The sequence below is a fragment of the Lepidochelys kempii genome, chromosome 2, assembly GCF_965140285.1.
Source record: "Lepidochelys kempii isolate rLepKem1 chromosome 2, rLepKem1.hap1, whole genome shotgun sequence".
Classification (NCBI taxonomy): Eukaryota; Metazoa; Chordata; order Testudines; family Cheloniidae; genus Lepidochelys; species Lepidochelys kempii.
In genome coordinates this window covers 165,804,992-165,949,170 of record NC_136381.1, presented here as the reverse complement: position 1 = coordinate 165,949,170, position 144,179 = coordinate 165,804,992, and the positions used below count along the sequence as shown (strand labels likewise).

General features: G+C 41.7%; 1 long non-coding RNA gene across 1 annotated transcript; it reads right to left on the bottom strand.

The window, feature by feature from the left end:
- Positions 1–26,580: 26,580 nt before the first annotated feature.
- On the bottom strand, positions 26,581–118,360 carry LOC140905989 (uncharacterized). Its single transcript, XR_012157017.1, has 3 exons — positions 118,159–118,360; positions 103,338–103,483; positions 26,581–27,028 (listed from the first exon to the last, which is right to left on the bottom strand). It is a non-coding gene; the product is annotated as an uncharacterized LOC140905989 (long non-coding RNA).
- Between the last annotated feature and the right edge of the window lie 25,819 nt (positions 118,361–144,179).

Genomic DNA, 144,179 nt, shown 5'->3' with positions numbered 1-144,179 from the left:
ATTACATCAATAAATGATACTTTGTTTTGGAAAGAATACTGCCTGTGTCAATTATTTTATCAGAAGGTTATATCTGTGTCCTTTAGTGTTTCCTTAACAACCCTGGAAACTTTTACCTCAGGAAGAACAGATGAAAGGGGCAATAGGCAGGTTACTGTAGCAGGGTCCCAAAATCTATTTTTGGGGTAACACTAGCCTTGACCAGAAGGATTGAAGAGAACACCACCTGTGCCTCCAACTCTTTCACCCTTACTCCCAGAGCCCTGTAGTCACTTCTGATCTCTTCAGGGTCATACCTTGCAGTATCATTAGGGCCCACATGGATGAGTAGCACGGGGTAGTAGTCAGAGGGCTGGATGATTCTTGACAATCCCTCCATAATGTAGCGGATACGGGCTCCTGGCAGGTAGAATATCTCCCAGGATGTCATATCAGGGAGATAAGACCCTCAGAACAGAGTCACCAACCACCACTACCCTATGTTTCCTCCTGGGACTGGTGGCTGCAATCTTCCCAGCCTTGAAGTACATGGCTTCTCCTCCACCACCTTTGGGGGTGATTCCTCATCTCTTGTTTCCAATGTAGCATAAAGGTTCTTCATCACTATGATGGGTGGGTTGGGAGTAGGGCTGGAGCATTGCAGTAAGTAAGCAGCAGCCTTGTGACAGAGCCATATCCTCCTCCCCCGATGGCATGACGGCAGTCCTGTCTAGCTGGATAGCTTCCTCAGCTTTGGATGTCTCCATATGAATACTCCTAATGAACTCCTCATGGACACAAATGCTCCTCAGCCTAGCCACCTCCTCCAGTAGCTCTCCCTCCTGATTCCTGAAAGATTCCATGAGCAGGCACATTTTACACTTGATGGTCTCCCCTTCCACCCCAGCGTGGCTTGCTGACAGTGGGAAATGCAGGCCACAGTCTCTGCAAATCCACACCAGGAGCTGGATAGAGGAATCCATGATGAGGTTCTCTGTCTGGATACAAGTTCAGGTGAAGACAGGAGCAATGTTGGCACTGGCAATGCAGCCCTTCCTAACATAGTGATTATATTATGACTCGATTTTACAAACTCCCTCTCAAACTCCCTGTGGTTGCTTAGTCTTTGGCTTTTAAGGCCTTCTCTCCTAGGTTAGCTCTACCCCCTCATTAATCACACCAGGAGAGATCACAAGTCTGATTGAGGCTGATCAAAGAAGATTCAGGGAACAAATGCTCAAACAGTCCCCAAACACTTAATCCCAACTGACCCTATAACTTTAAAAACCTGAAAGAGCAAGAAAAATACAAACAGCCAAACTCACTCACCCTAAGATTAGTACTTCCACCTTTTCATTCAGCAGGGGGATCTCTTTCTTCCCCCCTCAAACTTCTCTGTTTGTGGTCCCCTGTTCACTAGCTCTTTATTTTATTGTTTTGCTTTTTATGGCTGAATTTTATCATTTTTTTCAGTTTGTGTTATTTTCTCAGTAGTCCTTTGTTTTTAATCTTCCATGAGATTGTATTTCTTTTTATTTTGGTGAAAAGTATGTGGTCAAATATATTTTTCTTCCTAGTTTCCTTCATTTTAAAATAATTTATTTTTTCTATCTAAAGCTTGTTCTATTTGTCATATATAGTTTTAACTAGAAGAATAGGGTTTTTTAACATTTTCTTCCTAGTTTTCCATTCTTGTTGACTACTTTGCTTTCAAAGAGCTCTTTTTATTCCATTTTCTAAAATGATTAAACCACTTTAGCTAGAAGATTAAAGAATACAATTACTATAATGTATGCAACAAAAATTAAAACCAGCTACCTTTGACAAGCACAGTTTAAATAATTAAGCAACTAAATCAACAGAAAATAGAACGTTTTTGTATTAATCATTTAAAAAAAAACACTTTAAGCATGAATATGAATAAGGTCTGAAACACTTTCCAATTTACAGTTCTATTTTTTATGCTTTGTAAGGCTACTACTACTACTACTACACAGTACATAACTAATATCCAGTATTTGCAAAGACTACTGTAAATACCGGCAGATATATGTTAAGAACTCTGAGCGTTTAGCCTAATATTCTTTTTTAAGAAGTCTAAGTTAATTTTAAAATTTTTATACCATAACTTTGTTAAAGGTCTTAATGAGTCTTTGATTATCTCTTCTAACTCAGCACTATGCCACTGCACCAAACTGTAATCTGATTTAAGGATTTATTTTCCCAACCAGAGGGACATAGTTACTTATGTTCCATTTCACCAGTTGCATGGACAAGATCCTCAGGTCATCCACAACAGTGGTGTTCAGGATCCCCTGTCTGCCAACACTTATCACAGGGTTGCTCCGTGACCTGATGGGGCTTTCATTTAGTTGTCATAACAGGTCAGATCGGTGTTCAATTTACTCCTTGTACCTTGTCTCCAACAGTGGTATCAGATTCTCCACAGGAAGATTCAAGAGTCCTCATAACAAACATTTATAGATTAACATGTTCACAGAAGTTTCTTCCTAAACTAAGGAAGTTAGTGATTAGCTTATGTTTTTAAACAATGGCAGATAATTTGCTCATATAGATAGGATAGAGATTCACACATAGGTGTAACTGCATGTTTTTTACATTAGCCACATAAACATGTAGTCCTTTTACAGTCTTGCTAAACTCAGACTCAGTGTTGCATTGTACTAATAAGTACACAGGTTAACTATATACGATATAAAAATATTTATTTTTATCAGATTTATATTTTTGCCAATTTTATTAGATGACCTCTTATCAAAGAGTTAATAGGAACACCCAATTTATTTTCTTCTATTCTAGTCTATTCTCTGATGTATATATACCTCTATTATTTCTATTTCTTCCTATAAAGTAAAACAGCCCCATCTTTTCAAAAAATGCTCCTTCCCAGGCCTCTAATCACTTTTCTTCCCAGTCTTCAAATCTCTTTTATGTCAGTTATAATTTTTTAAGATGAAATGACCAGAATATCTTTCTACATCTTATTTTTTTCTGTATTGATCGCTGACACCCACTGGCTTTAAGTTAATACAGTGACCTAGGCCTTTTCCGTAAGAACCGCCATACTGGGTCAGATCAAAGGTTCATCTAGCCCAGTATCCTGTCTTCCAACAGTGGCCAATGCCAGGTGCCCCAGAGGGAATGAACAGAACAGGTAACCATCAAGTGAGCCATCCCATGTTGCCCATTCCCCGCTTCTGGCAAACATGATTAGTTACAATCATGATTCCATGGTTGGTTACAATTAGTTTAGAACTGAGAAACATGTATAAATAATTCAGATTATTCTTTCCAATGTGCATTTGCCAACACTGAACGTTACCTGACATCCTGTTGCCTGTTCACCTTTTTTAGATCCCACTGAAGTTCCTCAGTCTTGACTCTTTTAAATAAGTCTGTCAAGGTTCCTCCCCCACACTGAACTCTAGGGTACAGATGTGGGGACCTGCATGAAAACCTCCTAAGCTTATTCTTACCAGTTTAGGTTAAAACGTCCCCAAGGTACAAATTAATTTTACCCTTTGCCCTTGGAATTTCCACTGCCACCACCAAACTTTAACTGGGTTTACTGGGCAACTTAGTTTGGACACGTCTTTCCCCCAAAAATCCACCTAACCCTTGCACCCCACTTCCTGGGGAAGGTTTGGTAAAAATCCTCACCAATTTGCATAGGTGACCACAGACCCAAACCCTTGGATCTTAGAACAATGAAAAAGCATTCAGTTTTCTTACAAGAAGACTTTTAATAGAAGTAAAGGAATCACCTCTGTAAAATCAGGATGGTAGATACCTTACAGGGTAATTAGATTCAAAACATAGAGAATCCCTCTAGGCAAAACCTTAAGTTACAAAAAAGACACACAGACAGGAATAGTCATTCTATTCAGCACAGTTCTTTTCTCAGCCATTTAAAGAAATCTTAATCTAACACATACCTAGCTAGATTACTTACTAAAAGTTCTAAGACTCCATTCCTGGTTTATCCCCGGCAAAAGCAGCATACAGACAGACACAGACCCTTTGTTTTTTCTCCCTCCTCCCAGTTTTTGAAAGTATCTTCTCTCCTCATTGGTCATTTTGGTCAGGTGCCAACGAGGTTACCTTTAGCTTCTTAACCCTTTACAGGTGAGAGGATTTTTCCTCTGGCCAGGAGGGATTTTAAAGGGAGTTACCCTTCCCTTTATATTTATGACAAAGTCATGTGAAAATGTTGCAACCTCATTTTTATCCCCTTTTCCAGATCATTAATAATTATATTAAGTAACACTAGCCCTAGGAAAGAAGGAACACCCAACTGTTAACTTTTTGCCATTTCCAAAATTGTTCAATTATTCTTAGTCTTTGTATGTTGCCTCTTAATCAGTTTTTAATCTGTAAATCATAATTTTAGTTCTCACTCATGGGCGGTGGGTGAACCCCTGGCTTGGGGAGACTAGCCCCCCAGCTCCACCCCTCCTGCCCAAGGCCCAGCCCCTTGTGGACTCACAGGAGCCCAGTGCCCCAACTGTGGCCACTGGCCCCTGCCCCAGGCTAGCGTGCCCAGCCCCCTCTCCCCCACAGAGTGCCGGGCAGCATGGCCCCAGCCTCCCCGGGCTGTGCCACCCAACCCCCAGCCAGAATGCCCCAGCCTCTCCGGGCCACAGGGGCTGGGGCTGCCTGGCCCAACCCCCATCCAGCTACCTCCCTCCCACCCTCGCCCCGAGCTGCCAGCCCCAGTGTTGAGCAGGCGGCACGGCCAAAGCACCGGGAGGACGGGTAGCATAGTGTGGACCCCAGCCTGACTGCCCCAGCCTCTGGCACAAAGGGAACAGCAGACACAATGGGGCCTGGGGGTGGAGCACGGGCGGGGGGACATCAGGCTGTTTAGGAAGGCAGAGTCTTCCCATACCTCGGATACCCTCTGGCCATGTTCTCACTGCAGGATTACCTAGGGTTTGTCCACAAGAACATCTAGTTCACAGGAAGCTGGGGTGTGAATCTAGCCCACACTAACCAGCTGTGAGCTAATTGTTTGTGTGCACTCCACTTATGTGCATTAACAGCCCACTAACGTGCTTTGATCTAGTCCTGTTTCAAAAGGGACTATGTCAAAGCGCTCCAACAAACTGTTTATGCACATCTACAGGGTGTACCCATTCAGCTCGACGGAATCAGGCTCGGTGGGCTAGATTCACATGCCAGCTTGCCATGGGGCTAATTGTTTGCATAGACAAATCCTTTACTTCCATAGCCACCTCTTGTGAGGGACTGTATCAGACTTTTAGGAAGATCAAATTATATCCTTTATCTAGTATTTTATTGACATAAATAGAGAATTCTAGTGGATTTGAAGGCCATGATTTTCCTTTATAGAAACGATTCTGATTTGTCCCTGTCACTTCATGTTCATTTACGTGTTTGTTGACAATAACTTAAGATGACATAGAAGCAGGTACTGAAGTGACTATCAGTATCAGTGACTTTTATTACCAACTCAATAGCAGAGAACAGTGGGGGAAATGACAGTTTTACTCTTATCTGAAGAAGAGGTTTTGACTGAAGACGTGTTGTAAATATTTTTCCCTACAGAAAGCATAATTAATTTTTGAGCTTTGTTTTTCTAGTAAAGGTAATTATAAATGCAACATTTTAATTTGAAAAGCAACAAGATCTGTTCCCTCCCTCCCCCCGTTTGATTTAGTTCAGTATGGGACTAAACACTGTCAAAGGCTGAAGGGTAGGGAATAACAGAATTAGTATGAATTAAGAGAATTATACAAGATGCCATATTACTATTAACCCCATTCATACTAATTCACAGTAAATGATAGCAAGAACTGTATGTAGCCCCCTTCATTTCTTCTCCGATATTAAGAAAGTATTTCACAGGCAGGTAATTCAAATTGATGCTTCTTGTTGATACTTGGCATAATGGCCAATTAACATATGAAAACATATAACACCTTTAAAATAAAATAACATTATAGTCCTCAATATACAACACTATAGACAGAAGCAAAGAAAAAAAAACACTCACTGGAATTTATTTCATTTAGATCTTGTTCACATTGATTTATTTAAAAACAAACAAAACATATTTAGAAAAGTTACATATGCATAGTACCGCAAATATAACACGTACACAGGTTTGCTGTCTTCACTAGTATTATATGTAATGAAGACCTGAACGATTTCCTGGACAAAGTTAAGATTTCTAATTTCTGCAACCTAACACAAGTGTAATTAAATCTCATGCCTGATGGCTTCAAGTAATTGCTTTAGGGGTAGAGGAGGAACTGCTCATCACCACCTAGAAAATACACTGCATGTCTATTACATATTACAAATAGCTCTTAAAGGAGTGAAGCAATGACCTATCCCCTCAATAAAATTTTCAATAGTGAAAGCAGGAGTTTCCTTGTTTGATGGTTCATTTTGCACTCATTTCTAGGAGAGCATTTTTATACAAAGTACTTTGGACTGATGCGCTGCAATTTGAAAAATGACCCCGAATTTTAGGATACCTAGCACACAATCAGGTTTTTTCCCACCTTCCCCTGGACCCTCTAGCACCTCCCACCTCCAGAGGCCAGTTATCAGGCCAAAGAGAATCCATTCCACTCTGTTCCCAAATCCTGAAACGGGTTAAGTAGAAACTAATGGAGGGAGGGCAAAGAGTCTTTAACTACTGTACTTATCACAGGAAATCCTGGCGGTGCACAGCCCAGCACACCCAAGGCAGGCTGGAGCTTCATCAGGCTCTCCAATTAATTCCAGTTCAGCAGTTTCTCGTTGGAGTCTGTCTGCCATGTACATTGGCCAAACTGGACAATCTCTACACAAAAGAATAAATGGACACAAATCTGACATCAGGAATCATAACATTCAAAAACGAGTAGGAGAACACTTCAACCCCTCTGGTCACTCAGTAACAGACTTAAAGGTGGCAATTTTGCAACAGAAAAAGCTTCAAAAACAGACTCCATTGAGAAACTGCTGAACTGGAATTAATTTGCAAACTAGATACCTTCAACTTGAGCTTGAATAGAGACTGGGAGTGGCTGGGTCATTACACAAATTGAATATATTTCTCCATGTTAAGTATCCTCACACTTTCTTGTCAACTGTCTGAAATGAGCCATCTTGATTATCACTACAAAAGGTTTTTTTTCTCCTGCTGATAATAGCTCATCTTAATTAATTAGCCTCTTACAGTTGGTATGGCAACTTCCACCTTTTCATGTTCTCTGTATGTATATATATCTTCTTACTATATGTTCCATTCTATGCATCTGATGAAGTGGACTGTAACCCCTGAAAGCTTATGCTCAAATAAATTTGTTAGTCTCTAAGGTGCCACAAGTACTCCTGTTCTTTAAAAGTTGTACTCGAATATTGAAATGCAATTCCAAACATATGGGACAGTATGAAAAGAAGGTGCAAAGATGCCTCTGGAGTAGCAGTTAAATGGGTGAAAATATAGAGCTTGAAAGCTTTTTTATTTTTAAAAAATTGTTAATATGGTGCCATAGAAGTTTAGGAGAAGATTTCTTCAATAAAACATTGTTATTGTGATGCATCTTTACACAAACTACATTTCAAAAACATATAATAGGTATGGTCACCAGAAGTTCTGAGAGGAAATCATGAAGGGATATCTGAGTGAAGTATTTATGGAAATCCTATTAAAAAAAAATTAATTGGAGTAAGCAAAAATCTTGAAAAAATCTTTCTAGTTTGCATAAATTACTTGCAGAGGGGGGAGGAGCAAAAGAAAACTGAGCAGGGGATCTGATACTCTTCAAATATGTTAAGGGCTATTATAAAGAGGATGGTGATTAATTGTTCTCTCTGTCCACTGAAGTTAGGACAGGAACTAATGGCTTCATCTGTAGCAAGCGAGATTAAGGTTAGACATTAGGAGAAGCTTTTTAACCATAAAATGTACTAAGGGAGGTTGTGGAATCCCTGTCATTAGAGGTTTTAAAGAACAAGTTAGACAAACAGCTTTCAGGAATGGTCTCCGTGTACTTGTTCCTGCCTCAGTGCAAGGGGATGGTCTGATTCTATTAAACAAACAAAATTAATATATACATCAGAAATATGGGGATTTTCCAAATATATCAGGAAGTGTATCAGTGTACATGTGATTTAAAAACTATTAGGGATCAACAAATTGCAGCGTTTTGGAAACAACTTCATGTTTCTCAGGAATCTGAAATGTTTATAAGATTAGCCCAATACTTTACATTGTGACATTTAAAAAAAACCAACCAGCTGATGTTTCCAAAGTAGAAGTGTGTATTACATCAGAAGAAGTATCTGAAGCAACTCCTGTTTTATCTAATTAGTAAGTAAGGCTGAAAAGTGTGATTGGACAGTAACACCATTCTTGGATTGAAGCATAATTCCTATGTCATTATCCAAAGCATTTATGAAGCTGTTAAATAGAACTGGACCTAGGGCAGATCCCTGTGGGACCCCACTTGATATGACTTTCCAGCTTGACTATGGACCATTGATAACTATTCTGTGAGTATAGTTTTCCAACCTCTTGTGCACCCACCTTATAGCAGATTTGTCTAGGGTATGTTTTCCTAGTTTGTTTATGAGAAGGCCATATGAGACAGTATCAGAAGTCTTACTAAAGTTGAGATATATCATAGCTGCTGCTTTCCTCTTTATCTACAATGCCTGTTACCCTGTAAAAGAAGGATATTAGGGTGGTTTGATATGATTTGTTCTTGACAAATCCATGTTGACTGTTACTTATCACTTTATTATCTTCTGGGTGCTTAGAAACTGATTGTTTGCTCCATTATCTTTCCGGGTAATGAAGTTAAAATGACTGGTCTGTAATTCTCTGAGTTGTCGTTATTCCCTTTTTTAAAGATTGGCAAATATAGTACCTTTTTCGAGTCCTCTGGGATCTCTCCCATCCTCCACAAGTTCTCAGAGGTAATTGTTAATGGCTCAAAGATCTCTTTAGCCAGTTTGTTAAGTATTCTAGTTTGTATTTGGCCAGGCCCTGCCAACTTTAAGACATTTACCTTGTCTAATTCTTGACTTGTTCTTTCCCTATTTTAGCCTCAAATACTACCCCTTTACACTAATGTTCACTTTGTTAGTTGGCCAATCACTGCTAACCTTTTTGGTGAAAACTGAAATAAAGGCATTTAACACTTTTTGTTATTTCCATTGTCTCCGCATTTAGTAAAGGGCCTACCCTGTCCTTGGCTTTTCTCCTGCTTCTAATGTATTTGTAAAATGTTTTCTTGTCACCCTTCATGTCCCTAACAATTTTAGTCTTGTTTGTGTTTTGGCCTTTCTAATTTTGTCCCCACCTGCTTGTGTTGTTACCTCAAAAACAGATTTAGGGTACCCCCAGAATAACTCATCTATTGCCCCCTCCTGGGTTTGCCAAGAGTCCCGTTAAGAGAGTGTACTTGTCCGCTAATCTGTTTCTGTCAGGTAAGGGTTCCCATGGTGGGCAAGTAATCTTGGATTTACCAGGGTTTCCCCTTTTGGAAATTTCCCACAACAGTTTGGAATGGTTACCCCAAGAGGACACAGATATAGCCTTCTAATTGAAATGATTGAAACAGATAGTACTTTTCCAAAACAAGGTGCCTCTTTATTTTGGTGCAAATAGTAATTTCTGATATAATAATCTAAACGTAAATCCCTTTTATTAACACAATCCTTGAGTACAGGCTAAAACACATGAACCACAATGACATATGGTTAGAGCCATACTAAATGACTGCACTCTGCATGTGGTAATCAATCTCCTGCAGCTGGCTGACAGCAATCTTTATACATATACTTTAAACTTTATGCATGTAGATTAATATAACATACATCCATACATATCTTTATTAACTTACAAGTGTATACACACTAACATACAACCATTTATCGGCAAGCGTACTGTTTCCCATGGCTTCTCTCCCTCTGCTTTGTCAGGGTCCTTTTTCTGCTCTGTGCCAGCAGCTGGTGCTGCTGCTCTTCACCTTGTGGCTGCTGCTGCTTCTCTTTCTTTCTCTTCAAACTCCTTCCTAACACCTTCCCAATGACTCTTTAACAACCTCCTTCTCCTGCTCCTGACTTCTAAATCTTTGCCTGCTGACTGTCTGTCTTTTATACAGTTTTGCCAGCCACCAGACCCTTTGTGAGCATGCTTGCATTCCAAGCATTTTATGGGATTCACTCACCACTGTGGCACCTCCTGCTGGCTGCTTTGGGAATTAGATTTGCAAGTTAACACACCCTCTTTGGGTGGTGCCTTGCCACCATCACTCCTGCTATTGGACCTGTGTCTTTCCAAGGACCACAGTGTCATCTTCAATGACACAGCCCTCCAGCCATGCCATACTTGTGGTCCCCCCTTCTGGGGGAACTGCAGACCTCTGTTCAGTCATTTCCCTTAGTGTCAACTGCACCAAATTTTCTGGCCACTTTCTCTTTGCTTCAGTATCCTCTTTGCCCTCGCCTCAGCCTGCAACCCCAGCAGCCAGCCAGGAGCTGTCTCTCACTTCCCCGGTCCCAGCTCGCAGCACTGCTCTGTCCAGGGTGATTGCAGTTCTCTCAGTCTTCCAGAGACATAGTCTTTCCTCCCTGGGCTCCCAGCAGAGAACTGAACTCCTCTGCCCTGCAGCTCCCTTTCTATATGGACCTGCTTGGCCCTGATTGGCTGCTCCCTTCAGTGCTTCTCTGATTGGCTGACTCCAGTGCAATCTTCCTAGGGCTGCTTTTAACTCCTTTTCTGCCAGTTAGGGGCAGCTGCCCCATCATACTTGGCTACTATTTAATCCTTCACTTATTTTCCAATCAGTTGTTGTTACCATAACTGCTGAGTCATTGTTAACCTCTTTTGGATATTATGATCTGTACTGAATATTATTGTCTGTTTAGAATTATGGTCTGTAACCAAATATTATGGTCTGTTACCTTTAGCCTATGTTCATACTGAGCATGCGTGATGGACGTACTTTTCAGTATGTGAGTGACCACAAGCCCATTTTTATGCTGAGTGTGTTCCACTTTTACGTGGATGCATGCTAACATTCCATACATACCAAACTGTAAACAGTCACCTCATTCTTTCAGTGTGCATGTCCACATTTCCTGTGTTAGTTTATTTATCGTAATGTTTTGGTCTGCTGTCGCCACCCTATATCCTGCCAATTTAATTTACTTTTCCCCCTATTTTCAGCTAATGGTGATAAAGTGATGCTTTTAGTGATGTGCTTAAAGGATAGAGTGGAGTTGTCAGTGCTATTTTTTAATATTCATCCTTTGTAATTTGACCTAGTTTTCAGTTTTTGTACAACTCATTTTTGAGTTTCAGGTTGTTGAAGATCTCCTAGTTAAGCCAGGGTGGTCTCTTACCATACTTCTTCTCTAACCTGTGCATTGGGGTAGTTTGCTCTTGTGTCCTTAATAATGTTTCTTTAAAAAACTGCCAACTCTCCTGAACTCTTTTTCCCCTTAAACTTCCTTCCCGCAGAATCTTATCAACTAATTCTCTAAGATGCCTAACGTCTACCTTAAAGTTTGTTGTTTTTATTCTGCTGTTTTTCCTCCTACCATTCCTTAGAATCATGAACTCTATCATGTCATGATTACTTTCACCCCTCCACCTTCAAATTCTCAACCAGTTCTTCCTTGTTTGTCAGAATCAAATCTAAAACAGCTCTCCCCTAGTTGCTTCCTCCATCTTTTGCAATAAAAAGTTGTCTCCAATACATTCCAAGAACTTGTTAAGAACTTGCTGGATAATCTGTGCCCTGCTGTATTATTCCCCACAACAAATGCCTGGGTAGTTTCCCCTGCCACCACAAAGTCTTTGGCTTTGGATGATTGTGTTAGGCTTTTTTTTTTTGGGTGGGGGGGCAATACTGATACTTACACATTCCCTCAAAACACAGTAAAATGTACTAGTAGTGAATATATTTCAGACCAGTAAATGGCACTTTGGTAAGATTTCTTATTAGCACCATTTCAAATAAAAAAAACTTTCAGATAATTGTAGGCTGAACACACCATTCAAATGTTTAACTTTCTCCAGTATGTCCACCATGGCATTCCAAAATGTCTGCTATTGTGCTTTCATTTTAACCTGCTACCGTGTAGTCCAGATATGATTTTGGGAATTTTTCATGGCCTTTAAATCTCAAAGTGGTGGGTAGTTCTAGAGATTTTGATATATGTAGATGCCTTGTACCTCACTTATGTAGCTTTTCCTTCTGGAATAAACATTTCTTTGGCAAAGGGAGCATTGTCTTCTAAAGAACTCTGCCTCTTGAAGGAATTATGTCTCTGTTTATTACTGCAAAGTTTTTGCCTCATGGGTTCAAAAATTATCTGTATGTTACTACATGAAATAGCTTGCTAATAGCCCTCAGATCTCAACCTTTAGAATTGCTATTGTCAATTTGTCTTCCTCACAAAAGAAAGGGAACTCTTTCAAATGCAAAACACATTCAATGTTTAATCTCAGATCTATGACTATCTATACAATGGTAGCTATCTTTCACTTTGTGTGAGTTAATTTATTACATTTCCCAGGCTGGAACGTATTAAATCACAGCCTTTAGGCCGCCATTTGTTATCACATCTGTCTCCTCATGACACACCACTCTTTTTGTTTTTTTATTAATATGTGAAAAATTTTGATTGCATTACAACAACCGTCAACTCTGTCATAGTTAGCACTGTAAACTGCTGCATCGTTACTTGTAAACGAGATTTATGCACAGGGGATGAAAATAATTCAAAAAACTTAATACAAAACTTATTAGTGCCAAGGATGAAGCCATTTAGTTGTAAATTATTTTCACTTCCTTACATATGTTTGCTGGGGGATTTTATTAGTGGTAAATATGCGGGTTTACTTTTGGAGGTATTAGATGCAAGGATATTAACACTATCCATTTATGAGAATTAGTCAGATTGCTCCTCCTCGCATTCGTTGGTAGGTGAACATGATTTCCAGATATTATCTCACTGAACAAATACAAGTACAGCAAAGCACAATGTTTGTCCCAAGCTGCATTTTACAAGTGTCCTAGTGTTACCCCAAAATTTGGACCTCAGACAATCCAATAATGGTTTGCCTATGATTATGCAACTTATTCTGTCCAAATGGGTAATAAGGTAGTGGATCACCTAGAGAAATTGCCAGGGTATTACCAGGGGGTTTGTCTCTGACCCGCAAAGGACTTCCCAAAGCAGGCTAATCCTGCTATCCTTGGAAGGATACAGATACAGCCTTCTGCTCAAGGATGGATACACAAGCAGTAATTCTTCAAAAACAATTTATTTAAAAGAAATAAATAGTTACAATGTATCTAATAAAGCAAGAAAAAATACATAAAACATAGTAAAACACAGTAGAGTTACATTTAAAAATTATATAATAAAGCAGTTCAGCAAAATAAAAACAAAACAAAACAGAATACACAGACCATACAGTTACACTTTAATAAGCATATAGAGATGCTGCATACACAAAGGCCTTAGTGTTAATGTTATAATCTGATACCATTATGTAGTATAATGTAGTATGCATGACCTTTACATACACGTAAAAGAGACCATTACAGTGTTATAGATTTAATGAAATCATTTGCTTAACACTAACATCCTGTGAGTGGTGATCAGCTGGTCGCAGGATGGGTGGGGTGGATCTACTCAAACACAGGCATCCAGCTTTATTGACAGGTACACCCAGACATCCTCTAACAGGAGATCAGATTTACAGGCAAATTCAGACTTACATTCTTTCTTCTCAGATCCCTCTGACTTGTCTCAGGAGTCTTTCTGTTCTGTCCATTGGGAGGGGTTGGCACCGGAGATGACGGCTGGTGCTGTCTCCGTGGAGTCGAGGATGCTGTTTGCCCTGAAAGATCTGTCGCGGTAGTGGTGGTTAAAGCTGCTGCCACCATCTCCCTCAGGCTGTCTGCCTTAGAGGCTTCCCGCGCTGCTGTGTCCTAATGCCGATGCTTCTGGAAGCTTCTAGCTGCTGTCTCAGGAGCTTCTGCTGCTGCTTCCAGATAGCTGCTTCTTCAGGTAGTTGCTGCTTGATCTTATCTGCCTGGTTTCACACACCCACACTAAAGCCTACTAGCTGTCGCACTTACATACTGATCGCTTTCTCAAGGTCAGCTCATCTCAGCCAATCAGCTTCTAGATCCTCTAGCTCCGCACCCTGTTGTCACCCTCTTTTTACATAGTAAAGCTCCTCCCCCTGATGCCATCTTGGGTAGAGCTCCTCCCTCTGATCTATTTTTAGATAGCAAAGCTCCTCCCTATGAGTTGCTGGAACTTTCCACACCCTAGCCCTGTGTCTTTCATAGAGGATTATTGCATCTGTCATTTTTGATTTCTAACGTTAAATGATCACTAATTACTATTTATCTAAAACTTTAATTTTAAAACTAACTACTGTTTCTGCATGGCAGAGTGTCCTGATACTGTCACCACCTTAATTATATCAATTTTTGTGATATTTAACCTCCCTTTTCCAGTTTTTCTCTACCCGTCTCTATTAAGGTGCTGCAAGGTTTTTCAAAACAGCTAAAAGCAAAATCTCTGGTTACAATTCCCCGCCTTGCTGGGTTTGTAAACTTGTTTATAAATCTAGCATTTCATAATTTTGTGAGTCCAATAAGTATGTGGTCTTGTCCAGTGTTGTCTCAAGGCTTTCCTTTTTAGGAAACCGAGCCAATATTTCTTCATACTGGCACAATTCCTCACCACTTTTGATTCTCACTTTTGTCACACTTGCCTGTGTGCCTGAGGAACTGCATATGCTTTAGCTTCCTGAAGTTTCATTTGATCCAGCACACCAAAATAATAAGCATAATTGCCATTATAATTTGAAATGACAAGGTTATTATAATAGGATGTAAAATTACCTTCAAGAATCCTGTAGCCATGGGATACCATCCCAAAAACACTTCCCATCAGTTTACCTCAACTGACCTTTCCTCTACTTTGCAAGCTTAGCTGACCTTTCCCCTTCTTTTGGCTGCACAGGCTCAGAAATATCATGTGACCTGCAGCTTCCAATGGTGGTTTTACCCTGAAAAATGGATTTCGGACACTGCTATAATAACCTGCCTATTACCCCCTTAATCTGTTCTTCCCAAGGTAAAAGTTTTCAGGGTTGTTAAGGAAACACTAAAGGACACAGATATAATCTTCTGATAAAATAATTGACACAGGCAGTATTCTTTCCAAAACAAAGTGTCATTTATTGTTGTAATTAATAATCCCTACTACAGTATGATCTAAAAATCCTAAACTAGGCACAAAATCCCTGAGATAAAAAGTCCTTTATTGCAAATTAAAGAGCATTCAAACTACAATAGCATATAGTTTAAATGATTCTAAGTGAAGTGATTTATTACAAGTGGCCACTTTGTAACAAATAGCTTACAGCAGTTCTTAAAGTGCTTTAAAGTTTACACAGATGCATTTCAATTAATAACAGAATTGTATACATTCTTATAAATGTATACTCGGACATGCTAACCCTGTATACTATCCTTTAGTACACTTATAGTATTCTACAGTTAAAAGAATAACAGGCTTACTTTATAAATCTGTTGATGTTTCTTTAAAAATCAATATTGGTGCTTTATAAATTCTCTGGTTGCTGTTGCTGTTCAGTTCCTGGTCAGGCAGCTTTGCTCTGCTCCAATTTTCTTCTCTTTCTCTGCAGCACTTTTCTTTGGCTCCTTTTTCTGGCTTTTTGTCTGTTTCTGATTGTCTCTCTCTCTAAGGCTCTGACTCTGGCCTTCGAAACTACCTGCTGGCAGCTGGCCTTTTATACTACATTGTAGCTCCCTTCTTATATACCTTTCTATTCTTAGCAACAATTACTTCACTTGCACATGCCCAGTATTAACCATTACTTTTGATTGACAGCTCTGACCTTTAAAACAAGTTGTGACCAGTATCAGTAGGCTCTGACTAGTTGCTAGCTGCTCAGTTAACTGACCTCCCTTATTGCACATGCTCAGTAGACACCAATCTTGCCCATGCTCACTGCTGTCATTTACCTCAGAGCGATGTTTCTGATGATCCACGCACACGTATACTTGGCTCTTTGCCAGGGCACCATTTTAGAAATCCTAAATTTTCACTGAGTATGTTCACAGTCTGCAGCATTCATCTCAGTATGGAGTGTTTTTTGCTTATGCAGAATAGAGATCAGAAATACAAAGGAGAGACTGGAAAATTTCTCTAATAATACTTCCCTCCTTGAGGGTTTGATAATATCTATTATCTGGCCTTCACCTACTAGTCAATTCAGTGGGTGTTTGGTCTCTCACAACATTGGATCAAGGCTCCTATTTAGGAGAGAGCATGAATTTTTGCTTGTTGGCACAATACCTTACTACCCCTGATTCTGCCTCACTAGGATGATATAACCATTTTAGCTTTATTTTTAAAAATTCTAAGTCTCCATACGCTGCATACTAAAATAAGCATCTCACTACCACCAAGATTTTAAGCATTAGTATTACCATATGCAAAATGTAAATTTTCCTTTAAAATCTCTTCACTTTTATTGGTGGGGTGGCAAACAGTAATCACAGCCCTGTGTATATGCCCCTGATGATTTTTATGACAGGTGTCCTCAATTTAGCCAAAATTGAGCCACAACTACCATAAGCTTGTAACAATTACATTACATAACATAAATGATAACTTAACACTTATTTATCTAAACCTAATCTAAAAATGTACCATCTGAGTAAACATAAGTTTTAACAAACATTACGAATAAATTTAAAATTGCTTACATTGAACTTTAATATGTGTAATATTTCTATAATGATTAAATTAGTGTTTGCATTATTTTTTAAGCTTTAACACAAAAAAATGTTACGTACATTAGTTTACAGATTTAATCATTTATAATAAGTTTGCCTTCAATTTCCAACTTTTCTTGAACTGACTATAAAATTTTTAACAGACTGTTTTCAATTTCTACTCATCTTTGGGTGATTTGTATTTTGGATAAAATTCTTTTGGACCAGCAACATATTAATAAATAATAATAATAATAATAATTACTATTATTATTATTATTATTACAGATATTACACAAATAATTTTTATTGCACTGATCCATACAATAGGATGAAGCATTTTATTTAAAGTTCCAGTGGTAATTGGTGACCATCCCAAGAGTGAAATGGATCTAAAATGGGCATGATTGTGTAATGGGTAAATATTTTGGTATTTATATAATAATATAGTGGTTATGGAACTGTTCATTTTAAGGTGATAGGGGAAGAATTGGGTTCTGTAGGTGTAGGTTCTTGAGGTCTTTTAGTACTACACATAATTAGTGTTTGATTTATTGGTGGGGTCCAATAACTTGTTTCAGGGTCTGGGCCCTTTTTTGGAAACCAGTAAAGTAGAGATGTATGTTGAAACAGATGTTTAATGGCCCATTGCTGGGTGGATTATTACTGGTACCAGTGAAAATTCAGAAAACAAATGCTTAATGCATAGTAATTTATTTGAGAAAGAATCACACAAGCAGTAAAGATGATATAATATACATCTCCCTAATAAGGCTCAATTCCCCAAGCATAAACCCTCAGTAACTATGTTGGTCTTACATAGTATCCTGATTGGCAAACAAAGCAGATATAACTACCAGTTTAGCTGGAGACTTCTTTTCTTATCTTCTTTCATCTCTCAGGTACTTAGTCTGTCAAATGTCCCCCGGAGCAGGGTCTAGGTTACCTCAAGGCCTTCTGCTTCAGAAGTCCCACAAAAGTCCCTCATAGCAGGGTACTGGTTACCCCGAGGCCTTCTGTCTCACAGCATCATGGACCTATTCAGATGTTAATTGGGGAACTAAGTAACTAATTTACTCTGCTTAGCATTTATACCTTTTGTTCTTAAAGGAGTCACATATCCCAGAAATCTGCCCTGTGGGCATTTCATTACTGGTTTTCTCTAATTAATATTTTAGAAGGGGAGTTACAAAATGGACACATACCAAAGCTCAATCAACGTTTACCCTCTTGTCAATCATTCACTTGAGCTCTTAGTGTGATGACATGCAGAGGGGTCATTTTGACCCAGGTCAGCCTGTACCAAGCCCACTCATCTCCTGTTTTTATGTCTTTAATTTGGTGAGCTGGCCCCCCGGCTGATATATTCCAAAGTTTGATGTTGAAGCATACATGTAAATAGAGCTTTTATCTCAGCACTTTCAGTACATTTCCACACCATCTATCTAATGCTAAGAGAATCCTAACTCCTAGAATCCTCTAGCAAATTCAGACGTACCAAGCCATACTAAACTCATGCTTATCACACTTATTCATATCAGCCACAGTAATTCATAATAATTCAGCACCATCCCAACAATGCACTACAAGAAGGACTGGTTTCTTGAAGTAAATATACTTCTAACCAACAAGTTATGATTACAGTTAGATCTAATTCATTGACCATAGTACCCTTTACCATGGAAATGGTAGATTGTGGAGTTTTTCCAATGACATTGTGTTCCACTCCTCACATGACATCCAAAAAAATAAATAAACTCCTCTCTGTCTTGGTGCACTTTGATATTTATACCATTCTCTACTAAGAGGGAACTTTTTAAATATACCAAATATTCTACAACTAATATTTCAAATTGCATGGATGCAGTTTTAATCATTCCATTCTTTGTTCCTTTTTAAAAAATGGTGACTAATCTTCGTTACTGTTGTTCTTCATCCTGCTTGTTTATGTAAAACATTGCTGTTGTATTATCTGTGAGGACCAACACACAGTTGCCCTCAAGGTGAGGCTGGAACACTTTGCAGGCCAGGCATACCACCCTCAATTCTCTCACATTGATGTGTAACTCAAGTTCCTCCAGGGACCAGTGGCCTTGAGTCCTGAGGGTCCGCAAGTGGGCTCCCCTGCCCATCTCCGAGGCATCTGTGACCAGGGACATTGAAGGCATGGGTCTTGAGAAGGGGGTGCCTGTGTACACTGTCTCTGGGTTCAGGCACCGGAAAGGAGTGGAAATCACTGATGGAGGAAGTGAGACCACCTTGTCCTATGATGCCTACCTGGTAAGTATACCAACACTAGCCAAGATTGGAGAGGCCTTAATCATAGTCTTGCATGCTGCACCACATAGGTGCATGATGCTGTATACCACAGAAGTTTCACGCACTTTCTTGCTGTGTTGCTTGTTTCTTGCACAGTTTCTTGCTGTGTGACCCCTCAGGATCTTTATGAGTGCCTCTATATCTCTAAACCAGCTTTCTGGGAGAAAAGCTCTGACCTGTATCGAGTTGAGAACTGCCACTATGAATTCGATTCTCTGAACTGGGGAAAAAGTGGATTTTTGCATATTTATCAACAGCCCCAGGTCCTGGAAAGTTGACTGTATTAATTTTACATCTGCCTCCACTTAGTCCCTGGACTAACCTCTGATCAGCTAGACATCCAGTTAGGGGTATACCTGCACCCCTTGCCTCCTCAGGAAGGCTGCCAAGACTGCCATGCACTTCAGCACCCATGGGGCTGCTGACAGTCAGAAAGGGAGTACCATAAACTGATAATGTCTATGGCTTACCACAAGTTGTAGGTATATTCTCTGACCCTGAAAGATAACAATATGGAAATACATGTCCTTTAAATCGAGGGTGGCATAACAGTCCCCTGGATCCAGCAAGGGGATAATGGAGGGCAAGGAGATCATGCAAAGCTTCAGTTTCTTCATGAATCTCTTGAGGTTTTGAAGATCCAACATCGGTCTGAGGTCACTGTTGCGCTTTGCAATTAGAAAGTAACGTGTGTAGAACCCCCGGCCCCCTAGGTCTGGTGGAACCTCCTCCACTGTTCCTGTCCTTAGGCATGACTGACCTCCTGGGCTAGAAGAATCTCATGAGAAGGGTTCCCAAAGAGGGAAGAGGAGAAAGGGTGGGAAGGAGGGGAACAACTGAATTGAAGGGTATATCCCACTTCTACTGTGCACAGTACCCAACCATCCATGGTAATGCTGCTGGACCTCATAGGGTAGCTACAAAGACTAAAGCCACGATCTCTGCCTCATGCCCACTGCAGAATCCATGGAGTAGGCTCCAGAGTCTGCCATGTCCAGAGCTGCCTGGAGGGACACCTTGGTCCCTGCTTTGCCTTCCTCCACCAGGACCAAAAACTCACTCCTGGATTCCAATGGCAGGAGCTCCCTGACTGTGCTATTGCAGTGAACCCTTCTACTCCCTGTCCCCATGTGGCCCTGAAGCACACGTCCCATTCAGCCCCTTGCTCAATGCTGTCATCCCACTAGCTCCTGAGCCTGTATCCCTGTCTGTCCCCTCACTAGCCCTTCTGATCCCCAGTGTGTGTCTCCCCAGCAGCCCCACTCTGTCTGTCCTAACCTGTCTCAGCAGTCAGGGTGCTGTGATGAACACATCCAGCTCGTTGCTATTCTGGCACCACAGTGGCCTCTGGTGGGTGCAGGGGAGAACTGCAGCACTTCTCAGGCAGAATGAATTTTCTGTGGAGAAAAAAAATTCTGTGCTTGATATGCATTCTGCATGTGCACAGTGGCGCAGATTTCCCTCAGGAGTAAGGACCTTTCTAGATCTGACATACTGTGAATATCTCAGAGCTGTGGATAGACTAAAAGGCAGCATCATTTTATTGAAGGTGCCCCTCTCTCCAGTACAGAAATCCGTATATTTGAGTTGTGACTGTTTTGGGGAGCCATGTGGAACCAGGCAGCAATGAGGTCAAGAGCCATGTACCAATCTCTTTGGACAAGAAAGGGATAGTGTTTCACAGCAGCTCCCTACATTTTAGAATTCTACAAAACCATTGGCTACTGCAATGGTTCTCAACTGGGGGTCTGTGAGCCCTTTCAGTTGGTCTGCGGAGCCCCGCCATTGAAACCCAGTGCCCCAAGCGGGGCTGAAGTGCAGAGCAGCGCAGGGCTGAAGCCCTGAGCTCCTACCCACCGACCCCAGCCAGGAGCAGTGTGGGGCTGAAACTTTGAGCTTCCCCACACTCTGCTGCAGCCAGGAGTGGTGCAGGCCTGAAACCCTGAGTTCCCCCCCACACACACACTGAATCTGGGAGTGGGGGCTGAAACCCCAACATGGGCAGACACCTTGAGCCCATGGACAGAGGTGAGGGTGCACAAGTTCTGAGGGCAGCTCCACTCCACCACCTCCTCTTCCCCAATCCCCCTCAGGCCTCGCACTCTGGCCAGGTCCTAGGTGGGAAGCCAGAGCCAGGAAGTGTGGTGAAGCTGCTCCTCTGTCTGGTGGTGCCATGGAGTGGGCAGCCATGGCATTCCCCCATCTGCTGCTGGTGCCCTGGGTTGTGGCTGCTCCTCAGCTCCCAGTCCCCTTTGACTGCTCACACAGCCGGTCAGAGACACCGGGGAGTAGCCACCAGCACACAGCCCCAGACAGGTGGGTGGCCTGCTGAGGTGAGTCAGGGGATGGAGGTGGCGCTCCCTCCCAGGACCCCACTGTGCAGAGCTGAGCTGGCCTGAGCCCTGACAGTCCTTCAACCCTCCCCCACCACCACCACTGGGCCCTGGAATTTTTCTACAATATTGAGGGGGACCTCCAAAAGAAAAAGGTTGAGAACCCCAGGGCTAGTGAAATGGACTACCGGTTTTCAATGAACTATTTGTGGTTTATTTACAGTAGGCACACTTTTTAATATTTACATCTTCTATAAATATTGTCTGTAGATTTGAGATAGATCCAAACCATTTTGGTTAACAATGTTTGAAGGGTTTTCTTAATAACCCAACTAATAGTCACTCCTCTGGAGAGTGCAGTCATAATTTTAATTAGTAATATAATGCTAGCTTATTGGACCCTTAAGATAACAGCATGCTGATTCCGTGACATTTTGATTATTTCATTGTTTTTCAAAAACTGGTTAAGGTTGAGCTTTCTGAATTAAATCCATCATTAATTAGATAACCTCAACCTCCGTTCTTTTAGTTCAGATGCTTAATTCTGTAAGATTATTTTTAAACTTTATAGTTAACCTAATGGAGCATACTTTTGATTTTTAATAGTTTCTAATTGAGAGAATTATCACAGTTCATGTTCAGAAGGCTCTATGCTGTATTCTTTTGTTTCCTGCTGTTTTCAATTTTCTTTATATTTCATTCTCAGCTGGTTAGTTTACTATTTAATATTATACTCCAGATATACTCTCAGACTCCTTGAAATTTGAAAACCTAAAACAGTATAGGATTTTGTTCTTCTTAAATTAGGTCTTCAGCGGTATGTGCACTGAATGTAACTAAGCAGCAAACATAGCAGAATTAAAAAGTAGTTACTGGCATCTGTCTGCAGGGCTTTCCATTTTACAACATAATCCTGGGTAACACTTACGAGTACGTTTTACAGTTTTCTCAATTAATGAAAAATTCTTTCAGCATAATATATATTAAAACAGCAAGTAACAATGCTTTTAAAATATTTAATAAATATTTTTTACAATAACCTATAATAGAATGTTGAGACCAAATGATAAAGGAATAAAATCCAGCCTCTATTCAGGAATGTACAGCAGAAATGATAGTATATACACTGGCCAAATCTCTGTTGCAGGGTGAACCTGGGCCTTTAAGAGAGTCAAAGTTCAGCTCAGTTTTGTAATACAGTATTTAGTAAAAACAGACTGATTCTGTCATTTGTATTCCAGCTATCATAGGAACTGCAGGCTGCTAACAAAGCATGTTAAGTATAAAAAACCTGCTTTCCTCAGTCTGAGGGAGGTCAGACAGATGATAGAGACCTGCTTAACATGCTCTATTAAGGAGGAGACAAGGAAAGGATAGGAGTGTTGATCCTGCTAAACAGGAAGGGCTCAAGAGAAGCCTGTAGAGCATTGGTCCCAAGACTTTTCAGGTCACTCCGCCCCACCACACCTGTCTGAGCCTCCCACCCTGAGCTGGGACAAGGACTGGGGCCGTGGCACCGGGGGGGGGAGGGGCAATGGACAGGAGTAAGGTGGCCGAGGCTGGGGACACAGCTGGGGTGGGTTTGGGGCTGGGGGCAGGGATAGAGCCACGGCCAAGAGCCAAGGCTTGGAGCGATGCCAGAACCGGGGCCGGGTGTGGAGATGTGGCTGAGCCGCAGTTGGGGGCCAAAGTTGTGGGTGCAATTGGGAGCCAGGGCCATGGCTGGGTGTGGGGCTGGAGCAGAGCTGGGAGCGGAGTGGGGCTGGGTGGAGCTTCCTCTGCGGCCCTCATAGGGGCTGGCCCAGGCCCTGCCTTGTTCCTCCACTTCCCCCTAGGGGGACATGCCCCACAGTTTGGGGACCTGTGCTGTAAGGGAAGGCTGGAGAAGAGCTAAACGAAGGACTGCTTGGGAGCCCTGGGTGAAGAGGGGTCCACTCATACCCTGACGAGGAATCTGTTACCCAGAGAGAGTGGTGTTTGTTTGACTAAACCTAAAATCCTTTTTCCAGGGTAAACAAAAAACAAACCAACCAACTCCTCCTCCCCCACACAACAACAATAACAAAGGGCTAAACCATCCAACCAACAACTGAAACTGAGGCACTGGACAAATGTGACAATGGGAAACTACCATGTCACAATCCGCATTTGCTATCAGTTTTCTGCTACCAATTTTCTATATTGCTGATTCTGTCTTCCCCTAGCTCAGCTTTCTTGGTTAGCACTTTCTGTATTGTCTATTTGAATCAACATTACCCCTGCTTTCCAGAAGGTTAGCAATGCCGTTCCCGCTCTTGCAGCAGCTTCCATCATGAGTCCTCTCCATCATTACGTATACCGGGACCTTTTCTCAAAGGTTGATTTCTTTTTTCATATCCCTTGAACAATAATCTTCTAAATTGTTTTTTTAGTGGAACGGACTTACAGCATTGTCCGTCCATCTATCCTTTTTTGCATCCACATGGCAGGCTGTTTCTGGGCTCACCACATACCTTGGTAAAATACCCCACAACCCATAGCTCCTGAAGCATCTGAGTGGATTTTTAAATCAGACTTTAGTACCATTCCTCTCCCCATAATTACACACCATTAAAATGGCTCAGAAACTGTTCCCACACTTCCAAATCCTCCTCCATCTCTCAAGTAATTTTTACAAAATGGTGAGGTCTTGCTATGCCTTCAGTGGCTGCTGACAGCCGCCACAGAATGCCTTCCCCAGGGCTGTTGCCCCAAGAACACATTCAGGAGTGCCAGAGTAGGCCTCCTGTTGCTTACTTCCGGGTTCCCAAGATGTTAATCTGTTCCTGCAAGGTGAAAGGAGGAGTCCCCCCCACTATAGAATTGCCAATGTTTACCAAGGATCTTCCAGTGCCCTTCCTAGGCCATATACATTCTGTGAAATGCATTCTGTTCAGACCTATCAGTTTAGTGTAGCATTTTAGTGATTAACGTGTATAAAAGCTGATCTCTCTAATTAATTTCACATTGTTCTGTTAGGCAGGGTTTAAATTAGATGTGTTACAGGTTGCATAGTGAGAATCTTATTAGCAATTAACACAAAATATTATTTAAGAATTGTTTAAAGAAATGTATTTTGGGTAAGATTTCTTCTACAAGCTTTGGTCTTCAATATATTCCTCATGGTGTTGTGTAAAAGGTTTTCAATTAAAAGTTGGAAAAAATATAGCCTGCATCCAAAGCTAGGAGCCCAGCATTCATGTAGAAATAATGCCCGAGAAAGTGATAGTTAGTTGTGAAACATAGTGGCCCAGCCACACAGGTCACCAAAAGCACAAAATGTCAGTGCTTCATTTTGCCTGGTCTCCCTCTGGAGGATACAGATTTTCATGTTGATATGCACAGCTCTCCACAGGTTTGGAGGAGCGACTTCACTGTGTGTGACCATGACATTCCACATAGTTTTATTCCACTGGAAGAAAGGCATTGTCAACCAGAAGGGTGAGACTTGTGAGCAAGGGAGAGTTTTCTGAGACACAGGCCCACAGCTGTAAAACTATCTCCCAGAACAGATCAGAATCCCCAGAAATCTTACTTTCAGAACAAAAAAAAAATGGTTACTGACATTTGTAACTGTTGTTCTTCGAGATGCATTGCTCATATCCATTCCAATTAGGTGTGCACGCACTGGGTGCATGGCCATTGGAAAGTTTTCCCCTAGCAACACCCATCGGGTCAGCTGTGGATCCCCCTGGAATGGTGCCTTCATGGCGCTCAATGGCCCAGCTGACCCGGTGCCTCCTCAGGTCCTTCTTGCTGGCTACTCTGACAAAGGTAGCAGGGCAGGGCTGCAGTAGTAGCTATTTTGTGAGCGATGGCTACCACTGAGCGTTGTCTGAGGCTAGCGAGCGCTGTCGATGCTTGAGATCGTGGGGAACTTGCTACTTTGCTCCTGTAAGGCAATAGTTAGCTTTGTTACCCAGCAGGGGTCCGCTGGTGTGGTTGTCACAGTTTTGTGAGCGTCTTCTTTCTTCTAGATATCCTGCAGCGTTCCACTGTCCTTCAGGTTCCTGTCCCTACAAGTTTTAGCCTGCTGGCTGTCACCTTTATATACGATTTGTAGCTCACTATCATTTAGTATCATGATTCAGCCAATCGTCTTTCAGGGATTTACATATGCTAATTTATGTCACTGTTATTTGGGAAGGGGAAATAGATGGGCTATAAAGGACCCCTGGTAAAGATAGTGTTCTGGTTCTGTTATGTGTTCTCAGTAACAGTGGCCAGGTTCTTGGACTGGCGTTCCAGTATCTATCACCTTGGGAGTAAATATATCCACCCGTCTCCCACCAGGTATGTAACATGTTTAAAGAAAGACAGAGAGAGGTATATGCTTCAAAAACAAAGAGGGAATTTATTAGGAAAAGCTAACCGTGTCTGGGAATTGGGAAGAATAAAACGTGATGAACCATGAAAAAGCAATGTGGTTGCCCCAAAAGATGGGTGTGAATCCCAGCCCACACCTCCCCACCAGATGACCCTTGGCAATTCACTACAACTAAAAGGTAAGTCAAATGGAAAAAAAAAAACAGTAACTGAACTGTCTCTAGAAGTCTGGAAATCAGCAGCTGAAGTTGAGTATCTGTCGCTGAAGCTAGGGATTGTAGGATCCTGGACTTACAAATTTCTGACCGGACAGGTGTACCCGGAGACTGGAGGAGTGTAGGACCTTTTACCGCCGAACCAGGAACATAGCGGCACTGGGACTGGGAGCAGGTTGGTTGGCGCAGGTGTTTGGTGCCTTTGTAGATTGATGGTGTGGATCAGGTACTGCGGAAGGAACCCTCCGAAGCCCACACAAACAAGACAGGTACCTGGCCGCCTCTCAAACGGACAGCCCGGCTGACACGGTGCACTGTCCTTAAATAGCCTGTGTGGCGTGAAAGTTCCAGTCTGAGTTGGTTTGAACTAGACTCTCGGTGACAGTTGCTTTATGCATTCTATTACTAAATATTAAACATTATAACATAACCACTAATGTGTATTGGACACAAACATAACACCTAGAAACCATGTTACAGTTCCCTGAGTTAGGGTTTATCACCCACGGATGCAGGAACAATGACACTTTACTAGAATTAAAGGTGAACCAAAAGAGGGTTTATTAACATAACACTTGTTGGTAAACAAGGATAAAGCAACAATAACAACTCGGTGGTTTGAGAAACAGTGGGCTTGAGGCCCAGACCCCACTAATCCCTAATACAGACTATGGACTATCAACAAGACTAATACTTTACAGATGAGATAACAAGTGGAACAAGAAAAGCAGGTGCATCCGTCTGGTCTGCCGGGGCTGCTGATGAGGCAGATCTAGACCTTCAGCTGTGCAATGGATGAACACAGGAGGAACTCGGATCAGCTGGAATGATCTTTCAGGTAAGCTGGACCTCAGGTAAGCGCTGGTGATGCTGGACTTGTCTCTTGGAGACCGCGCAAACTCAACTGACACAGGCTGCCTCTGAGGTGGACAGCACTTGGTGACTGGTATGCAGGGTTTTTGTACCCAGCAGCATCTAAGCAGATTAGCCAGGTCTTTTGCTCAGTCTTTTCCTGTCACAATTGAAAAGAGCACCCAAAAGCTTAACAAGAGGGAACCCTAATATGGCTTCCAAACAACAATATATACAGATTCAAAATGGTGATGACAAGAACATTTTTAGAATGACAGTAAATGACATCAAATAACCATAGAACCTTACAATTTCCCCTCCTTGATGGCTTAAATGACTGAAAGTTTTTAATGCCATTAGCATTTATACTTAGAGGAGAGCTAAAGAAAACATATTTACACCAGTTTAAAAGAAGGAACTGACATATAGTGGTTGCTATATTTGACCTTTCTTTTGATCCAAAAGGTTAGGGCAATTAAATATATAATGACTTATTTAAATAAACAGCACTACAATTGCAGGGTGCAACAAGATATGCCAAACTTGATCAAAATCCACAGAACCTCCAAACACACTTTCCAACCAGTGTGAGGATGCTGTGTTAATTTGTATCCTTCTAAAGATTCTTTGAATTTGGCTGGAAGCATGATGTACAGTTACCATCATTTCCTTGCTTTCCTTCCATAACTGCCTTAAATGTTCTTTTAGATCTGGATGTAGCATGAGTTGCTTGAGCGCTGTAATATCTACCCCTAAATGGACGGGTTCAATGTGATTATACAAAATATAGTAGGCGTAAACTGTTTGCATAGATATTTCATGCCTGGTGAAATTAATATCATACCCAATAACAGAAAACACTGAACATAAACAGAAATTAACATATGGATTGTGAGGGATTTTATAATGATAGTTTACTAGAAACTCCTCACACCAGCTTCTTATGCAAGCACAAGTGGAGTCCACTAGTACCAATGCAGAGCTGTTAAAACCATGTGATTGAAGCTTGTAATGACACTATCCTTCTTTCTAATTTAAACCGACATGAGATGTTGCAAGGACTCCAGAGTCACAGGCGTAGCCTAGCCCCTTTTCCTCCATGTAAGATTGTAAGCTAACACTACGATATGTGTCATCTTTTTCATGCACCCATTTACTCAGCTCCTTAGGGAGTAAAATTGAGTTGTTTAAATTCAGTCCTAAAGGTACCAGTGGATATATCCATTCTTCTTGTGCTCTTGCTAATGTGAGGGCATGCACAATGATAGTTTGGTTACTTTGCAGATATGAAAAATGGACTAGCTTCCACCAGGTTTGGTGATGCCGTTCAAATGCATTGGTGGCATTTGGCCACAGGATGTTGCACAACTCTATTGGGAGTAATCCATTAAGTCCTCCTCTGATTATGCCCTTTGCTACATTTAATATATATTCCTGGGCCTGGATGCACACAATTGCCATGAAAATGTTGGATTGCAAAACATCTATTGCTCCAACAAGACCAAAATGATCTATTTCTTATATTTGCATCCATCCTGGTAGTACACAGGCAATTTTGTATTCAAGCACACTCCGCTGGTTAAATCAGGTGGTGAGGGGATTGGATAAAGAGGTGATGTCGTGGCCAAATGCTCCAATTTTATTAGCTAAAACTTGTTCATCTATGGTGTTTAGAACACCTAATCCAGTCCCCACTCCTCCTAGTATAGTTGCTACTGTATCTCACGTCTGGATTTTGGGAGGAAATACACTGGGTACTACACTTTTAACCCATGCATTCCATCCTGCTATTAAAGGAATGATATAAGGTATACATTTAAAATTAACTTGGGCTAATTAAATTTGAATAAGAATGATTATCTTTTTCAATGAGTAAACTGGGTTGATCATTAGTAACCTTCTAATGTCGCGCTTTACGACGACAGGGCCAATATTGCTCACAAAAGGCTTAGGGATTACTACAACATTGGTAATCTCCTGAACCCCAAACAAACTATTTAAAAACCATGTGCCTGTGTCATTAGGATGTACCTGTATATTTACATCTCCAGAGCATTGTACATGGAAGGACAAGTTTCCTTTACCACAAAACATATTTACATTAGGATGTTGAACACAAGACTCAGTACAATTCTAACACACCATCTTGATGTGACAGCTGTATGATGGGGTGTGTAGATATGCAGTAACATTGCTTATTACATAATTGGAGGCCCATGAAAACCTTGATCTTACTGACACTTTAGAGGGAAGGTTTGATTGAACGTACGCACACTTAAATGATTCCCACACCTCTATTCTATCTGAACAGCCTTCGAGGAAGATGTTGTCGAATTGCCATGCATACTCATTTGGATGCTTTTGTATGAAAGATATTTGTACTTCTTCAGCAATAATTGTTTCATGAGGGTGTTTGTTATTTTCTGCAAAGGCCACTAAGGTTTCATTGATAGTTTGTTCTTTCCATATTATATAACAGTAACCATACTTTTCAAACACATACACCGAGATGATCCCTTTAAAGTACAGATTAGGCAAATTATAATCCGTGCCATCTATCCAGTTGTTTTCATTAAGGCTTTGGGTGTTATTAACCTAACAGTATATATGCTCATTTTCCTTGACGGTTATTATACGTTCATTATAAGCAAATACATATAAGAACCATATACACGTGCATTTTCTCATTTTGCAGACTTGAATTTGCCCTGACACAGAAGAAACAGAGGGATACCATTATCATTTTAAAAGCAGTTTAGCTAACACCTCTCCACTCTTTTAATTGCGTGGAGTGGGACCACTTTATGATTTTTCTCTTTCCCCCTTTTACTTCTTCTTGGTATGTGGTGGGACTCGCCTTATTGACTATAACTATGGGTCCTATCGACTTTGGACTTAATGAATGGCCTCTCTAAGAAAAGAATCTATAGAAGACTTTATCCATTCAGTAAACTTTAGATTATTTCCTAATCTTTTGTCCATTTGTTTTATGTTGCATTTCAGTTGGGAGGCCACCTGTTTTTGAGTATTGCTGATATTGTGTTATAGCTTGATCACCTATTGGTCCATTTGGACTCATGACTGATATTGGTCAGGGGGTTCTCCCCTAAGCCACCATTGTTCTGGCATTTTCATGACTCTGCTCATCATGATCTCATGTGGCATATACCCATGAGCTCCTATGGACGAACGAATAGCCATTAACACAAAGGGCAGCCTTTTATCCCAGGTTTTCCCAGATGTTTCCACAATTTTTTCACAGTGCTGTCTTCAGGGTTCTATTTGTTCACTCCACTGCCCCTGACCTCTGTGGGTGGCCTGCTATGTGAAATTTCTGGCTGATGTTGAACGCTTGGCAAATGGTCTTGAAGATTTTCCCCATGAAATGGGATCCATGGTGGGAATCAATAATATCAGGAATCCCAAACCTTGAGAATATTTGTTCCACCAGTACCTGTGCAGTAGTGGCAGCAGTGTTATTATGTGTTGGGTATGCTTCTACTCATTTTGAAAATGGACCGATGACAATTAACAATATTGGTTTCCATTTCTAGAGCAGGGCAAAGGGACAATATAGTCGATTTGCTGCCAATGTCATGGCTCTCCAATCAACTGGTGCAGCATGGGTCCCTTGATGATTTTGCGGTCGGGGTTATTTTCTGCACATCAATTCCAAATATGTTTATCAGTATCCTTAACCAAATCTGGCCACCATCCTATAGTCAACATTCTTTTGGTGGTCTTGTTGACCCCAAAGTGTCTCTAATGGTGGGCTCATGCAATTAACTCTTTCCTTAAACATCGTGGAATTACTCGGATGGGAATATCTTCATTAGCATCTTTCTTGACTGTCATGATCAGACCACTGTCATGCTTGAAGATCTTATATCCCCTATGCTCTTGTTTTTCCAGTAATTCCATGATTTTTAAATCTTGTTTTTGCAAATGTACAATGTCTATTTGATTATCAATTTCTGATGGCTGCATGTTATATACCATATCTGCCGATTTTGTTCACAGAGTTTCTGGTCCCATCGGCGCAGCCTGCTTGGCCAGATAAACCCTATTATTCAGAACAGAGATCTCTGCCATGTTGTTTCGATGTGCTTGTACCTTAAACAAGTATTTTTGTCCCTGTCTTGACTCTGCCAGCTTCCAGGTGTGGACCAGATATTTTGCATAGGCTATGGCATTATTATCTGCAGATCTTGGTCATCCAAATGGGCATTCAGTCTATCAGGGCTCGGATAGCCCAGTCAGTCAGAACATATGACCATTGATCTTTCTTTCTTTGCTGCCTCTAAAGCTGCCACAATGGCTACTATTTCTGCTGCCTGCATAGAGCAGGGGACAACAGTTCATTGCAGGGTGGTGTCAGTCTTTACTTGCAAAACTGCAAAACCTGTGCATGGTTTGCCTTGGTGGTATTGGCAACTGACATCCATTACCCATAGATCTATATTGCTGTTCTTGGCTTTTTCATACAATGTTTTCAGTCAGAAAGGTGAAGATGCTTCCTTGGTGTCTTCAAATGGTAGCGGACACTCATTTTCCTCTCCTTAGGTGAGCAGTGCGAAGGGAACTGCTGAGAGTGTTGGCACCTTCTCTAGCTGCACCTCACGGTTTGGAAGACTCAGCGTCCAACCTGATAGTCGGGGATTTGATATTCTCCCCTCATTTATACTTCCAGATGTCATATACTTGATGGAAGTATGGATTGTTCTCAGCATGACAGGGGACATTCCCTTAAGGTACTCCCAATGTTGTAATGACCAGATAAGTGCCAGCACTTCTCACTCACATGGGGAGTATAATTTTTTTTAATTTTAGTCAAATACTTCGACCCAAAGGTCACCAGTTTTTGTCCTGTTCTGAGCTTTCCCAGGAATGTGGCTTGGATGGTAAGGAACTCTGTCATGCATGGACATGTGACTTGCCCAGGTGACTCCAAAACTCCTTTTTGTAGCTGGACTTTGCATAGGAGAGACGAGGGGGTCTCCACCCACAAGAGAAAGTCTATTTAAACCCCTGGGAGACCCCTCCATTTTGTCTTCAGCTGGTTAAAGAGAGAGCCTCTCCACCCCCAAAGATAGCTGAAAGAAACTGGAACAAAGGACAATAACTATAGGGGGTGTGAGTGATTGCTGGACCCAGACTAGAAGGAGATCAGTCTGTAAAAGAAAGCTTAATGGACCTGGTGAGGTTTTTATCTGTATTCAGTTTTATTACCATACTAGACATAGACTTGCATGTTTTATTTTATTTTGCTTGGTAATTCACTTTGTTCTGTCTGTTACTACTTGGAACCACTTAAATCACTTTTTAAATTAACCCAGAGTATGTATTAATACTTGGGGTGGGGAGCAAACAGCTGTGCATATCTCTCTATCAGTGTTATAGAGGGCAAACAATTTATGAGTTTACCCTGTATAAGTTTTATACAGGGTAAAATGGATTTATTTAGGGTTTGGACCCCTTTGGGAGTTGGGCGTCTGAGTGTCAAGGACAGGAACACTTCCTAAGTTGCTTTCAATTATGCCTACAGCTGTTGGGGGGATGTGGTTCAGACCTGGGTTTGCGTTGCAGCAGGCTAGTGAGTCTGGCTCAAACCAGTGAGGGCACTGAAGTCCTAAGCTGGCAGGGCAGGAAAGCAGGAGCAGAAGTAGTCTTGGCATATCAGGTGGAAGCCCCCGGGGGGTTTCTGTGATCCAACCCATAACAGTAATAATAAAAGTAAATGTAATAACAAACAGCTAAAAGTGCATAGAACATTGTGATAAATATCATAAGGACTACAATGAGCATGAAATGAAGAAAAAACATGCAACAATTGAGCAGCTCAGAACCCTTCGTATCACTCCCAATGCAAAGGTCAAATGTTATGAAGAAGGAAGGGTGCATTGGTATGGCATTGCCACCCTTACTTCTGCACTTCTGCTGGTGGTGGTGCTGCCTTCAGAGCTGAGCACCGGGAGGGTGGTACAGCAGGCCCAGAGCCCCTGCCGCAGCTTCCCCCTCCTTGCTCCCTTCCCAGCTATACTTAGTGTGAGCTCTGTCTGTTGTTCCACTGTTTCTTGGGATCCAGCCTGGTGATGTATGTGGCTGTCCTGGGACTTGCAACTAGGAGCAGCAGCGGTGCCTTGCATTTTCCTTGTGGGGGCACCTTCGTGCCAGCAGCTCTGGCCCCATGAGGTACTGGCACAGGGTTAAAACAGTGCCTGGCTGCTCGCTCACTTTGTCCAAAAGTTTTAATCTTCCCCTTCTCCCCCATGACTTCTGCCAGTTTTCTCTCTGAAAGGCAGGATTTGCCAGGAACAACCAGCTTCTACTTTGTTCAGCAGGATCAGGGGTGATAAGTACTTGCTCCCATTCATCATTGGGGATGGGGTTCTGGGAAATGAACTGCTCTGCCAGAGCCAGGTTGGCTTGTGTCTAATAGTAGAGGACGCTTCTCCCTATCTATGTCAGTGGCTTCAGATATTGGAGTCACACTTGGGCTTTGGTGGATTTAATGCAGTATATTTAGCAGAGTGTACTTTTGCCTTCACCTTCATATGACTCATTACATCCAGAAGCACCAAAGTTAGTTCACCTAAGTTATTTTAATTCTGTGCATTGTCCTAAACTGGTGACTATTTATGAGGAATAGTCACATGTCCCTTTTACTTAAATGGTATTATCATGTAACTTAAATGGGATAGACATTAGCCTTCTTTCATCATGGCAGCATAACAGGCTATTGCAATAAAGCGGACCAACACTGTTTAACTCAAGTAGATTTTCAGACATCATTAGTGCCTAATTGACCTATTAGCTATTGTTTGTTCAAGTATATACACACACACACACACACACATATATATGTATTAAGGACCTGATCTAACACCAATTGATTTCAATATAAAGCCTCACATTAACATCAGCAGGCTTTGAATCAGACTGTTGGTAAAAATACTGTTTTACCAGTCTACAGCAGAGCCATGCACTCCAAATCACAAGGACAGGAGTGGCCGCTGCTCAGTGATCATAGAATCATAGAATATCAGGGTTGGAAGGGACCTCAGGAGATCACCTAGTCCAACCCCCTGCTCAAAGCAGGACCAATCCCCAATTTTTGCTCCAGATCCCTATATGGCCCTCCCAAGGATTGAACTCAAAACCCTGGGTTTAGCAGGCCAGTGATCAAACCACTGAGCTATCCCCCCACCTCACCCCACTTTTTATTTATTTTATTTTATTTTCCCTCCCCCCCAACAAGAGCTGTGAAAAGCTTTAATCTAGTCACTCTCCCATTCTCCCATCCTCCTAAAAGTGGGGGCCCATGAGGCCCCCTCCCCTCTGTGGCCCCACCTCTGCCCCACCTCTTCTCATGAGACCCTGCCCCCCCAGGGCCTCTTCACCTGCTGGGGGGGGGGACTGAGAGCCGTCCCCAGCCCATTTCCCCAGACTCCCCCCAGGGCAAATAGAGGGTCTGCGACTCTTTACAGCTGCCCACATGGCTCCTACCCTAATCCAGCTCCAGCTTCCAGCCTGGCCTGCATGTGGGACACTGGGAACTGAAGAGCAACAGCCGGGCCATGGTAAGAGCTGCCTGGGCAGCTGTGCAGAACCGCAGACCCTCCATCTGCCCTGGGCTGATGGGCAGGGGGCGAGGACATGAGCAGGGGGCTGCTCATGCCCCTCCCCCCAAGCAGGTGGAGGGTCTGTGGCTCCCCACAGCTGCCCGGAGTCCCCAGGCCACTCTTACCAGATTGGGCTCCAGTTTCCTGTTCTGGCAGCCCTGCTGCCCCTTCTTCTCTGAAACAATTTAAATGTATATTTGCTTTCAAGTCTGGTAATTACATATAACTAACTTTACTGGAAGAGGGAACTCTAATGAACTAGAGACATGTTTTATTCTTTTTCAGTATTACATTGCTATTGCAATCAACATCTAGAAAAGAAATGCACAATTAAACACCAACATTCACCGTTCTTAACTTTCCCCCATTCTTTTCTTAAACTTGCCCTATTATCCTTATTTATTGCAGCTCATATGGTATGTAGTGTCACACCCTGACCTGAGACCTCTGCAACACCAAGAGTTAAGGATTGTTGTGAGTTTTAAGATGTATTAAACATTTGTTATTTTCTCTTTCAGTTTTTTTAGGGGAAAATCCACATAAAGAATTGATAGACTAGTATGGTATATGCTGAACCATTATGGTGCATTATGCAAACATATGTTTAAACATTTTTAAAAGTGTCTTATGTAAATGTTTAAGAACTTTAAATACTCAGGTTGTTAACATGATAGGCTGCAAGAATTCCAACATCTGTAGCAGTTTAATTCATAATTAAAACTAGTGCAAAAGCTATTTTTATATATCTCATTTCTCATATTCTGGAAGAGTGATTTTATGGAAATATGTATTATGTCAGCTCCATTGCATAACAGTGCGGCTGTGGTTAAAGGCTCTGTAACCATTCTGTTTTATATATCTCAGCCATTAGGCTCTTGTCTTTTAGGCATAGATATTTGCTCTGTGCTGCATTTTTGGATTAAAGAGTTTTAGCTCAAATTATATTTTTGCTATAGTTTCTCAAAAATAAATAAATAAATAAAAATAAAAGGCTTTCTCTGGTTTTAGAATTTAATAAACGTAAAAAGAAAAGATAAATTCATTCACTTATGTACTCTTATGTAAAAAAACAAGATTATATTTTACAAAATACAGAGCCTGATTCTCATTTACACTAAGTCCTTTTAACACAACTCAGTCAGCATAAAGAGGCCTTGACTTGGGAGTAAACTATGTTTATGCCCACTGTAAGGGCCCACTGTACACAGTCAGAACAGTGTAAAAGGGCCCTCACTGTAAGTGAGAGTCAATCCCTAAATGTTTTTATGTCATTTGACCATTATGCAGAATGGTACATAGGAGTAATTACTTTTAAAAACAGTATCTTAGGCTATGTCTACATTACAGACTTTTGTCGCCAAAAGTTATACCACTTTAAAGTGCGTTATTTAAACTGCTGTTGCATGTCCACACTATGCTCCTTGTGTCGGCAGAGTGCATCCACACTAGCAGACACAGAGAGTAGTGCACTGTGGGTAGCTGTCCCACTGTGCAACTGGACACAGGGTGCTTTGGGAAAGGTTTGCAATCCCTTATGGGGCAGGTACAGCATCACATGATGAAGGTTTCTCAATCCCATTGTTCCATGGGCATCCTACTAGATTGCCAGCCACTTTTCAACTGAAGTTGGGAGTAATGGTGGGGGACAGTGTGTGACAAGAAGCATGTGTGGGGAGGGTGAGAGAGTGTGTGTTGGGAGAGATTGAATATGTTGGCATGCTGCCTTGTAAGTTCAGGCAGCCACTGGAAGCAACCAATCCTGAGGCAAGGGGAGGGGAAACCCCTGACATCAGCCTGCCTTTGTGTTCCTAGTGTGGGCGAGAGCAGGAGCAGTCCACCTTAATGATTTGCTCTCTGTTGCCCGCAGCAGTGCAGCACCATAGGCTCAGCTGTCAGAAGGGAGTGTTGAAAGAGGAGGGCACATGCCTGCAGGGTTGCTGAGTTCAAAACAGTGAGTAGAAAGGTCACAAAAGGCATTGTGGAATACTGGGGGAAGCCAGTTCTGGCAATATAATGAATGGCAATGTCTACACTGACTCTGTCATTTTAACTTTACCGCAAAAAGCTAAATATCTCTCGTGGAGGTGGTTTAATTTTGTCATTGAAACTGAAGAGTTTTGTCGCCAGAAGTGGCTTTGCAGTGTGGAAAAAACTTGGCACTGTAGGCAAGCCCTAAGTATCAGTTTCTGCCCTTGGAAACTGATGTAGTCCTCCCTTTGAGTTAAATAGGTCCAACAAGAATCCATCCACAGTCAGATTTTGACCCTTAATGATAGGCCTTTATACCCCTATAGTTACTTGCCAAATCCTGTTCCTTAGGTAGATGATGTAAATTGATTAATTATCAATTCCTCAGGTACTTGAGTGACTGTTGGTCTGTCCAGTATGGGCACTGAGATTCCAAATGGATAAGGTCACAGGTAACTCCGAGAACCGAGAAGGCCCTCACTTGTGGAACTCATTCCCTGAACCTCCACCTGAGTCCCTCAGGGGCTGTCTCCAGGGGTTAGTACAACACGTTTCTATTTGCGTCAGCTCATCATTGACGCCCATTTTCCATAACTCTTTATTTGGTTTATTTTTACTTTTTTTTTGTCAGACTAGCTATTACCTGGCATCGTTTGTGCCAGTTTTATTAGTTCACAGTTTCATGACAGATATTATAGGACTCAGTCCTGTCAGATGCTGAGCTCTCTGACTCTGATCCATTAGAGCATTTAAGCATGTGCTTATCTTTAAGCTTAAAGCGTATCTTTAAGTGCATGTATAGTCAATGGGACTACTTGTTCTTAAAGTTAAACCCAATTTTAGGTGCTTTCCTGGATAAGTGCCAGTTCTCAGCACCTTAAAAATGTTTTGAATTTCTAGACTGTATGTATTTGATTGGGATTTGATTTGACTGGAATGAAAATACGGGCTCAATCATCTAGTGAAAAAAGGTGCACTTAGTTTTGGTCAGTTGTTGTTTATTTTGCTTTAAATAGTAGCATGTGCGTTGTTCATTTTCTTTGTGTGTGTAAATGCCTAATTTAAAAATATAAGACAGTACATTCTCTGTTTTAAAGTAATTAGCTATGTGTATTATTTAACCAGTATTTTTTTTTAAAAAGTTTGTATTGTTTATTGTTATAATTGTTAATAGTATGAGTTTTATCTATTTATTTATTTATTTATTTATCTATTTGTTTATTTATTAGCATGGGTTTTTCTGATTGATTTTCTCTGAATACATGTTGCATCAGTGAGCTGCACATTTAAACATAGATGGTGTTTAAAACTGACCTGTCTGTATATATTCTCCTTTTATTCTCCTTTTGATGATAACGTCGATGAAACACACATTTAAGTGAATATTGTTAAAAATATAAATAAGTACAGTAAAATCTCAGAGTTACAAACGCCTTGGGAATAGAGGTTGTTCGTAACTCTGAAATATTCATGAATCTGAAGAAAAAATGTTATTGTTCTTTCAAAAGTTTACAACTGCACATTGACTTTATACAGCTTTGAAATTTTACTTTGAAAAATACTGCTTTTAACCATCTTAATTTAAATGAAACAAACACAGAAAGAGTTTCCTTATCTTGTCAAATCTTTTTTTTTTAAACTTCCCCTTTATTTTTAGTAGTTCACATTTAACACTGTATTGTACTGTATTTGCTGGTTTTTTTTTTCTTTTTTGGTCTCTGCTGCTGCCTGATTGCATACCTCCAGTTCCATATGAGGTGTGTGGTTGACTGGTCAGTTTGTAACTCTGGTGTTTGCAACTCTGAGGTTCTACTGTATGTGTGTACATAAGATGTATAGTACAGCCACCCCCCCCCCCAATTTTCTGTCTAGCCCACCTCTGTCCCGCCCCCACCAGGAAAAGGCTGGTCCACCCCTGTTATCTAGTAACCTTGAGGATAACACAGTTTACTCCCTCCATTGCTCCCAGCTCCCTCCAGGCGTTTATGTATTGAAAGAATGATTAGGCTCACTTGAGTACATGACTGTAATTGCAACTGGCCTTAAAAGTTGTATAAAACCATCTCTCCTAATTTTTTGATGCATAAACTGTAATCCCACAAGTATCTCTCTCCCCCTTGTATTAATGAATTGCCAGTTACTCCAGGTAGAATTCTGCGCCACTGCAAATGCGCAGAATTTATGTGCCCCGCAGATTTCTTTGCTTCTCTGTAGAAAAATGACCTTCTGATGGGGAAGAAAAGGGAAGCCACAAGAGCAGTCATGCAACCCTCCCCGCAGTATGTTTCAGGTACCCAGGGCATCTGGCAGAGAGGTAAATCACTGTGGGGCTGGGAGCGGGACTGTGAAAGACCCGGCTGGTGACTGCTACACTGCACAGGGCTCATCTCTAGTCCTGGCTGGGCTGGGGAGGTCTGGACTTCCTCTTCCCTACATGGTATCCAGGGTCAGGTCAGACCCACCCCCAGATTTCTCCCCGGGCTGTAGGAAGCTCTTCAAACACCTCCCCACACATGCTTCCTGCACCCATCACTCCTTAGCTGCAGGGGGAGGGATCAGTATACAGGGAGCTGCTCCTGCATCCCCCCAACACCTGTGCATCCAGACCCCCTCATACCCAGACCCTCCTACAGAGCCTCACACCCCCCGCACCCAGAACCCTCTCAATGAGCCCCACTTCCCCTGCACCTGGACCATACCAATGAGTCACTTACACCCAGATCCCCACCCTACTGAGCCCCAACCAGCTGCACCTGGATCCCCACCACACTGAGCCCCACTCCCCCAGCATCTGGATCCCCTCCACTGAGCTCCCCACGCCCTGACACCCTGCCAAGCTCTATCCCCCTGACACCACCCCCCGCTGAGCCCCAGCCACCTTCACCTGGACCCCCCTGCAGAGTCCCATTACTGTTGCACCCAGAACTCCCCTAGAAGCCCCTGTGCATCCAGATCCCCATGCACCTGGATCCCCCACTGAGCTGGCCACAGTTATATTGCCCCACACAGAACCCTCTTAACCCGCACCTGGGGCCCCCACACTAAACCTCTCCACACTTGTATCCTACCTTGCTGAGCCTGCCTGCCCACACCTGGTGCACCTGGCATGTAGGGGATGGGACCTGGGGTGTTTCTGGGGACATGCTCATTCCTTGCACTATGTCAGGGTTGGGTGCAGCATCACTGCTGAGTCTGTGTCCCACCTCTGTGGTCTCCAACCTCTGTGCAGCCAGTGGCCTGTGCTCCCCAATGCCATGCTGGAGCTTCCACATTTATTTGGCAAATAAAATTTGCAGAATTTTGCAGAATTTTAAACTATTGTGCACAGAATTTTTAATATTTTGGCACAGAATGCTCTCAGGAGTAGCCGATGCAATTTTGTCTTCCATCATGTGAGGATTTAATGACCTGAGATCTCAAGGTTCTCTATACTAAAATAACAAGTCTTCTAATCTCTGAAATTATACAGCTACATATGCCCCTGACCCCACCTGTTGACATTCAAATAGTCCTGCCCCATATTGAAGAAGTATGTTTCCAGCATGTGGACTCTAAGACAGAGCAGGAAGGAAGGAACCCCAGGCAGAAGGAATGAGACAGGAGGCTAAAGGAGCCACATGACCCATGTCTTTTGTGCTCATGAATGCCATTTGGAGCAGCACCCTAATCTATGTTTGTATTCCTCCCTCTCCTACCCTACTGAAAAAAGCAGCTCCATAGACTGTTGCCTCATAACTTCCAGGCACAATCACACTCACTCCCACTCTTCAGGGATGGGACCCGGGCAAGGTGCTGGAGGCTGCGTCTGCAGGTGTGGGGACTGGGGAGACAGACGAATCTTGAGTTGAGTGGTGGGTGGTATGTGACCACTGACTCTGTGGTGGGGCCATAGGTGCATCTCTCAGCATCTCTGGCTGCCTCCTACACCGGTGGCATTGATTCCAAAGTCTTTCCCCTGGCTACCTGGGAGCCCCCTGTATCGTAATTGCAGGTAGCCTCACTGCCAAATGCTCCCAAATGCTAGAATGCCTCCTACTCCTGACCTATCGAGGAGATGCATGCTCTCCCTCCTCCACTCTACCGCCTCATATTTTCTATCCAAGTCCCAAGGGAGTTGTTTGTTCATTGCTTGCATGTGTCAGTGATCACTCTTCCTCTCACCCTGACTGAAATTCACACTCTGAAAATTGAATTCAAACTGGCTACTATTTTGGCTCATGGTCTCTGAGTCGGAATCCTGCTTGGTTTCAGGACTACCTTACTATTAGGTTTCATTTCTTGAGGGGTTTATCCCCTTCCCTTTACTTCCTGAGGACATATTGCTGTCCTTGATGAGTGAACATGAGCTTTAAAGGGGACACCTCACCTGTATCTTATACAGGCTACCCTACAGTCATTTCATTCATCTCCCTGCTAAATCTTGAAAGACCTGCACTTTGTGCCCTCCTAGACTCAGTACAGAGAGTTCTCTGGCTTGTATCAAAATCTGTTTTTTGCTCAAAGTAGTATAGTCTTCACATTATGTCTGTTCGTGCTACAATGGGGACATACAATTCTCTGTGAGTTCTATCAAAAACTATTTCTAAGTTCTTTCCCATGCTTAAATACAGAAGGCAATGGCATGCTTTAGAAACTTAACTGGTTCATCTTTTTTCACGCTTCAGGGAGTCTCCTAATTCCTATGTTATTTTTTTCTTTCATGGTTCTCTATTTTCTACCTTTTCTGCAGGTTTTTTTTTTCTTTTTTCCCCAAGCAATTTAATTTTATTCTGTAATAGTGTTCCTAATTCCAACTCTCCCTCCATGCCTTTTTCCAGATTAATCACTCTGTTCCCAATTTCTTCAATCTCGTTCATCTTGACATCCCTGGACCATTTGAAGGACCTAAAATTCAGCAATCAGCTCATCAAAATCCTCCTTTCTAACAGGGGTTCCTGTCTCCTTCTCTTTATTCATCTCCCCACAGAGTTACTCCTGTGTGTATGGGAGTACGCCATATTGGACAACTGCTGCGAATCTGCCCGCTTTGCCTTCTCATGTCCCAATAAGTTTTTCTTTGGAAAATGAAGTTTTAAAATTGCTCCCCCTCTGTGAGGTAGCCATTAAGCAGAGAAAGCAGTTTTGCATCATCGTGGGGGCTGGGGAAGGCAATGGATGCAGACTATGTCAGTGTCACCTCAGAACTAAGGGCTTAAGCAGGCACTAAACTCTGGTGACATCAGCATTTCCCCTCCCAAAGCTCTTCTTTTCCTTTGCCACCTGGCAGGGTGTCTTCTATTTAAAATGGGTTCCTGATCCAGTTCCTATTTGTTACACTGTCAAAAATGTATTCATTAAATTTGGTGACCAAATTCAGGCAATGTTCTTTTATGTCAGGTTGAGTTTTCATTTCAGTTTCATTGAGGAATTTTTCCAAGGTTGGACGTGACTGGCAATTTCCCTTTTCTCATTTTTATGCTATACAAGGAAGCTTTTGTATTGCCCATGTTTTGTCACAAACATTAAAAGATGTAGTTTTCAGTCCATACAAACTGGCATTCAGATGTATAAACAAGTCAGCTAAATAGGCTAGTCTTGACATCCATAACTCAGCCACAAAACAGTCAGCATATTCAAAACTAAAATCATTAATGAAAAGTTGAGGCCCTAAACTACAGAACTATCCTAAAAATAAGTAACAATTTAAAAAAAATCAACCACCAAGATAGTCTTAAAACTAAAAGGAACAGTGTTAAAATAAACAAGGCTTTAGTGCAACAAACAAGTAATTTCTTTGAAAAGGCCATCTAAAACTGAACCTAGGCGTCAGAAGGAACAGCTGCAAGTCATGTGACAATTACATCTCATTGCTAATATTCAGTACACACATGCCTAATTAAAAATTACAACAGTTTTTATAAACTTGTTTTCAACACGAAATAAACTGGGTACTCATGATTCTTAAATTGTACTATGTTACTGAAAAAAGAAAAGGAGGACTTGTGGCACCTTAGAGACTAACCAATTTATTAGAGCATAAGCTTTCGTGAGCTACAGCTCACTTCTTCAGATGCATATCGTGGAAACTGCAGCAGGCTTTATATATACACAGAGAATATGAAACAATACCTATTCCCACCCCACTGTCCTGCTGGTAATAGCTTATCTAAAGTGATTTCCAGCACAAATCCAGGTTTTCTCACCCTCCACCCCCCCACACAAATTCACTCGCGATCACAGACATGAAGGTCGCTATCTTAAAACAAAAAAACTTCAAATCCAGACTCCAGCGAGAAACTGCTGAATTGGAATTCATTTGCAAATTGGATACTATTAATTTAGGCTTAAATAGAGACTTGGAGTGGCTAAGTCATTATGCAAGGTAGCCTGTTTCCTCTTGTTTTTTCCTACCCCCCCCCCCCCAGATGTTCTGGTTTAACTTGGATTTTAACTTGAAGAGTGGTCAGTTTGGATGAGCTGTTACCAGCAGGAGAGTGAGTTTGTGTGTGTATGGGGGTGGGGGGGATGTGAGAACCTGGATTTATGCAGGAAATAGCCCAGCTTAATTGTCATGCACATTGTGTAAAGAGTTATCACTTTGGATGGGCTATCACCAGCAGGAGAGTGAATTTGTGTGGGGGGGTGGAGGGTGAGAAAACCTGGATTTGTGCTGGAAATCACTTTAGATAAGCTATTACCAGCAGGACAGTGGGGTGGGAATAGGTATTGTTTCATATTCTCTGTGTATATATAAAGCCTGCTGCAGTTTCCACGATATGCATCTGAAGAAGTGAGCTGTAGCTCACGAAAGCTTATGCTCTAATAAATTGGTTAGTCTCTAAGGTGCCACAAGTCCTCCTTTTCTTTTTGCGAATACAGACTAACACGGCTGTTACTCTGAAACCTGTCACTATGTTACTGAGGAGGTGTTTAAAGTTGTGAAATCTTACTGTTCAATAATAGTAGTATATAAGGGGCAAAAGTTAACATCCAACAAAGTGAGCTTTGCTTGAGAAAGCTTTTGTGAAAGTACCTTGAGAGTTTTAAGTAGTTCAGGTTAATCTATATAAAACAATGAAATAATACTGTGTGACGGCTAAGTTAAATATGAAAAAAAAATACTACAGAAAATTACTCATCGGGTGTAGGTCACACAAATGTTAAACTAATTATAATTTGTATTAACTCAGAAGTAGCATTATAATAGTGTTAGAATATGTGTAAAGTGTCCCAACAGAGGTAGGTGCCCCCCCCCCAGTCTTTGCCCGACTTCCGAAGCTGATCCTGCAATAAGGTGAAGTGCCCAGATCATGTAGAAATAGCCACTTCCTGACTTGGGCCCTCCAGCTGTTCCACCAAGAAAATGTGGACAAAAGAGATATTGAGCAGTGGTGGGTTTCCCACTATTTTCACTTTCTTCATCATGACAGCCCCACTCTTCACACCACTGTCCCTTGAAAGCAAACCTCACAGTATCTGTACAGCATTGTTTTACAACAAGCACTATTTAACCATATTTCTATTTCATTATTCTATATATTTTTGTTGTTGCACCTTTTATATTAAAAACAAGATGCTTTTGAGCACTTTTTTTCTGTAAGGTCATCGCTCCCATGTTTTATTTTGGAGTCTGTCTTCGTTTGTCATTCACAATCATTTAAGCCGATAGATAACTGCTCTGAGATAGTCTAGGACAGTGGTTCTCAAACTTATTTGATCTCATCCACCATCCTAATGTCTTCCAGTAGTTTATGCTAACTGGTATCACACTGTTGTTACTAATATGATGTGTGCACCTGATCTTTGGAGCAGAGCAACCCCAGGAAGTGCATGAATGAGCAAACAAACATTCCATTGTAATAAGAGCAAACACCAATCTGCAATTGTGGTTGATGCTTACAATTAAATGTGCATACTGCATCATTGCAAACAGGATCATCAGGATCAAACAGGATCATTAGGATAAAGAAGAAGAGTTAACAGTGGTATAAACTCTTTCACTGTCCAACATCAAATTTTGTTAAACAAGAGTTGAGGTTTGGCATACAGAGACCTCAGCTTGCTTAGTACTATGGCAAACACCCCATTAAAATCATTTTCACTTTTTATTTTAAAAAAAGTAGAAAAGAAGGAAAGATAGTTAAAGCGTTTGAAATGTAATGTATTTAAGCAAGGCTTTTAAAGATTTTTTTGTGTTCCTTTAGCTGGAGAAAGTTTTAGAAGGAAATAGAAACCCTTGTTTGACAGTCTTTTAGATGGTATTAAAGTTGGCAATAACTGTATTTTTGGGGAAAGGAGAAAAAGTTAGTTGAGAGGGGCTGGAGCTGTTATTGCAGCTGTTGTTAAAGTTCAATTCTATTTTATTCCAGGCAGCATTTGGGATTTAGCTGAAGCCGGTAGGGATGTCGATGTTAATTGGATCTCCTGCAAGCGTGCTTGGGCCTGCTTCTTCATCAAGCTCTATTTTTTTTCTTGATGTCCTTTATTTCCCATCTGTGTTCTCCCAGTATGACAACCTAGTCCTTGTGCTTCTCCTACAGCCTCTCCCAAGTAGCCATGTTCATTGTTGAGCCATTGCATCCTGTGAGCATATCAATATGGGCACACACAAAGCTATTAATTACTTCAATTTGTGCATCATTGAAGTTTGCCCTGTGCCTGTCATGCTGCCCTCCCCTCTCCCCACAGGATTCCCAATAGCTGCTCCCTCACTGCCGGACCTGGTAATTGCCATGCTGGTGCTGGTGCTGGAGCACAAGCCAAATGAGATCCAGGTTTTCACTCTCCTCTCTATGTATGGATGAGCTGCTTGAACAGCTGAAGGCCATAAACTCATGGTGCCTCTGCAGCCAATGACAGAAGAACCAAAATCTAGGGGATTCTGCAGAGGAAATATGAGGATTTGAAATCTCTGCAGCTCTGAAACCAGAAACTATGCAGAGTTTCTCTGAGATGCAGGACCAGCTGCAGAGCTGGCAGAATGAATAGGAGGTTGCTCTGCAAGCTCTCTGGGAACACAGTCAGACATCAAAATCCCAGGAGATGATTTTTTGGGAGGGACCAAAGTGTACAGCTCAGCTGGAGCTGCAGCAATGTGAGAAGGAAATGCTCATGGGGCAAAAGAATGACATCAACATCCTCTACAAGAATTCTTCCAAACCAACAGCCGCCTTTTAAAACAAGTTAAGGAGCTGAATGGATCAACAATGGAGAAAAGACAGCACATACTGTATCAAAAGAATGTGAGGGTGCAGCAGATCCCATTAAGGAGGCCAGTAAAAAGTATGAAAAATGACCATGAGTACAGCACTGAGAGGAAAGGATGTGAGAACCTTGCTCTCCTTGGCAAGAAGCAGTGAGTGGAACCTGCTGTTTCAGAAGAAGCCAAGCACCAAGCCCTGGAAGAAAAAAGAGTGTCTGAAAGAGAAGCAAGGGTTGGAGTTCCAGACTGAGCTCCTGGAGGATGAAAGAGAGGGATTTGAAGTGCAGATCCAAGGCATGCAAGAGGAGCTCCCGGGAGAGGTCAGTTACTCTTTGAGACGAGCCAGCTGAAAGGTGAGCTGGAGAAATTACAGACTGAAAACTTGGTAAAGGTTAGAGGAAGAAATGAGACTGCTCTCTCTAACCCAGTGGTCCTCAACCTATTTACCATTGTGAGCCACATATGCAGCTCTGTACATTATGTAGGCTGCATCCACACAATATATATACACTACCTAAAAAAAAAAAAGATTTAGTATTTGTTATCTGACAGCAATGCAATTCAAATTGATATAGTATCTTTCATTTCAACCCTGGCAAATATTTACCAAGAGCATTTTATATTAGCAAAATAAATCAAAAACATTAACTATTAAAATTAATTTGATCTAACACTTACATTAGTGGGAGATCTGGCAGCTTCCTTTGTTCGAAGCAATAATTGCTTCACAGTCACGTTAAGGATGGGTAACAGCACATTGCAGCTGGACATGAAGATTTGCATCAGTCAAGCGTACACGTTATCAGGACTTAATCTGGCACCTGGCTGAGAATGTATGTTCACAAATCTAAGCTGATCCAAACACAGACTGTATTTTCAAAAAGAAAAGGAGTACTTGTGGCACCTTAGAGACTAACCAATTTATTTGAGCATAAGCTTTCGTGAGCTATAGCTCACTTCATCGGATGCATTCAGTAGAAAATACAGTGAGGAGATTTATATACACACAGACCATGAAAAAATGCATATTATAAGGAGAGTGATCACTTAAGATGAGCTATTACCAGCAGGAGAGTGGGGTGGGTGGAAAGAAAACCTTTTGAAGTGATAATCAAGGTGGGCCATTTCCAGCACATTTCCAGGAGTTAACAAGAACGTCTGAGGAACTGTGAGGGGTAGGGCGAGGAATAAACAAGGGGAAATAGTTTTACTTAGTATAATGACTCAACCACTCCCAGTCTCTATTCAAGCCTAAGTTAATTGTATCCAATTTGCAAATGAATTCCAATTCAGCAGTCTCTCCTTGGAGTCTGTTTTCGAAGTTTTTTTGTTGAAGGATAGTCACTTTGAGATCAGAAATCGAGTGACCAGAGAGATTGAAGTGTTCTCCGACTGGTTTATGAATGTTATAATTCTTGACATCTGATTTGTGTCCATTTATTCTTTTACATAGAGACTGTCCAATTTGCCCAATGTACATGGAAGAGGGGCATTGCTGGCACATGATGGCATATATCACATTGGTAGATGTGCAGGTGAACGAGCCTCTGATAGTGTGGCTGATGTGATTAGGCCCTATGATGGTGTCCCCTGAATAGATATGTATGCACAGTTGGCAGCGGGCTTTGTTGCAAGTGGATCCACTTCCTGGACACTACAGTGCTAATAAGCGATGGTCACATAAACACCACCCTATACCAGAAATCTACTGACTGCTATTCCTACCTACATGCCTCCAGCTTTAACCCAGACCACACCACACGATCCATTGTCTACAGCTAAGCTCTACGATACAACCGCATTTGCTCCAACCCCTCAGACAGAGACAAACACCTACAAGATCTCTATCAAGCATTCTTACAACTACAATACCCACCTGCGGAAGTGAAGAAACAGATTGACAGAGCCAGAAGAGTACCCAGAAGTCACCTACTACAGGACAGGCCCTACAAAGAAAATAACAGAACGCCACTAGCCATCACCTTCAGCCTCCAACTAAAACCTCTCCAACGCATTATCAGGGATCTACAACCTATCCTGAAGGACGACCCATCACTCTCACAAATCTTGGGAGACAGGCCAGTCCTTGCCTACAGACAGCCCCCCAACCTGAAGCAAATACTCACCAGCAACCACACACCACACAACAGAACCACTAACCCAGGAACCTATCCTTGCAACAAAGCCCGTTGCCAACTGTGCCCACATATCTATTCAGGGGACACCATCACAGGGCCTAATCACATCAGCCACACTATCAGAGGCTCATTCACTTGCACATCTACCAATGTGATATATGCCATCATGTGCCAGCAATGCCCCTCTGCCATGTACATTGGTCAAACTGGACAGTCTCTATGTAAAAGAATAAATGGACACAAATCAGACTTCAAGAATTATAACATTCATAAACCAGTTGGAGAACACTTCAATCTCTCTGGTCACTTGATTTCTGATCTCAAAGTGACTATCCTTCAACAAAAAAACTTCGAAAACAGACTCCAACGAGAGACTGCTGAATTGGAATTCATTTGCAAATTGGATACAATTAACTTAGGCTTGAATAGAGACTGGGAGTGGTTGAGTCATTATACTAAGTAAAACTATTTCCCCTTGTTTATTCCTCCCCCCTCTCCCCCCACTGTTCCTCAGACGTTCTTGTTAACTTCTGGAAATGTGCTAGAAATGGCCCACCTTGATTATCACTTCAAAAGGTTTTCTCTCCGCCCACCCCACACTCCTGCTGGTAATAGCTCATCTTAAGTGATCACTCTCCTTACAATATGCATTTTTTCAATACCAAGAAGACTGTATTTTGGCACTTAAAAATGCAAATTTTGTCCAGCAACAGATTTCTATAATTCCTGAATAGAACTTGCATGCTGTGCTTCATAAGTTGCTCTCTGTCCCTGAAAATCTGACAGCTCCTCTTCCAGTTCCTACTTGGGAACTTTAAATGTTGCAGCAAGATCTTTAAGTTTTAAAATAGGGAAGGTGTAAGGATCCCAGAGAAAAGCACCAGCAGACTCTATGTTCACAAAATCACCAAAACGTGATGAAAACTTTTCTTGTAGCTGCTGTACCAAAGCAACAAATATTTCTCTTTTGTCACTTTCCAGAGCACCCGCACATGCTTCATTTAACATCAGGATAGGTATGAGGTTTCCTTCTTTAATTTGAGCGATGTACATTTCAAGATTGAGCTTAAAACTGGTAACAGCGCACATTAACTCATAAATTTTCGTTCACTCTGTAGTTGTGTATTTAGCTTGTTTAGATGCCCAGTGAGATCAGCAAGGAATGCCAAGTCTTTCATCCAGCTGTCATCTTTTAATTCGGGATATTTATCCTCCTCTCCAATTTCAGAATGAAACTGCACAGTTTCTGGAAGTAATGCAACAAATCTTTGAAGAAGTTTATCTCGACTTAGCCATCTTACTTTTGTGTGCAACACTATATCACGATATGAAGACTCATTTTTTTGCAGCAAAGAAAGAAAGTGGTGGTGTAGTAAAGGTATGACATAAATGAAGTTTATAACATTAACAACTGTGTACATTATTCCCTTCTTGCGGCCATCTCCCAACTCTCTGCACAAAGCCTATTGATGCACAATATAGTGAAATGCCTCCAAATTTGCCTGATCCTTTGTCATTTCTGCAACTAGTCCCCAATGTTTACCAGTCAAACTCAGAGCTCCATCTGTTGTAACAGAAACAACTGAATTTGGCAGAACATTCTTTTCATCTCAGGCTTAACGAACAGCAATGTACGTATCTTCCCCACAAGTATGATCGTGTGGTGACTGAAACAAAGGCAAGTCTTTGGTTGTTCATTTGAAAGTTGGTAGTATCAATGCATCGAATCCTATGTCTGTTGATTCATCAGCTGCTATTCTGAGAGCTGCAGCAGAAGGGATCTTTGATTTAAGTTGAGTAGCCAGATTTTCCAAAAGCTCTGAGCTCTGCCACCATACTGTCATTGCTTAACTGCCAAATTTTTATCCTTCTTATGACTTTGTTTTTGTTTCTCCAGTCATTAAAAAGAGACAGTCCACAGATTCTAAAAAAACATTCTTGTACTAGCTCTCCGTCACTACATGGCATTTGGCAAGCATTCAAGAAATTTTGTAAGATGCAAGTGTCATAGCATCTGCTCCAGTTAACATGGCACACAACAATTTCTGCTCATTGTTTAGCAATTTCTCAAGATGACTTATTTTCAACTTTCTATCTTCAGATTTGTCTAGGTATTTAGTTTGAAAGTCTTGATGTTTTGTCTCAAAGTGTCTTTTTACATTGTACGTTTTGCACAGACTGAGGGCTGTACAACATAATAAACAAAATGGCTTCCCTCCTATTTCTATAACTGCAAACATTTCTTTCCAGTCATCTTGTACCTTTCTGCCTTCTACTGCCAAACTGTGATGCTTCTTTCCTTCATATTCCTTTTTTTCTTTCATCCGTTTCCGAAGCTACCAATGGTAGTTTCTCTCAGAGAACAACAAAGCGATTAATTTTCTCTCATGTACCCAGGGCCCAATTTGCAAGATTTCTATGGCATTAATAGCCCAAATTCACTTAAAAACTAGCCCCAAAGTAGCCCAATCTGTTTACTGAAGTGAAGGTTTTTCTTTCTATTAACACATTGGTCTATACAGGTGTGGCTGAGTGGATGTGCATTTGTATGAGAATGAGTGTATGTATAGGTGAAAGTTGTGTGAAACAGATGGGAAGTGTGTGTGAGAGCCAGTGTGTGTGAGTCATAGGAGACAGTGCCCATGATATATAATACTTGGGGGCAGGGGAAGGTTTCTGTACAATAGTCAGGATTGTTCTGGACTGTTGACCACTGCAAGATAATTGTGAATCCTGAGCTCAGTGCTTAAAGTTGCCTGGAAAAAGCATGTGTGTGTGTGTGTGTGTGTGCGTGTGGTCGGGAGACGGGAGGGTGCTCTGTGATAATCCCAGCGAAATAAATGTTCATGCATTTGATAGGGGAGTGGCCCAACTCTATTTTAAATTCTTTTTTGCCTGGACTGTGACCCCTTGCAACTCTGCACACTTTAAACCTTGCCTGAGCTGGGCCCACAAAACAGCTGCCGTGTCAACAGTGTTTCTTCCTCAGTAGTGCAGGGGGCAGTGTGCATAGCACTTGGCACACATAGCAGCTCTGGGGCCTGGACACTTCTCACCTGGAGCTCGTCTGAGGCTGTGACAGAGCCCTGCTGGAGGCTGCCCAGCTGCTGACTCTGTGTGTGGGTGAGTGGGCACTGACCTCCAGCTGGCAGTAGTGTGAAGGGAGTGCAGCTGGGCTAGAGGGGGCTCAACAGTGGGGTGCTGTCCAGGCCAGAGAGGGTCCCGGCTGCATTGGGTATTAGAACCCTGGAGCAGAGATTGCACAGGAAGCAGCCACCCTGCCCTACTGTGGCTGCCCAGTTGTGCACATGTCCTTCCATGCCTGCTCCCAGACAGTCAGTGGCAGGGGTGATCCCACCCACTGAGTCCTGGGGGATGCTAGCTTGGAAGGCACCGGACCAAATTTCCACCCCGCACCTGCAAAGACAGGATTTACAGGGCAACCTGCTGCTCTGACTATGAGCTCCAGGTCCAGGCATGGCCAGCAGGAGATGGGCAGGCACGCCCTGTCTTCTGCAGGCATCCCAGGGCTGGATGGATACGGGGAGCATTGCAGACCCGAGCATGCCCATCCCCCCAGGCAGAGCAGTGAATGAATGCTCCAGCAGGGCTCTGTGGCACCACCTCCCACTCAGCCAGTCTCTCCCCTGCCAGGACCTGGGAGTGAGGTAATCTGCATGGCAATCTTTACATGTTTTTTTAGCAAGATGTCACCTGGACTGCAGATGTGTGCTGATTGGGCCATAAGTGGCCCGTGGGCTGCAGGTTGAGAATCACTGCTCTGATCAGATTTGGAAACAGCAGCGCAAGATGCTAATTCAAATGGACCTAAAAAGAAGTCTAGCCTAAAGGTACTGCAAGGAAACCAAGAATCAACCATACACAGATTTGCCAATAGTTAGAGCCTACTGCTGTTGATTAACTCTGATGCAGTTAATTGTGAGATGTACAAGTTGTTTTTAATGATGATGTGCTGAAGATTATTGGGAAGTTCATTTTCCACACTAATGACACGGGGGAACATGACTTCTAGTATTATTGTAGTTCACTGATGAGAATGGAAAAAATGGTGAAAGGGCTTACATACTTCCTTGAGGCAGCCAAACATTAAATGTCCCCCTGGCTGAAAGAGATGATTAAAGGAGGTAAATAAGCCAGCAGCCTTACAAAGTTGATTAATGGGGTCATCCTGACTGAGCCTATATATACAATGGTAGATATTGAATCCTGCCACAGGAAGAGCTAGGCTCATGGAAAATGGGGTGGGGAGGATGTGTCACAGGGTAACTGGTCCCTGAGATCTTTTATTAAATACACCAACCAACATCAAAACAAACAAATTCCAAACACCACAACAGAAACCAAAAGATCAAAAACACAACATAAGAAAGTCAAAACAGAGACCAAACAGATTCCAAAGAGCACAACTCTCCCTCTCCCTTCCAATGTCCGCTATGCCTTTGGAAGGAGAATTCCAGCACTGTATACTTGCAAAGTCATAGAAGTACAGTACTTTTGACATCCAAAGTTCAATCAAACCAGAAGCCAGCCATGACTATTAGTTCTTGTTTAGTCCCATAACAGAAACTCCAGCCCTGTAGAAAGTCCATTGCATGATGCCTGCATTTCTGCTTCCAGAGTCCTCCCAATAACTGGGTAAAAGTCCAGCTCTTTAATATATATGGGCAAAATCCCTCCATGAAAAACTAAAGACAAAGGAAAAGAATCAATATCAATAACAGTATCCCCAGAGTCATTACATAATAAGAGTATCATCATTGATACTCCATACCCCTAGCATACTGCTATCTGTAATATCTAGAGTAACAACAGTAACAGTCCATCAGGCTCTGCCTCATCCTGTCTCAAATCTGACCCATATCAAGCTCAGATGTGCCTCAACTACCATTTCTTCTCCAGACAACGTATCCTCTCTGCCTGTTTCAACACTTCCGCTCCTTCCTAATTGTCTGCACAACTCCCCAGGGCCAAGTCCATGTGAGGGGGTTTATTTGAAACATCACCTCACCTTGCCTTCCAGAAAAATGTACATAAAACCATGCAATGAGATAAGTACTGACACACCCTGACCAGGAATTGAGGGAGCCCATTCTTCCTACTTTGCACCTCATCAAGGCTGCTGCTTTCCCTGGCTCCTATCCTCTACTGTCCTCCTTCTCCATCCTTGCCATGGTTTCACAGGCTTCCCTTCCCACCACTACTGCAACAGTGCTCACCAACCCCACCCCTAAGGACACTCAACCCAAACTGGAGCATGCTGTGAACATGACACTATTGAGTACTCAAGAGTTGCTGCATTCTTTGCAGATAAAAATGCAAATTCAAGGTCCTCCATCACTCCACCAGCTGCTCCCCACACTCCAGAATCCTCTCCCAATTCAGTGTCACCGTCACTCCTTCCAAACAGAATTCTACCCCCAAAGATCTTCAGTATACCTTCCTGCTGCCTACACTTGTCCCCTTCATTACCCATCCACAAAGCTTTATTCTTCATCAAATTTAACCAAGATCCCAACACTTTTTCATACCACCAGAGGCAAGACCTCAGTGTGTCATTCTCCTCATGGGTCACAACCAACCTGATGGAAAATGACATGACCTTGCCCTCCCCACCATTCCACCACCTGTTGCCAGGACCCTAACAAGAGGATCTATTAAGAACAAAAAGAGCAAAGCTCCCAAGGGAGTGTCATGCCTCACCTCGGACATTAGGGGGCTAGCCCTCTGTCCTAGCCAGTCATTAACCAAAGAGTAACTGTCAGCCTGCTTGTGGAAGTTCTACAGATAAGTGATGAAGGTGCTGCGGATCCCATGGTGCATAATGATCTACACTGGCTGTCTGTTGGCTTCCCAACTGTCTTTAACAGAAATCTCCTCTCTCCTCAGCAATATTGTGTGAATGTTGCAGTCAGTGGGGGCACTCCAACAAGCTCCCCCTTGATTTAAGAGAGAGGGATGGTGTCAGAGCTTTCTCTCTGAGGGGGACTTCAGCTCTGGAACAAAGTTTCCTCTGAGTCCCAGGTCTGAATTTGCCCAAGTATATTGCTCTTTAGGGCACACTTACAAGACTCATCTATTTATGCCGACTGCTGCAGAGGTAGGACTTTGAGAGAAATCTTGTGTAGAAGAGAGGGGAATTTGTTGTTCTGTGGGTGATATACATTTGCTTTTCTAACTTAAGACAGGGATGCCTAGAGCCTTGAATAGAGGCCCATTTTTATTTTGTTTACAGATCTAACAGTAATATAGAGAACTACAGCTATTTCAGTTTAGTTGCTCCTGTGTGAGTAGGAGAGTCACCAACAACACCTGGACACTGTAAGATCACTTCCCCCAAGATGTTATTTTAACTGGTAGAGTTCTGTGCCAGCTAACTTTATGAATAGATGAAATCTTTTGTCATTACATGGTACTCCCAGTATGCATGATCTTACCTTCTCTCAACAGGCCATAAAAGTTCATCATTCCAGCTTGCTTATGCAAATAAGTGTATTGCATTGATAATTTTAAGGAAATTGTGCCTCGAGCGCTAGCAGGCCTGGCAAAGAGTCTGTGATACAGCAGCATATTTCAAATGTCTGTTTGATTGAGTGACCTGTCTGTAATTATAAATACTGTAGTATCTAGGCACTGCTCATGTTAAAAATGCAGTGAAAGTGACCCAAAATTGGTTCGGATTTCCATTCTATGCCTCTTAAGGCACCTTGTTGTGAGTGTGGTAGTTCTCTTACACATGTTTTGATCTCTTCTTCCAATGTTGTTGGTGATCTTTATTTCTTTGAAGATGAGAAGCATTTGTCCATGTATCACGACTTTGAATGCATTCCATATTGTGGTTAAAAATAAAACAAAACAAAACATATAGTCTTCATTAGCATTTTTCCACAGAGTTGTATATAGTGACAAATTGAAATGCCAGTGTATGTTAGTTTTATTCATACTGCCAGTGTGATGCCGTTTCAGATTGATCTGCACATGGTCCAATAAACCCATTTGTGAATAAGTGCTGCTATTAATTTTTTGTTTTTTTCTGTTTTGTTTGTTTACACTAAAATATATTCTGGAATAACTAGATTGGGTAGAGGCCGTCAGAGAGGCATATCCTCTGTCATTTTGGGTTCAGCTGGCACCAATGATAAATAAAATTAGGCTCTTGAATCATGTTTATTTTTTTTTCAAATTAATATTGGGTTTATCTCTAGAGTGACATGCAATGTGTCCTTAGAGTCTCCTAGTATATATGGTGTCACAGAAAAATAGTAGAATTACTTTTGAAAGGTGCATATGCTGTAGGGCCTATGTTGCCCTCAGCTTTTTACAATAAAGACAAAGCCAGCAGATCTGGATCTGGAATGGAAGAGAGAGGATGACAGGAGAGCCATGTTTTGTTGGATTTTGTCCCTCCTACACTCTCTGGAAGTTCTTTTTCAGATCTTGGATTGAGAGTAGGACCCTGGAGGGCCAAAGCTGCTTTCTGTGACAAGGTCTTCTTCCTCCCTCACAATGTTTCCCCCTTTAGACTGTGGAACCCCTGCTAGTGGGAAGGAGAGGTTCCTGGAGTCAGTGAGGTTGGGAGGAAGGAGCTGGAGATGCTATACTGTCCGAGGGTCATAGAGAGCAAGAGAAAGAGGAGCAATCAGATGACAGTGTGGAGACAAGAGTCTTTAACAGAAGAAGAGACAAGGAGTCCTTATCTCCAGCTGATCACAGGTAATCTGTGGTCTTAAGGTACTGAACCTCTATCCTTCCCTGCAGAGATGGAGCAAATCCCATCCAGCTTTGGAAGACTGAGGAAGAAATTTAGAGTTGAAGTTTTCTATGTTTTTACCACTCTTTAACCAAAGAAGCATGCCTTGCACCTGGAATCAGAAAGTGATGAGGATTGTAGTAATCCTTAGTTTCTGTGGGAATTGGTTCTACAGCTGTGGATCAGCACCCAAGAAATCTCTGTCTCCTGGGAAACCTGGGAAAGAGCTGGAACTTAATTAGCTGGACCTTATAAAAAAAGAGGGCAGCAGGAATGGAGGAGAGGACTGCAACATCCTGAAGAAAACTTTGCAGCTGTGCTCCCAATGGACAGCTACTGGAGCTTCTGCAGAGCGGAATTGCTCCAGAAACCAAACAGACAGGGAAGCAGTTTCCAGCAGGTTTAGTTGTTTTATTTTAAGCCTTCTTAATAAACAAATCAGACCTTGCAGAGTCTTTCCTTAAAGTCTGTGCAAGCTAAGTAGTCCCTTCCCAAAATCTGTCCCTCTTTCTGCTGGTTTTTCAGCCTTCAACACATACATGCTGCCAAACCAATGTCTGAGTCCTCATGAATTTGCAGTTAGATTAAAGAAGATTTCTTAGGTAGATAGCTCAGCTCAGGGCTGACCATGTGGCTTAGTGCCTCAGAGGTAGATTCTGTTGTCTGCACTGTTTCACTATCAAGCCCATGGAGAGTTTCTATTTTTGACTATAGGTAGCTGGTCCAAGCATTGCCATATGAAGCGAGTGTCTCTCATGAAAGTATAATCATTACAAGATTTCCAGAATGGAGGAAGAGCAAAGATAAGAAAGGCTGGGCAACTTGGGTTAGAAGGGGTAAAGCCAAGCAAGAAAAAGATGGGAAAATGAAGGGAGAAAATATTTAGTGCAAAAGTTGCATTAGCAATAAAAATGTAATACAGTTTTTAAAAAAAGTAGAAAAGTAAAACAGTGAGGATGATTCGGAAGTCAGTTTTAGGGTAAGATTTTAATAAATCCATCATTAGCAAAGGTTTGAAGACTATCTGCTTAGTAGAGAACTGCTGTTCAACTAAATAATAAGGCAAATATGCCCTGTTTGTAAACATTTAGTTCCAACATCAATAATAATATGTAGTTCTCTTCAGAGGCCACTTGTCTCTGGCTTCTATTGGAGGATCTAAAGAATCTGATGTCTTGAGTTCCAGTCAAGTCTTTTATTTGTTTCATGATAAGTCTGATATGTCTTGTGGTGTATTCTTGAACTTGCATTTGAACCACACACAGTTATATCTGTTAGCAGACCAGTTTGATCTTTAACAAATATAAGACCTAGTTTGTGTAGTTCACCATCTTCAGTGCACAGATGTGGTTCATGGTATACTGTCCAGCTGCTTCTTTTACTAGGATGTCACATAGCTAGTTGTGCCTTTTAATTCATAAGTTTGGGATGGATGGACAATGTCCACATTGCCTCAGTGTGAAGAGCAGCAACATAACATGTTGGCATTTTCTGTGCCTCAGGCCAGAAACTCTCTTGTTGTTCTCTACTGGCCTTAAAATCTATGAATCTATGAAATGGGTATATGTTCACACACAACTTGAGAGCATTCGAGTATTGTCTCTCACAGGAGCTGTGGTGAAAATTTTGTTGCTCAGTATTTAAAGAGTTCCATTCTACTATCCTGCAAAAGAAAATGCCCAACCCTCAGAATTCTACAGATCTCCAGTTGAGCAGAATTTGGAGTTTCTTTTTGATCCATTTTTCTTCCCAGATGTTGTCATCAGAGGCGTATAGGTGACTTTCACTCCATTCATTTCTGATGAGCTTTCAGATCTTGTTTTTGAGGCTGCCTGCAGAGATCCAGAGCTTCTTATATTCCTTTTCTAAGTCATATCTCCACAAAATATCTTATTGTGTTATTAGAGGAGGTGGCAATTCTTTGCAGGTGATGAGTTTGTATGGATGGTGTCAGGCTCACCAATTTTGTCAACCTAAGGCCACCATATTTTTCTCTGGAGTTAACCATGTTTTGCATGTGCTTATGGGTAAGTGGAGTAATTTTCCACCATCTTCTTGATGATGTTGCAGACATATGTGATTGTAGTCTTTAAGTTGCATAGGCTTGAAGTAGTTGGGTTTTTTGCTTTAGTTTGTAAAGGAGCTATTTGTAACCTCTTCTCTACCCATGTTGAGACATTCTCCTTCAGGTGTCATTTTGCAAGGCCAGACCTACCTTGACCCCTAAGTATTTTACTGCATTCTAAGATGAAGCACATCTAGTTAATCATTCCTGATTAACCCAGATTTACAGTTATTGAGTATATGTGAATTATGGGTAGGTGTTAAGAGGAATATGTAGCATTTTGGGGCTTGAATCCTGAGTCCAGAGAGATCTCAAAAGTCTCTTAGAATTCCAGTTTTCTTTTTCATCCTTGTCAAGAGTCACTAATCAGGACCAAATCACTGGAGAATGCAAAAACCGAGAATGTTCCTACTAGACCAGATTGTAAAGGTGAGAGCAGTAAGTCTAGAGCGAGATCAGATAGAAGGTTATAGGAGATAGAAATTGGTCTCTGACTTCCTTATGAGTTGTTATTTTGATACAACATTCCTTGATAATGATACCCATGTGTGGATCCAAGCCTCTGTCTGATAGTATCCCAATATGTGGTTATGAGACAGAATCAAATGCTTCTGCTGTTCCTATTGGAATATACATTCCAATGGGAGCTTCATCTTTCTGGCATGTTTAATCATCATGTTCAAGTATCTCTAAATTTTCTGAGTGGCTGAGAGCAGATATAAAAGTCCTCTGTCTAGTGTTAAGAGGTAAGTGAGATGAGCTCTCAGTAATCAGGAGTAGAGCCGTAACACTATAGAACCAATAGTTATGGGATGTCAGTTTCCTACATCATTTAGGTCTTCTAGAACCATAGATTTAGGGATTGGAATGGACTTGCATTCCTTGAGAGTGAAGGGGTTGAGAAGTGTTATGAACCATGCACTGCAGAGAACAGCTTTAACTTATCTCCTTCAGGTTCCACTTTGTACACGGTTTTTAAGCAGATTTATCTGTTCCCAGGGCGTGCTTCCATTTCATTTCCCTCATGTTCTCAATAACTTCTTTGGTCATGAAAGGGACTGAACATGCTTTATTGTCAACAGGCTTTCATTATTGAACTTGTCTTTGTTCTTGGAACCATGTTACAGATTGCCATTTCTATTTCCAGACCACATATACCTCATGTAGACAGACCTGGAATTTGAAAGGTTCTGTTTAATCAAGGATGATGGAGGCAAGTTTTGGGGGTTTTTCATTTTGTTTTTTTTCCCTCTGAATAGAGATTCTGAAATCTCATATTTGCCTCTTTGTGAGCTTGATTGCTCTTTTCAGTGAGTCTGAAATAAAGCGGTTGACATGCCCATTGACTTTCATGAGGTGTGACTGTCTTTGGATCCAAGATCCCTTTGATGGCAGCTTGTAATGGGGTGTCACTCACCTGTTGCGAGCGCCCCATTGCTTGGGTGCATGTCTGCACCTCTTTCAGTCAGTGGTGACCCCTTCTGGCAGTTTCTCTGGCGATTTCTAGTGACTCAGCCCTCCGGCCAAGTCACACACAGTCTGTATGGAGCACAACTCAAACAGACCCCTTCCCGGGTATTAGTCCAACAAAGTCTTTAAGCGCTCCTGGCCCTGGTAAGGGGCTGTGCCCACAGGGCTTCCTCCCTGGAGACTCTTCACCCACTCTGGTCTCTGGGCTTCACCCAGAGTCTATCCAGCCGGGCCTCTTAACAGTTCATATCCCTTTCTGGGGAGTTATCACTGTCCAGTTGTAGGCCACTTCCCCAGTGGCTTATGGTGGGGACCCGGGCCTGCCCACTATTCCAAGTCCCAGCCCAGGGATCCTAAGAATAGCAACCACGTGCCACCATGTCCTTTTAACTAAACACACGCACACCCTTATGGCTCATAGTTAAATACTCATTTGTGGAAAATTAGCGAATACTTATTTTTAGCAGTGATTTTTTGCTAGGGTTTCCATATAGCTTAACAACATGGGCCTCAATAGTTTGATATCATCTAGATGACTCAGCTCAAAACCTCCTTCCTCCCAGCCACATGTGTGGCAGGGATGAGAGAAGCTTTGAACCAGCTTTGGTAGCTCGTTTTCTCATCTCTCCAGGCCTTAGTTGCTGGGCTATTCTCCATACAGCTCAGTTTGCCAGCCTGTAGTTCTGGTTCCTTCCACTCTCTGGCTCCATGAAACAGTGCAAGGAACATGCACTGTAATCCAAATAACGCCCCTTGTGTGGAAAGCTGGAGAGAAAGAAGTAGCTGCAGGCAGGCCCCAGCAATTCAAGAGACAAAACAAAATGTCAGGGGCCTGAGTACAGCAAAATTGAGTTCTGCTGCATTTTGGAAAAATGTCAGACTTTGTGATCATGGAATTATGGCATCCAGAGGCTCTGATTGAGATGGATGAAGTAGCTCACATTTTTAGAGCTATTGTTTCAGGTTGTATGCAATCTCAGGGGCACAACTCTGATTAGTTTACATTTGTTTCATGTTTTCAGAGTTGTCTTCAAGCAGAAAGATAATAAACATTATTATTTTAGACAAAAGTGGAGCACATTTCCATGGCAAAGGGTACATTAAACAATGGAATATAATATTTATCAAGATAAAGTCTCACTTTGAATTGTTATCAGATCCTGAGCCAGTCAGGGTTCATTTTCCACTTGAACCCCTTCTTGTCTGTACCCTATTTATTATAATTTGTAGTACTGTGGCTCCTAGAGGCCCAAACCAAAATTGTGGTCTCAGTGAGCTAGGCATTGTACAAACACATAACAAGAGAGAGTCCCTGACCTGAAGAATCCATAATCTAAACACTAATATATAATTATGTGTGCAGATTGGGTATTTGTGCACTCAAGTAGCTAGATAAGTGTGTAACTGACCATGGATAACCACAATTTGCCTGTGCATGTTATAAGTATCCATGTAAATACACTATTCTCTTGAAGTGTGGTTCAAACCTCCTCCTTTCTTTCTCCCTTGTGCTTCCTATCACCAATATTTGGCGGGGCTTCTCCCCTCTCTTTGTGTAGATTGGATCCTCTTTTTGTTTTTCTTTCTAGTGCCTACACCAATCATGACTCCTCACTATGCCATATACTAGAGGGCTGCTGTCCCTTCAGAAAATGAATACTTACTAGCTGTCAATGAGCGTAAAGCCCAGTACACAGAAGACAATAAAGTAAATAAAATAAGTCCAGCACAGCAATGATATACCCAAAATAACCAATAAAACAAATGCGGGACTTTGTTGGGAAGAGGGAAAACAAGATCTTGGGAAGAAAACAGTTAGCCTTAAGTAATGATTAATAAACATTGCTAAATAAACTTTATTACATTTTCACCAGGTGTAATATGCCTGATACAAAATCTGTGTGGAAGTGCAACAGTATCTGTGTTTCTAAGGTGTGAGAAAAGTAATTGATGTGACTTGAAGATAGTGTCAGACAGGGCTGCCATCAGTGACCCTCTTCAATTGTTATCTTGAAGACATTTTAAGAAGAACCACTGATGGAAACCTACAGAAGGGTGTACCTGCCGCTGGATGAAAAATTAGTTATCTGTGCTTCACTGATGGTACTGACCTGATTGGATTGTCGCAAGAAGAGGTGCAGAAATTGCTAGAAAGAGTAGTGGTGGAATCAGACAAGTTAGGTCTAATGATATCACAGGAAAAGACAAAGACAATGGTGACATCTAAATCTGTTGGAAAGGCAAGATACTCCTACCCAATTCTGAAGAGGCATTGGAGTATATTGAGCACTTCAGACACCTGGATGGTATGATTACAAGGAGTCCTAAACATCACTTCAAGATCCAACATTGAATTGGACTCATGACTGCTGCCCAAGGGACGCTCAGTCATATATGGAGAAGCAAAGGGATTACCATGAAATGTAAAATGAAATTTCTGCAGTTTCTTGCCTTCAGTATCTTGTTATATGCATGTGAGATGTGGCATTAAGGAAACAGGACATTAAGAGGCTTTCTGCCTTCAATTTGAAATGCTTTAGGTCATTTCTGGTCATTAATTATACCTCACACATGTGTGACAAAGGGGTAATAGCCTGGGCTTACAGCATATCTGAAGTGATACTGGATACCCTCAAGGCAATCAGACAGAGATAACTTGAGTTTGTGGGACATGTGGATCAGGGGAGCTGAGGGATTACCAAAGCAAGTTTTGCAGGGACTGGTGCCAGAGGCAGAGGGCACGCCCATTGAGATATAGTTTGATGTGTGTGACTGGGTGGGATGTGACATGTGCGCTTGTCAAAGCTAGTTGAAGACCATGCAATGTGGAAGAAGATTGCTGGCCAGTGTCTCCTGTGTGTTGTGTTTGTTGTTCATTGTGATGTGACTCTATGATGCTTTGCACTGAGAGAATGTATGTATGATAAATAAACAAGTTCCCACCTCCCAGAATGAACAACTCCTACAGACCACAGATCCATCCCAGGCACCTTCCCAAGGCAGATAGTAGAACAAGGTTAAATGTCCTGAAGGGGAGTGTTGCAGTACTGTGGTGTTAACTGGCTTAAACAAAAGTCCTCTTACTCTTCACTCCTGGCTGGGGTAAAGTCCTCTTCTGATTCCAGTCAGGCTAACTTGTTCCCTGGTCTGGAATCTTCCTGGAGTCTCAGATGGCTCTTGGTAACTAGTGCTGTGTCAGATCTCTCTCTCTCTCTCTTTGGATGCTAGTCAGTGCAATTTTGGAGCTACATGGTCCATGCAGCTAGTCTCGGTGCAGTGCAAAAGCTCCCTAAGGGGGAAGTGAGAGTTTAGCACTGAGTTGTGCTGTCTCTCTCCCAGCTTCCAAACCAAAACAAACTAAACTCTCTGTCATTGACTTTTTCTACACTTGGGGCTAAGGGTTTGATTGCCAGCTCCCGTAGATATACACTAGTTCTGACTGAGCCAGCACATTAAAAATATTAGTGTAGCCACCGTAGCATGGGCAGCAGTGAGCAGCGGCAAAGGCTAGCTCCCCCAAGCATGTACTCACAGGTTTCAGGGAGGTTTGTAATTGAGGTGGTTAGCCCATGTCCCCACTTGCCACTACCTGTGCTACCCATCTTTAGAGCTAGTGGGAGTAACTCTGCATGAGCTGGACTCCCATCCTTAGCTCCAAGTATAGACATACCCTCCAGGTACAGACAGGCTGTCCCCCCACTAGCGCTGTGCAGCCCTGGCTAGTCATTGACCCAGTGACCTGCTTGTCTACATCACCCAGTGCAGAAGCCTCCCTATTGGCTCCAGGAGAGATTCATAGTACTGTCTGTCTCCACCCTGACTCCAGGCATGCTAGGAATGAGGTCAAAGGGCTCTGGCAGCCATAGTCATTGTAATCCTTCTCGTAGGGCCCACTAGACTCATCCCAGAGCTCCGGGAGCGGGCAAATTCCAAATTGGAGTTACAGAAGATAAGCCTCTTCGTGAAAAAAAAAATACTACTAATAAAATAAATCAGGCCTACAGTGTTGGGAACTCAATTACATATAAAGCCAAGATTTTTTCTTGTAAACATCTCCTACATGTCTGCTGTTTATTGCAGATAGCAACTCATTTATTTGTTTACATTATATTTCTAAAGAGGTTCATAGAGTCCATGGACTGACGCAAATGACTTTCTGGTGGAGAGCCCCATGGAGTCTGGTTTTGCTCCCCAGAATCCCTGGTTTTAAAATGCCCCAAAAGGTTAAATGGATGGAGTAGGCTCATCCCCACAACCTTATTTAATCAGTTAAGCTTTATTACCAATATACCAATTGTGACCATCATTTTCTGGTTTTGAAATCTTTTTGTTTGTAAGTTGCAACCTCAGCACAGTCCTTGGGTCACACTGGGAACTCCTTTTATTTATACAAAATTAGCCTCTAGCTGTTTTTCATGCTTTTTCTATGAACAGATTATTCTATAAATTAAGTGATATTCTGTGAATTTTCACGTGGTTGCTCCTTACAGCTCAGATAATATATACTAGGCCCCAATTGATGCAATAATCCTTGAGCGGTATATATAGGATATAGGATAACTTATGCTACTGTCCACACGGTAAACTTGTTATTATGCAGTATTTGCCTGACCACCTCTTTTGTAATGCAGGATAGGGCCCATGATATCCATAGTTCTATCTGTGTGGTAAATTTATCAATAATAGCTATTTTGTTGGTCCATAAAGCAGTTACAATTATACTGCTTTGCAAAAGAAACATTCCTTTTCTTTTTCTGAAATGTTCAAATTGTATGACAGCTTTCCTGCAGTTGATACAAAAAGGCAGGAACAATAGCTGTGCATGCTTAATATTTTTCTAGCTGAAATGAAATCTTTGTGGTTGAAAATATAATGGAATTCTCTACTTTTCATGGTCATTTATGAATACTCTCAATTTTGCTGTGAATGCTTGATGCATTCTTTGAATATTATTGGTTGATTTCTGCCATCCAGTTTCAGATTCAGCTCACTGAACTAACCTGTTAAGTCAACTTAAAAAGCCTATAAGGGGTATCTTTTCAGAGTCAGCAATAAACTTGAAACATGGAAGAAATCTTTCCAACTTTTTTTTTAATGTCTGGAGAAAAGAATTGATTTCTGCTCGTAGGCATCAGAAACCTTTTCAGCACCCGACCTTTCCTTATCTATTTCTCATCATTATGAACCTTCAGATTCACTGCTGATGTCTATTCCAGGATGCTGTGAAAGGTAATGCTGTAGCAATGAATTAGCATGGACATTTACAATCTTCATAACTATTCTCTGTGTTAAACTTAATGAAGAGTTAGCAAACAACGTGGGAATAGCTTGGTGGATGATTCAGGGCTAAGCAGTAAACAGGGTTTGATGTGCTTTCAGGCATGAAACTAGTCTTTTTTTCTTTTCCTGTCACTGTAAGCTTGCACTGGCAGCCTAAGTCACCTATGGAGATTCATAGGGACTCTGCTTTTCTATTGCTGCCACCAGACCCCATCTTACCACACACACACACACACACACAAATAGAGAAGGGAATAATGTGACCCTGCATACACACACACACACACACACACACACACACACAAATAGAGATGGGAATAATGTGACTCTGCTTATGTTACTTTGCAGACCAACCCTTGGGTTTTTGGGACCCTTTGTAAATGTTTCTTAACACTGACCTCAGCAATACTAATAAGGCAGAATAATGTTCCACATGGACTGTATGTCAGATATGCTTCACTACTGGTATCACTGGTACCAGAAGCATATCAGGTCACATAAGAGTGCAAGTTTGACAAGTTGGGGTACATAGTTAATTTTCATAGGTGTTGGAGATGGGAAGTAAATGCCTTTATGAAGTGTGTCAGTCACACGGTATTTAATATTAAAGTAGCAAGGAATGTAGGAGACCTCTTATTTGCATGTTTTAAAAGTATTGCATGGCTAATGGGAGTCCTCATGCAACCGTAATCCTAATCAAATGTCATTATTGATGATGTGTTTGTGTTTTATTTTTATTTGTCCCGGGCTGGTTATTTCAGGGCACATCCACACATAACAGCACTGCCGCAGGGCAGCTGTACCCGTGCAGCTGTGCCGCTGCTGCTCATGTGGTGAAGACACGCAGAGCTCTCCCGTCAGCGTAAGAAAACCACCTCAGGGAACGGCAGAAGCTACGCTGGTGGGAGGCATAGCTTTCTTGATGACATAGTGCTGTGCACAGGAGTGCTTTTGTCAGTGTAACTTATGTTGCTCAGAGGGGTGGTTTATTCACACCCCTGAGCAACATAAATTATGCTGGCATAGGCTATAGTGTAGACATGGCCTGAGTGGGTAGCTCTCCAAGGTCAGGAAGAGGGGCAAGAGAAGCTACACAGCTATGAATCGGAGGGAGAAACGGCACTGCTAAATCTGCTCCTGGTGCTGTCAACCTGCCTGACTCTGTACAAAACCCCGTTTTAAAGATGTCTTCTCATTGTGTGAATCACAGGCTATTACAATATCACCCACATAGCTCAGGAGCAAGGTTTAAACCCTGGCCTTTTAGAACCCCAGCTCCTACCACTTGAGCTAGAGAATTAATTACTAGCCTCCTTATGAGCCAGACACTACAGGAGGACATCCTACACAAATTTTCCCAGTGTGTTACATAACTATATGCTGCACAAGAGTAGAATATTGGAACCTTGGATTCTGTGGCTGGAAGAAGTATGTGGTTCTGTAGTTAGGGTAACCAAAACTAGAATACACATATGAAAGAGAGTGAAGCCAAATGTTTAAGATGTGGTTCTGCCATGTTAGAAACAGAGGTTTTTATTCACGACTAAGGCTGAAGTGAGTGTGTTACCTCTATACTGATTTATTTGTAAAACAGGAAGGGGGATGGTGGCAGCAGCTTATCTTTGACTGTGTTCTATGGTTGTAACGTATTGTGTTGGTCAATAATCAGGGTAGTTAAGTGCATAGCAATATAACAGTAGTTGGCAAAGATGAGATTTGAACTCAGGGTCACCTGGCTACCACTTCTGGGCATTTCCCCTAGGGTCTAGTTATATTTGCTGTGGAATGCGAGCATCTGTCACCACACCACTGACACTTTCACAGCTAATTGCAGATGTGGTTTTGTCTTTGCATTTATTTTTCTAAAACACTGCTCTAAGATAATGTATTAGTCAGCTCATGCAGGAGCAAAACACAGAGCTCCAACATATTCCAGAGTTGCAAAAGAGGTCTGTAAAAAGTGACAGTTCTGTAAACAGAAACCTCTCCTGATTCACCATAATACTATATCATATCTATTCAACAGATAGGGGACTCTGCCATGTACCAGATATTGGTTTGGTGTCTCAGGAGATCCTTCCTGCAGTGGAAGTGGAAATGTGTATCCACTCATAAACAGACTTGAAATTCTGATCAGAAATCGTAGCCGTGTGTGAGCAGAAGCATGCTATTAAACCAGGGAGGATCCACCTCTTACATGCTGTTCTGACATAGTTCCTTCACATGGTATTATAAGGTTCAGTCATACAATAATTACTCAGGCAAAACTCATAGTGGGAAGAATGCAGAAACTAGCCCATAGCCAATTCTGTTTAGGTCTCTTGCGGTGGTCATAATATCACTCTCTCTGCAGCATACTGCTAATCATACCAAAAACACTTGAGGAAGGAGAAGTTGGAAGAAAAGTCAATTTCAAAATGTTCAGGGCAAGAAAATTTTAAGTAGTCCATAAACAGGAAATGAGATTAGAGCAGGCATTGAGTTGAGCAGCTGCAACTGGCAAGACAGTGATAAAGGGCTAAAGCCAGCATGCAAGATAAATTATTAAGAGAAGAAGCAAAGGATGAACTGCTTGATATTTGTTTTCAAATTTGATAATTTCATGTTGCTTTCTGTACAGTCCAGAAGACCTGGCCATGTTTTATGGGACTTATAACTGTTAGTCCATCTATAATGTATTATTTGCCTTAAGTATTTTATTCATGAGTGGAGTTGTCAGACAGATTTTTCTCACCCACTTCATTGCAATTCTTAGTCTAGCCAATAATAATACCAATGAAACAACAGATTTTAAATCCTGATTAATGTTAGTATGGGAATTAAACTGAGTACAGGTGTGAAGTGTTTTTCTATTTTTACAATATCTGGTGATATTTCTATGACTGTTTTGCCAATATTAATGTATGCTAGTGTGTGATCACTGTTAAGTGCTCTTCCAAGTAAGGTATAGGGCATATTTTTGTCATATAACTTTGAACACCTGACAGTTTGAAGTTGTCTTGTATATTTAATGTAACACTTATATTGTTACATTTAGTACCCATCAAGCAATTTTTAGAGGCAATACATATGAACCAATTTTATCAGAAGTGACTGGTGATATTGGTTATCAAACCTGAGATTCATTACAACAGTGGCACCAATTCTGGGGTGAAGGCAAGGTTTTTGCACTTGCTCAAAGTCCCACAACCCATTGCCCAATCACCTTTAAGCATAGTTCCATACTAAATTGTTATGGCTGCTGCCAGATCAGTCCAGAGCTTTGCTCCAGCTGCATGGTCAGGCCACTCAAATTTGATGTGACTTCCCCTCCATGCAGGTGGGAGGGCAGCAGAGCCAAATTTAAGTGAGTGGCACTATGGCCTGGCACATGGGAGTCTGCTCCTGTATGGCAAAGCTCAGTGGAATCCACCAAGAATTCAATTCCTGGCTGCACCAGCCAAGGCACTGTATGGATAAGAGGGGAGATTCCCCAGCTAAAAAAGACTCCACTGTCTGGTAGCTGTGTAGATACTCAAATATTGTTCCCATTTTTTTTTATCATGGGGGTAAATTTGCTCCTGGGATTATAGCTTTGACTCTGAGCCAGCAAAGCACTTATGCACAAGCTTAATTTTAAGGGTGTGAGTAGTCACAGTCTCTTCAATGGACTGTGTAAAGTTAAGCACAACTGTTACTGTTTGCAGCATCAGGGCCTTAGTTTGTAAATGTTGAGGTCATAGGATGTCTGTTTTGATTCTTTTGTGTTATGTTTCTAACTTGTATGTAGTCCCCCGTTATTGAATTTATGTGCTTTAATAATTTTCTTATTTATGCATATCAGAAAAGCTGCATAATTATGTTCTGTAGCCTGCAGTTAGATAAATCTCATTCATTTTTTTAAGTTGCTATACTTTTTCCTAAACAGTTTTAAAAATCGGTATTATCTATGCATTTAGGCAAAGAAGGATTAACCGCACAGTGACATATTACATGTATTATCTGTGTTACTTTCAGATGATTCATCGTTGTTTATGCCACAAATGTAGTGTTTATTTGATCATACAGGTTACTGTTTTTCCCGTTCGGAGGGATAAGAGTGTTTCACTCTGCAGTCAGGGGGCAGTATATTTTTACTAAAAAAACAAACAAACAAACAAAACTATAGCTTCATACTGTAATTGTGTAGCCTGATTGATCTGAACATGTGCAAACTTTCCAGAGCTGAAGATAGAAATCAGCATCATATGGCTTTGGGTATATGTAGATGTAATCTACTGTAGTTTATAATTTTCTACAAAAAACAGCATTTCTGGTAACCAATACAGAAGTTTACAGTGCTAACAGTTTGGGTTATAGCAGCATCACACTCACAGTTTGTAAGTTTTCACTACTGTCCACATGGTAAATGACTCAAATTTGTGATGAAATCACTTGTTTGAAGGACTGTTTTCAAATGAAATGTTTGGAAGAGTATTGGTGCTTGCAGGATGTCCACCAGGTTGTGGAGTAATAAGCAAAAATCCCCATAATGCTCATGTATTAACACATGATAACGCACCAGGAGTGTTAAGAGATAGTCTTGGAGTTGATTCACCGTCCTAATTTTTCAGTGAATAACATTTGTATCAGAGATGTACTTTACTGCAGAATAGGTGAAATTTTAAGGCTCCAAATCTATTTCTGTATCCTGGCTTAATATATTCACTTAGGAGCATCAGTAGAGCATCGGTTAGAGATGGATTAGCAGCTGCAGTATCACCACACAACAGCAAATTCACATCCCTTCCCAAAGCCCCATGCCACTGTGTCATTAGCTCACCCAGCTGCAGAGTGGCTGTAGCAGATGTAAGCACAGACCCATTATCACTCATGAGACATCAGAGTATATTTTGTATCCGAAGGCTCCGTAATTCCTGGGAGGTCCTGGAGGGTAATGACACAAGCATCTGTAGGACAAAGCTGGTGAACTTGAAAGCTTTTCTCTCCAATTCAGGTAGAAAAATGGGAATGTTGGTGTAGCCTTTGCTATTTTTGTTTTATTATTATTATTATTATTTATTATTATTTTGTTCTTGTTGTTGCCCAACGGAAGTAAAATTTATCAATGAAGACATAAATAGAGCCCCATAGCCTTACTTGAGCTAGCTTTGAGAGACCCATTTTTAAAAAAGGATGCACAGGAATTATTTCGGGAAGCCAAAGCCTGACCTGAGAAGATAAGTGTGTGTTGGTGTCAACAGTGTAAAAGGAATGCAAGTTAAATACTGTAATGGGTGTAATAGACATTCCTTTGTTGTCTCCTCTTGTAGTTGCTTGCTTTCATAGCAAATCACTTATAGTAGCTGCTCTTTTGTATGCAAAATGTGCAGTTTTTCCTTGACTCATCTCAATCAGTTAATTCCCATCAAATTGAGAACTTATTCTTCAGCAACCTCAATTCACTCATACTCTTACTTTACTGCGTTCTCTTATGTGTTTGCCCATCCATCCTTAACCCTTCTCCTCAGTAGCAAAAATAATAATGAACAATAATAATGAGACATGCAAACAGTGCAGGACTCTCATAGAAAGTATGACATTTCTTTTCAGCAGCTTTCTTAAATGCTGGACTCTTCCTGACTCAGAAGCCCCATTTTTAAAAAAAAAAATTTGGACACTCTCTTTAAAATTGGAATGCCCAAGCCATGTTCATTTTAACAGTATCTCTTCTGTAATCTGAACACATTTTTAAAGGCTCTTCCAAAAAGAATGGTGTGAAATGAGCCTGGTGTCATAACTTAATACATACATACACTGTGCTTGATTCACATTCACATGATTCTGATCCCTAACCAGGGTGGTACTGATGAAACTCCAGTGGGGTTAATCCTAAATCTCACCAATGTGAGATGGAAATTAGATCTACTATATAATTCAAGGCATGCTTCCTTAAGCATGTCCCAGAAAACTTGGTATGGAGATTACCTTTTTCCTTCCACAGTGAAATACTGTACATTTCTGCCCATTCTTTAGCACAACAAATGCATTTATTACATTGTTGTCTATTCTTAAATACTATTAACAATAGTTGTTTATCAACTCTGCTAAAAACTACTTGCTGAGCTATAAATAAAATCCTGCGCATAGTTACTGCTATGGAGAAATGAGCAGTTGGATGTCATAAGGTAAATGCCATAGGGAAAAGTAATCACATGCTAGTCAACTATATGCTGCTGCAAAGAGGTTCATCTGGCTTTATTCTACATGAAGATAAATACATCACAAATTCTGTGAAACATTATGTTTTTAACTAAAAAGAGTTATTATTCCAAGCTGCTACATGATATCATTTCAAAATAAAAGGTTTTACTACAAACAAGACTGGACTGCCCTAGGTGTTACTTGGCAACTCAGGGGAGTAAAATTGTCCTTATTTCCCTGCAACTGAGTAAGGACTGTTCATGTTATTGTCTGAATGCAGTGTAGAGAGCAACCACTCTGTGCTTGATGCACCTTCTGTGAGCAAGGGGCTGGATAAAAGTCAGGAATGGGAGCAGCCTTTGTTCTTCTCTCTGCCCCTATTCACCAGCAAGAGTAACTGTCTGGCGTAGAGGGTGAGGATGAGAGGAAGGGCTTGTCTACACAGGGACCCCCAGGAAAGTTAATTTGGATTAATGAATTATCCACCTGTGTGGATGCTCGAATTTAGAATTAAAGTGGACTTAATATGGTTAAAGTTAATTCACTTTCAACGTGAATTAAGGTTAACCAAATTAAGGCCACTTTAATTCTGAAAAGAAAAGAGCATCTACCTGGGTTTAATGGGGTTTAACTGTTCACTTGAAATTTGCACCTTTAGTTAATTTGGATTAATTTTTCTGTAGTGATCCCATTCAGATAAGTCTTAAAGTATACCCCCAAAAAAGGGTGAAGTCATTTACTGTCTCTGTAGAGCAAGAAGAGATTAGAGGGAAGATTGTGCTTCTCTGTGGTACAACTCTCCTGGACTGGTGTAGCTACACATTGCCCTTTGTTCTGTGCCGAGTCTAATTGGGCAAACTAACTCCTCGTGAATTTGAGAATTAATCTATTAAAATTTCTGTATCTGAATTGGTGTGTTAGTGTCAGAATTGTTTATGTAACTTAGCTTGTACTTTCCAAAGTTTATGATGACTAGATGTTTGCATATTGCTATGTGCTATTGGATATCTTCTCTTGAATCAACTTAGTAACTTTAAAGCTTTTGTTTTAGTATTTATTGCATATTGAGGTAGGCGCTTAAACTCCTGAAGCCTTAAAATTTCACCTGCCTTGCAGGAAGAAAAGGGGTGTGTGGATTTTTGTTTGGTTGTTTTTAAGGAACAGTGTGGGTTTTTTTCCCAATAGAATTTGATTTTTTTCTGTCCTGCAAATCAATCTCTTCAGAAGGGATGGTTCTGCAAACATATAAAATGTAACATGAATGGGGTACACTTGATCAGGTGTATTGATTTGCTGTTTGGATGTGCAAATTGAATATTTCTGGTCATCCCCATTGCCCAACCTTTTAACATTTTGCCTCTTCTGCAATAAGGGGTAATGTTATGCCAACTCTGCATGATTTTTGCCACAGTGTAATTTTTGGACTGAATTCTGCAGTTTCCTTCAGTTTGAAAGGGAATGGAAATCAGTTAATGCTTGCAGATGTAATTTAAGCAAATGTGATCTTCCAAGGGTGACTTCATACTGAACCATGTCTTAGCTCAGATGTCATGAGTTTAGGTAAAGAAATTGGTGTAGGTTGGCCTATTGAGTTTCCTGACTGTGAACATCCTTCTCTAGGTTTGTAAGATGCCTTGAACCGAAGCTGCATTTAATGTTTGAGTTAAATATTATATCACAAATTTAGTCAAGACAAGCCATGTAAAGCTGTATTTAATTTGAAGTACTTTTAATCCTTATGTGGCTGTTCTTATTATTATTAGTTATTATCTTATTCTTATTAGTTCTGCACACAAAATGTTTTTTAATTAGGGCATATGGGTGGGTGTTAACCAATGTTATTAAAAAGTAAGGACACTGCTGCTTTCTTGTAAATTCTCATAAGGCAAAAAATTGAAAAGTAGGCAAAGGTATGTTAGAGCATGCAGGATGTGCATTTGTCTTGTTGTAAAACAATGTCCATTGTACTGAATTTCTCACATACTTATGTGCAGCTAGAGGGCTTGTTTTTTTTTTTAATTTGTTTTTTTTTTTTTGTTTTATTATGGGAAACATGTTTTAACCGTAAGGATATCACAAGTGGCTGAAAGGATTTTACTCAATCAAAGAAAACAAACCTCTGACAGATACTAACAATGGGAAATTTTAGCAGAAAAAGGACAACGTTTATAAACCTATGAAAACAAGCATGTCAGTATTAATAAGTTTAGATCTTAAAAATGTCTCAATGTCTCATGTCATAAAATCAATCCTTACCAAAAAATTCAATGTCTAAGACAGAGTTGGGCAAACTACGGCCTGCAGGCCACCTCTGGCTCATGGGACCCTCCTGCCTGGCCCATGAGCTACTGCCCTGGAAGGCTTGCCTCTGGCCCCTCCGCTGATGTCCTCCCTCCCCTGCAGCCTAGCTCGCTCTGCCACCAGCGCAATGCTCTGGACGACGGAGCTGTGAGCTCCTGGGGCAGCGCAGCTGCAGAGTCCGGCCTGACCCGGTGCTCTATGTTGCATGGTGGCGCCATCGGCGTGGCCCGGCTCCAGTCGGGGAGCACGGCTGTAGCACCACTAGCCATCTGTGCTCCAGGCAGCGTGGTAAGGCGGCACGGAGCTGGGGGGGGGGGGCTTGGATAGAGGGCAGGGGAGTTCGGGATGGTGGTCGGTGGGGGGGTGTGGATAGGGGTCGGGGCAGGAACAGGAGGTTGAATGGGGGTAGGGATCCCGGCGGGGAAGTCGGGGGGGGGGGTTGGATGGGGCAGCAGGGGGCAGTCAGGGGACAGGGAGAAGGGGGTGTGTGGATGGGGGAGGGGTGTCAGGGGGGCAGTCAGGAATAAGAGGAGGGATTGGGTGGGGCAACAGGGAGAAGGGCAGGGGTCTGGGGGTGGTCAGGTGACAGGGAGCAGGGATGTGTGGATGGGGGAGGGGTTCCATGGGGGGCCGTCAGGGAACCAGGGGCTTGGATGGGGCAGGAGTCCTGGGTGGGGGGGGGCAGATAGGAGGTGGGGGGCGGGCAGGCCACGACCCACTCCCCTAACCGGCCCTCCATACAATTTTCGAAACTGATGCAGCCCTCAGGCCTAAAAGTTCCTGCTCCTGGTCTAAGAGCTATTCTGTGCAAGGCTGTGTCATAGGTGCCTTCAATACCATACTTCTACAAAACTGAAAATGGTAGATTGCTTTATTTTTGTTTCCTGTCAAAAGAAGTTAGAACTATCAAATTCTAATAGTTTCATTCAGATATTTTTGTTATATATTCAAAACACCTTGACACTGTCAATTGGGCACTGTGCTCTGATGCATCCAGTGTATAGGAACTTTGACAGACCCTTTTAGCCTGAATTTCTATTAAAGCAATGTGTCTTGAAGTGAGAGCTAATAATAGATGTGATATACCAACACAGTGAAGCTCTACTAGCTGTGATAAACAGACAATCAATAATTTAAGATTAAGGTATGAATAGCCATGTGGATTTAGGTGTCTAACATCAGGCACTCCATTGTGGCCATTTTTCCAGTTCCTATGCAAAAATAAGGGGTGTTTTTTGTTGTTTTATGAGCTTACTCTCCCCTCACTGCAAATAACCTTGCCACACTTGAGCTTTTTAACCATATCTCTAATACAGCTCAACTGGGTTCAATTTACTGATGGAAATCAAGGACCATACCTTGACTTTGAAATTCCAGGTTGAAATTTCAGTTGTTGCAGTTGGGGGGGAAAAGGCACAAATCTTCCCTGGTGTCTTTTTTCCACTCATAGTGAAAACTATTAGCAGGAACAGGACCCAGTGACTTGAGTGCCAATGTAGAAGACTTAACACACTCTGGTCTATTTAAAATGATATCTTACCAAAGTCCCTTGAAATTGAGCACAGATAACTGAAATTTCTCCCAATCATTGCGAAGGTATTGCTTATAATGTTAGTTTACAGTCCAATAATCACAAGAAATTATTGTGTTCTTGATGCAGATCTTGGGTCAAACCGTGCATAGTGATTAACTCCATGTTTGGACTCCTTTAACCTTGAATACTGCATACAGTCTGGTCTCCCCATCTCAAAAAAGAGAGATTAGAATTGGAAAAGATGCAGAGAAGCACAACGAAAATGAATAGAGGGGTTTAGAACGGCTTTCATAAAAGGAGTGATTAAAAAGATGGACTGGCTAATTTAGAAAAGAGATGTGAATGGTATGCAGAAAGTAAATAGGAAAGGTGTTATTTATCCCTTCACATAACACAAGAACTAGGGGATTACTCAGGGAAATCAATAGGCAGCAGGTTTAAAAAAGAAAAGGGAGAACTTTTTCATACAACACACAGTCAATCTGTGAAACTTGTTGCCAGGGGATGTTGTGAAGGCCGAAAGTATAACTAGGTTCAAAAAATAATTTGATGATTCATGGAGTGAGGTCCATCAATGGCTATTACCCAAGATGGTCAGGGACCATGCTCCAGGTGTCCCTAAATATCCAACTGCCAGCAGCTGTGACTGGATGACAGGAGATGGATCACTCAAAATTGCCCTGTTCTGTTAATTCCCTCTGAAGCATTTGGCACTGGCCACTGTCAGACAGGCTACTGGGCTAGGTGGGACATTGGTCTGAGCCAGTATGTCAGTTCTTACATTTTGTATCAGTTTTTAATCCAGAGTGTTCATTATTTACAGGACTATAACTAGTATGAATGGCTTAAAATGTGTCATAAGTATTTATAACACACACATGCATCATGGTGGTAGATGCGTTATATATAATATTGAAACTGGAAACCATCACTTGTAATTTTAATGAGATTTGTATTGTATTTAGATTGCAGGTTTGTTCACAAAAAACACTGATTGAATTCTCTATTACTATCTGAAAGCAATCACATTTAATATCAAACCATTGAATGTCTTAATGTACGCCTTTGAAATTGCAAAATTAGTCATTTCCCCCCTTTTGAAAGCTAATCTGTGGTTATGCAAACATGTTTCCTTTACATTTTAATTTTCTTTGAAAGTGTTTTGGAACCCATGGTTATTGCATCAGAATATGTGAGTGTGTTATGGTGATTCACTGAGTGCAATCTGATTTTGCAGTCTATCAGTAGTTCATCTTCAGGCAGGGACAAGTTATTGAAAAAATAAGCCTGAAAGTGAAAGTTGCAAAACATTATAAGTGGCTAAAGACAAAAGGTTAGGATACTGGAAACAGATATGCAACATTGGCTAAAACTGTTGCTTCCGATCCCATTATAACTCTTCTGTGTAGCCTATGTTAAAATGAAACATTTGTCCTTTAATCCCAGTAGCTACAGTAGCTCCTATGTGAGGGGAAAAATATCCACAATGACATCTGAGAGCCAAAGCATTTTCCTTCCTAAGTAGAGAAAGATTGTGGTATTTCAGATACCAGTGTGGATTAACATGAAGAGCCAGATCCTCAGCTTCATTTAAGCCAATATTTAATTGAGCTAATTACATAACATCTCAGATGACTTGTTAATGCCTGCACTATATATTGAATTTACAGTGTATATATGTCATATGACTTCATAGAAACCTTTTGTCTGCCATCCTGGGAGAAGGGATTTAGTACTGATTACAACTTTCATTTGGTGTTCTTGTTTTCCTTTAAAACAAAAACCCACATCACTTGTAGAACAATAGTGGCAACAAATCATCACAGATATTATATTAATGAAAGTCTGATCATTGTCTTTGCTAGGGTAGAAAACCAAAGAGGTTCCCTAAATGACAATAGCTGTTTTTGCTATGCAGTTTAGTTTATGCATGTTTAAATTCTGTATAAAGCTGACATAAAAAAATATATGTATAATCTTTTATAAGATGATCCTAGACTTCCTTCCTTTTACTGGATCAAAACCACTGATATTCTATCTTTGTGTGGGTGGGTATGGGTGTGTATCTCATTTTCACACACACAGTTATAAGTCACTCCGTTCCATTTGATAATGTTCATTTATCAATGGTGGCTGAAAAATGTATCTTAAACCTCTAAATGATTCAAGCTTTTGGATTGCTGTTTCAATGGTGAGACTATCATGTCACCAAGGAAGGTACTTTATAGTATAATATATAATGCATATTTTAATTGTATTAATTTCTGAGTAATTAATTTCCATAGTATGGAGAAGAATGTAGGTGCACTAAGATGATAGTTTATTTTTCTACAGTAATAAATGTTAAAAAGTGCTACACGTTCATTCTCTAATAAGCCTGGGTCAATTAATACCATCACTTCCATTAAAGTTAGTTATGAGGACATTAAATATTAGAAATCCAATTTCAGGAGCTCTGGGTCTTCCTTCCAGTTGCTCAGGCTCATGCCATTAGATGATGGTCCAAAACTCATCAGGTGGCTATTGTCCCATTTTAAATTTAAAACTTTTCAACACTTTTATGAAGACAAAGGCATTCACAATAGGCCAAGAGAGATTTAAAGTAGTTCTATATCAAAGAGATTATATGGCAAATACAGAACTGAACAATTTAAGTGTTCTCTGTATATCAACACATGTCCTACTGCAATGAAATATTACGTAAATGTAACATTGACTTCTGACTCCTTGTCCCCAAGGACACTAACCAGGTTTCTGAGACCTATGTTTACTATTAAGTTCTCTGTGAGAAAGGGCCTGATAGAAACACACTTTTCTTAGACAAAAATATTTGAATCCAATGTTTAGTCATTTCCCCTCTCACCGTATTATGGAGCTCAGAAAATCATTATTTAGAGCAAGAACTTCTGAGGGTTATTGTAAATTCATTTTAAATATATCGTTTCTGAAAGGCTTCCTTTTCACCCAAAATATACTTTTAAAAAAGTTATATAGTTGCAGATAAGAATATCTGAGTTCATAGGCAGCCTTATCATTGCTGTTGACTTGTGCTGTTATTGGAAAGAAACTTACTGCAATGTGTAAGAGAGACCAAGTAATCAAAGATATCTTCAGATTTAGGCCCCACTCCTGGAAAGACTCGGGCCATGACAGCACAAGGAAAGGATTGCTGGTGTAGCTATACTGGCAAACCTTTTCTCAGATAGACACAACTTATAGGAGCAAAAGGGTACTGTTATCTGTATAGCTTATTCTGGCTCCTCAAAGAAGAGGCACTGACAAAAGCGCTTTTTTGCCTCTATGACTGTCTGCACTATAGCATTTTCCAGTATAGAAAAGTTGTTAAAATGTTACCCCAACCAGCATTATTATTCTAGTTGGAGCTGGCCTCACATCAACACTTAATTTTAGATACATAAGCAGTCCCACCAAAGTTAATGGGACTATTTACATGTCTCAGTTTAAATATACACATAAATTTTTGTAGCATCTGAATCTTAAACCTTTACCTGCAACTTTTTCTATTAATCTTAACTCCTCTCAGTACCTATAGTCAGCCGCATGGATGTGTTACTGTCCCCTTGACAGATTACTAACGAATAATATTTATTACCTGAAGTTCTTTTGAGTTTTTTTATTAACTACAATCATGGCCACCAATGAAGGTGGCGGAGTGGGTGCGTATGAAGGTCAGTCAGTTCCTTGCAGTCTTCTGTGTGAATAGCATAATGAGGACTTGGATGGGAAGGAGGGCCAATGTCGAGGGGAGGGACTGATACTTGCCCTAGAAGTTGGCAAAGCAGGTAGCAGACTATTGCCTCTCTCTCAGAATGCACCAATTAAATCTAATGAAAATGATGTTGCAGGAAGGATCTCTATCAGGGTGTGTTAAGAGAAGAGGATTTGATTGCGTAAGAGAGGGACATAACATGTTCCAAGGTTTAGAGGTGTCGTGTGACACATGCAGTCCAACTGGGTGACAAACAATGGAAATGCAGGATATCTGCAGACAAGTAATAATGGGTTTTAACTGTAAAAGCTGCTTTAAGGATATTCTCACTGTGTAAGTTAAACTGAAATAAACAAACTGATTTCTAAAAAAGACAATCAGGAAAAACACATTCTATCATGCACAACAATAAGGGCACCCCCAGATGGGTCATTGTCAGAGTGTCAAGTCTTTCATTCTGGGATCATCAGCATAGCCTGTTGCTATCTCTTGAGCTAAAAATGTAACTGTTAATCTTCATGTAGATCAACCAATAAAGGAGAATTTAACACAGATTTTTCCAGTTACAAAAATTTGCTAGAAATCAATAGACTGTTTGCTGAATGGATAAGACTTGGATCTGTCTGAATTCTGTTTCCAACTTTGTCTTAAGTGACCTTGTGCAGCTTCTCAGTCAGTGTTTTTTTTCTATAATAGGGTGTTACCAAGGGTTTTCAGAACCGAAAGCAGTGGTAACTTAACAGGTTCTCTCCAGGTAGTGTCAGGAATAAATCACTGGGGACAGAGCTCCTCTGTCTGATAAATGATTGGTACAAACAAGAGTGCTTTTACCTAAAATTATTTGTTATTAGGTCTCAAGCATACATGCATGCACACACACACATATGCTGTCTCAGTAGGTTCAGAGCATCCCAAACTTTTAAATTTACCCAAAGTCTGAGATGGTTTTGAAGAAACAACAACCAACCTTCCGGGGCCCTCCTTCTGTCCAGCTGCTATGGGCGTTAGGTACCAAATCCTTGACCAAATAAAGCTTCCTGGGACTGCTCCAAATCACACTTTCTAACTAAACTCTTTATAGATTTTCTCCAGATGAAGCACATAACTCATAATAGCTCCTAACATGCTAATAATTTCCATAGCAACAGCCAATAGTAATTAATTATTCCCACTATCAGCAGAGCAGCTTCAGAAAAAGACAAAACAAACATACTTACAAACACGGACAACCAGAATCAAGGTCAGTTTTCCACATTCCCCCCGATCCATGAATCTGTCCTTTTGCTTTATCTATCCAAGTAAGTAAAACTGCAGCTTGCAACTGTTTTTGTCTGCCTAAGCAAGGCCAGATTTTTCTGTGATGTCCTCTCTTCTAGCTTAGCAGAGGATGGTGGGGTTAAGTGCACAAGATGGCTGCAGATAATATCAAATCCTGTTGTGGCACAACAGTGGAAATGGAGGTAGAGTATGAGGCCTTTCCCGATTAGACCTCTAGTGCACAGAAGTATTGTCTGCAGTCAATAGAAGTGAGATTTGAACTCATGACACACAACCTCATGTCTCCTTTCTCAAGGCGATAGGTATTTGAACTGTGTGTGTGTGTGTCTGATCTCTGTCTCATATCTTGCCTGCACTACACTGTCTGTCTATTTTTAAATGAACCTATAGGTATTAATTCTTTTCAGGGGGAACTGTATGTCATACCAGTATGTAAACTCACCAACACTGTTTGCATTTAGCATACAATACAGCATGGATCAAATAAAAGTGCATATCTAGCTAGAATAGACCATCATATATATATATATATATATATATATATATATATATATATATATATATATGAAGCTGATTATACTGAGGAGCCAGCTCATAGATGTGAACTGAATAGCCAGTTTGTAGGAAAATACAAAACAAGTCTCCATGGCCAGATATAGTTTTCATTATTATTTCTTATTTGTATTACCATAGTGACTTGGAGCCAGGGTACCATGGTGCTAAGCGCTGTACAAGCAGAACAAAGAGAAGGTCTCTACCCCAAAGAGTTTACAAGCCAATTATAAGACAAGAAACAGAACAGGGAGACCAGTTGGGGAGAACAATTAAATGAGACAATATTGATCAGCATGATAGACAGTGGGATCTGCATAGTAGCTGCCTAATAGCTGTCCAGTCTTTTGAAGCCATTACAGCAAAGAGTTTTAAGGAAGATAATGAGAGAGCTTTGTGGATGTTTATGGGGAGCACCTCCCAAGCAGCAAGGGGAAAAAAGCACAAAGGTGGGCTTTAAGAAATGGGCTATGGAGACTGGAGTCATTGGCTGAGAGCATCGTACTCTCAATAGCAAATGAGATATAAGTAGGGATTGACCATGAAGGGCCTTGAAAGTGAATACTAGAGAAAGGGGAGTCAGTGGAGAGATTCAAAGAGAGGTGACATGGTCAAAGTGGCAGGCCAGGAAAATGATCTTTGCAGCAGCATTCTGAGTTAATGTAAGCAGGACAAGATTGCATTTGTTAAGGCCAGAAAAGGATGTTGCAGGACTCAAAACATAAGATGAGAGCCTGGATGAGTTTTAGTTCTATGGATGGACGAGAGGCCATATCTTAGAGAGGTTACCCAGAAAGACTCCACAAGATTTAGATGTAGCCTGGATGTGAGGACCTTACAGAGAGGCACCTAGGTTACAGTCCCGAGTAACAGGATGGTGGGTCTGTTAACAGTGATTAAGAAAGGAGGTATTGATGAGGGCTTGTCAGTGTGAGATTAGGAGCTCTATTTTAGTCATGTTGAGCTGATGGCTAGACATCCATGTGGGGTTGGGAGAGAGAGAGGCGCCAAAATTTTAGGACAGAAGGCAGGTCTGGAGTAGCGAGGAAGATCTGTGACCACTGTTCCCTCTAAGATGTGCACGTGTGTGTGCGCACACAGATCCTAAACCCCACACGCATGGCAAAAAACCGTACACACAAAAATTTGTGCAGAAGCACAACAATTTACACAGAAGAACTTTTTTGTGCACACGGCCTGTCAAAAATTAGAGGAAACATTGTCTGTGACTCATCAGTATAGAGATGGTTACTAGAATTTGTGTTTGCGGATGAGGTTACCCAGAGGTAATGTGTAGAGGGAGAAGAGAAGGGGACCAAGGTCACTGCCCTGTGGAACCCCTATAGAAAATTAGAGTGCAGATGAAGAGGATTCTCCAATGGCCACAGTAGAGGAGCAATTAGAGATGCAGGAGGACAACTAGAGGAGGACAGAGTCACAGAAGCCAAGGGAGGACAAGATTTCAAGCCAACAAGTCCAGGAGGATGAGGATGAAATATTTATTCAGAGTGTTAGCTAGAAAGAGGTTGCTAAAGACTTTGGCAACAGCAGTATCAGTGAAGTGCAAGGGACAGAAGCCAGATTGGAAAGTCTAGGATGAATTGGAGGAGAGAAATCCAGACAAGGATTGTAGACAGTGCTTTCAATGAGCTTAGACAGTGCTTTCAATGAGCTTAGAGACAAGAAGGAGAGGGGGTGATAGTTGGAGAGGCAAGTGGGATTAAGAGTGTGTTATTTTTAATATGAGAGAAACTAGAATACTATAGAAGCTTTTTAAAACTTCTTATGGCTTCCTTAATTGTTCAAACCATTGTGTTATCTATAACTTCCGATGTATAAAATGATGTTGACTGGGTAGAGGGGCCTATACTTCTCTTTAATGTGAGGAAATTTGAATTGTAGTTCTGTTGCATGAAATGTAAAAGTACACAAAACTACTGGTATATAGAACAGATACAGATACATTTTCTTTACAGTGGAGATCAAGATAGGACTGCTCTCCATCTCTCCTACTGTCTTTGCTAACATGAGCCAAAAGTTCTGAGGCTTATCAGAACAAAAATGACATACATAGATATTACCCTAGTTTGGGAATACTGAGCATAAAATTACTTTGTAAAGGTAGGTTGGATTAATATTTGACAAGAATCCTGAAGTTTCAACCAATAGGGCCAAAATCTGTACAGAGCAGAATTTGTCACATGGTGTTTATGAACCAACATGAGTAAGTAGTCTTTGAGATCAACCTAGATACAACTGAAGGTGTGTTGTATTATTAATCATTGAATACTATTTAAATATAAAGACTTTTTAAAATATCTGATTCACCAGGAGAGAAATACTTAGTATGCAGGAGTTCAGAGACCAACATGATTTTATAAATAGAGTGAATAGAATTACAGAAATATCTGACTTAAAAGCAAGTAAAGATATATAAAGGTAGAAAATAACTATCTCCTAGAATTAAAGGATAGTCATTAAAATTAATTATATGATCTCATTTCAACCTTTTATTTCATTTCAGGAGAGATTCAGATAGCCCCTCCCTAGACTAGCCAATAGCCCAGTAGTTAGAACACTCACCTGGGCAGAAGAAGACTTGGGTTCAAGTCCCAGCTCCATGTCTTCCACATCCCAGTTGAGCATCCTGGCTATTCGGTATAAAAGGCCACTTCCTCCTCAGTTTTGTGAATGGTGCTTAAGTGTTGAAGTTGTATTAGGGATGTGCCTTCTGCCCTCACAATGGAAAGGCACTTGAATTTAGCCAAGTTCTAAGCATTTAAACAAAATCAGTTTGTGCATGCTCAATAGAGATGACTTGTTAGACCTTCACAGCTAAGTTCTCTGTAGATTCTATCTTCACTGAGCATGTTACAGCTCAGGGCCAAACAAGTGCAGCTGGACTTTCCCTGTAATTGCAGATCTGGGGCATCGTAGGTCAGGGCCAGGCACTGGAACTTCTTCTCCTTTGCTGTCAATGACACTCCTGCAGGGAGAAGAAGGAAGCTTCCTGATTCTTGAGTTGGATGTGGGGGATGGGAGGTGGAGACCAAGGAGCCTGGGTGGGAGACACTGGGACTGAGGTTGGTGAGGGGAGGAGAAGAGGGAAACTGGGATTTGAGGTTCGGGAGGATGCTGTGACTGGTTGGGCAAGGAGACAGACTAGGAACCAGGGAGGAAATTGGGGAGAGGGAGGGAAGACTAGGAGCCAGTGAGTAGCGGGAGAAGCTGAGATAGGATGAAGAGCCCTGGGGGCAGGGGACTGTGTGTGCAAAGAGACAGGACTGAGAACTAGTGGGGTGGAAGAAAGGAGGAGAGACAAGTCTGTGAGGAACCAGGGTGCGGAGAGAGAACTGAGATTGAATGAGGAGTCCAGGGAGCTAAATTAGTTTTCTTCATTACACAACCTTGATTAATCCCCAGACCAAATCCTGTGCCCTGTATGAAGTATCGGAGCCATGAGAAACATAGTATGTGATCATGTAATTAAAGATTGTATCATAATGCATATGCATTATATGTATATAAATTGCTATTGATACACATGGGTTCTTTATAGGGTTCCAGAAAGACACCCAGAAGCAACAAATAGAATACAAACATTATATAGTCCCAATTTTCATTTAGACAATATTTACTTCTTCACTTTACTTCTGGAACATCCTATGGCAAATGCTTTTTGTAACACAAAGAAATATGTCAGAGGAAAAATAAATCTTGACCTTCTTGGCTGCTTTTCCCAATGCAGGACAAGGCATTATTCCCCCAGTTATGAAGGGAATGCATCAAGGGCAAACGCAGGTATCCAGAAAGTTGGTGAGCTGGTAAAGCAAGGGCCTGTAATATTTATAGATCAAATTTTATAAAGACCATATAAACTCTCATTAGTTCCTTTCCTTTCCTATTTCCATATAATACATTGTCATGACTTGGGGAAAAAAGCAGTTATTACTGGAACATTATTTAAAAATACTCTTTTGAGTAGTTGCTTTAATTTTATATTCTATTGCTTTAGGGAGCTGTGAATCTTTTTTGTTTTGTTTTATTTTAAACTGTCAAACAAACAGTCATGCATTAAACATTTATTTTTGCTCTGTGATTAGATACCATGGTGATAGGCACTTTATAAATACTTAAATTGGATAGATATTGTTTGATAGGGAGAATGCAGTTTTTTTCGGTCAGAAGTAATATACTTATATCCCATATATCCATCTTTCAGTACAGATCTATCAATATTCTAATTTATTAGAGTGAAAGTCTGTTCTACCAAACAAGTTAGACATATGCACTAACTCATACATAGAGCTGTGGAAAATTGATCAGCTTTTGAGCAATCAAATTTTATTCACGTCAGATAGCTACATTTTAACCTTCCATGTTCAAGTACTCACACCAGAGGTGGTATATTGTTTATGTAATAGGATATATTGTATATGTAATGGAATAGCAGAGGGACAGGATTCCCAAAGAAAACACGTTTAATAATGCCCTGACACAGTCAAGTAAATGAGCCACACAAGTATCTGATTGCCATCTTTTTACCTAGAATTATGTATACACAGTTATTTCATAAATAGGATGGGCAAAAGCTACATTTCACCTGCGCACACAACCAGTAAAATCTAGAGTAGCATGTTATTAACCTACAAATGTTGTCTCTGATGAAGTCTGTGAAGTAAAGAAAGGAATCATTTATAGTTTTCTAAATTTCTCTAATCCCATTTACCTGCACCCTCTCCAGAAACTGCTGTTTCCTCTGAAAGATTCAATCCCCTCAGTGCCTTCAAGCCCTAGTCTTCAATATTATAGTTGAAAATATTCAGTCAGGGAACACAAACTATACCATGTGACATACAAGCACAGTTTGCATTCTGAATATTCAGAATTGTATAGTCACAGTGAACTGTTTGTGGGCAAACCGTGTATTAAAGAAAATCTCATCAAAACATGTCAAGTAAATTTGAACAAAAACATTATAGGAAGCTGAGAGTTAACTGTGGACATTCTATGAGAAGATACAGAGGCTAAATTCATCAATTAAATTAGTCACTGTGAAATATTTGTCAGTTTTATTATGACCACATTCAGAGGTGCCAACTTTCTAATTTCCCTGGGATGCTTGACCCCTGCTACTCCCCAGGCCCCGCCCCAGCTCCCCCCCTCCCCCAAGGCCGCACCCTTGCTCTTTCATGCCCCTGCTCCACCCCCGCCCCTTCTCTCCCAATTCTGCCCTCTCCCCCGAGCATGCCCCTCTGCCCTAGCGCCTTCTGCACGCCGCTGAACAGCTGATCACATGTGGGCGAGAGGTGCTGGGAGGGTGGGGAAAGAGCTGATCCACATGGGTGCTAAGCATCCTGTATTTTTTTTCCATGGGTGCTCCAGCCCGAGAGCACCCTCAGAGTCGGTGCCTATGTCCATAAGGACACACATCTCGAAGAAGCATTGTTGCTGCATTAGGTGAGTCTTCTTCTTCTTCTAGTGTCCCTACGCACCATGGAGGCTGGAACTTCAGAGTTGAGTCTATTCTAGATGATAATACTGTGGCACCAAAACCAGCACCTGGAGCCAAGTCTCCCAAGATGGCATCGTTTTCTGCAAAGATATGTACAGATGCCCAGGTATCTGCTCTGCAGATTTCTGATATAGGGATGCTATCGGAGAAGGTGACAAAAGTGGAGGCCTGTCTTGAAGAGTGCATGTGTATTGAGAACGGGGTGCTATGTTATGCACTTGGTAACAGAGCAAGACACATTTGGAGAGTCTTTGAGCTGAAATCACGGTACCTTTTCTCCTATCTACAACAGAGACGAGGAGTCTTGGAGATTTTCTAAAAGCTCTTGTCCTGTCCAAATAGAAGGCCAAGGGTCTCCTCACATTGTGTGTCTGCAGGATGGGTGTCCTATTATTCTGATGAGATTTGAGATAAAAGATTGGAAGCTGAATAAGCTGATTTATATGAAATGTGGAAGTCGCCTTGGGAGTGAACTTCCGATCTAGGAGTGACTTTTGTTGGGGAAGAACACAGTGAAGGGAGGATGCACGATCAGCGCTGCTATCTCCTCTATCCTTCCTGCTGAGGTAATGGCAATCAGGAATACTGTCTTCATGGAAAGGTGAGTTAATGAACAAGGTGCCATTGGTTCAAATGGTATCTAGTCATTCCTTTTAACACTAGATTAAGATCCCATTGAGAAGTGGATTTGAACTGGTGCTGGTGGCCCTTAGAGTTGAGAGCATCCACATTGCTCAAATTGGGAGGTCGGTGGGAAAAGAGAAACTCCATGTTCTTTGCTGGCACATAATAATTTTAGTCCTCCCACTTGAATGTTGGCGGGACTGACACAGGAGTCTGCCATATGATTTTGGCGGGGTCAAAGAGTGCCTCATTAATAGGAAAGGCCACTCTGGAAGAGGTGGAGGAATGTAAAATGTCCATCATCTTGTTGTGAGACTCGGTCACCTCCTGTAATGATATTTGCAGGGCTTTGGCCACCCTCTGTGCTAGATCCTGGAATAGTCTGAAATCATCAGCCATTGATGAAGGAGGGGGAATCTCTGTCTCATCTGGTGATGACAGTAAGTGGGCTTGAGGAGTGGCTTCCTCCTCCACCCGAGCCTCTACCTCCTCCCTTGCCTCTTCAGGGGTGTGATGGGGCACCTGCCCCAGACTAGCCCATAAAGGGAGGCTGCACAACAGACAGCCAATGGGAGAGGACCCCAGGGAGGCTGTGCAGGAGACAGCCAATTGGAGAGTGGTACAAGGAGCAGCCAATCAGGGCTGGTCAGGCCTATATAAGAAAAGCCTCAGGGCAGAGCAGGGCAGAGACTCCCTGGAGCTTGGGGAGGGAGGTGGACTGGCTGCCTTGCAGGCAGAGGACAGCTAGCACCTTGGATAGAGCAGTGCTGGGCAGGATCAGGGAGTGAGTGTGAGCTCATGGCTGACTGCTGACATGCTGGAGCCCTGATTCAAGGACTGAGATGGTGCTGGGGCTACGTGGAAGTGGCCCGGGGAGTAGACTATGGGGTTGAAGGGGACACAGCATGTGGCTGTCATTTTCAGGATCCCTGAGCTGGGACTCAGAGTAGTGGGTGGGCCCAGGCCTGGGTTCCCTCCCCCCAGCCCCTACTCACTCCCAAGAAAGTGGATAAACAGTGGACTGCTGTTCCCCCAGAAGGGTGGAGAAGAGAGTGTGACACAGCCAGAGTGCTGTGTCCTGATGAGGATGCTGTATCAATTGGTACAACTCACTTCCTGGAGCAGAAGTGACGGCGGCAAGACATCACCAGACAAGGGCGCACTGGCTAACTAAGCTGATTCCCAGGACAGCCAGCAGGAGGCACCACAGTGGTGAGTCAAGCCCCATCACAAGGAGGTTTATGAGCCTTCAAAGCTGCGGCTTAAGAGGGTGTATCCTCGTTTGCTGGTATGCCACCCTAGAGTCATGTTGTCTCTGAGCCTGCCAAGGATCCCAGTATGGCTATTGTGATAGGTAGAGGCCTGATGGTTGACCAAACCAGGGAGGCTGTGGATCGGGGGGATATGCCTGATGTCCATAGTGAAACTGAACCCCATATGGTGGGTGAGAAGAGCAGCGGGAACCCACATCCTCTCACTTTCTTACACCAATGATGAGAAGGGTGGTGCATGGCAGGAAGATGTTGGTGAATCCAGGGAACTGGGTGGACTCAATACTGGGGCCGTGGTACTGAGTAGGGGTGAGTCTGCTGCATCAGACACCAAAAAATCAATCACACACCAGAAATCCACCGGTGCAGATGGCATTGGCACCAGAGGTAGTTGTTGATGTTGAGAGGCTTGAACTGTTGGGGTCAGAGATACAGAGCTGGTAGCGAGATCAGTTGGTGCTTTGTGCACTGGGGTCAGTACAGGTCCTGATGTCCATACGGATGGAGCCTTCCCCGCTGTGGACCTTCTTTGTTTTTCACATCCCCGCAATGCCAGTGATTCTTTGCCCATGCCCATTTGGCCTTTAAGCAGTCTGACTTGCTCCGTTGGATTGGTACCAGGTAGACAGCTTCGGTGCTGTCAGTACCAATGATACTGATCAAGTGGAAGATCATTTTCAGCTCAGTTGAGGCTCCCTACAGGGACTCACCGACCCTTTCGTAGAGGCCTTACATGAGTGGCTCATCTTTCTCAGCTCACCTCCCTTCGAAGAAGAGGCTTGCGGGGAGAGGTCCTGCTGGAACCTCTCCACGCAACCTGCCGGGGGTTGAAGGGTTGATTCCATGAGTAAGAGTTTGAGTCTTAGCTCTCAGTTGTTCTTGGATTTGGGCTTCAGTTGCTTATCCAAGCCATACTTTTTGTGGAATGTGCTTTTCTCCCAGGCAGTGAATGCACTGAGTGTCCATCAGTCACTGGGATAGATTCCTTGCAACTGAGGCACTTTGAAACCTGGGGAGCTGGGCACACCCTTGTCCAGGAGTGTCCTCCCAACTGGGGTTGGCAGGAGACAAGCCCTTTTCTTTTCTTTTCTTTTCTTTTCTTTTCTTTTCTTTTCTTTTCTTTTCTTTTCTTTTCTTTTCTTTTCTTTTTGGCATGGCCAAATAAAATACAAAGTAACAAAGAAAATGCTTCAAGGAAGCTAAAAATTAGCAATTTGAAAAGTTTACAGTTCACGAACGGACAGCCAGGGCTCTGTCTCTAGCCAAGAGCAGTTGAAACAGTTGAGGAGGGTTTTCCTGTCCATGCTTGCTAGACTCATGGCAGGCGAGGAGCAGCACATGCATGGGCTGGATGGACACTGTTACCAAAGTTGTCCGATCAGCAGTAAAGAGACACAGACACACCTACAGTGGAGCACCCATAGGGACTCTCCTCAAAGAAGAGTATAGAATTATAATGATGTAGAGATAATGAAAGTTCATTGAAAAATCTTTCTGGTTTTAGAATGGCTAAATTTTCAAATCTTCAGCTTGTTGAGAACTGTGAAGGTGAAAAACTACACAAGTATCTTGCTACATAACATGACAATATTGTATAAATTGGCACTTCTAAATATTTGTTTCCTGGCAGGTTTTGAAATATTTCATTCAAAACTCTTATGTACTTTGGACTTGGAAATGTGGATTTTCTCTAAGTACCGATATGATTGTCTTATAGTGGGTGCTTACTAATGAATAAGGATCGTCTCTAGGGGTTTTCCTTCAGAGGCCTATCATCATAGAATTGTGAGCCACATTTTCAGCTTATCTTTCTAGTCATTCACCTAACTGCAAGACTATGGATCAGTATTTCTGTGTAGCATTCTAGCAATCCATTTTTGTGCACTTATGACATTCTTTATTCTGAAGACAGAAGATGGTAAATATGACTTTGAAATGCAGAAAACTTCAATTTACAGATTTGAGGCTTATAAATTATTTACAAATTCTACTTCCAATAACTGCAAATAGTTCAAGTTACAAATTTGGATCAGACACTGGTTGTGTATAAATGCATTTAAAAAAAAGTAAAATAACTAACGCACATTTCCTAATTTATCTCATGTTGTGCCAAACATTTATACATACACATTGGGCAAGAGCCTCAGCACCACCCCAGCTGCTTTGTGCTGCTCTGGAAGCATAAGTTGTCCTTATGATTGCTTTAACAGGTGCTCTGAGGATTCCCCATGCCTAAGAGAATCTTTGTAGTATTAAGCCATTGTGTCTGTTTCTACGCCCTCCAGATCTGGTTCCCTGACACAGTGGGTATTAATGGGGAAAAGGAGGAATAGTCAGAGCATCCCTAAAACCTGGCAATTCTCAAGTGCCAGAACTCCCCTGGGGGTGACCATTGCCTACCAAAATTAAGTAGAGCAGCCCTGAATGTATTCTAATTTAAGATGGACCACTGATTTAGTGATGAGAAAGACCCAAGATTGAATCAATGGAAAAACCTCCATTGGACATACCCCTTCTGTGAACAGCCTGAGATCTACACTATTTTAAATGTTCACCTGATAGCCATGTGAGTCGAATACAATTCATTTCATGTTGGTGCAAAGGAGGGGTTTTACCCAAAGATATTTGTTTTCTGAAGAACCTCAGCAAATTGCCGTCCATAGTTCCCTCAGGCCCCACCTCTTCACAGTATGCAGAGTATGCAGCACCTGTAAAGAATCCTTCATGACAGTCTTTGCCAGAAGGGATTATGCTATAGAAGCTAGAGCCCTCTGGATCACAGGTGTACAAACTGAACCATACCTATGTTTTGTTTTACACTAGCCTTCTAACTAGCAAACTTTGGTTATAAGGGAGTTCAAAAAGGACTGTTCAGCCTAATACTGATCTGTTCTTGTATGTTACCAACAATAACTAAGATGGTTCTCTGCACTAGATACGTAATAAAGTCTCACTAAAGGGCTGCTGGTAGCATCATAAAATCGTTAATACTCTTAATTACAATTAGCTAAAATTAATCCTCTTATTAATAGCCCCTTTAACCCAGCACATGGCTAGATTCAGACAATAGGACACACCTGTGACATTAGTAATAATCCAAATTATGCACTTCTCCCGCTGTGCAGCATTGGAAAGGATAGTACATACTTAAAGACTGCAGCTCCTAAGAGGTACCATTGGAGCATTAATCAATAGAGTAGTTAAAGACTAACTACTATTACTGCAATTTTGCCTAGAGAAGTATTGTTTTCCAGTCATGACAAAATTGCTACACAGCTAGCCAGTGAAGTAAACATTTTGCTCATAGAGAAGTAAGAAAGCTATGTCTACCAAGATTGTTAGGAAATTACAGACCTCTAGGTGCCTTATAAGAATAAAGAAGATGAAGAAAAGTTGGCAGTATAACAGCAGAAACCCCTTAGTACTTGTTAACAAATGTCTGGATGATAGATTTAAGAGAATATGTATTTGCTGTGTTGAAAAATATATTAAGTGTGTTATATGTCAGTTCCTTAATGACCATAATAGAAGGGTAAATAAATAGAGTGCTAAGGAAATTCGATACATTTCTCAATAGTGTATTCAATCTAAGAGACTTCCTAAAGTCTTGTCAAGCACTACAGACAAGCCATCCCTAATCTAAAGAGAGGGAAGCTACAAATGAGATTTATGTAGGACTGAAATTCTTCTAAATGAACTAATGGATTTGTTGAAGGTTGCTTATGACATGGGTAATCTAATGCTTTTTATGTAGAAAAGCTAACCAATATACCAGTCTTTTCTCCAGTCACACCACCTACTAGAGACCACACTGGGAGAGAGGACAGAGGTTCTTTAACCACATTAAATATTGCTTTGAGAGAGGAAGTGTTAAAAGGAACATAGTTTTATTTCTTCATTTGTTCTCTGGGGCCTTTATTATCGATTATTACCTCTCTAAATTGGGAGTAAATATTTCAATGGTAGTGTAGATACTCCAGTCATTGAAGCACTCACTAGATAACAGATTAACAGCCTTGTTAGTCTGTATTCGCAAAAAGAAAAGGAGTACTTGTGGCACCATAGAGACTAACCAATTTATTAGAGCATAAGCTTTCGTGAGCTACAGCTCACTTCCACATCTGAGGAAGTGAGCTGTAGCTCACGAAAGCTTATGCTCTAATAAATTGGTTAGTCTCTAAGGTGCCACAAGTACTCCTTTTCTTTTCACTAGATAACATACATCTGCCAAATTTTAATCATGCAGTTATAATTTGGTTCCAAGTTACCGAACAGAGGAAGGACTCACAGTCATAAGCAAATTTAGCTGACAGGTAAACAAAACTCACTTTGCAAGCTTCTTAATTGTTTTTTTTTCTTAGAAATGGCAGATATTTTAGAATACACACACTTTAAAACAGTTTCAGAGAACAACTATTTTTAATGGAATTTCCTTTCTTGAGTTTGATTGTGAACTAATGTATGCTTTTATTGTAGTGGCATTGTGTCATGGCAATGGGATTAGATTTTTGTAAATACAACATTAACAAAGTTATAACTGCATCTAAGAGAAAATGCCTCCTCAATGGGGCTATTCAGACATGTACATTTATTCACATGTGTGGATGATGGGGGGCCTTGGGGACTGGTCCAAAACCTACAGATGTCAATACTCATTAACTTCAATTGATTTTGGATCAGGCTTTAATCTGTACTACGATTCAAGTTACCTAGGAAATTCACAATTTGTAAGAACAGTCTGGATTTTATGACGGAAAAGGACTTTTATTTTTGGTGCAGTGTGGACCAATAGAAACCTCAAACTCACTATTACAACAACTTGTATAGTAAAAATTAGGTGCTATTAAAATAGATGTTGACAGGTCCTTCTACTGAAGATGTGCAAAGCAAGCAGGCGTTGTTTAAAATATTTAAGATTAATACATGGATAATATGTTTTTACTATAAAAAAGCTAAAACATACTTTATAAATTAATTGGATCATCTGATACTGAATAGTGTCAAACATTTCTGTTACCTATTCTGAATTTCAAAGTAAAGACCATCAAAAGTAATAGCATTGATTTCCTCTCCCCCCATCCCATTTTTTTCCTCTTTAGGAACTGTAATATCCAGTGTATTTTTTTCCTCTAGATTTGCTATTACTCTGCCACAGGAAAATAGTTTCTTCTGCACTGGAAAATTCATTCTGATTAAATTAAATGGTAACTCATAGCTGGAAGTGGTTAGTAGGTAATATGGTCATAAAGCATGCTGGGTTGATTTAATGTGTTAGGAATTAAAGTGCAACAAGGTGATCAAGTCTGCAGACCTTGGAATACATCAGATCCAGAACACGTATATAATATAAAGAGATGATTCTTTTCTTCCCTTACCATGACAGCTGGAGAGTACACTGTTCTAAAAGGCCCTAGTGTCTCACTCTGCTCAGCAGAACTCAGCTCATCCTGCCATTATATTAGCTTGGCTTCCATCTACACCTCATTTAATTTGATCTTTTTTGCCGCAGCTCTGCAATTTTAAAAGGAGTATACACATGGCTTGGATAGTGTGAACACCTGTAACAACACACTGCTTTATGTATGTCTGTGAAATGCATAGTAAAAGTGAAAACGGTATAAAAAGCAACCATGATGAATCATAACAGATATAAATATTTATATGGCAAAATCATAAACATTCACACAGATTAGAGGAGCTAAAATGCCTCTAGTTAGCCTCTGAAGTACCCTGCCAAAATTGTAATTAGTAGTTTTCCTTACACTTCCAACAGTTCTGATTTATTGTGCCCATATTTTTATTATTTTTTCTTCAGTAGTTTCATGCACATATAGGAGATAAAATCTATATTAAAGTGTTTGATCAACAGGATGATCTGGGCCTCTACATCTGAGGATATGTGCTGCAATGTAAAACAAAGAGTGCTTCTTGTCTTTAGCAACCAAACCAATTGTTGTCTGTAAATGGCTACCTGGGATTTAACAAACAATTTTCCTAACCATACTCAGCACAACTGGACTATTTTAAAAATCTGACTACTAGGTGTGAAGCAAATAAATATATCTGGATATAGTTCCAAATTTAAGAGACAATAATCCTGATATAGGCATACTTCTAGAGAGTATCAAACATTTTAGAATTATTAACAATATTTCTTGAGCCTTTGCGTTTCTTAGCAAAGAGTATATTCTTGAAGATGTTTGTTTCTGTAGATAAACTATGAATTTCAGCTGGACAGCATGTATGGCATGGATACAACCTTTTAATCTGAAAATAGACTAGTTTCAGTTTTCTTTTTTATGATCCGTATGGCACTTGCAGGGCTGATTAAACTTCTGCTTTTGGAGGGTTGTTTTGCATGTGTTAATATAAGCTGCATATGCAGGAGCACTTTACAGCCTCTCCGGCTTTAGTGTGAACATGATTGACAGATATTCTTTTGTCACAATTCTACTTATCCTGCAGGTATAAGTCCTGCTTTAAGGATGCTGTAGGTGATTATATTGATCCTCTAATGGGGGTTGACAATTTTGATAAGCTGCTGTAGAGAATATTGCATCCTGTAAAGATTCTTATATTCTGCTTCCTTTGTAATTCTGTGCTTTTCTTTTTGAGCTGGAGATATTATATAAAACATCTATACCATGCTCTGGCTTTTTTAAAAACACAAAAAATAATAGAAGTACAAACTTTGAAGAGATTCATAAACCAATAATTTGTCCTCAGCTCTTATAGGTAGCAGAAAACACCAGAATAATTAAGAAAAGATACTCATACAAACCAGTGCTCACCCTCTTTGCAAATTTGATACAATTAACTTAGGCTTGAATAGAGACTGGGAGTGGCTAAGTCATTATGCAAGGTAACCTATTTCCCCTTGTTTTTTCCTACCGCCCCTCCCTCCTCAGACGTTCTTGTTAAACCCTGGATTTGTGCTGGTAATGGCCCACCTTGATTATCATACACATTGTAAGGAGAGTGGTCACTTTAGATAAACTATTACCAGAAGGAGAGTGGGGTGGGAGGAGGTATTTTTTCATGCTTTGTGTGTATATAAAAAGATCTTCTACACTTTCCACAGTATGCATCCGACGAAGTGAGCTGTAGCTCACAAAAGCTTATGCTCAAATAAATTGGTTAGTCTCTAAGGTGCCATAAGTACTCCTTTTCTTTTTGCGAATACAGACTAACATGGCTGTTACTCTGAAACCTGTCATTATTGCAAGGCACTGCATTTAGCCGTATGGAGTGTAAATCTATCAACTGCATGAAAAAACTTGTACAGATACAGACAGACATCTTCCTTTCCAAATGCAAACAGATGGACATCGTACCAAAAGGACTGAAGGTAAAAAATCCACTACAATCTACATACCACACAGACTATGCTGACAGCTTGTGCCACACGCTCTCAAAGAAACTGCGGAATCACCTGATCAACATCCTCTACAGCAAATAGGGAAAGATTAAGAATGAGCTCTCAAAAATGGAAACTCTCATAAAAAACCAACCTTCCACACAAACTTCCTCATGGCTGGACTTTATTAAAACTAGACAAGCCATTTACAACACACACTTTGCTTCTCTACAAAAGAAAAAGGACACTGAACTTTCTAAACTACTACATGCCACAAGGGGCCACAGCAATGGTTCCCTCAACCCACCCAGCAATACTGTTAACCTATCCAACTATACTCTTAGCCCAGCAGAAGCAGCTGTCCTATCTTGGGGCCTCTCCTTCTGCCCCTCCACCCCCACGAACATGATACAGTTCTGTGGTGACCTAGAATCCTATTTTCGACGTCTCCGACTCGGAATATTTCCAACATACCTATGAACAACATACTAATCCACAGAGACCTCCCTACCAACACTACAAAAAGAAGGATTCTAGGTGGACTCCTCCTGAAGGTCGAAACAGCAGACTGGACTTCTACATAGAGTGCTTCCGCCGATGTGCACGGGCTGAAATTGTGGAAAAGCAGCATCACTTGCCCCATAACCTCAGCCATGCAAAACACAATGCCATCATAATCAAAACGGCTGACAAAGGAGATGCTGTTGTCATTATGAATAGGTTGGAATATGAACAAGAGGCTGCTCGGCAGCTCTCCAACACCACTTTCTACAAGCCATTACCCTCTGATCCCACTGAGAGTTACCAAAAGAAACTACAGCATTTGCTCAAGAAACTCCCTGAAAAAGCACAAGATCAAATCCACACAGACACACCCCTGGAGCCCCGACCTGGGATATTCTATCTACTACCCAAGATCCATAAACCTGGAAATCCTGGGCGCCCCATCATCTCAGGCATTGGCACCCTGACAGCAGGATTGTCTGGCTATGTAGACTCCCTCCTCAGGCCCTACGCTACCAGCACTCCCAGCTACCTTCGAGACACCACTGACTTCCTGAGGAAACTACAATCCATCGGTGATATTCCTGATAACACCATCCTGGCCACTATGGATGTAGAAGCCCTCTACACCAACATTCCACACAAAGATGGACTACAAGCTGTCAAGAACACTATCCCCAATAATGTCATGGCTAACCTGGTGGCTGAACTTTGTGACTTTGTCCTTACCCATAACTATTTTACATTTGGGGACAATGTATACCTTCAGATCAGCGGCACTGCTATGGGTACCCGCATAGCCCCACAGTATGCCAACATTTTTATGGCTGACTTAGAAGAATGCTTCCTCAGCTCTCGTCCCCTAATGCCCCTACTCTACTTGCACTATATTGATGACATCTTCATCATTTGAACCCATGGAAAAGAAGCCCTTGAGGAATTCCACCATGATTTCAACAATTTCCATCCCACCATCAACCTCAGCCTGGTCCAGTCCACACAAGAGATCCACTTCCTGGACATTACAGTGCTAATAAACGATGGTCACATAAACATCACCCTATACCAGAAACCTAATGACTGCTATACCTACCTACATGCCTCCAGCTTTCACCCTGACCACACCACACGATCCATCGTCTACAGCCAAGCTCTTGTGATACAACCGCATTTGCTCCAACCCCTCAGACAGAGACAAACACCTACAAGAGCTCTATCAAGCATTCTTACAACTACAATACCCACCTGCGGAAGTGAAGAAACAGATTGATAGAGCCAGAAGAGTTCCCAGAAGTCTCCTACTATAGGTCAGGCCTAACAAAGAAAATAACAGAACGCCACTAGCCGTCACCTTCAGCCCCCAACTAAAACCCCTCCAACGCATTATTAAGGATCTACAACCTATCCTGAAGGATGACCCAACACTCTCACAAATCTTGGGAGACAGGCCATTCCTGGCCTACAGACAGCCCCCCAACCTGAAGCAAATACTCACCAGCAACCACATACCACACAACAGAACCACTAACCCAGGAACTTATCCTTGCAACAAAGCCCGTTACCAACTGTGCCCACATATCTATTCAGGGGACAGCATCACAGGGCCTAATCACATCAGCCACACTATCAGAGGCTCGTTCACCTGCACATCCACCAATGTGATATATGCCATCATGTGCCAGCAATGCCCCTCTGCCATGTACATTGGTCAAACTGGACAGTCTCTATGTAAAAGAATAAATGGACACAAATCAGATGTCAAGAATTATAACATTCATAAACCAGTCAGCAAACACTTCAATGACAACACTATCACTTTGTGATATTACAACAAAAAAACTTGAAATCCAGACTCCAGTGAGAAACTGTTGAATTGGAATTCATTTGCAAATTTGATACAATTAATTTAGGCTTGAATAGAGACTGGGAGTGGCTAAGTCATTATGCAAGGTAACCTATTTCCCCTTGCTTTTCTTACCTCTCCCCCCCGCCCCCCAGATGTTCTTGTTAAACCCTGGATTTGTGCTGGAAATGGCCCACCTTGATTATCATACACATTGTAAGGAGAGTGATCACTTTAGATAAGCTATTATCAGCAGGAGAGTGGGGTGGGATGAGGTATTTTTTCATGCTTTGTGTGCATATGAAAAGATCTTCTACACTTTCCACAGTATGCATCCGAGGAAGTGACCTGTAGCTCGCGAAAGCTTATGCTCAGATAAATTGGTTAGTCTCTAAGGTGCCACAAGTACTCCTTTCCTCTTTCTACCTTACCCCAATATTCAACAGATACAAGCTAGTTTGGACCAAGTGGAAGAAATAAATACCCAAGTTGAGAGCCCCTGACACACAATGCACACAAAAACAAAACAAAAACCCACCTACTTCTGCCAGTGTACTTTGGCATAAGGGTGTGAAGAGAAAAAGAGCCTATGAAGGTATTACACCGCACTCAAGGTTAAATAGTTATATAAGTTACCCTTTGGCCTGTGTATATGCCCAGCAGTAAGTTGGACACTACAGAAGACTAGGTTGTCATTAGCCCTGTGCAGGTGAGTGTTGTCTACCCGTGCCATAGGACATAATGCAGGTGGAGAAGAAGGCTCTGCAGAGCTGCTATTTCTGCCCTGTGTGGGTGAGTGGGATAGTATGGGGAAAGGACTGGGTGATGTCTTGGTTCCACAGCCCCAGTGTGTTCACCATTCCGGCTATAGAAGCACACTGGGTGCCATAAGATGCACCAGATGAAGGCCAAGCACAGTTTACCTCTGCCCTACTACAGGGGGATGCTGGGAGGTAGATTATGACTCTCCAAATCACAGTCTGCTTTGGGACTGCTTCTGGGGCAGCACAATCAATCAGAAAGTGGTGATCTCACCCTAATTATGGCTTTACTGATTTGATTTGGTTTTTGATTTCCTGTGTAGATTCTGTTTTATCAACATATGAAAAAAATCCTCTGAAATAAAAGTCATCAAGGACAGTTAAATACTGTTATGCTAGGACTCTTTACTCAAACACTATTTACTATTCTCTGTGTTTTTATTACTATGGTGGAATATTTTTCACATCAACTTTCAGATGAAGGAAGAATTTAGTTTTTCTAGGTATACTTGGAACTGCCTCAGCACAGAATGATGGATCATCTGTTCCAGTCTTTACCAGCTGGATGGAGTCCTTCCAAAACAATTGCTAAAAACTATGAGCCAGCCTGCAAGCAGGAAGTGATAAGTGCATCAGGCACTCACTGGTCCATAGAAAAACATTTCCCTTCATCTAGAATCTCGGTTACTGTGGAGAAAGAGATAATAGCCCCTCAATAGTTGTACTGGCAACCAAATTCCAATATAGGTCCTATTTTTGATCTTCTTATAATTTTGGCCTGCAAATTTGGCTAGGCCTGCAAATCATTAGCTTTTCTCTGAGAGTTAAGAATTGTTCTGCAAACTTTTTAAAGAAAATTGTTCACCCTGTTTTAAGGTGACACATCCTTGAACAGTTACCGTGATTTTAAATCTTGACTGGTGTCTAACATCAATTTGTTTGCCCCCAAGTCAAAAACATCTTGTGTCTATTTGTGCAAGTTTATCATGTAGCTAAATATCCTTAGAAACTTATGCACATACAACATGTGAAGAAAATAAGGTGTAATTAAGTGGTTATTAGCAATTGTTTTACCCAGTTCTAATGATTAAAAACAAATGTACACATTTAAACCATCGTATTGTATGGTCTAAAGAATGTGTAATATTGCGAGAATGATACCAAGCTCCTTTGTAAAGCTCTTTGAGAACTACTGTTGAGAAGCTCCAGATAAGAGTTTGGTATTATCAGTGACAATACAGAAAATATGGAGCTAATTAACAGTGTTATAGACATCCACACATAGGCCAAAATACTTGGCCTAACTTAGGCCTAAGACTTTAAAGCAGTGTCTCTCAGCCTTTCCATACTACTGTACCCCTTTCAGGAGTCTGATTTGTTTTGCATACCCCCAAGTTTCATCTCTCTTAAAAACTACTTGCTTACAAAATCAGAGATAAAAAATACAAACAGGTGTCACAGCACACAATTACTGAAAAATTGCTTACTTTTAAATGGAAATGGTTCAATAGGAAATATGTAACTGATTTTTAAAACTATATATCTAACAAGATGCTTGTTTTCCTTAATTAATACTGACAAATACAAATGTTATGTTGAGAAGCCAATCTGAATTGTTAATTTTTAAGGTGAACCAGCCAAATTCTTATAAGACCACAGGGCCTGATTGGCAGTTACACAGACACTTTCACATATAAAGCAATCTTACTTATTTTATCACTGAAGTGTAAGAAATAATCAAGTACTGGTACAGAGGCGTGTACAGCTGTTTTGTATTAATTCATCAGTTGTAATATCCTATTGGATGTGGGCCAAACACATGAGTTAAATAACTTGCATTGCTGCATGATGAAGTACCAAACAATAACAGAACCATCAAGGAGTGTTGTCAAGGTTCCTTCCCCACTCTGAACTCTAGGATACAGATGTGGGGACCTGCATGAAAACCTCCTAAGCTTATTTTTACCAGCTTAGGTTAAAACTTCCCCAAGGTACAAACTATTTTACCCTTTGCCCTTGGACATCCACTCCCACCGCCAAACGTTTATCTGGGTTTATTTATTAGGAAAGTGTTGTTTGGAAATGTCTTTCCCCCCAAAATCCTCCCAACCGTTGCACCCCACTTCCTGGGAAAGGTTTGGTAAAAATCCTCACCAATTTGCATAGGTGACCACAGACCCAAACCCTTGGATCTTAAGAACAATGAAAAAGGATTCAGTTTCTGAAAAGAAGGATATTAATAGAAGTAAAAAGTAAAAAAGAATCACCTCTGTAAAATCAGGATGGTAAATACCTTACAGAGTAATTAGATTCAAAACATAGAAAATCACTCTAGGCAAAACCTTAAGTTACAAAAAGACACACAGACAGGAATATCCATTCTATTCAGCACAGCTTAATTTCTCAGCCATTTAAAGAAATAATACTCTAACGCATATCTAGCTAGATTACTTACTAAATTCTAAGACTACATTCCTGTTCTGTCCCCAGCAAAAACATCACACAGACAGACTCTTTGTTTTTCCCTCCCCCCAGCTTTTGAAAGTGTCTTGTCTCCTCATTGGTCATTTTGGTCAGGTGCCAGCGAGGTTATCCTAGCTTCTTAACCCTTTACAGGTGAGAGGATTTTTCCTCTGGCCAGGAGGGATTTTAAAGGAGGTTACCCTTCCCTTTATATTTATGACAAGTGTGTATAGATTTTACATATAGAATCTGTTCTAACTCCAAAATGGATACTTCTGCAGAGAGTTGAGTGCTGATGGAAAGACCATGGAGAGCATGGAGTCATTCAAAGTTGGCCAAAGGACCAGACTGCAAAGGAATCCACAGAAGATAACTGATGGGTGTAGGTTATTGACTGGAACTAAGCCAGTAGGTATTTAACATATGGTTCAACATGTCTTATGCCAACTGACAAAAGATGTATTGCAGGAAGATACCCGACAAAGTTGCAAAAAGACATATAGGAGATATTTCATTTTTCTCATGGATGATAAGGAACAACATTCATATTATGGGTGGACATTTCAAATCTTCACCAGAAGCATAGGTTACTTTCTGACTGGTCCACATCAGCTTTGCCAAGAAGGATGTTTCTGAGAAATCCAGAAAGAGAATAGGAATACAACGGTCATAAACATGAGTGAATCACCTCAGTGAACTCGGTCTCAATAAATCAGTCATTGCAGCTATGAAACTGAACTGAAGAATTCACCTTCATGGCAATGGCTAAGCAGAAAAATACTTTTATACATGTGTTGTTTCCCCACACCATGGTCATGTTAAACTAAATGCTTCTCAGAGCTAAACCCCTCTGAATAAGGGCACATCTACACTTAAAATGTTGCAGCAGCATAGCATAGCTGCACCGGTGTAGCTGCCCTGGTGTAGCACTTCAGTGAAAACACTACTATGCCAACGGGAGAAGCCCTCCAGTCTACATCAGATGTCTACACCAGGGGTTAGTTCAATGTAACTATGTCACCCAGAGGTGTGAATTTTTCACATCCCGGAGTGACCTCATTATACCAATATAAGTTTATAGTGTAGACCTGTCCTAACTAAAATTTATGATGTGCACTTGTATTTCCTTAACAAGTGTAGTCTTAGTTGTCTAGAAGATACGTTAAATCAGTAAGTAATAGATAACATTAAGTCACGATAAACTCATTACACTAACTAAGCTTAGTACCTTTTGTAACAGGAGTCTCTGTTTCCCTACTGCAAAAGTTACTATGAGAAAGCCTGAGTGTTTCAACAACTTCAGCCTACGAATACAGATTGTGTGGTCAAAAGAATTGACAGCTTCTTAGAAAAAGGAGGATGAATCTCTGAATTGGCTTGTAGGCTAAAGATTTTATCTTGTATTTTATTTAAAGTGACACATGCTTACCTGTACAGTTTCAAAAACATTACATATCTTCAAAATTATTGCCTGTATATTCTGTTTTACATTTAATATGTGATGATTTTGCATGTGTATGTGACAAAGTTGGCTATAATTATCACCTGGACAAATGTAACAGGGCCAGCTGCCTCTGGAACATCTTTCTGGCTTACAGGTACTCAAACACTTTTCCCAGTCAAGGATCTCTAGTAGGCATGGGGCCTGGTACACACAGGCTTTACTTGGCTGAAGCTCAGTCTTCTTCAGCCCTCTGCTTCCAGGTTCCAGGCTCAAACCATTCTGTTAATCAGTGTCTCAGTCAGGATCCTCTTGTTCACTACAGAGCCTCTATGTCATAACTCCCTTGGTCTCAGCATCGTCTCTAAGGAGCCTTTCATACTCTGCAGTTTCTTAATGCTGAGCTGAGATCCCATTCATTTTCACCTTCTGCTCCTCTTAACAGGGCAATCACCCTGATCTCTATCCCACATTCTGTAATTAGGGTTCGCTAAGAGTTGAGCCACCCTGTTTCAGCAAAGTAATTTTGAACTGAATTGATCATTAACTTTCTAAATTCTACTTAGACTTGTTCAGCTGAACTGACGTGAACCATCCCGTAATTCCATTGACATATAAACATGATTACAAGTAAATTATGATCTATATTTAAGAATGTATAGTTCCATGTTGATAGCAAAACACCCTGTCCAGATTAGTGTAGAATTAGGATAAAAATGTGCCTCCGTAACAATATTTTGATAAGACCTTGAATTTAACTGATTTATTATCTTTTGAAAATTGTAACATCCCATGTGGAGTTAAATTTTTGATATTGTGATCACTTTTCATTATTTTACTTTCTGTCATTTCTTATCTACTTTAAAGCTATTTTGGCTAATAAGGCTTGTAAGTATATAATAATTCTCCTGTTTATACTTTAGCTGAGGAACACACATCAAAAGAACGGTGAAAAACCTATCATAGGTAACTGATGAATTAAATGATTTAACCATTCTGTGATTTATAACCTATCTTTCTGACACCCTGGATACATGTGACAGGGTTATAGTTACATAGTAATACCCTGTCTTGTACTGGGGTGCAGTCCAAACCAGTGAGGCTTTGTGTCACCGCCTGCCTGTAATCCTGTGTTCCTTAAATGCTCTGCTGCTGTAGCTCACTGCATGGACACTGACAGCCAGCGAACAAGCAGGCACTGAGAGCCTGTGTGTTTAGCAGCAGTAACTCAGCACTGTGACCCCAGCAGCCTGCTTGTTACACCTGAGCCACATTTTGATACCTACCAGCTTTGGTTACTAGTATCCAAGTGACTTTCAACACACTGCCAGTCCTGAATTTTCCCCAAACCATATCCTCTGCAATGTCCAGGCCTTCTTGGACCATTGCAAGGCATAACAAGGTTCATTTGCTCCTCTAAAATACCCAGCAGCTTTCCACATTAACTGGAATTAACCCTCACCTCAATTCAAATGCAGCACTGGATTTAGATTGAAAGTAAAACAATTTTATTAACAACAGTGATGCCAAGTAAAAGAAATAAAAGTAGAGATGGTTACAAGCAAATGAAAGTGAAAACAAACATCTAAAATCTAAACTTAATCTAGCAAGGTACAGCCTTTGATGGAGACGGTTTCTCACCTGTCACTTTTTGCCCAGCATGGCTGACTGACTCTTCAGCCATAAGAGAAATACAGGGTCCTGGGTGAAAGAACACTTGGGGTTCTTTGCCTCTTTTTCTTATAGTCCAATGAACTTCGGGAATGGATTCTTCTGAAGGTTTCCCCCTGAAATAAAGTTCATTCAAGCTATGAGGAAGGAGACATGGAGTCTGGGGCAGTCTGCTTTCTTCCCTCACTGGTGTTTGCTAAAATACAGTTTCATCTGTTCTTGCCCTCTCTGATGCAAATAAATGGCCACTAGACTTGTGATTGCTAATTGTCTCTGACTCCTGGCTGGAGGCATCAGCTTGTCCTTTGTCGGAAGGAACCTGCTTACCCACTCCCCAGATTTGTCTGGCAAACACAGTTTAGTTCCACATTTCTGTCATATTTGTGTGTTCCTTTGGGCATTTATCATACCACACCATGCAAGAATACTTTATATGATACCTCTCACATATAGTTTATGACATTAATGAACTGGGATACACAGAATTGGACAGATGAAACTCATTACTAGATACCAGTAATCCCTTTGCCTTCTTGCCCTGGAATGCTGTTAGGTTTACACACCCACAACATGGAATTTGTAAAAACGCTTACTAGAAATTCAAACGTAATACATCCAAATACACATTTTTTCAGTGGCCTGGTTTTAGCATGGCATGATGAATGGGCTGTTTTAAGTCCATGTTGAATGGAAGTGGATACATAATCAGTATCTAGACGATAGGGCTCACTGACTCAGATATGGATGGGTGGGATGTATAATGGAACTTCTGGTCTATAAAGGGATGATGGACAGTGTAGACTATTTGTGTTTCTGTCTAACATTGGAATAGTGGATGGAGGACTATATATGGAGAATGATATATGACATGTTAACTATTGACCATAGTTGATTGGATGTATGTCTAATCTCTAGTTGGTATATAAAGGGTAAGTAGCAAAATGTTGGTGTCTTTGGCTAATAATCATTGGGTAGACTAGACGATGGTTGGAGGCTTTAGTCTGTGGCTCATAAGTGATAGATTTGTGGTGGTTTGTGAGTTGTTGTGGCCCACACTGGAAATCTATATGGTATAGGGTGGGTGGGTGGATGTACAGGGTTTCTGAGCCATAGGTTGATGTTAGGTTGAGATGTGAAAAGACTTAAAATTGGTTTGATTAATGCAATGTGATCTTTTATGTGCATACATCTCTCAGTCATCATATGACTATGAGGATACTTAAATATTTATTTTCCTCCTGTAACTATTCATTTACATATTTTAAAATGTTGATTTTGTCTTATTTGCTTTTTTATGTAATTGGTGTTCGTGTATGTGTGTGTGTACACACACAGTAGGAATTTTAACTTACTTTTAACAAAGTTTTTGGTCTGTTAATACACGCATGTTCATTTTCTGTTACGTCTGATTGGGATAACTGGGCATGGCTTAAGGAAAATGAGAATTGACACAAATCTTTACCCATCTGCAAGGAAGAACAATTTAAAATGAATGTGGAGAAAATTATTAATTTTATGCTCCAGTTACTTTTACTATTCAAACATAGTACCAGTGGCACTGCAGTGAGATAAACAGAAAAAAAATCTTGCTTATCCATTTTTCTACCTAATCCTGTTTGACTTTTTTTTCAACCTCAATCTTTGTTTTACATATAAATTAAAATTCAGTTCTCTTGTTATCCACAACTCAGATTGTTCCACATATACAATATTGTGCCTGGCAGTTTTCACTGCAAGACTTAGATAGGCACTTCAGAGGCTTACATTTATTATCATTTATTGCCTGCACATTCACACTATGCTTGAACAGGATAGGTTTAGGATTAAAAGGGACAGAAGAATACTTGACACACTAAAAGAAGGCAGGATCATCCTCTATGAATGTAGGAGGGGGCTGTGAGAGAGGAAACGTCTGTGAGAATTGCTATTCTGCATTGGCTTTGTGCCATGATGCACGTTCCCTGGCAACACAACTTCAGCGGAGCTGCATTACCCAATATGTTCCCTGGGCATGACTGCCCCTTGAACCCACATTAAAAGGGGGTTCCCAACACATGGCAAGGTAATGAAGTCCCAGGCTGTACCACCTGTTCCAGGTAAGCTCTGCAATATTTGGAGGGGAATAAATAATGTGCACACTCCACCTCATGTTCCCACTATCTTTCTGTGCCCTCTTCCCCCTAGGGTGACCAGATGTCCCAATTTTATAGGGACAATCCTGATATTTCGGGCTTTTTCCCATATAAGCGCCCGTTACCCCCACCACTTTCCCGGTTTTTCACAGTTGCTATCTGGTCACCCTATTCCCCTCGCATGAGTGTCAGAGTTTTAGGCAGAGACCTCTATGGTGCCATAGGTGGTGTTGGGGTGGGGTGGTGAAGGGAATTTGCCAAGAAGCAATTGACCCCATCCATCCTTTCCATGCTGGAAAGAAGAAATCAGCAATCGGGTTGGATTTCTGCATGAAGGTCTGGGGGACATGATCTGGCTCCAAGATTAAAATGGAGGATGACTAGGCCATTCCGGATACATAGTTTAGATACTGTTTTAAGATTAGTTAACAGTAAGCAGAGACATTCAGAACTTTTCTCTTATTCCCAGTTATTAATTTTAATCTGCATTGTCCCTTTTAATCAGCTCACAGTGCAGCACCTGGCTGAAAAAGGTTCCTCTTGACATAAAAGTTATCATGTGCCGTTTGACCAAATCTGTTTGGAAAATGGGAAGTTAATTGGTCGAGTTCTTTTTGATTCATGAGATTTGAAAAACAAGCGTTTTTTATTCTCTTATACAAAACTGCTAACTACTTACGTTCTGTCATAAATCAAGAACGACTTGAGGTAAAAACTTCACATTTGTTTTTGTACACTAACAGTCAATGAGAACTAGAACAAAGGTTTTACTAATTGAAAGTGGTCTTTGCCTATGTTTAACTTCCATGACAGGTGTAATGAATACTGCAAACTGCACACCACCTAACTGAACCTCACCTTTCATTTAAAGCAAAGCTTTAAGAACAGCCATAGTGGGTGAGACCAAAGGTCCATCTAGCCTAGTATCCTGTCTTCCCACAGTGGCCAATGCCAGGTGCCCCAGAGGGAATGCACCGAACAGGTAATCATCGAATGATCCCCCCTTTCTAGCACTGTCATTGGGAAAATGTCCTTTGAAATGTATATTGATCACTAGGTTTGTCAGTTTGTCATGGAGATTCTAAGCACATGCTTTAATCAGATTGATTTTGATGGGACTTAGGCATGTGCTTAAAAAACCCTTTCCTGAACTGGGAGGTTTTTCTGAATCAGGGTCAAGGGAATGAGGACTAGCTGATTCTTCATGCCCTGTACACACAGTTAGCCAGGAAAGATGGTACATAATCCAGACGCTTCTCAATACCATTCCCCCACCAGTTAGTGAATCTCAAACTCATAGAGCCCTGATTGATATAGATACTAGACGAAGGTTGCCAATAGAGAACAAAATATACGATATTGGCTGGGTTCCCTTCCTGTCTCAGGCTGGGGGCCATTTTCATTAAATTAGTACAAAGTTTCTCCCCTCTACACTGTGTGAGGGAGGGAAGCATTTGGCCTTTAATTTGTAATCAAAGTGCCTCGACAGGAGCAGTCACAAAACTTCATAGGAATGCAAAGCTTTTTCCAGGTACGGAACATTTTAATATTCGTCCTCTCCCCAGTAATTACTCATTTTAATGATCGCTAGAGCATGTATTGCCATGGCAACTTGTTGCTTATTTACAAATGTAACAACACAGATTATATTAAGCCACTCACAGCAGTATTATTAGCAGCTAAAGTGTCAGGCAACAATAACAACAAATTGCTGAAAACTGAACCAAATGAATACACCTTGCAGCGTGATCAAACTCAGGCTTTGGTGGGCTGACTGGAGGAGTGAGTTCCAAAAACCTTATGGCCCATTGGTCCTGGAAAGTTCAAGCCTAGTAACTCACAGCAATGACATTTCAGTCATCTGACTGCTATGAAGAGCAGGCCAAAAACAGTCATTCAGTTAGCAGCATCCCAGCCCCATAAAGATGATTACCTGCACCTTAATTCAGCACCCCAAGTTCAGAGGAAGAATTCTGGTATGAAGTAATAACTAGACAAAATAAAGTCAGACAATGTGGGACAATATATTATAGGAATGAAAGCTACTCTGCCTCCTTCCTTATTTCTTACTGCTGATTATTGACTTTATTCTACTTCAGCTAAAATAAGCTTTGGGAAGGTTATTTATGTAATTAGATTTTTCTTTTGATGTGGACGTTGTTTTTATACTTTATTATTGATTTATGTTATGGTAGAGCCACAGAACACAAATCAGGAAGCCGTGCTGCCATTGTGCTAAGGACTGTACAAACAGGTAACAAAGAAGACAATCCCTTCCCTCCTTACAAATTGTTCTTGAGCTCATTGACCAAGTGAAACAAGTTGCAGAATCAGGGACTAGGTGTCAGAGGGGACACAACATGTGGATGAAACACACAAAGAGGGTAAAACGGATTGCTGAGGAGGAAGACGTAACAATAAAAGAAACAGAGTTTAACATAAAAGCAGAGCTCACCACTTGCTTAACCATTGCCACATCTAATTACACAGGGTTAAATTTACCTTTTTTTTTTGTGCAGAGTGAGAAGGAATGATTGTATGTTAAAGTAATCCCCTATACAAAACAAACAGTCAAACTGTACCAATTTTTTAAGCTTAGAAAGCCATTGGCTCATGCTGTGAAACATTCTGTCCTCAGAAATGGATTTCATGCTGTAACCTGTACAAACTTAAGTCATACACCCAGAGATCTGCCAAATTACCCAAAAATAATTTGAAGTGCCAGTGATCCATGCCATATGACCTTTACCTATTCACTCTCTGTCTGCTTCTGTTCATTGCTTGCATTTTTAGGAATTAGATCCTTGCTACTTGAATAGGTAGTGATGACTAATTGTTTAACATATTTTCTAATATCTTTTGAGACACTCTGTTTTGGCAGGTTACATTGATGCTGCAATACCTCACATTGCCTTTTCTCCTATTGTGTTATACTCATGCAGGTGAACTGAATGGGCTATATGTTCAGTGCAGTGTGAAGGGTGTTTGATGCACAGTTCCCATTAATAATAAAAAAGAAATCAGTGTGGCTAATTTCCTGTGCACCAATAGCATTAATATTTAGCATTTTCATGTTCTAACTCCTTTGCAGACAGTATTTGTTAATACTCACAATATCCTTGCAAACTACCTACAGTACGTACTGGTAAAACTAAGACCCAAGCCCACATTTTCCAAATTGAGAGCATAACTCTGGGCACCCATATCTGTATTCAGATGCCTAAATCAATATGGTCTGATTTTTTTCAATAGCACTCAACACCAACTGAAGTCAATAGCTGATGTGGATACATGTTATCTCTGAAGATCAAGCTACTTTATTTAGGAGCTTATGGATTTAGAACCTTAACTTCAAAGCACTGACGTTTGGAAAATTTGGCCCAAGTGTTTGAATGTAAAAATGCTGAGCTCCCTCCATTCTTATTGGCTGCTGTGGGAATTTAGTATACTCAGCACCTTCCAGTATTGGATTCCAAATATTTCATATTTGACTCTTAAAAACAGTACTGCTTTGACATCAGAGCAGAGCAGGTAGTTTTTATTTGTGCTGCTGTTTATCTACAGTTGGCAAGTATCCAAGGACTGAACCCTATATCTGCTTCTTTCAGGTATGATTACAGGTCACGCCGGACTGTTAGTGATACAAGAAGTAACTGTTTAGCTCCCGACGGATAAGGAAAAAAAATGACGAAGTGATACTCCTGATCTGAGAGGGTTATTCTTTTGAACATTATACCTCAAAGAGCAGCAAAAGGCTGAAATCACTTAATTCTGTAATATCCACAAGCCTACGGTGAGCACCATTGCAACAAATCAACAATTTTTCCTCCACCATGGTTGACATTTGCCATAGTTTCTACACTTAGGATACATGGTGCCAAAGTAAATTAAAGTGGCATAGACTGAAAATTTCCAGAAGTGACTGGTGATGTTGGGAGCCTGAGGTTTCAAAAATCAGGCCTCTTTAAGGTAAGTGCTGAGAACCTAACCCTTAGAAATCAATTGCCTTTACAGTGTTTCAAGTTGGGCATCTGAATATGGAGGTGTGACAGGATCCCCGGAGTGCAGCCATGGACTGTGGGATTACTGTGTCTCCTGAACTCTCTCCAGCATGTGCTGTTTCTCACAATGCCTTGCTAGTGACCAGGAGCTGTGCTCACTCAGCACAACAGCATGGGGAGCCCCACACACCCATCTAGATTGTATGAATGCTCCCAAAGCCACTCATGAATCACACAGAGAAAGGCACCATTGTCAAATATCAGCTTCCAGCACTGTACCTCAGGAATATATCGTCTTACACTGCACAAGATGGGCAGTGCAGATTTATTAATTAGTTCACCACTTCATCAATGGAAAGTGGATATACACCAGCCTTTGCAAAACCTGAGCAGATTTGCCACACACTTCATACAAACTCACTGGTAAAGATAAACAGTTAAACAAATTTATTGACTATAAAAGATAGATTTTAAGTGATAGGCAAAAAGTCAGAGTTAGTTACCAAAAGAAATAAAATATATGCACGCAGTCTAAACTCTCAACCCTATTAGACTGGCCAACGTCTAGATTAAGCAATTTTTTCATCCCACTGGATATTGCAGTCCTTAATGTATAGGTTTGTTCATTAAACCTGGGCCAATCACCTCTGCTGGAGACTTGTGTTCTTCTCAGTGTCTTAGTTGCTTGCAGTGTAGGTGGGGGCAGGAGAAGGGCCCAGTATGTGTCCACTCTGTCTGTTTTATACTTTCAGTCCATGTGCTTGTAGAACACAAGTCCAAGCATGTCTGGGGGGCATTGCTGAGTCTCCAGGCAAGGTTGAGCAATTCCCCTGGTGTTGCCTCATGCAGGTGAGTCATTGAATTGTTGCTCCCTTGCTGGACAATGGTTGTTGATGGGTTGTTTAAAACCCTGCCTGGGTGTTAATTACTTTCCTTGCTGTTGCCTCTGGGGAGCTAATATCTGGCTGATTCCCTAACTTACAGCATGTTCTATTGAAAACCATACATCACAATTCTCATAACTTCATATGCATTAATGATATACATATTTGGATAGAGCAATGACTTTCAGCACATCACAGCCTTTCCCCTGGTACCTTATAAGGCATGCTTTATATGTAAGATCATGATTATATGAAAATGAGAAATATGGGGATTGCAGGACACTCCCCCAAGGTGTAGAATGTCACAGGATACATCCAAAATCACTAGCTACTTTTGAAAATCTTGGCCTAATTTGTTGATATTGTAATGCTGTTAAACTGTGAAATGTGTATTTTACATTGAATGACATCATATAATGCATATCACTAGGTTCTTAAGCAGACCTGGTACTCATGATAATATTTGCTGTGGGCTAAAGTGCAGGTACTGTTTTTGGCTGGGTCCAAATATTTCAGCACCACACCACTACTTGTGTGTCTCTTTGACTGGAAAGCTGATTTCCAGGAAAGGCACAGATGATCAAGCACAGGCTGACCTGCTTCTGAACTCTCAAAAGGCTCTCTTAGCTTGAGCAGATGCTTTTAGGTCAATTCAAGCGAAGACTGACCTTCCCTAGCTGTCTCCATGGAAAAGAGAAAAAAGAAAAGATTATTCTGTTTTTCAAGTCTTCTATAGTAGAAAAGGAAATGAATGTCAAGTGACAGCCAGTTAGGCAGGGTGTACGGAAAGAGGGCCTCAGGCCAAATTCTGCACAGGGTTTTTTTTTTTAACCACCATTTCTTTTTGTCCTCCTCCAATGAATTGTTAAAATTCTCTATTCTTTTCTCTCGTAGATGGTTTCTGACAACTTTGCTTTTAGCTGACTGCATATGGCTCTTATGCCTGATCTCTGTAAAGCTTATTATAACTTTGACAAAACAGCAGAAGTGCAGCTTATCTACTGTGTTTTGCCATTATATTGGTGAACACCATGTCAAGTTTAAGCTTATAACTCTCCTAAGACTGTGGAGGCAATATTACAGCCCTATTAACTTGTAACATTAATAGCAGCTAGGTGCTCCACATAATTTCTACTGGCAAGGGTGTGGACCTGTATTGAAGTCATACTGTGAAAAAGGAGCTTTATACCACTGAAAAGGGGAGATTCTGAACTTCTCAATAGGACTTTAAATAATTTTTATGGTTTATGGCTCGCACTGAGCCCTGAGTTGAAATGATGGTAAGCAACTTTATAGGTGGAATGATGAAGGAAAAAAAGTGCCCATAGCATTTCATAAAACTCTCTAACTATTCCTAAAATAGACTTTCTATAACATGCGATTTATGTGAAATACATAACAATGAGATATACAGTAAAAAGGTTTTATTGGTGCTAGTCTGGGATGATCTGTACACTTACTTCTAACTTGACCCTGACTAATTAGTCCTGACTAATGTGGCTATCCCAAAAGCATGTCAATAGAACCTTCATTATATATGGAAAACTGTTAAAAGAATGTTAAGATTGCAAATTCCCAGACTCAAAAGTTAATAAATACCAGAATTAATGTTGGTGATTGCCTATCATTTTTCAAAATCAGGCAGCTGCTTTAGTTAACTAAATATAGATTAAAGAGCCTAAATTCCTGCTTCTGAAAATCTTCTCAAAATTTTAACTATGCACAGCAAGTTCCGCAACTTCATGTTCACAAAACTCGTTGTCGTAGAGTATATGTTGCATGGGTCAGACAAGAAGGGTGAGCTGTGAAAGTGTGGATACTTTCTCATCAGAACAAAGTGTAGCCATTGCAGTTGCACCCTTGGTATGGGCAGAGGCTTATTTTTGCCTGGATTAGCCTCTCAGTAGTTTTGAAGACAAAGGTTGGTTTAAGAAAAAAAAATCTGGACTTTTTGTTTCCCTTTTAACTTCAATGCTATCCCATAGGTAAATACCCAGGGATTCTACTCTATCAAATGTGTGTGCTCCCTTACTTGAGGTTAGACTGAAAAAGTGTGTGTTTACTTTTCTCATAAGAATGTACTTTTAAAGTATTCCCTTATGAGGGTGAAAAACCTCTGTTTATTTTTATAAAAGTAGTATGAAAACTGACACTCTCCTATTCTCCAGTCCTTCCCTCCGCCCCCCGCCCCGCTTTTTTTTGGTTTTTGCTCTGCATGACAGCACAACCCTAAGCAGTGTTATTCCTCCCTCAGACCTACGTAGCATCAATCAACTTATGAAGATCAAAGAAATGTTTTCTCTCTTGTACATCATCAAACCAAGCCACTGAAGACTGCTATTATGCACTAGGTAACACTTTTCATTGAAGAGCAGTATGGTAAATTGTGGCAGAATACCAATGGAATATAAAACATTGTCACCTTAAATACCAAATGTGTTTATCATGATTAATATTTTAACACTGAACACCAAAGGAATTGACAATGGTTTGCCATTTATTATAACGTTGTGCAAAACTTTATATTGAGCTCTCTTTTTTATTGAATTTTTATGGAAATACATTGGTTTTAATATACTCATTACAACCGAGTTTATTTCGATCTGCCTTATTTCAGGGAATATCAAATTAATTAATAATGATGGAGCACTTGAAAGTGTCACAGACATTATTTTAAAACATGTACCTACTAGAATTTTATTCACAGATGATAATGAAATTATCAGACCGATTCACCACTCATGCTGGCATAAGTCAAGAATGATACCGTTTAAGTCAATAGACTTATACTTGCATAAGACCATATTAAGTGAGAGAAACCTCAGGTCCATTGTTGTTAGTTGTATTGGATGACTGTTAGCAGAACATACCTGGAAGTTCTACATTCACTAGCAATTAACTCAGTGTTCTGTAATAATGTGTTATGCCATATTAATAATGTTTAATACAAATACATTAATTTACAATGAAATTGCAATATTTAACTCTGTTACATATGATGGAATTTAGTAAGCCCATGCATCAAATCTGGACCCTAATGAAGTGAATGGGAGTTTCGCTGTTGACTTCCATGGAAATAGGATTTAACTCTGTGTGTGTGTGTGTGTGTGTGTGTGTGTTTCCATGGAGGTTAACAGGAAAACTCCCATTGATAGTGAGGCGAAAGAGTCTAGCTGGTTGGGCTTGGGAGACTTGAGTTCCCTTTCAGTTCTACTATTGATCATGTCTCTCTGTTTGCTTCTGCTTCCTCACCCACCCTTTCTGTTTACACTATTAGTTTTTGGGGCAGGGACTGTCTCTTAGTATGCATTTGTCCAGTGCCTAGCACAATGTGGCTCCAATCTCAATTAGGGGTATCTGGAAGCAATTGTAATATGAATGCTATTAATCACAGGTGTTCAGAAAACATGATTTTTTTTTCAAGAAGTTTAAATTTTTCGTGGCTAAGGAAAACAGTTTCAATAGAAAATGTTTGATCATCCCAAATGATAATATCCATGTAATGTGCTGAGAACTCTGGCTCTGGCCCAGCAGAGCATAGGTTTGTGTAAAAGCATGTGAATAGTCCTTTGGAAGTCATGGGGACTACTCACATGCTTAAAGTTAAGGACATCTTAAATGTTTTACTAGATCAGGGCCACAGGGCTCAGCACCCTGCAGAACTGAGCCATCATAATCAGTTCTTTATGTCCATTCATCTTAGAGTCTGTTGTGTGGTCTATTCACCCCATGCTGGTTTGGCAACCAAAGGCTGAACACAAAAACTGCCTGACAGCTCAGTGAGAGCTGACTGGCAGCCCTACAGTACCTGTGATGATAAAATGGGTATAAGGTAAGAGGGCAGCATGGCTGCCAGAGATGCAGAGAAACTATGGAGGGAAGCTCCTACTAACATACTAGTTAGACACCAGTAGAGAAGCTGAGAGAGAGAGAGAGAGAGAGAGAGAGAGAGAGAGAGAGAGAGAGAAACCAAAGAAGAGGTTGAAAAGCCCATAGAGATAGGAAGCAGGTCAGGTAACAGCCAGGGACTTAAGAAGGGTTGCCTCAGGATGCTCTGAAGTAGGTCCCTGCAGTGAAACCCAGTAGAACAGGCAGGCCTATGTTCTCTACCTCTTCCCAGACCAAGGGAGAGGGGAAATGGTCAAGGACTCTGAGTTTAGGGGCCAGAGGAGAGATTGTGTGACAGAGTGCTGGAGTTTGAGTTCCTTATTATGTGGACATTTCTGTTAACTACAAAATGGGATAGACAGAGTAGTGACTTTGCCAAGAGTGAGGCCACACAAGACGACAGTCTGTCTTGTTGCCAGAAGAGCTGGATGGAGAATTAGACAAAGGAACCCTGCAGCATTGTGTCTGGATACAGGGAGGTACTCAAGAGGTGAGGGCATGCTCCTACAGGGTCACCAAGATGTCTAAGTTCCCATTTACCTACTGTAATCTTACCGATACCAAAACTGATGTAGTTGCAGTGGCGTTGTGCTTAGTGATCTGTAGTTTGTGTATGCAGGTAAAGAAGATTTGAGTGACAAGACTGACACAATATATCTCTAGTACTATTATGAGACACAACTAGAAAATATCAAATGTGTTTTTGAGAGAAAAATAAAGAAGAAAAATGGCAGTTCAGAAGTAAAGAAGGAAAATAATAAGGAAAAAAACAACCGGAGAATGTCAGAGAGAAACATAAATTACAATTTGAACATGCTCTGAAGAAGACATTTGAGAATGAAATAATTAAACTGCATTCATGAATAAAAACATAATAACAAAAAAATAAACAAGATGACAATAAGATTGTATTACAGGACTCATGCAAATAATAATTCTAACAAAGAAATGGGAATCTGAATATGCTGTGTAACAAAATAAACCACTTTGGTAATACGTGGCCAGATTTTCAAAAGTGCCCAGTATCTTGGAGCCAAATTTTCAAAGAAGCCCATGTCTACACTGTAACTGGGACCACATGTGTAGGCATACCTGAACTAGCTTTGACTGAGCTACCTCACTAGAAATAGCAGTGTAAACACGGCAACATGTGCAGTGGCATGGGCTAGCCCCCCCCGACTACGTATCTGAGCTCTGGGTTGGGATCATACTCAGGTGACTAGCCCATGCTGCTGCCTCTGCTGATAAGGCTACATTGCTATTTTTAGCAACCTGGCTCGATCACAGCTAGCTCTAGCATACCTATACGTGCTGCAGTCACTCCTCCTGACTGCTGTGCAGACATACCCTTAGATGCCTCAGTAGGTATTACTGGATGCTAAGCACTTTCAGTTGCCACTTCTTTTAGGTGCCTAAGTGGGAGCTGAGCTCCTTTGAAAATCTGGCTCATTGTGTTCTGTATGCAGGAAGGCCCTTAATATAGAGGCAATCTCTGTGGTGTGTATCTGCAGGCTAATAACATGCAATCACATGCTTTACTGAGCCACTTTTATGAGAGATGATGACAGTGGTGTACAACTTCAATATGAGTAGCAGATCATGTGCAAACGGTAGCTCCCCAAAAATCAAAAAGATGAAAAAGGTTATTGTAGCTGGCAGAAGCTACTGAGAAGGCTTTTGAATCAACACGGGGGAGATAGTGTACAAAGGACAAAGAGGGTGTCTGTGCTAGATGAAAAAATGGAATGGGAGAAAAAAGATCCATGAGGGAAACTTTAACAAATTCTGTGGCTATGTGGGTGTTTTCAATAGTGGAATGAAATGAATGGGAAAGGCAGTGCAGTTGACTGAAGATCAGGGTGATGTGGTTGCTCTTATTTGTATGTGTGTTAATCAACTAATCCAGATTGTTGTGCCTAAACTCCATTAATATTCCAGGGATTCACACCTTCCAGTTCACTTTTTAAAGGCCAGTCTCTTCCATGGGGTGTTGCTTTGTGCTGCACCATTGGTACAATCTAGCCCTAAACCAAGCATATTCTGCTTTCAGTGCAAGGTTGATTCTCAGAGTAGAATGGTGAAAGTTCCCCTACTTCACCACCTTGTGCTGCAGCAGAGAAAGTAGGGCATGGCTAGGATGCCACTGCACTGTGCTGATCCCTGGCAGCACATTTGTGGCCTGTTGGTGCAGTTGCAACCAGCATAAGTTACAGCAGTTCCTAGGCTGTTCTAACTCAGCATAGGGACACCAGTCCTGCACAGGAGGGTCAGCTGGAATGGGACAGTGAGAGGGGAGATTTATTCTGTCCTGATTTTTACTGTGAACGGTTCAGCCCTAAGCATCCAGTCCTGCATTCTTTGCATAACTAAAACTCCCATTGAACACAGTAGAAGAGCGGGAAGCAACTTTAATATGTAGATGAGATTCAATGGGAATTTGTGGTGTGGAAGGAAAGCAGGGGCTAAGTAGTCCTTTCAGTGAAAGCAAGTGTCTGTGGACTGTGAAGGTGCTTTCCATAACACTGTTTAACTTTGGTGTGGAGAGGAAGAATGAAGAAACCTGTGTATGAATAATCTTGCGGAGGCTTTAGCCATCATTGGCAATTTTTTAAATGAGCCAGATTAAAATTTCTAACTTGCTTGGAAATTTTCTGTCATCCTTTCTGCCATTCAAGAAAGGGTATACTGCCAAGATAGTGTGACAGCCAGCTGTAATATGCAGGACAAAGGAAAGATACTGCAGATTTTATGATACATCTGAATCCAGAGGTTTAATATGTCATATAGAAAATATCATGACTGCTTTATTAACAGATATGTATCAGGGCAGAACAATTTTGGGATTTCAACTGTTAATAAAAAATGCAGGCATACATGCTGCATTTGCACTGGACTGTTCTATTATATCAAGTCAGTACAATATGTCAGAAATAGAAATTAATTGAATTTTGACTCATCTAATTGCTTAACCAATCAGATATGGCAAGTTGCGTATGATAAATTGACACTGTCTTTTTGTTTAATAAAACAGAAGGCAAAAAAAAGTTGCCCTCTTAGACTTCCTGGTCCATCATTTCATATAGTAATTTTCACCAGACAGCTTGTTCTCTTCAATTCATGACCACTTCCAAGGGAAATTCCCCAAAGCAGTGTTTGATTTCTCTCTCATGAAGAGATAAATAGGCTTATTAATTATCATAATGCAGTGTTTTGTAACGGCTGTCCTTCAATATGGATGTTCAGTTGGCTGAAGATAACACTTTAACTTTAAACTGAGCATGTCACTTCCAACCTTGCTAAACATGAAAAGTGCCAGGAACAAGACTTGTGAAATTAAATATTGTGTGACAGAAACCTGTCTTAAATATGGAATCATGGTATAAAAATACCTTGACAAAAAGTGTGTCACTTTTAGGACGCTTCAAATCGGTGGAGTGAGGCAGCTTTATTACCAGCCATTGCTCAGCTTTTCATAAAAAGTCCCAATAGCACTGTACCTTGTGATCAAAAGGAGCTATTTCAGTCTAATCTATGCAATGATTTTCTGTAATTCAGATCCAAGTACTGCTAAATTTCTAGGGCTTCTAAGTGAGTCAGGTGATTTGGAATGTCTAGATCAAAATGTTTAGTTTCGCTGCTATGGAGAAGTGTAAAAAGGGGTCTTTTAAATGTAACAAATAGGGTTGATTTAGAGTCACAATTTATTGCTGAATGACTGCCCCAAATTGACCTGAAAAATGGATTAAAATGAGAGCTTTATTACGTCTCACTTGGTTCCCATGAAAAAAATTTCCAAGAAGTAGAGTAAAACTTCATAAGGATCTCCTCACAAATTTTCCCCCAAACCATTCTGTTGCCATCCCACCTTTCCCTCTCCTCCCCCTACCTGGAATGGGCTGTAGCTCCACTCTCCACATCTCAGCAGATCCCCCCTTCCTCAATGTCAGGGAGCCCCTTCAAGAAGAAAAGAGGAACATCATGGAAAAGCTAAAACAGTTAAAATTATCTCCGAGAGGCTGGTAGAGAGATGATTATGGGCTCCACCTCCATCTGCCCAAGGCTCAACCATTCCTCATTTAATCCCCATGCATTCTCCTCATACTGACTCCAACCATTCACAAAGGGAGTGATTTTATTTTCCCCACATGAGAGGTGCCCACAGCTACATCTAAGTGAATAATAGGTAAAAAAAAATAACATTGTCACCACTAGGGAGAGCTCTAGTACTAGCATCATAACAACATTCTTTTATGTAACTTCTCATTGCAGAGTTCAGGGGGAGTTCCTTGAATGGAAAGAGTGCAGAATATGAAGCAACAATTATGAGACAGAGCTATAGGGTGATGAGGAGGATTTTACAGTTAATGTTGCGGTGTCATGACTGGTCTTGCAGAAAGAGGGAGGATTTATAATCTGGACTCTTTCCGCTTTAATGCAACAGTTTTTTGACACTTACAATACTTATTTCTGCTCAGCTGCTTTGCATCATGGCTTGGTAATGCTTTCAGGAGGATATGGGAAGAAAATAGAATACAGAGTTTTGGTTAAAGAAGTGATTTATGAATAATGCCATTGGTTGGTGCCAGGTTTCAGAGTGGTAGCCGTGTTAGTCTGTATCAGCAAAAAGAATGAGGAGTACATAAGTACTCCTCATTTTTTTTATTGGTTGGTGCATGATGCTTCAGTAAATGTTTATAACCTTGATACGCTTTATTCCCATATGCCCTGAGAAGGGTAAATGATGGGCCAGATTGAGTGGCTTAAGATAGTACTTCTGGCATACAATCAATTACCTCTGCATTTCCCATGACTCAACATTCCCAGGGGGCACCTACTCTGTACAGAGCAGCCTCCCAATCCAGAGAAACCTTTCCTGGTGCCCTCCTGTCAGGGAGCTGACAGGAGTGTCCACTGAAGCCCTGGGTTTTCGTAGAGACGCATCAGTAAATTGTTCCTGCTTGAACTCCGAAGTGGGACCTAGGAGGCTCAACTCAAACTGATCACTGGGGCCCACTTCCCACCCTCCTTTGAGGTCAGTTTATCAGTAGGCCTCTGCATGGCTCCAGGTCATGTACCTCACACTGGTAGGCAGCTGCTCAGAGCTGCCTGTCAGCTTTGCAGCTTTGGGGCAGAGCCATAGGCTCTGGGTGTCTGCTTTTGGATCTGAATAACCACACAGCTGACCTGGGCCTGGGCCTGGGCCTGGCCCTCTTGGTCATTTCCCAGCGAGACATCTACTGGTCTTTGGGAGTGTATTTCAACATCCCTGATTGTCACCCCATTTCAGATGGAACTTAACTACCAGGACTTGGAAAAGGGGTCCCATTATTCCCTGAATGGTTATGAGTCTATTGAGGATGATCCTTGAGGGGTTACCAATCCTGGGCATGCCAGAGTTACTTGGGCCTTAGTGTCCCTTACCCCTGGGCCTTTTTCCCATCCACCTCCACAGGGAAACAGTGCTTAGTTTATTCTTCTTTGCGGTCTGACTAGGTTAGGTTTACTGATTGCACTATCAGGGCTGGTTCTGCCAATGGAGGAATCATTGCCACATGGACCTGCTGCAGGTTACCACTAGCCCCTGACCTCTCTACCACTGGACAGCTTGTTGCCTTATGACTAGTCATATGGCAACAAAAACATATCAGCTCCCCATGTTCCTTTTTTAGGCCTCTGTTCGGGTTTGCCTCCCACCAACGTCTGGGTTTAGTCCCTTCTCCCTTCTGTGGGGAGGGGGCCCTGACTGGGTCAGCTTTATGCCAGCCTCCCTTGATTTTCCTCTCAAACCCAGGCCAATTATCTGCACATGGGGGGAGGGATAGCTCAGTGGTTTGAGCATTGGCCTGCTAAACCAAGGGTTGTGAGTTCAGTCTTTGAGGGGGCCATTTAGGGATCTGGGGCAAAAATCAGGGATTGGTCCATCTTTGAACAAGGGGTTAGACTAGATGACCTCCTGAGGTCCCTTCCAATCCTGATATTCTATGATATCGGTCAGTCCAGTTCTCAGCTATGGTCCCATCCCTAGGATCTTTGTTTGTTGATCACAATTTCAAGTCAGGGTGGCAGAGTTTATAGAATTATTCTAAACTGATTAATTCATAGCCCTCATCAGCCATAATAATCCCCCAACAAGTTGCTCACTTTCTTATGTAACCCCTAATTTGACTAGAAACCTTAGCATAGGTCATGTTCCCTTTTTTATGAACTCCCCCAAACATTCTCCTATATGCTTCAGAGGTCAGTTTAAAGCTTGTTTACATTGCCAATAATTTTTATAATCTTCTCTGTCCATAAGAGTGAAAAAGTCTAAGGCCTTTGTCCCTAACAGTAGTGGAGCCAGATACCATACCAAGTACTCCCTGCCCCATCTTGTTCCATGTACACCCTGTTTCCAAAATATCTGAAAAACACATGCATGTCATCACCTTCCCCAAAGCGAGGAAATAATTTGATGTCTATGCCACCCACCAGGACAGGGACAGAGGGTCTGGATCCACCTACCAGGTTCTGCAGGCACAGACTTTGCATCTGGAGCTGGTATTGATGTTCCTGGTCCTTCTCTCTCTCTCTCCTCATGATGGCACTGCCAATCCTCCCACTTGCGCTGGTTCCCTCTATTCTCTCTCATGTTGGTGATCTCGCTCCTCCTGTTCTCTCCTGTGCTGGTGCTCCCAGGCTTCAAGCAGCTGGGTTTCCAGACATAGTCTGTTCCTCTCCTGTGGTAGCTTCTCCTGTTCCAGTTGTCAGGCTGGCTACAATTCCTGTTGCTGTGGTACACTCTATCCCAAGGGAACATGGTGGCTGTCTTTGTCAGCTTTCTTCTGGCCTTCCTTCCAGGGAGTCAGCGCCAAGATTTTCCTTTCCTGCTGGACTTTCTACCAGTGGGCTCGATGTCCCCTGTGAACCCAGACCATTATTCCTTTTTTGGTCATCAAAATACAGCAAGTTGACTAGCCGCACCTTGTCCACTCCCCAGCGTTGAGCTACATTTCCTTGCATACCTCAAGCAGCTGACTTTTCTTCAGCTCTTCATCATTCATTTTCCCGTCTCTCTTTCTACTATTACTTTCCTAAGAAAAGAGTGTGAGACTTTTCTCTGTACTTCTGCCTTCTACAGCACTTGCTCTCACTGCTGTTGGCACATATCGAATTTCACACTGTCAGAAATGCCACACACGTTGCCACTATGTATGTCACAGTTCAGCGTAAATGCACCTGTATCCCTCTCTGTGGTCCATCAAGGGCATCCACCTCAAGGTTTCCAGCTTCCAGCTGTCACCTGCCTTGGGTGGAGACTTGCACCTCTCCCTTATGACTGGGGTGTTAAGGTGGCATAGCTCCCTTATTTACTCTGTGATATTCCCAGAAAGCCAAGCAGTCTTGGTCTGCTCTTTGCTTTCTCTCCAGAGGCTATGGACAGCATAATTGCCTGAAGTTATATGTTACCACACAGCTTTCTAAGCAAACACATTTATTCTTAAGGCAAAAGCATTACAAGAAAAAACATTAAATACAATCAAAGAATCTACACACATGCTAAATAGCTCACCAGAGGTCACTCCAACTCCAGCCTCAGAATCCGATAGGTGTTAGTCCTTCAGAATCCATAATTGGGTTTTCTCCATGGTTATAAGTTCAAAACAGTCTCAGATTCAGAACCAGAACCCAAACTGGGCAGATCAGCCTGTTTCTTTATACTGCTCAGGCCTTTGACTTCCAAACCCAGGAACAGGTAATCAGCAGACAATCACCTTCTCCTTAGGGTGTAGCTTCAAAAGGCTGGGGTTTTGCATAACCAGCAATGGGGAATTTGCATTAACCTCTCCCTAGGCATTTCCTAGGAAATCTACTTCACACATATTGTCCCAAAAATCCATTCTTGTCTGGCACAATTTCAATGAAGTCCTTTGAACTTCCAGGCCTCATATCACGTCTTCCCCCTAGAGAGATTACATACAATTCTGGCCCACAGTAATACATCATCTTGGCATATGTCTAGTAGGGAGAAGAACAATGAAAAGCTATGCTACCCCAATCCTCCCCACCATCCCATCTTAACATATATTTTTTTTAAAAAATTTCAGATACTTCTACATTTAAATATCTGCAAATTTCACTATCTCATAGGAGTGTTATGAGATTTCATATAAGTGCTTCATATTGTTTTATTTTATGTTAAATTTTTCTCAGTTCACCTACATCTGAAAGCAATTCTGCTCATAGCAAATGATCTTATGAAGCCTACCAGGGGACTGAAAAGGGATTTCAGACTGCAGACAATAACGTTGTGTCATTTCCATTTCTATTTTTATAAAATTGGAATTCCCATTAAAAAAACAGGAAATGTGGTGAACTTCTTGGACTACTGTTTTGCTTCAGAAGATGGTTGGATGATGGTTCTAGTAAACCACAGACACAAGTGGTTGGAATGTAATGACAGAGGCTGTTTGCTATGAGTTCTGTTTAAGTGAAGGTTGGTCTTGAAAGTAATTATACAGCACAGAAGATGAACAAATGTAGTAGCTTGGAAATTATACATGGAACTAGGAAGATTTTAAAATAAACATTGGGCATCCATTTACAAATAGCCAGTTTCACAGCTTTAACTAACAACATTAATTGTTATAGCGCATTTCATAGAGAGGTTTTAAAAACATTTGTGGGTTTCTCTTTTCTAGAAAGCACCAGGGAAGAGATCCTCAGTTGATGTGAACTGTTGTAGCTCTGTGGACTGTATTGATTTATATCGGCTGAGGATCTAACCCTCATTTCTTGATGTACAAATGCAGCATTATTTAAGAGACTGTAATACATAGTACCAGCATGCCAAATGTACTTAAAGAAGAAAATGTGTCTGTGTAAATGGGTGTAGTGAGGTGGAGTGGCCTCCCTCCAGACTCGAGAGCGAAGGACCACTACACTTCCCTGGGGGGTGGAGCCAAATCTGCCCTTTCCCCTGGCCGGATGTACTGGGGTGGGGACAGGAAGTATAAAGGGAGGGCTCTGGGGCTCAGTTGGGGCTAGAGCAGGGAAGAAGGTGGACTTCTCTTCTAAGCAGCTGAGCCTTCTGCAGGATACCGGACCAGCAGCCGAGCAGACCAGTGCCCTACTGTTTGAAGAGGTGGAGGGCTCCGAGGAGATGCCAGAAAGGATGGTACCTGACTGCAAAGCAGCAAAATGGAGCCCAGTGCAAAGTGAATGACGTAGGTGGAGTTGGGTAGCAAGTAGTTCAGGGGAACCAGACCTGGTTGTGTTGTCAGGAAGTGAGACAGTATGTTTTGTGTTTCCCTGCTGACTCATCTGCTACTAATGGTCCTGGGCTGAGATCCAGTGGGGTAGGGTGGGCCTGGATCTCCCTACCCCTCCTTGCCACCATCCCTCACACTTGGGGTTGGCTGGACACTTCCCCTATGCTAGAAGGCCTGTATTGGTAGATGGTTGTCTTCCCCAGCCAGGAAGCTGTGAGCTAGAAACTCTTGTTGCTCTGCCCCACCCAGAGGGTCAGAGCTCCCAGACTGTTAATTGGTATGTGCCCCAGCCAAGAGGCTGCGGGATAGACTACTTGTTACTCTGCCGGGGCCAGTGACGCCTGAACTTGAGTACTGTTGCCTGCAGTAGTGAGGTGGAGTGGCCTCCCTCCTCCCTCGAGAGTGAGAGACCACTGCAATGGGTTTCAGTGCTATTCTGTGAACCCCCCACCTCCCTTTTTTAAAGTAAGTGCTATGGAACATGTGGTTGAAAAATAGATGTTTACATAGATTTTTTAAATCCTCCTATTAGCTCTTGAATTCACCAATTTCTTTTCAGCAATGCCAGGAAGCTGTAAACATATATAATGCCTTTTAGGTTAAGAACAGTCACTTAATTTAACATATTGTCACTCAAATATAGTCCTCTCAATTTAAATCAAGTAACACGTTGCTCCAGTGGTAGTTTTCCAGATCCAGAGTTACAATACAAGATAATTCAGTATTGCTTTAGACCCAGAAGCATCTCTTCTTTATCAGAAGCATAGCAGAATGGTAGACAGGCAGTATAATTGATTGGGAATAATCAAAACTCAGGGGCTAACCACAAAAAGGAAAGTTGATTGGGTAAGCAAGGCAGGGCTCCTGACAGAGAAACCAGGACCTTTGATATTACACAAGAGAACCTTCTAAAAATGGTTTGCTGATAGACAGAAAAGGAAAAACACTGATTTTACAGGAAAGGAAGGTAAACCAGAAACCACGAAAGACAGATATTCATAAGACTGTGTTTGTTGTAGACTGGGCAGGACTTATTTGTTTTCTATTAATTTAAAACCTTGTGGTGTTGGTATGCTAAACCCCATTGAACTGAAATTCTTGATGATAAATAGCTCAGAGAAAGGCTCTCTCTGTCTTGGCTCTTGGAAACATGCAAAATAGTGCATTTTTTTAAAAAAATGTAGAAATGGACATTTTTTATGGAAAGCTTGCAAAACAACAACATTTTTTGGGTTATGAGATAACCTGGAATGATACAGTGACAATTTCTGCATGAAAGCTCAACAAAAATAAAAAAAAAACACTTTTGCACAGCTCTACTTTTGATTTATTCTTCTGAGCAATGTAATATTATCAGGAATAATAGTTCAACAGAGAGGGAAAGGAGGGAGAGAGAGATATGGAAAATGCATTTTTCAGAGGAACTGTAGTTTAAATATTTCATTACTGAAGCCTGGATAACTGAGGAGATTGACAATAGGCTGTGTAGCCTAATCACTTTTATGCCATTAGTTTGAATTTGGACCAAGTTAGCTGTATCTGAAAGTCCACTGTAGCCATCTAAGGATAAAGTCATTGGTCTGAGTCCAGTCCCCAAGCACTACATAACCAGACTACAAAAATCATCCTGATTCATGTTACCTAACACTGTTGTCCATCTTGTCGTAGAAGTCAAGGATGGAATGGGCTTTGGGGAGCAAACTATCATTGACCCTCAGAAGGGGGTATCTGTGCGTTGGGGTTGAGGTAACTTTGTAGAGCAGTGTGAAGAAGCTAATCTGGCTACTGTTCTGATGATAAATGGAGGAATTCAGTTTCCAAGGCTGTCAATCTAGCATCATTTCTGAATGCTACATTTCTTTCTATTAGACTGCATTTCTAATGTACATAAGTAGATAATCCTCTAAATACAAAGTCCTGAGAAAATAGCCCTTTATTCATTTCTAAGGGAAGATAGGATTAAATGAATCTGAATGTAGTATTCATTCTGTATATCTCAAACATAAGAAGAAACCTGGGGAACATGAAGGAATTTAGCATTAAAAGCTTTATGCAGCAAGATCTGAGATAAGATATTTTTCAGTGCACACACACAGCACAAAAGCACCAAACTATTAAAATTTGTATTAGGGATTTGACACTGACAGCCACAGACTAGAGGAGACGTGAAGAGAAATACAGGATACATTTTTGTTTTTATAATGGAAATGGCTGTCTGTTCTAAATTTACCAAGAAACTCATCAGCAGCAAGAGCAGCACAGGACAGAAGTAAACTAAGAGATGACAGAGTGGAATCAGGAAAAAAAAAACCCAAACAAGCTGGGCATTCTCACCTGTCAGCTTGGTTTCATCTTGTATTGTATCCAGAAACAGTATGTTTTCTTCTCTCTACAAATTACTACATGGATTATATATTAAGAGTGTGAATTGTACCACCCTTATTCACTTTTATGAGTTCCAGTGGAATATGTAATAAAGTACAAATCAGTGTGTATAAGATCACATCATTAAATATCAATAGTGAGAGCAAGAGTGGTTCAGTGGTTAGGGAGCCAGCCTACAACTGAGAGATCAGTGTTGGAGTTCCTGCTGCTGCAGACTTCCTCTGTGATCCTGGGAAAGTTTATTTGTGCCTCCGTTCCCTCTCTGAAAAATAGGCTTTCCCTGCCCGAAAGGGAGATTGTGAAGATAAATACAATAAAGAGAATGATATGCATAGAAGTACCTAATGTAAACAGGTTTCAGTGTAACAGCCGTGTTAGTCTGTCTTCGCAAAAAGAAAAGGAGTACTTGTGGCACCTTAGAGACTAACCAATTTATTTGAGCATGAGCTTTCGTGAGCTACAGCTCACTTCATCAGATGCATGCCGTGGAAACTGCAGAAGACATTATATACACAGAGACCATGAAACAATACCTCCTCCCACCCCACTCTCCTGCTGGTAATAGCTTATCTAAAGTGATCACTCTCCTTACAATGTGTATGATAATCAAGGTGGGCCATTTCCAGCACAAATCCAGGTTTTCTCACCCCCCCACCAGTCCTTGCCTACAGACAGCCCCCCAATCAGGAATGTCTGTTGGACATAGGTTGATGCCAGAGACTTTTATATTTAAAGAAGAACAAAATCATTAGCAAATGTCAAGCCAATCCCAGTCTCACCTATTGCGCCATGAAAAAGTAGACCAACAAAGCCAATATATATTACATGTAGCATCAGATATGCCGGGACTGAATCAGTGCTACATTGAAATTAGAGCTGGCTGAATTATTCATTGTGAATAATATTAATTATGAATTAATTAAGGTCCACAGAAAGCCATAGAATCATAGAATCATAGAATATCAGGGTTGGAAGGGACCCCAGAAGGTCATCTAGTCCAACCCCCTGCTCAAAGCAGGACCAATTCCCAGTTAAATCATCCCAGCCAGGGCTTTGTCAAGCCTGACCTTAAAAACCTCTAAGGAAGGAGATTCTACCACCTCCCTAGGTAACGCATTCCAGTGTTTCACCACCCTCTTAGTGAAAAAGTTTTTCCTAATATCCAATCTAAACCTCCCCCACTGCAACTTGAGACCATTACTCCTCGTTCTGTCATCTGCTACCATTGAGAACAGTCTAGAGCCATCCTCTTTGGAACCCCCTTTCAGGTAGTTGAAAGCAGCTATCAAATCCCCCCTCATTCTTCTCTTCTGCAGGCTAAACAATCCCAGCTCCCTCAGCCTCTCCTCATAACTCATGTGTTCCAGACCCCTAATCATTTTTGTTGCCCTTCGCTGGACTCTCTCCAATTTATCCACATTTATGGAGCAGAACTGCAACCTTTTTTCTGTAAGGGTATTTGTTATACATAATCATTCAGTTGGTAGTTTGAGGAAATAATTTTCAGCCCATGGGTTGTCTGAATTTTTATGTTTTGAATATTCATTATATGTGGTGGGTAATTGCTCACATACCCTGAGAGTTATTTTTCTTCTCCCTGATTGGACAACTTGAATATTTACCTAAGAGGATGATTAATAGGTAAGAATCAATGAGGAGTACTCTTGTGTGTGCACATATTCTTGATTCAGGAAAGCACTTATGCAGATGTTTAATTCCCACTGACTGATGGGACCTGAGCACATACTTAAAGTTAAGCACATGCTCAGGTGCTTTCCTCAGTCAGGGCCAAAAAGATGTGTTCATATGAAACAGCCATTTCCAAAGTACTCAAGGAAACAAAAACCCAGTTATCCAAAAGTTATGCCTTAAATTGGATTTGAACTTAAGCTAGTCAGAAAATTAGCAGTTTTTTCAAAGGAAGGTTTTGACTTTCCAGTGCAAAAATCAAACCCAAAATGTTTTGACTTGGAAATGCCGTCATGGAAGAAGGAAAGACAGAGGAAACAGAGGAAGGCCTTGCTATCCTATGTGTGTTTTGTCTACACTGAGATTTATGACATTACACTAACCCCCTAGTATACACCTGCCACGCACATGTAAAAAGTGACTTGCACCAAAGTGGTTTGGTTTCGAAGTAGAGTAAGCCATGCTGGTGCAGGTCAATCTACCCAATCTGCATTAGTGGCTTGCTCTGGTGGGGAAAACACCCCATGTAAGCAAGCCCTAAGACAAATCCCTTCACTGCAAAGAATATACAATCTCTGCAGACTCTTACTTTGATTGGAATATGTGCAGTAGAAAGCACTTGTAAGTAATTGCTTGTAGTAACACCTTAAGATATAACTGCTGTACATCTCATCTGATATACCAGAAGCCAATGTGAACCTTTTGGTTTTAATGTCCAAGACTTTTTGATATTTTTCCCCCACAGTCTTGTGTGTCAGTTCTGTGTCACAGTCCCATCGGGGTAAGTTTTCTAGTTTAGTACTTTTTTGGATAAAGGCCAAATCAGCTTGAGCTATCTGTGTGTCTAGAATAAATAATAGGCAGATGTGAATTACGGAGCTATTCTTCCATTGAGGGGCTCTGGTGCTGTCATGAACTATGGGGAAGAAGCTTAATGGCAAAAAACTCTTCTTAGCACACAGCCAAATTGAATAGGCTGTGCAGAGCCCATGTAATGGAATCCTCCTCGCTGGGCAGTGGAGCAAGAGTGGGGTTCTGGGGTTGCTGGAAATCCCTGCACAGGTGTATGAACAGGAGACAGGTGTGTTGGATACATCCAGTGATGCATTCACAGGTCCCACTCTGCTATCACAGAGTGCAGAGATGAACTCCGTGATGCACAGACTCCCCACAGAATTAAACTGTTCCAGTTCTGCTCTATTTATGGCCTTCTGTGGACCTTATTTGTGCTACAGGATTTGATGTTAAGAGATCTGTACGTTCCCTGTACCCATGAGATTGAATTATTACCACACAATCCAGATATATGGATCTTCCTCCTGTTGCTCTCTACTTTCTACCACTGCTCTCCTAATCTAATCTCCCTCCCTAGCCTTCCCCCTCAATTCTTCACATTGTCATTGGAGTGGCTAGACCATCTGGTACTGAAGCAGTGCTCCAGTGGCTTCTTCTCTATGGTCACAATGGCTTTGTGTGATTATTTGAATCTCATATTTCACACTTAGGCATGATTAATAATTTGTGGGTTGCAGTGTTTGAAACTGAAGTCTGTCTGTGGGTGTTAATACATAGATATTTCTGGTACAGTTTCTCTATTCTATTTCTTTATCAGCCATTTAAGGGGTCACTTTATACCTGGATAGGAGAAGTGTAAATTCTCAAGCACTAAGAGCTAGATTCACAAAGGGACGTAGGCACCGACGTCCAACATTTAGGTGCCAATGACATTCACAAAACCACTCCGCTGCAGCCAAGCCAGTAGTCATCTAAATCCACATAGCCACCAAGATTCCATCAGTGGGCACTTTTGTCCTGAAGCCACTCCAGCTAATGAGTTGCTCAGAGCTCTTGCTCATGCCTAAGCCCCCACAGAATTCTCAAACAGGGGGTTCTCCTGCCTCTTACAGCAAAGCCTGATCTGGTAGGTGTGCTCAGAGTACTCCTAACATGAACAAATGAGAGCCGGGGATGAGCAAGTCAGGCATTTTTGGGGCTGGCTGGCATGTGTGCCTGGACAACGGGATGCCATAGAGTTAGGCATTCCCTTGAGAATCTAACCCTCAGTACTTTAGATCTGCTGATTAGTCCACTTCACAGTCTCTTTGCTACCAAATCTTCCGGTGGCGCTGATATCTGAATGTCCCTAGCAGCTGTGAAGCTCAGTGTAAAACTTGCATAAAATAGTTGATTCAGAGTCACAAAACGCCATCTTTGATTACACCTTCCTTCCCCGACTAAGCTGGTCTGGCATCAGGAGCACAACTTCTTTCGTATAATGATCTTGCAACACGCAGTTCAAAATTATCCAGAAACCAAGTTGGCATGGCTAATTTGTCCGAACAGCTGGACAAAACAAGGTTAGACTTTTTCCATGTTTCAAAAATCTCTAGGGGAGCTTATTATAAGAACCAGTGTAGCAGAAAGAAAACTCTGAAGTAATAAACAATATGGCTATTATGAGGAAGGAATTTATAGATCAACATGCTCACATACAGATGCTGAGAGGCAAAGACAGTGATCTTGCAAACCACCAGCACAGATGCTTTCTAGGTAGACTTGAAAGGCCAGTGTTACCTTATGTCTTGCTGGAAAAATCAATTTATTGTAATTTTATTTGCTCCACAATAATTATCTGAAAAAAACAAACAAACAACCAGCTATTGAAAAGGCTTGCCATTCCCTAGCTAGCCCTGCTATCCACACTTAGGACACAAAGCCAGGCTTATCATTGCTGGTTTCCTAAGAATTAATTATGCAGTGAGGAAAAGAGAAAAGCATAAGGCAACATCAAATGTGAGTTCTCCCCCTCCCCCAGGATTACCATGTAAAGTTGGCAAGGCAAAGGAAAGAATTAAAATAACATAGAGAATCTTTTGGTTAAGGCCCTGGATAGGGACTCAAGATATCCAGATTCAATTCCTTTGTCTGTCACAAACTGGCAGTGTGACCCTGGGGAAGCCATTTAATCCCTTTCCCTCAGGTCCCCATTTGGAAAATGGAGATGATATCTTTCTTCAATCTTTTGTCTATTTAGGAGATTTTCCAAGGCAAAAATGGGAGCTAGGCACCCAAATCTTATTGACTTTCCATGAGATTTAGGTGCCTAACTGCCCTTTGTGCCTTTGGAAATCTCCCTTTTAGATGTCAAGATATTTGAGGCAAGGAGTCTCTCTTACTATGTATCCAGTGCCTTGCAGAGAGGCCCTGACTAAGATTGGGTCCCAAGGTACTACGCTAATGCAAATAACGAGATGCTGGCAGAAACAATGAGTTAAGCATTCCTTATGTAATAAGCTTTCCTTGATAGGCTTTCTCACCTGGAGAAATGAACATAAATCACCTTCCCTGAAGGTAAAGTTGAGAAATTCCTCTTTGTTGCCACTAAGGAAACATATACAAGCAAAACAAGACCAGATCTTAGCTTGATTGCCCAGATCCTGGGGTGTGATATAACATTTACCTTTCTCTACAGATTCAGATCCTGATGCCCGTTCTCTGCTGCTAGTATATGGAGCTTTGGTTTCTTTGACCATGGGATGGTGTTCCATGAAGGAGGAGTGCTGGGCAGAGACGGGTTTCATCTTACGAAGAGAGGGAAGAGCATCTTTGCCAGCAGGCTGGCTAACCTAGTGAGGAGGGCTTTAAACTAGGTTCACTGGGGGAAGGAGACCAAAGCCCTGAGGTAAGTGGGAAAGCGGGATAGGAGGAAGCACAGGCAGGAATGTCTGTGAGGGGAGGGCTCCTGCCTCATACTGGGAATGAGGGGCAATCAACAGGTTATCTCAAGTGCTTATATACAAATGCACAAAGCCTTGGAAACAAGCAGGGAGAACTGGAGGTCCTGGTGATGTCAAGGAACTATGACGTGATCGGAATAACAGAGACTTGGTGGGATAACTCACATGACTGGAGTACTGTCATGGATGGTTATAAACTGTTCAGGAAGGACAGGCAGGGCAGAAAAGGTGGGGGAGTAGCATTGTATGTAAGGGAGCAGTATGACTGCTCAGAGCTCCGGTACGAAACTGCAGAAAAACCTGAGTGTCTCTGGATTAAGTTTAGAAGTGTGTGCAACAAGAGTGATGTAGTGGTGGGAGTCTGCTATAGACCACCGGACCAGGGGGATGAGGTAGATGAGGCTTTCTTCCGGCAGCTCACGGAAGCTACTAGATCGCATGCCCTGATTCTCATGGGTGACTTTAATTTTCCTGATATCTGCTGGGAGAGCAATACAGCGGTGCATAGACAATCCAGGAAGTTTTTGGAAAGCGTAGGAGACAATTTCCTGGTGCAAGTGCTAGAGGAGCCAACTAGGGGGGGCGCTTTTCTTGACCTGCTGCTCACAAACCGGGTAGATTTAGTGGGGGAAGCAAAAGTGGATGGGAATCTGGGAGGCAGTGACCATGAGTTGGTTGAGTTCAGGATCCTGACGCAGGGAAGAAAGGTAAGCAGCAGGATACGGACCCTGGACTTCAGGAAAGCAGACTTCGACTCCCTCAGGGAACGGATGGCCAGGATCCCCTGGGGGACTAACTTGAAGGGGAAAGGAGTCCAGGAGAGCTGGCTGTATTTCAAGGAATCCCTGTTGAGGTTACAGGGACAAACCATCCCAATGAGTCGAAAGAATAGTAAATATGGCAGGTGACCAGCTTGGCTTAATGGTGAAATCCTAGCGGATCTTAAACATAAAAAAGAAGCTTACAAGAAGTGGAAGGTAGGACATATGACCAGGGAAGAGTATAAAAATATTGCTCGGGCATGTAGGAATGATATCAGGAGGGCCAAATCGCACCTGGAGCTGCAGCTAGCCAGAGATGTCAAGAGTAACAAGAAGGGTTTCTTCAGGTATGTTGGCAACAAGAAGAAAGCCAAGGAATGTGTGGGCCCCTTACTGAATGAGGGAGGCAACCTAGTGACAGAGGATGTGGAAAAAGCTAATGTACTCAATGCTTTTTTTGCCTCTGTTTTCACTAACAAGGTCAGCTCCCAGACTGCTGCGCTGGGCATCACAAAATGGGGAAGAGATGGCCAGCCCTCTGTGGAGATAGAGGTGGTTAGGGACTATTTAGAAAAGCTGGATGTGCACAAGTCCATGGGGCCGGACGAGTTGCATCCGAGAGTGCTGAAGGAATTGGCGGCTGTGATTGCAGAGCCATTGGCCATTATCTTTGAAAACTCGTGGCGAACCGGGGAAGTCCCGGATGACTGGAAAAAGGCTAATGTAGTGCCAATCTTTAAAAAAGGGAAGAAGGAGGATCCTGGGAACTACAGGCCAGTCAGCCTCACCTCAGTCCCTGGAAAAATCATGGAGCAGGTCCTCAAAGAATCAATCCTGAAGCACTTGCATGAGAGGAAAGTGATCAGGAACAGCCAGCATGGATTCACCAACGGTAGGTCATGCCTGACTAATCTAATCGCCTTTTATGATGAGATTACTGGTTCTGTGGATGAAGGGAAAGCAGTGGATGTATTGTTTCTTGACTTTAGCAAAGCTTTTGACACGGTCTCCCACAGTGTTCTTGTTAGCAAGTTAAGGAAGTATGGGCTGGATGAATGCACTATAAGGTGGGTAGAAAGCTGGCTAGATTGTCGGGCTCAACAGGTAGTGATCAATGGCTCCATGTCTAGTTGGCAGCCGGTATCAAGTAGAGTGCCCCAAGGGTTGGTCCTGGGGCCGGTTTTGTTCAATATCTTCATAAATGATCTGGAGGATGGTGTGGATTGCACTCTCAGCAAATTTGCGGATGATACCAAACTGGGAGGAGTGGTAGATACGCTGGAGGGGAGGGATAGGATACAGAAGGACCTAGACAAATTGGAGGATTGGGCCAAAAGAAATCTGATGAGGTTCAATAAGGATAAGTGAAGGGTCTTGCACTTAGGACGGAAGAACCCAATGCACAGCTACAGACTAGGGACCGAATGGCTAGGCAGCAGTTCTGCGGAAAAGGACCTAGGGGTGACAGTGGATGAGAAGCTGGATATGAGTCAGCAGTGTGCCCTTGTTGCCAAGAAGGCCAATGGCATTTTGGGATGTATAAGTAGGGGCATAGCGAGCAGATCGAGGGACGTGATCGTTCCCCTCTATTCGACATTGGTGAGGCCTCATCTGGAGTACTGTGTCCAGTTTTGAGCCCCACACTTCAAGAAGGATGTGGATAAATTGGAGAGAGTCCAGCGAAGGGCAACAAAAATGATTAGGCGACTGGAACACATGAGTTATGAGGAGAGGCTGAGGGAGCTGGGATTGTTTAGCCTGCAGAAGAGAAGAATGAGGGGGGATTTGATAGCTGCTTTCAACTACCTGAAAGGGGGTTCCAAAGAGGATGGCTCTAGACTGTTCTCAATGGTAGCAGATGACAGAACGAGGAGTAATGGTCTCAAGTTGCAGTGGGGGAGGTTTAGATTGGATATTAGGAAAAACTTTTTCACTAAGAGGGTGGTGAAACACTGGAATATGTTACCTAGGGAGGTGGTAGAATCTCCTTCCTTAGAGGTTTTTAAGGTCAGGCTTGACAAAGCCCTGGCTGGGATGATTTAACTGGGAATTGGTCCTGCTTCGAGCAGGGGGTTGGACTAGATGACCTTCTGGGGTCCCTTCCAACCCTGATATTCTATGATTCTATGATTCATGGCTGGGTCTTCCCTACACATATCCCAGTGATCCATGACTGCCATATTGCGCCCTGGAGACTGCTGGCAGTCAGCATAATTTGGGGTGTGTCTACACTACGAGCTGGCGGTGTAAATTCCAACTCGAGGAGACGTACCCATGCTAGCTCTGATCCAGCTGGGATCACAGTGTAGCTGTGGCAGCATGAGCAGCAGGAGGGGTTAGCCACCTTGAGTAAATGCCTACTGTCTGAGACAGGTATGTACTCAGGGCAACTGGTAGCCCCTCTTTCTGATTGTACCACCACAACTAATTCGATCAGTGCAGGTATGTCTCCCTGAACTAGAATTTACACCACCCATGCCAAGTGTAGACATATGCTTTGAGCAGATTCTCAGAGCAGCTGAATGCTGCCCGGGGTAAGCTGGGTTCAGACTGGGATCAGGATCAGAGGAGTGCAGAGACCACCTTTGCATCTCTGCACCACTGTGACCTGTGCCATATGTCAGGGATCTAGGGTAGTGACTCCTACCCATGGTGACACACCGAGTGAGAAAAATACTCTGCCACTTGAACTACTTGGAACTTTACCTAATTTAAATGATGTCTCTGCTTTTGAAAACATTTGGCTCATTTAAAGTTACCAGCCTCCCCTTCCTCGCTTTAAAGTGGTTAGCATGGTAACTGCTTTCTTCAAAAATACTAGCTATCTTCTTCTGGAATCAAAGAACAGAATTGCTCAGCTAAAGAGGGACTTAAACAGCTACAGATATTCTCTGCAATTATCCTGCCTATTGCACTGGAGTATCCTACATTCACTCAGATAAGGCATGTATTTGCTTGGTAAAATTGAAATGTATTTTATTGGGTTTTGCTTTTTATTAGAGGCTTTTCATCAGCATAGTAACACAATGTATCATATGCATTAAAGAACATTATTCCTCACAACATCTGTGTAGAGTAGGGAAGTTTTATTATCCCCATGTATAGATGGGGAACTGAGGCACAAAGACCCAGAAGTGTAAAAGTAAACCTGTGCAAGCTTAAGTATGTGCAGAGGGGCCAAGACCCAGATTTTCAAAAGGTATTTCAGTGGAAGTTTTGAGCTTTAATACCTTTGAGGACCTGTCATTCTTTTTAATTGAAATTTTATCTGAATTCTTTTCAAACCTTAACTTACTGTGAAGGGACAAATTAAAGAAAAAAACATCTTCTGGGTGGTTTGAGGTGAATAGATCTCATGTTTTTCTATGACAAGACAGTTATTTGAATAGTGAACAACATGACTATTCACTGGAAGTCACAATTTGTTATTTCATTGGACAGATTAACAGTCGTGGTGACCATTCTCCCATGGTAGCACAAGTTCAGGTTTGGATACTGTTTTAACTAATTGTAAATACTGTTTTAACTAACAGCTGTGCATTTGCAAGGACTATAAAGGAAACTGGGTTTACAAAAGAGGCCGGTGTGGGGTTTTTTGACATAATACTTTCACTGAAGCTAACATTTCCATAGCTGCCCAAAGGATGTGGACATCTAGTGCCCATCAAACCTTTTATCCATGACCTTCTAGCAGATGGCAGTTCAATTTTAGAACTAGTCAAGCCAACAGTAATATCTTAGGAAATGTAAAAAAAAAAAAAAAAGTTGCAGGTTTGCTAAAAAATTTTAAAAGACAACATCTGACTGTAAAAAAAGCCAGTGAACTTAATAAAAAAATGATGTTTTGGTATGAAAATTTGTTGAGGAATTTTTAGGGTTTTTTTCCCATTAGAAAACAAAGTACTCACAAACTTAATGAAGAGCCAAAAAAATAAAATAAAAATGATTACTTAGCATTTCACTAACAGATACAGCTTTTTCTGTCGTGCTTGACTGGGCTACAGTTGGGCCCTGAACAATGGATGCTCAAGTTTTGACTTTTTTCCTTCAATTTTCTACGAGAAGGAAAATGTAGCAGTATGCTGCTCTTTTGAATATAGTTTGATAAATCATTGCTGCTATGCATCTATTTCTAATTACTCAGTTTATTTCCAATAGGCACATATGTGTCTCGCTGATGTCTCATAATTACCTTATTCTTCAAATCAAATCTGTGGGGGCAGTATGTACAATGACACTACTGTAATCTGTAGAAAAGTTTGAACTCTAGAATATATCATTTTCACTGGATGTTTTGAAATATCATCAGGCTATGAACAATTACATTTATTTGAAATCAACTTGCTATTTTAAATGGATTTCTTTATAAATTTATAAAATTCTGGGGGCTATTACATAAGCTGCCGGGTTATTTACATTAACAAAACCATATTTAATCAAATGTTCAGTATCAATGCCAATAATTGACTTTAAAGGACAAGCCTCACATTTATGAATGTCACCACGCTGCAATAAAGAACATTAAAAAAAGCCAAAGAAAACCTCCCAGACCAGTCACTCATAAAATCATTAAACAATTCACTGTTGTCAACCAAGCTGTGAGACAAAGAGCTGAGTAAACAAATTATCATTTAAAATGTTTAGTTATACAATAATAGCATACAATACCATATGATGTAAAACTTGTGTTTTATCTGTGATAGGTTTTTTATATGTATAATAAGATCTTTCCAGATGTCAAATTATTCAAAGACCCTAGTGTAACGGCTTCAGCACCCACCTCTCACCCTTCTGGCTGATACATGCCTGCACTACCTCAGTTTTGAAGGGGGTGGCATCCATCCCCCACGGGCACCCTCTTTCTGGTTGGGTGTAAGCCTGCTTTTCTTGTTCTTACAATGGGGCGGCATCTGCCTCTTGCGAGCACCCCAGGTGATGTTTTTTTTGGCAGGTCTTCAGTGACTCAGCCCTCTGGCCAAGTCATATACACTGTCCCCCATTCCGGGGTATACAATCTCAAGTTCTTTCTCATGGCTTTGGTATGGGGCTATAGCTTCCTCCCCAGAGGTACTGCCTTCTTTAACAGCCAAACAGGGGCCTTGGTTGGTGTCCTTTTGGCAGCTCCTTGAAAACTCAGTCTTCAACCAGACCAGCAGGACCCATCACAATACCCACAACTGGTCTGGCTAGGTTTTGGGCTCAGTCCCCTGGGCTCGGCCTGCCCGCACTGACCAATCCTTGGCCCTTCTGCTCTTCCAGCCAGCCAGGCACCCAGTCCTCCTTCTTTGCGCTCCAGCCAGCAACTGATTGCTCTGCCTCTGCTGCATCTTTTTAGATGGCCATTCTGGCCCTGATTGATCACTCCAGCAGCGTCTCTGATTTACTGCTCCGCTGCAGCCACTCTAGGCTGTTTTGAGGACTTCTCCTCTACTCTTTTCTGAGGTGGGATGAGGCAGGGCCATGAGGCCTCCATCATAGGGCCTCCAGACCTAGTCCACCCTATCACACCCAGTCTTGACAATAGTATTTATAGGTACTTCTAAAACCCTCATCACTATATTATGTAAGCACCTCACAGTCATTGAGGGGTTTTAGCATCACAACACCCCTATCAGACAGGCAAGTATTGTATCCTTTTTACATATGGGAAACTGAGATAGAGGGAAAATCAAGTGAGTTGCCCAAGGTTTCACACGAGAAGTCTGTTGCTTAGTGAGGAATTGAACCTTCATCATGAGAACCCCAGCCCAGTGCTCTATTAATTAGATTAGCCTTTCTACTCACTTATGTGGTTATGCAAATCTTCATTCATGCAAGTAAACCCATTGAAGCCAATGTTTACAGGATAAAGGACATGATATGTTAAATTAAGATAGAAGATATAGCTTAAAAATATTCTGTGACCGGTTGTCTAGACTCTGTCCAGCGTTTGAAAGTGAAAGAATTAATTATCTGATTATCTGAAAATCTCAACTTTCAAGATTCTGCACAGACACTTCTTGCACAAGTATTTGGAACAGTTTGTCTTCATTCAGACTTTATTCTCATGAATGTTCACAAAAAGCAAATAAAGGGAGTTGTGAATACTACAGAAGTAAATTTGCCACTTACAACTAAAGCAGTGTTAGGGGATACTATTTATGCATCACTTTCTAAGCTGCTGTTGGTTGTTTTTTGCTTTGCTTTTTCTGAAACTGAAGGACCAGATTTTCAAAAGGGCTCAGCTCCCATTTAGGCACCTAAATGAGTCCACTCAGCAGCTCCTGTTCAAATCTAGCCAACTTTGTTTAGATGCCTGAATGACAGCGTGAGCATTTTTGACAATCTGGTCCAAAGAACACTTTCTTCAGAACAATGCTCTCCAAACCCCTGTTACAGTGTTCTTTAGTTCTCTTGTTCTGACCTGTCTGTCTCTGCCCAGTGGTGAGCTAGTTACCTCATTGCTTTCTTTGATCCATATCTGACAATGTTTTGTTTCCCTTCAAAAGCTCCTTTTCTCCTTAAGATGTAGTCCCAAGGGAATGTAAACATTTTAAAAAATAAAACAAATATTTTGGATGGTTTGTTTGCTGTATGTTTCCCCCAGTATTATATCTTCTGAACCCCCCCCCACCTAATCTCCTACCCAAGATATTCTTGTGAAAGTTACATTGTAAAATGCAAAATAAATGTGCATCCCTGGAATGGCTGGCAGCTGCCCTTGCCCAACCATTTCCATTGTTCAGGGTTCTCCTTTGGCCATTGACACTTGAGGGTAAGCTTTCAAAGCAGTGTCTGGAAGTTCTGTTCACATTAAGCCCTGGTCTACACTGGGGGGAGGATTCAATCTAAGTTACACAACTTTGGCTACGTGAATAACGTAGCTGAAGTCGACATACTTAGATCTACTTACCATGCTGTCTTCACCACAGTGAGTCGACTGCTGCCACTCCCCCGTCGACTCTGCCTGTGCCTCCTGCGGCGCTGGAGTGCAGGAGTCAATGAGAGAGTGCTCAGGGATCGATTTATCACATCTAGACTAGACACGATAAATCGATCCCTGCTGGATCGATCGCTGCCCGCCAATCCAGCGGGTAGTGAAGACATACCCTAAGTCTACTACTAGTGGAATATCTTAATGCAGTTATGTAGCTGGATTTATGTATGATCCACTCTGCTCCACTTTGCAAATATGTCCTTCCAAAGTCAATGTTTCTTAAATATAAAAATGTCCCTTCTAGGGTAAACTTGATATGTTTGTGGACATCAAATCAGAACAGAACTCTTAGCAGGCAGACATAATATTGTGGTCTGTTAACACTTGGACTCCAGGAGCTGATATTTAACAAAGCAAAAAGGCATTTGTAAGAATGTACTATACCCTTAGGCCAATATTGTCATAGAGGTAATACTCTGTGGGTTGTGTTGCATTAATTTGGCTAGGATAACTTCCTCATTCAGAGGCTGAAAGAGATTGTTCTCTTTGGCATTTGCAGAGAGGTTCAGGAAAGCATTAAATACTGTGCATTTGTCCAGGGCTTTGTCAAATTCCTTTTCACCAGCACTGTGATTTTTAAAATCTCATTGAGGCGATGCTTAAAATGTCCTGACTGAGAATTCCCTGATACGTTTCAGACTTGCATGCACAATAACAGGCATTCAAAAGTATTTGCATTTGGCTTCTGATCTATATTTGGCAGGTTTAAAAATAACATTAATAGCTGCCAGGGAGAGCTTTCTCTAATTATGCATTTAGAATTCAGAACAATCCAACCTATTCCACTATCAGTCACAGGCTCAGTTTAAGAGCCTGTTGGTAATTCTTTCCCTAATATTCCCCATGATAATTAGCATACTCCCACAGGGAGATTTTTTTCCCCTGTTCTAAGCAGAGTCTTACAATATGTAGTTATTAAATTAAGGAAAGTGCTGCAGACATTTTCATTAGGATTTTACAATCATAAGTAAAAGAAACTTGGGCCCCAATCCTTTATGAGCAACTTTGTCAAGAATCTACCCTGTCTTGGAGCACCCTCCTCCTACAAAGCCAGGTTTTGCTCTTGCTAAGCCCACTCACTCCCTGGGTTAGTTCTGCCTGAAATTCTCTCACACCATCCAGGGAAGCAGTTTCCAGCAGGGTTGGTTGTTGTTATTTCAAGTCTTCTTAACAAAACAAATCAAAACCTCACAGACTCTTCCCTCAAAGTCTGCACAGGCCAAGTCTGTCCCTCATACAAGTAAGTTCAGCAAACCAAAATTTCCTGGCTCTTACCACAGAGCCTCAGTAACAAAGGACATCACACAATCTCCCTTCTGTCCTTTCGGTTTCTGTAGCAATTCCTCTCTGCAGTAGCTCCAGTAACTGTCCATTGGGTGCACAGCCCCAGGCCCCTTAGCTTTCTGGGGGATATTTCTAACTCACCCCTACATTTCCTGCTTCCCTCTTTTATGAGGATCAGCCAATTAAGTTCCTTCTTTTTTCTGAGGTGCAGCAGATGGGGGTAATTGGCCAGCCAGACAGCTGCAGGCCTCTGGCCCCAGAGGAATGGTATCTCTTATGCTTTCACAGACCCATTAAACAAATCAATCACACATCTGCACCAGAGTTGCTGAATGTCCTATGGGAATGTACTGTTTCTAGAATCATAGAATATCAGGGTTGAAAGGGACCTCAGGAGGTTATCTAGTCCAACCCCCTGCTCAAAGAAGGACCAATCCCCAACTCAATTGTCATTTCTTCCACATCCTTTTTGTAGTGTGTGTTAGGATATAGATATTCAGGTCTGTGTGTAAAGGCCTATACTCTAAGAATTTAGGTGTATTCTTATCACTTAGCTAGTTATAGAGGCATAAAAGAAAGAATCGAAATCACTATCTGCCGGTGTAAGGTCCTTCTCTTACTGAGAGCATCTGAGGCCCTGTTCTTAGGCTAAGGCCTTTGGCTAAGCAACAGAGGCAGCCATAAGATGGGAAGCTGAAGGGTTCATGTAGAGTTCATGCGCCTGGAAACATTCAGGGCACACCCTGAGTGTTGTGTAGGAGCAGTGCACACACTGCTCCATCCAAGGACATGGACCATGGGAAGTCGCCCAGAGGACATGCACTGTGGGAAGCTTCCTTGGACTGGGCTCAAGGCCTGAGAGCAAGGACTGTATTAGATAGAGGCTGGTAAATAAGAATATTAATCAAAGTCATATTATTTCCTTTGTTGTTTGCTTTTGCGGTTGGAGTATGTAATTCACAGGGGGGAGAGAAATAAAAGAGAGGGTGGAAAAGCTGACAGGCAGAAGCCCGTCGGCAGAGCAGCCTGCTTACTTGCCTAAAGCTTTGTCCTGTCTTGTCACTGAACCGCAACAACTGGCGCCCAACGTGGGGCCCTCAGCACTCACCTCTCCCGGCAAGGGTTTCAGACGCGTCATTCATCCGCTTCGCGGATCCCGGTGAGTATTTTTCATTGTGGTAAGTATGGGAAGCTCCCTCTATGATTTGCAAGTGCAACACCATAATGAGTTACAGTATTTGCTGCGTAAGGCTAAGCATAATTGCCCCACTCGAGAACTCACTCTCCTGCTACAGGAGGTGAGTGCCCAATGCTCGTGGTACCCTGAAGCCGGAACCCTTAAGCTAGTGGACTGGGAGCAGTTGGGCCAGACATTGCACAAAGAGCCTCAGGCGCCCGTGCAGGCTTTACATGCCTGGCACCACTGCCGCAACACGTTACAGCGTGTCGCCTCGGAAAGACCCTCTCCCGCGCCAATAGAGGGTCTGCCAATCTCGCCACCCCCGTCTGCTCCTGCAACCATCCATCCCCCTGCTTCGCCCCCAGCGCCTCTATTACCACCGCCTCCCCTGACTTCCCCACCGAAGCCAGTGTGTGATTGCCATCCCCTCGTGGGGCCCCATGCTCTGGGGCCCCCTGGGGGATCGGCCGCGTCTGCTCAGGGGCTTTCGCTGGTGCAACAAATGGTTCACACAGCGAAGACTCGCTCAGATATTACAGCAGAGGAGCTGGCTGATCTGGTCTCAGTTTGTCTGGTTACCTGGCAGGATGATGGCCAGGGCAACCAGCTTGCAAACTGGGTCAGTTTGCCTTACTCGGTGATCAGAGAGGTAAAGAAAGTGATTCGCGAGTTCGGCCTGACTAGTACGTATGTACGTGGTCTCATTGAAGGGTTAGGTACTGGGTACACCCTGGTCCCTGAAGACTGGAAAGCGCTGTTGCGCATGATGCTGACACCCAGTCAGTATGTTATTTGGCTTAGTGAGTATCGGCAGATGGTGGAACGCCAAGCCCAGGTATATAGAGAGCAAGGTGTCATTTATGAGCACTTGGCAGGGGAGGGCCAGTTTGCTACCGTTCAGATGCAGTCTCAACTCCCTCAGGCCGTCTTCCCCATTATTTCCACCTGCGCCCAGCATGCCTTCCAGAAGGTCCCAGACTCAGGCAGGCTTACTAAAAGCTTTGACAGTATCTGTCAGGGTGCATCAGAGTCCTTTATGGATTTTACCAACAGATTGCAGGAGGCTATCCTCCGACAGGTGGATAGCCCTGCAGCAGCTCAGGAGATCCTGTTAAAAATGGCGGTTCAAAATGCGAACGAGGATTGCCGCCGTGCTCTCCAGGCGGCACAAACCTCTGGAATTCTAGAGCTGTCAGACATGCTGCGGGCATGCCAAAACATCGGAACCCAAGCACATAAAGCTGGGGTTCTGGATGCCACCCTGCGGAAAAGCGGGAAGGAGGGGAAGCGTTGTTACCGCTGTGGTAAGGACGGTCACTTTCAGCGGGAGTGCCGCTCCTCGACGGCGCCAGCTCGCCCCTCAAAGAAGTGCCCCAAGTGTCGGAAAGGCTATCACCTGGCTAATCAGTGTCGTAACGGGTCGGGAAACCACACGACGGATCTCCCCTGAACCCAGGGCCAAACAGGGGTGTTTCCCACTCAGACAACTGTTCCTCTGCTTTAAAATCCATAGACTCCATGAGGGCGGCGACTGCCGGAAGTGCAGGGCTTGGTTTGATTATGCAGGAGGACGCTGATTTTCAGTTGCCGGGGGAGGTTTGCGCCATACCTACACAGGTGACGGGACCTCTCCCTGCCGGATTTGTGGGTCTGGTTCTCCCTCGCTCACACGCTGGGAAACAGGGTTTTTTTGTCATCCCAGGGGTCATTGGCGTTATTAAGGTTCAGGTGTGGACCCATCTTCCGCAGTCGCTCCCACGTGGACGGTCAATTGCACAATTGATTTTAGTCCCCTATCAGGTGCCAGCCGCAGAAGATCGAGCCCGGGGCGGAGGCAGCTTTAGATCAATGCTGTCTCAGTTACCGTCTCACAACACGTCCCCTCCGCTTGTTGCTCTAACAATGTTGGTCTGCCCCTCGAAACCTCAGTTAACACTTCTCTTAAATAATGTTCCTTTTACAGGGCTGGTGGACACTGGAGCTGACGTTACGGTGATTCGTGATCCGGAGTGGCCGGTCGGTTGGCCAACAGTTCCTTCTAAAGAGCTGTGGGGGATTGGGGGTAGCAAACCTGGGCGCCAAAGTTTGTCTTGTATCACGGTCTCTAAACCAGGAGGCCGTGCCCTTGCTACAATCCGCCCTTTTGTGCTCCCTGTCCACCTCAATATTTGGGGCTGTGACTTACTTACAAAGCTGGACACCACTCTCGATATTAATATATAATGGCCCAAAACCCTCCCGCACCCACCTTCCCCTCCGCATTACCATTGGTATGGCAATCCTTAGAGCCCGTATGGATTGACCAGTAGCCCCTCCCCCTAGAAAAGCTGAAAGCGCTTCATTCGCTTGTGCAACAACATTTGCATGCACAGCGCTTGGAGAGCTCCACTAGTCCTTGGAACACCCCAGTGTTAGTTATTAAGAAAAAATCTGGTGCATGGCGGCTGTTACATGATTTAAGGGAAATAAATAAATGCATCCAACCCATGGGCCCCTTGCAGTTTGGGTTGCCAAACCCGAATTTAATTCCTCAAACCGATCAGCTTTGTGTGTTAGATTTAAAAGATTGTTTCTTCACCATCCCCCTTTGCCCACAAGATCGTGAAAAATTCGCGTTTACGGTGCCAGAATATAATAATCAGCGACC